Genomic DNA, 141,873 nt, shown 5'->3' with positions numbered 1-141,873 from the left:
CTGGCATAGAGCTGGAAGGAGATTTTTGGTTTCCCAAATGCCAGCCCCACGTGCTTGTGAAGTCCCCCCTCTCTGTGCTCAAGCCAGAATGTACATTTCCATCTGAGGTCAAGGGCATTACCTCGATTGTGGCAGTGTCGTCCACAGGTGGGTCTGGGGGCACCAGAAGGAATCCCATCATGTCAGAGTTGAACAGGAGGGAGCAAACTCGGTAGAGTCACTTTGTGAAGGACTCACACCTGATCAACAGGGAGCCACTGATGGTTCTGAGGTCCCCTTTGGCCATGGGCGTGACACTAATAATGGAGATGAAAAGATGCGTGTCCTTGATCTCTGCGGCTAGGCAAAGACAGACCTCATCATCAGGGTCTAAATTAGCAGACGAGCCCCTTGGAGAACTTGTGGGGCTCATTAGTATTAGGGATGGGTTTGGAGGACAAGCTTATCTGCACATGTTCTTAGAACATTCCCATTGGACACATCCTTGCTTCTGAGTGTTAATTAGAGTTTCTATACCACAGCTTGGAATTCAGTGGGAAAGAAGTTGACATAGGTTAATTCAGTGGACAAAAGAGACTGTCCCTCCCTGAAGTTTCATTTGCTTCCAGGCTTGGCAGCTGGACAAGGTCCGGGGGCAACACCTGGAGATCCCAGAGTGTATTTTCCAGGTTGGACAATATCTCTGCAGCCTCTTTCCAATTAGCAACGTTAAAGTCTCCCTCCAGGCTCCCAGAACTCTTAGGTTAATTGAAGGGCAGAATGGTGAAGCAAAATCCAAAAGATCAGTCCTGGAATTCCTGTTCTGGCTTTGAGTGGCTCTGAGAGCTCAGGGAAGTTACATAACCTCTCAGAGCCTCAAGGTCTCCATGCAGAGAATGGGAACAAGAGGAGCAAGTTGTCACATGGAGCTGGTATGAGGATCAAAGGACTGAGAATTACCTAAGGACCTAGCATGGAGTAGTTCTCGAGAATGCCTGGTCTCTCGGGGTGCCTAGCTCTCCAGTGGGGCTCCATCGCTCTCCTTGGGGCACGGCTGCTTTGAAAATGTGCCCCCTCCCGGTTCTGAGCTGTAGCTGAAGGCACACGTGTGTCTTCGGTACCCTGAGGAGCTCTGTTCCCCAGGAGAACAAGGTCTTCACTCTCTTTGGCAGGGGAGCCGGTCTGGGAAGGAAATTCTAGACACCAGCAGGATGCAAGGGCAGATTATACTTTGCCCTTTAACTTGGTCCAGCAAAGGCACAGGTGATGAATCAAAGCCTCTTCGAGCCTGTGTCGGGGTCTCTTACAGACCATCACATGTTAGGATTCTGCAATCTTCCCTGCACATAGTAGGATTCCCCGCCCACACCCCTGGGGAAACTTTGCCATTTCAAAGCATCTGGCCTCAGGCCTTTTGCTCCCGACAGCACCTTTGTCCCTCCATCCTTACATTGGGGGCAGCAGGAGCCCACTTAGCTGGTCTGTGCAGGGAGCAGCAAGCCTAGGAGCAGCCTGGAGTTGACGGATGCAGGAATATCGATACCCCAGCTCCCTTGGCCCCTGGAGAGGACAACTCTGAAGTTCTGACCTGCCCTGTCCCCAAAGCTCCCCAGCAAGGTTGAGCAAAAGTCACCCTCTGTGGGATTTTGCCTGACATCCCAGCCTTGCTTCATCTCTTGCCCTCCCCAAATCTACTCCTCTACAGCCATGCCGACGATTTGGTGCAAACCCTTGCAAATACACCCACATGAATTATGCCAGGGTCCACTTCTAGAGAACCCGACCTAAGATGGAATCAAACTCACACCAGAAGTATTTAGCACGTACTCTGTGCCAGGCAATGAGTTAGGTTTTGTTTTTTTTTTTAAATATATTATCTCATTTAATTCTTACAATGACCTTTCTGAAGGTATTAGAGGTAAGGAAGGTGGAACTCTGAGTTCCGAGCCACTGACCCCAAATCACGCAGCTGGCAGGCGGTGAGCTTCTAGCCTGAGAGCCCTGTGCCCTGTGTCTGTCTCCTGTGCGTGGCAGGGGGTGGGCTCAGGGAGGCAGGAAGGCTGAGAAGACCACCAGGTCTGCTGCAGCCATGAAGCAAACCTCCATCCGTTCTGTATATTGGAGTTTTCATAGACTATTTTATTTTTTTAAAAAGGTTCCATTAAAAAAAAAAAAAGAGCCAGTTAAAAAGCACTGCGTTGTATCTGCTTCATGGGGTAGTTATGAAGACGAGAAGAAATAAGGCGTGTAAAGTGCTCGGCACAGAGCCCGGCACACGGCACCCAGCTCTCAATGGCAGCAGACACGACCGCACATTCAGAACACGCACTCACGATTTACATGTGCTTGTTATAAAGACACCATCTATAATTTACGAAAACAAATAATTTATATATTTTCAGTAGATGCAAACACCCCATGTCTAGTTAGTAGAAATAAATGCTAGAAACATGCACAGATGGATTATCTCTGTGTCTATATTTCAAGTACATGGATACAGACAATTGGATTCCTTTTTTTTCCTTTTTTAAAAATTTAATATTATTTATTTGAGAGAGAGAGAGAGAGTGCCTGAAAGAGAGCATGAGTGGTGGAGGGGGAAGGAGAAGCAAACTCCCCTGCTGAGCAGGCAGCCCGACCCAGGGCTTGATCCCAAGACCCTGTGATTATGACCTGGCTGAGGCAGATGCTTAACCAACTGAACCACCCAGGTGCCCCGATATCTGGCCATTTGAATTATCTTTCCCCTTTATAAAAAATCAATTGCCATAAACGTTTAGGTTCTAGCTTTCTTTTGATTGATGTGCCAATGATACATTTTTTAATAATAATTTTTTATTATGTTATGTTAGTCACCATACAGTACATCCCTGGTTTCTGATGTAAAGTTCGATGATTCATTACTTGCGTATAACACCCAGTGCACCATGCAATACGTGCCCTCCTTACTACCCATCACCAGCCTATCCCATTCCCCCACCCCCCTCCCCTCTGACGCCCTCAGTTTGTTTCCCAGAGTCCACAGTCTCCATTGTGCACACGTGTGGCTTCCGGGATGCATCTCCCCAAGAAAGGTGTAAACCAGCTTAAGTGGGGACCCCGTTCCTAATGTCAACCCTACCCCTCCTTTTGCTCTCATTGTCTGCTGCCTGAGTGTCAGGAAGTGGAAGAAATACATGTCACCATCACCAGCCCGTTCCCGTTCGTTGCCACATTGCATCAAGAACACTTGGGCAGCTCTGACTGCCCACACGCAAGCCAGGTGCAGGCAACCTGTGCCCCAACCCTGAGCTCCTCTTCCCTTTCACCCATCGCTGGGCAAATATTTGGGAAGACGTGCTACGTGCAAGGTCCTGGGATGAGCCCTGGGACAGACACAGGGCAAAAACTCAAAACAGGTGAACCCACACGCCCCCAGTCCCCATGGTGAAGAGGAGTGACCTTGATCCACCAATTGCATAAGTAAGTGTGTGTCACCAACGGTAATAACTCAACAAACGCCGTATCAGCAGCCAGATGTCAGATGCCTATAAAACATAATCTTTCGTAACTGCATTCGGAGCGCCATTCTTATTAAGTGAAACCATTTCCTTTGACCGCCTGGTCTGCTGTGTGATCTTGGGCAACTCCATCTTGCAGGACACTCAAGAGCCTGAGCGTCCTTGCCGGCTGACAAGGGCTGGGGTGCTAAGAGGAATAGCCAGGCCCTAGCCACGGGAGCTCAAGTCCCATGGGAAGACTGACGATGTTTAAATACGCATTTGCAGTTGCATGACTCTCTGCTCCCACTCAGTTTGGAGCTTTCCTCCTCCACAGCCCTGGCCATCCTGGGCCGTGACCATCTATTTGCTTACTGCTCTTGGAGGGGGAGGGGACCAATTATTTTTGAGTCTATCTCTATCTTATTGCCAAGCTCTTTTCAATAAATATTGTAGGGGAGATTAGGGATCATTTGAAGGTGGGTCGAGATTCAGTGGGGTGGAGGTTGAGAGGCAGAAGGCTATCTGCCAAGGTGCTGGGAGAATGTAAGTCAATCGTATTCAGTGTTCCTGGAGAGATTAGAAAGGTGTTCCTAGAGAAGGGATATTTGAGTTGGCTCTTGCAGGATGAGTAGGAGTTTGTTGACCAGAAAAGAAGAGAAAGCATGCTCCAAGCCAAGAGACCAGTGGATAGAAGCTCAGATGCCTGCATAAGCATGGTGTGTTCTGGAAAGGGACGTGAGGAATGTGGCTAGAAATGAAGCAAGGTTGGAGGCAGGCTGCAGCCAGCTCCAGAAGGCATGGGTAAGTCAAGGTTAAGAGCTGGGGCTCCAGCCTGAAATAACAGCGGCCAAGAAGGATTTGCAGCCAGAGACTGATGGCTGCGAGGGAATCAATTAGGTTAGCAGGTCCGGGAGCTAATGTGGGTGAGTCAGGCCACAATCCTGGGGCTGAGGACACACCCAGGCCAGTGCTCACCACATGTACTGTTGAACAGGTTAGAGGTGCTCCCAGAGACAGGCTGGACCGGCCAGCTCCTCTTGTTATAAATTTAGCCAATCGGGATCAGTCTTGTCTCCTTATGGCTGACAAAAATTCTAGTTTTTATACAGGTCAGTTGTGATGGAGAGAAATCCCATAGGACTTAGAGGGATAAGTACCAGGAGGGGTCTTCAAGGTCACCCACCAGTGCAGCATTCCACTCACCAGACTCAAGGCATCTCATGGCTTTTCCAAGAATGCACAAAGTGGACAGCAGAGCCCCGATGGGGACCTGGTCTCCAGATCCCGGTGCAGGGGATCCTAGAGCCTTTGCACCATCCCCTGTGCATGTGGCCTGTGCTGGGAGTCTTAGAGACAGGGCTTTAGATTTTCTAGGCACGGGGCAAGTGGGGCTGGAGGCCCAGAGCCGCTCCCTGCCCAGGAGGGAAGGGACAGGCGATGGTGTCTGCCGCCTTTCTCCCCCAGAGGAATAATTCAGCACAGAGTAGAGGACGCCCTCACTCCGAGATCTGCCAGTGGCAAGACTTAATTTCAAGTTCTGCTGGATGCTGGGCTGGGAACTGAGAAGTCTGGTCCTGCAGACGGGGCCCCTGCACACAGATCCCTGGGAAAGCCGGCCCCGCGGCTTCGAAGCTGGGAGCCGCCCATCACTTTGTTGTGAGAAACAAGACCACCTCTCCCGTCGCTCTGCTTGCTCCCTGATCTGTGACTTAGGGGCTTGAAGCACCCCCTGAATCACGGATCCATACCATCCTCGCTCCCACCTTCCCCACCCAAACATCATTCTCCAGGGAGCGCTTTGACCGTGTGGACAGATACCAACACTTTACCCCCCACCCCAGCCTTCCTTTCATTCCATCCCGAAAAAGAGAATCAAATTCAGAACATGAAACACTTGTTAAAACCTAAACTCTTTGACTCTCAGTGTTTGAAATAAAAGGTATTTTTTAATCAAAAGGAATTTCTAATTCGCTGCAGGCTTCAGTGTATTGTACTTAATCTGTTTGAAATGCCACTTGCCGGAGTGACACAGGCAGGTGTCTGGGAGAGAAGAAAGCAGCCCCTCGGGTTACCCTGGGTCAGCCGTTCGAGAAGTCACACACACACACGGAAAGATGTTGGCATCCGAGAGGTCTCCAGAGGCCCAAGGCGCTCGGGTCCGATGTGTCTGAACACAGACGAACACGTAATGAAACATACCCGGGGAGAGGCCACAAGCTGTTGCATTCATTCAGTGGTTTATTCAACAAATACTTACCTGTTTGTTTTGGTATAGGCTGTCTGAGAATGACTCACATAGGGTCCTGCCCTCACGGAAGGCCCACACTGATAGGGGATCAGAGAGGCAGATAATCCATTACAACACCATAGGAGAGTCATCGTGGAGAAGAAAGCAATGTGTAGGACAAGGGAGGAGAAGAGCAAATCTGGTCTTCCAGGAGGAGCAGGAGAGCTTCCTGGATGAGGCAGCACTTTAACCGAGACTACTCAGGACACTTCGTGGTGCAGGGGGCCTCATCCCAACTCCCACGGGCTTAAATCAAAGAGGGATTTTATGGGCCCAAAGGTAGAGATCCAGGTACGGGTGGACTCGGGAGAGTTAGCAGAAAGAAAAGCCAGTTCAAAGGCCCTGAGGCAGGATTCTCACCACCTCTGGGCTTGGCTTTGCTTTCAGGAGCTCCTCCTTGGTCCCATGTCCCCAAGGAATGGTCATGGCCTCCTGCAGCTGGGAGCCCACCTATTATCAGCTCTGCAACTCTGGAGAAGAGGAGAGCTTCCTCCTCACAGCCCCTGGGCTGACGGACTCTCCCTGGGTCAATCCCTGCTTCCAGCAGGATAGAAGGTGCTGCCTGGGCAGGGGGAGGAAGCATGCCATCTGTAGAGTAAGGGGAACAGGGAATGGGGCACACCGGCCCTCTCTGAACTACATTCACTCCAGAACATCCCGTAAGGAATATTGTGAGCCAAGCAGCGGTCTGAGAGCTGAGGCAGCATCGGGACAGAAGGGGCAGAACTTCCTGCCCTCGGGAAGCCTGAGAATGGCTAAAACATGACAGCAGGGGCAGTCAGTAAAATCCTCGGGAGCTCAATGAACCAAGAATGGGCTGCGGTGGCTGGGAGAGGGGCGGCAGTTGCCACATTTAAAGCGTTGTTGGGGACGGTCCCGAGAAGGAGACGACACTGTGCAGAAGCGGGAGTGGCTGAGCACTGAGACAGTGAGTGCCTGGGTTTGGAGGGGAGAATGTCTCCAAGGCCCTGAGACCAGAAAGGGCTGGATAGTCTTGAGGGGCAGCAAGTGTCCCCTTGACCCTTGCGATAGTGGGAGAGGAGCACCTCAGCAGAGGTAGGATGGGAGAGCACGCAGCATCTTGGAGCCGTGAGCAAGGACTTGGACTTTCATGCAGAGGGCAGTGGCAGCCCAGGGGACCAGCGTGGAGGTGACGTGGTGCATCAGGGGAATATCAGGCCCTCTGATCAGAGACCTGAGGGTGGGTCCCAGGGAACAAGGACATTAGATGCCCTGCTCAGTGTCCGGGATGGCGTGTGAGTGGACATGTGGGAAAGACCGTCCCTGATGGAAGGAATGGCCTAGAACAAGATCAGACATTCAAGGGGCAGTCTGCCCCAGGCACCCGCAGCTGTGTAGAGAGAATATTTAGAGAAAGAGACTGTGTCTGGGTCAGAGCCACCCCGAGGAGGACATAGGACAGGGTCTGAGTGTGGCCCAGACTGTTCCAGGCCCCAAATGGGACACTGTTGATGGTCAAGGGTGTCTCTGTGGAGGCAGAAGTCTTGCAGAATCAACCACTCCTTCTCCTCTTTTCTCCTGGAAAACGTGCAAATCTCAACACGACGATGCTAGGGGGACATGGTTTGGCTTCAGGCTGGGCTGAAGGACGTCATGCTGATGCAAAACTGTGGAGAGAGGGGGAAGTTTCTGGAGATGGTTTAATTTCCATGTGTTCTTAAGAGCATGGCAAGCTGCCTATTAAAAATGCTAGATGAAGGATATTACAAACAGGGAACCACTTTTATTTATTTATTTATTTATTTATTTATTTATTTATTTATTTTAATTTTTTTTATTATATTATATTAGTCACCATACAGTACATCCCTGGTTTTTGATGTAAAGTTCGATGATTCATTAGTTGCACTTTTATTCTTTTTTTCTGCCCTCCCAGGAAAGGGTAGACGCACTGGGGAGTCCCTTGGCGGATGATAATGTTGGCGAACATTGGTGAAGCTCTAAAGCTGGCAAGGCACCGTCCACATGTACGTATCGTTAGCACAAGCAACAGCAGCTCAAACGTACTGGAATTTCTCTCCGTGTCAAGCGTGGAGGGCCCAGAATCTTAGGAAATCAGTCCCCCCTCCCCCGGCAGACACTTACACAACTCAGTGAACACCCAGGGACCCCATCTATGTGCCGCACTCTGAGCCAAGCTCTGGGGGGACTTGGCTTCCCTACGTGCCACGATGGTCTTGGAGATCAAAAGACACGGCGTACCAGAATAGAACAACCATGCCCGTGGCCACCACCACGAGCTCTGACCTCACCTTATATGTGTCGAGCTTTTTCACAGTTGAAGTGCACAAATCCTTGCTTTCACAGCAACCCCTGTGCAGCGGGCATCGAACCAGATCTCTATGACTCTGGGGTTTTGGTGAATACGACTCAGTTCCTATCTTAAAGGTCTGGACCACCCCGTACTGCACTTCCTTCTATCAGGTCTCTCGGCTTCTGCTCTCAGGCTGAGCTGAGATTAAATAGATTTAATTCTTGGAATAACCAGATGAGCAAGTGTGTGACTATCTCTATCTTTGGGTTAAAACAGTGAGACGGTGCCCGGGTGGCTCAGTCAGTTAAGCATCTGCCTTCAGCTCAGGTCATGATCCCAGGACTCTGGGATCGAGCCCCATGTCCAGCTCCCTGCTCAGTAAGGACCCTGCTTCTCCCTCTGTCTCTTCCCTCCATTTGTGCTCTCTCTCTCTTTCTCTCTCTCTCTCTAATAAATAAATAGAATCTTTAAAAAAAATAAAACACTGAGACTTAGATCAAATGAAGCACTTCAAGGTCACTGTCCAGACTTGACCCCAAGCAGCCGGGCTCAGGAAGCCATGCTTCGAACCACAGAGCTCTCTGCCTGGCATCTGAGGTTGAGAGTTGAGTGTGAATATGGTTTCCAGTAGAGGCACTATTTGGAATCCTCAGCACAATCTCTGAAAGCGTTTGTCAGATGTGGAAGCGGAGACTGGGAGACGGTGAGCCAACACTGGTGTCCTAGCTTCCTCACTTAGGAGGTGCCAGAAGTGGGATCCGAACCCAGCTCAGCGCCATTCAACCCACCGAACTTTGTGCCCCACAGGACTTGGCATCTGCTAATGCCTCATCATAATACATCCTGACTCCTCTTGCCTCTGTCCCCTTCTCTTGCCCTCCTAGGGAATCCAATAGGCACATCCCTGAAGGTTCGGATGCGGGCAGGGGGAGTTTGGGCCCCTGCCTCACGATGCTGTTCCTGACTGGTCCTGGGAGAAATGAGGTCATCAATATTTCTGTGTCTTCCCAGGCACAACCAGTCGGACCACAATTCAACTAAACGGGCACGGTGTCAATCGTGTCAGTGACTACGGAGGAACTGTGCCGGAAACATTTGCCAGCTTGGGGTAAAATCAACCCAGCTTGAACAACCAGTCAGTTCTGTTGTGAAGGGACATTTCCTGTGGGGGAAAGGACACCGGACATGGAGCCAAGCACCTGCCTTCCCGTCCTGGCCATGCCACATGTTCACTCAACTCTAAAACTATTCTACAGCTCCAAGTCCCTCAACCATAAAATGGCCACACCCCGCCTGCATGACGGTCATGAGGTCTCAGTGAGGACGAACATGGGAAAGCACAGCACTCCATCTGCTCATAGTAGGTGCTCAAGAAACACTAGCTACACTGGCGGAATCTGAACCAAACCACTGAAGTGTGTTAACTAATGAGGGAACATTGACTGAGGTGGTCATTCTCACTGTGTCGATAGGACAAGCCCTTAAACATAGCTTCTTCTTTCGTTGACTGGCCGTGTCTGTAGAAAGGTCTTGTGAAGCCAGACTGTGCCACGTCAACAGCCTCTTGGTCAAGCCAGTCATGTGTGTTGTTGGCTTGTATTCACTGCTCTGAAATTCCACAAAGAATCCCAACTGCACAAATTCTAGAAGCCACCTTAGGATTTTCCATGGCCCACTGGGCTGCTTTGGGGCCCTTTTGACCCTTGAGGTCTGGAAGAGGGAACCTGGTGCTGGGAAGGACAGCCAGGTTGGCCCCATGCTGAGGGGTGGGGCCCAGGACTGGGAGCAGGCTGGCCTAAGACTTAAGACCTCACTCTTCCACTGAATGGCTATTTGGCTTTACAAAAGCCACTTCCTTTTCCCTCTGGGTTTCCCTAGTGAGAAGGGATGGGCTAGAAATCTCATCACTGCAATAGTTATTTAGAAGAAGACGTATTTTCTGAGCTCAGAGGAGGCCACCATGGCCTTAAACATGTTGTGTTCCTCATCTTGTCTAATCTTCCTGACCAGCCTGCTGACTGGGGGGAGCCTCCCAATTTTACAAATGAAGAAGCAGGAGGGGGGACAGCAAGCCCACAGTCACAAGGAAGGAAGTGACAGAGATGACTCTGGGGGCTGGTCCAACGAGGCTCAACATCTGAACATGTGAATACCCCCTTCTTGGTTCTTTCATTAGGGTGGTCCCTGAGAGTCAAGTCTGACGTATTAGGAGTTGATGTTTCTAAACAGAGTCTGAATCACGCTCTGGGTGAAGCCAATTTAATTTCTGGAATTTAATTTCAGTGTTTCCATCCAAGTCAAGAGGGGTTTGGGAGACCACATAGGACACATCACCATGAGCCTACTCTTACCTTCTCTGTCCTTCAGAGAATGGCCCCACGTTCCTTGTAACGGCCAAGTCAGAGATCCCAGGGTCTGCCCTACACCTCCCTCATTCCATCCAAATGAAATGAATCCCCCACTCTTGCGCAGCTCCATGGCTCCATTCCCACCACTCCTGGGAGGACCCAGCTCTTCTCCTCCATCTCAGGCTTGCCCTCATGTCTCTCAGCAACTGCCCTGCCCCTGATTTGCCCCTGTAGGCACCTTCTCCGCTCTCTCCACGGTGTTAATTCCAAAATATATGTCGGGTGTTATCATGCCCTTACCAAAGCCCTCCGAAGGCTCCCAAGACCCAAAAAGTAAAGAGCCCGCAGATCTGCCAACACCTGCCGTGATCTGGCTGCCCCCTCCACCTCCAGCCCCATCCCCCCACAAGCCCCACACAAGGCAATGCTGAGCTGCTTCTCTCCACCCCTGCTCTTCTTCTCAGAACTCTCTGCCCACACTCATCACAGGCTCACACTTCACTTGCCAGCTCCTCCTTGACCTTCAAGACTCAGCTTGGTATCACACCACAAGGAGCCTCCCTGAGGCCGGTGATGACGGTAGGCAGGGCCCCTGGCCCGTAGTCATACGTCCTCCCTACTCACCTGTCTCACCCATTAGCAGTGACTTTGAATTACGCACAGCTTTTCTACACGTCCTCAGGCCTTGCCACCAAGGCCTCCGGGCTGGGGTGCCATCATCCACATCTTTAGCAGACAATCCCTCCTTTCTTTGGAAAACATGGTTCTCATCTAGCTCTGACTCCCCAAGTTCAGACCAGAGTTGGTTCAGAGTGGGTTCTTAGCAATGGGTCATGAACAGGATAAAACCAAACTGTTAACCCAGAGTGTCTTTAGAATTTCTAAAACCTTCCACTCCTGCTCTACCAGTTCTTGACCAGTAAAAAAAAAAAAAAAAAAAAAAGCTGCGTATTGTTCTCCAGGCTCACTTGTCCTTCCAGAACACAGTTCCAGCTGAAAGGGCCATGGGTTTGCTGAGAGCCTTTCTGCTCCATGTTCCTGGTCCATCTTTTTATTCTTGTTCCAGGTGGTTTCAAACCCTCCCCTCACAGAATCTGGAGGCGGGAGAGAAGGACAGCAGCCGCAGAGTCATTTTGGTCCATTTAAAAGGGTGACTCTTTCTTAAAGGTTGGTGGTTTGAGAAAGAAGAATGTTGCTCTGTGGCTGCAGAGAGGCCTATGACTAATTTTTGACAAGTCCCAAACTGCAGGGTCAAGTGAAAATATCTCTAATAAAAATTGTGGTGCAATGAGGGAGAAAGAAATAGCATTTGCCAAAGACCTACTTTATCAAAGACCGGCTCTGTGCCAGCCACGGGATCTGTGCTTGACGCACGTTATTTTATCGAATCCTCTAAATATGCTTCCATTTTACAGATGAGAACACAGAGCCTCAGGGAGGCAAATATGCTTCCCAAGATTGTTTGATTATTACCGAACAGGAACAAGGTTAAAGGTCTATTGCCCTGCTCCCTGTACCTGTCCCCTTTCTGCTGATTATATCTGAGCGGGGATGGCAGTCAGGGAGCAAGCGTCCAGGCAGGGCTGCCATCCTAAGTGAAGGGTGGAGATCCCTCAGTTGACCTCTCAGGGCTGTGGTTTCTGTCTTTGCCTGTGGTGAGGCTGGGCTTCCTGAGTGCTTTCAAGGAAGGAGTCTTGCTCAGCTAATAGACAAGTCACTTGCTCTCTTTGGGTCTTACTTTCTATGCTCCAGGGGACATTTTCCAACTGTGTTCCTTGGAAATCCTGAAGCCCCATGGAGGCTGCCATGGGGCTCCAGGTAGATGAAGTGGGTGGGGTTCTGGCCAGGTCCCCCCTTCTGCTTTCCACCAAAGTAATTCCACTTTGGTTGGTCTATGTACGAAGGCGCCATGAAGCTCTTATGAAGAAAGAGCTCCCCAGCTACATATGAATGAATGAATGAATGAGTGAATGAATTAATTAATCAATAAAAGAATGAACACAAAACCCAATTATGATGGAGTCTCGCAGGCCTCATCGCTCTCAAGTGCACCAGCCGGAAGTACTGTTGACCAAAGCTCTGCGTACAACTGTGGGGTCAAGAGTGGTACTGTGGTCACCCAATGCCAACAGCTCCTATGGACTTGTAGCGCCAGAATGTGCCAACATTCAAGTAACTGTTCCCCTGCTTGGTCTTCCCGGGGTCACTCACAGGGTGCTTCACAGTTTATAAAGCACATTCATACACATGGTTGCACCGTAATGTGCTGTCGGTTCTACTAAGATGGGGGTCTTCAGGATTCCCGGGGGTCTTCAGTTCCCTTGTAATGGCCTCACATTCTTGCTAACATCCTCACCACATCCCCGTTGAGCCTCTGGAAACTTCCATTTGCCCTTAAAGGCCAGTTCCAGTGCTATCTTTTCTGGGAAACCATGCACCCTCCCTTGCTTATCTGGCCCTTCATCTTCTGGAGCCCCACACAACTTTGACCTTGGTGCAGTATGTTCCAAATATGCTGCAATATAGCTGTTACTCCTCCGCCCTTCCTCCCATACTATGACCAGCACAAGAGCAAATGCCTCAGTTAACACCTGAGGAGACAAAGAATGAACAATGAATGAGTAAGTGCATGGGTACCTGGCTTCTAATATTAGATAACGTCTACCTCCATGATTTGTTGAGTAAAGTCAGTCCTACCCTCACGCTCAACATATGGCATGTCCACGAGGGCCTCCTGCATGCCTGCAACTATATCAGGTATGAAGGACACAGTGGGGACGGGAAAGGCCAGACCCTGTCCTCGTGGAGTCCCCACCTTGCGTGTACAATCAGAGCACTCCTCACACAGAGTGGTCAGCACGAGTATTGAGGGGTGTTTCTCCAAATCTCTGGGAAGACCAGGACTATGTCTTGCTCGTCTTCATACCCCAGCACCCTGCTTGATGCCTGGTGAAGATTCGGTGCTCAGTAAATGTTTGACGGACAGATGTGACCCAGGACAAGCAGGTGCCTCTGCTTGTCCTGCTTGCCCCTATTTCTGGGTGATATCCAGGACCTAGAACTAAACTGTAAACCCACTTCCTCATATTCCAGGAATCGTAGGCGGCACCTTGAGCAATGAAAACATTCATTCTTCAATAGTTAGACTATTCACCCTCAAGACAGGGGCATTGTTAAAGCCCTTCCCGTGAGCCTGCGCAAGGATTCGTGTGCGTATATGCGTGCACACGTGCACCGACACACCATTTGGAAACACAACGCAAACGTGATTTCACGCCAAGAAAACAAAACAGAAATGTGTCTTCTCCTTTTTTCAGCACTGTCTTGGAGACCACAGAGGCAGTGAGGTGGGGTGGCAGGCACCTTATCAGGCCAGGAGTCTGCTCAACCACCTGTTAGCTTCCAGAACCCAGGGAACTCACTTCATCTCTCCGAGCCTCAGTCTACTGGTCTTCAAATCAGAATAAGAATGGATAGAAAATCACATTCCAGTTACTCACTCACCTTCACTGATAGTGTTCTCCAGAAGAGGGAGGTCCAGAGCCAAGATCGTAAAGGCAGGCAGGGGAATGTAGGTGCCCCAGAAGTAGAAGGGAACATCCGAGTGTCCATCCCGGTGTGCCTAGGGGCCAGGAGTCTGACAAATCTCAGCCAAATCGAATTTCTGTCTTCTGCCGGCTATGTGTCCTTAGGCAAGTCCATTCAGCATTCTGGGCTTCATTTCCTTCGTCTGTAAAATGGAAATAATAATGTTCTATCTGACCTTAGGATCTATAACTGTTAGGTGCCTCCTGCTTGCCTCTGCTTACGTCCTCACCTCTCCAGTTTTGTCTGCAACGGTCTGTGAGCAGTTCAATAAGGATGTCAATGCTGAGCTCAAAGCATGGTGCAGAACCCTCCAGAATGGCTACGACATAAAAGATAAAGTTGCTACACGTGCAGAAGGTATGGAGCCTCCGGGCCTCTTGGTCTGTTCAGCAATATCTGCAAAAGCTGAGTACATGCCTCTCCTTGGACCAAGCAATCCCATCCGTGATATGTTTACCCAGACATGTGCCGGAATACCCATAAAAACACTGTTCCTCACTGGGACTCACCCAGACCCCATCCACTCTAGAATGAATAAGTAAATGAAGTGTGGCATCTTCCCCCCATGCAGTATTACACAGCACTGAGAACACAGCCTCTGTGACCACACATGACAGAACTGATAAATCTCACCCACATCACATTGAGAAGGAAGCCAGAGGCAAGAGCATGCATGAGCATGCACGTTTCCATCTACATAAAGTCCAGAAACAGGAAAACCTAATCTGCGGGGGAAGTATTAGAAGTGGGGGCTGGGCCCTGTTGGAGAGTAGTTAGCGGAAGTGACGTGACAGGACAACTTCTGAGAGAGCTGACTACGATCTTCTTCTTTACCTGTTTGCAGATTCTGTGGATTGAGGGTTCATTCGATTTGCGAGAGTTCACTCAGTCACAGGTACGTGTATGTATGCCAGATGCACTTTCTGTATGTTCATGCTACTTTTTTATTTAAAGAAAGAGGGAAGGGAAAAAAGAGAGGGAAAGAAAGGTGGGAAGGAGGAAGGAAGGAAGGAAAGAAGGAAGGACAGACGAGCATCCCTTTCACAGGAAGAGCAGTATGGCTGACAGCTGACTTCTCAACAAAAACGATGCAAGCCAGAAGACGATGTAATGACACCCTCAAATTGCAGAAGAAAATGCCAACTAGAATTCCACATAAGCAGTAGAAATCACTTTTTTTTAAAGAATTATTTATTTATTTTATTTTATCTTTTTATTTGAGAGAGAGAGAGGAGGAGGGGCAGGGGGAGTGAGAAACTCAAGCAGACTCCGTGCTGAGCACAGAGCCCAATGTGAGGTTCCATCTCAGGACCCTGAGACCGCGACCTGAGCCAAAACCAAGAGTTGGACGCTTAACCCACCCAGGCGCCTCAGAAATCACCTTTGAAAAATGAAAATGACATTTTTCAGCTAAGCCAGAACAGAAAGAAACACCAAACAGCAACCGTTCCCTGGACAAGAGGCAGACGGTTCCAGGGAGACACACGGAGGTGTGAAGACACTGGCGAGGGCAAACGGAAGTGCATGAGGACCGCACAAAGCGATCGTTGCCATGTTGCGTGGATTTTAAAATATATGTCAAATCAAAGAGCAACACGCACACCCATGCACACACAAAAGGAACGAAAATGATGCAAGGGGACAGAGCTGTCCATGCCCTCCCTTGCCTGCAGGAAAGCCACGTGTGTCCCTCAGAATGGCTATGACGAGCAACTTCTACGGACTTCTCCGCAAAGAGTCAGGAGCAGCAAGAAGCACCAGCTAATCGTCTGTCTCAGAACTTGACAGTCAGCTGGCATTTTACTCCTCTCAACCACTCAGAAGTCAGGCAGGCCCCCAGGCGAGGACGCTGGGGGGTCAGACAGAGGCCTTGAACCTGTGTCAGTCTCACTGCAAAGACTCTGCTTCTGACCACTTTATTTTCCCAGTACGTGCCGTCCTCATGCGCTTGGATTGGTAGATGCATTCTATACTTACCTACGAATTTGCAGGGTCTGTCCCTGCGGGTGTAAATGCCATGGCTACACTGGCAGCCACCACAGTCATTAGGCACTGCTCTGCTCTGTTAACTAGGTGAGGCCCAGAGAGGGTCGGTCACTTGCCCAAGATCACACAGCTAGGACGTGGTAGGATGAGACCTGAACCAGTTTGCCTCCCTTTCTCTTGCCCTTACCCAGTGCAAGAATAGCACAAAGGCTGCCTTCTCCTCCTGCTCATGGAGACACTGTGAAGTGTCTTCTCTACATGTCACTTCCGCATATGGAAACTGGGGTGGTGAGAATGAATTACCTCCAATTCTCCCCATTGGCTGAGCCATTTGGAACACACACGCATGCGTGCACACACCCTAGCGATGCTTGAGCCAGGCTATCGGTGCTGCAAGTGGAGTGTGTGTCCCAGGAATTATGAGAATTCCACAAGATAACACCTGAAAATGCTTCACACACGTTGCGTTGAGGCCCTGATGCTCAGAGAGGCCAGGGCACTGGCGCAGGGTCACACAGCAGCAAGGGGCAGAGGGGAAGCCCTCCCCCACCCCCTGCCTGCCTATCTCCACACACAGCTCCTCTTCAGGACTCAGCGGCCTCTGCTGTGCGGTTCCCATGCTCTGAGGGGCCTTTCATCAGCTTCTTTGTTCTGGCACCTGTCGGGGCCCAGCGCTGATATATGTTCACGTAAATCTTCCACATTTTTCTTCAGCAATGGAGATGTGCCAGACCTTCAGCTCTCCCCTTCCAACCTGCTTCTCTCATTTCCCTCTCTCTTACTTGGTCTTGCTCCAAGACTCTGGTCTTCCATATAAAAATGTCCCGTATTGGATAGAAATCTTTGGAAACAGAGCACCCTGTTTCCCCGTTCTCCGTCATAGCAGAGAGGGAAGGTGGCGGTCAGTGACGTTCAGTACCCTTAGGCTCTCGTGGGTTGTAATGGCTTGGTCTCAACTTTCTCCAGTGGAGCCAGCTGTGTGGTTGTGGTGGGAAGTAGGGGTTCAGTGCAGGGCCCCCAGACCTGGGCTACGCTAGGCGGTGTTCTTGGGCCTCTGCCCCTCATTTCCTCACCTGTAAAGTGAGGCCAATGGTCGCACTGGTGGGAGGGTTAACTCAGACGACCAAGATAAAGCATGTGGCAAGAGGCCTGGGGGCAAAACATACTAACCATGTTGTTGTTGTAGTTACTGCTTTCTAAGTAATTCCGCAAGCTCTTTACGTGCGTGCTCTGATTTCATCCTATGGAATGTGGATTATCTGCCCCAGCCTGTGAATAAGGAAACTGAAGCTCTGAAGACTTGTCTCCCATGACCCACTTGCCTAGACGCTCTCAGACTGGAGTAGGTGTCAGAATCTCCCCGAGGGCTGTCAAACCACAGATCGCTGAACCCCATGACCCGGGATTCTGATTCAGATGCTCTGGGCTGGGGCCCAACAGTGCGTACTTCTAGCCAATCCCCAGGTGCAATCCAGGAGCTCGGATTGGAAGCAAGCGAACCATGACCTCCTCAAGCAGAAGCCAAGCTTGCATCCGTCTGCATGTCCTCTACAGCCAGCACAAGGCCCGCCGGGTCCGAGCAGGAGCTCTGGGACTGCCTGGTGCCCGCCACGAGTGTGCCCAGCTCGCTCCCTGCCCCGTGGCAACCCCACCTCTCTAACCGCTTAGCCGTGTGTCTCCCAGTGTCCTCAACGTGCCCCCAACCCGCCTCCACAGGCAAGCTGGCCATGACAGCATCAGCACTGGAGACAGACAGACCTCTCAAAATGAAAAGAAGAAAACTTGTCCTTGCAAGGTTTCCACGAAAGTCAACCCATAGGAAGCCGGTGGTTCTCAAAGTTCGGCTGCATGGCAGACTCACGCGTGGAGAGTAAGCAAAATACCAGTGCTCAGATTCAGGCTGGATGGGTCCAGGGTGGGGCCTGGGTATCAGCCCCCAAATGATTTTAAGGGACAGAGACGTTTGCGAGCCACGGACTAAATAATAGGCAAATGTGAGTCTTCCCGGTCCCGTGTCCAGCGCAGTGTAGACAGAGTCAGAAAGTGACTGGAATAGAGTAGGGGAGGCATGCCAGCCGTCCCCGGGGTGGTGCCTATCTCCACAAGCGGGCACTCATTTCTTCTCTGTTGTCGCTTTTTGACAAAAACAATACATTTTTACCCAGTTTGTTTGGAAAGGCACGAGGCCAACTTCTTGTCCTTAGTGTCCCCTGTACAAGATCGAACACTCTCTTGCTGATTTCCGGGTTTCCTCCTCCTCTCAACTTCGGATCGTCCAGGTGCCACATCCCTCTCTGCGCAAATCACCCTGTCACCCAATATTCCCAGCTGCAGGGGTCGTGTCTCAGCCAAAATATCCATGAGCTGAGCAGGGATTAGCCCTGTCCCCTCGTCCCAGCTTCCTGGCTGGAGCAGAGGGCAGCCTGGGAAGAGCCAAGGAAGTGGGGCCTTGTTACAGTGGGGCAGCAAAAGGAGGGGACAAGGAAGCCCCCCTGTGCCCCCAGACAATCCACTCTATAGCTGTGTCCCCATATTCTGCCCCTTTCCCACCCCCGGCACAATCACTCAGCTGAAACTGCCCAACCACAAATTGCCACGGATTGAAAAGTAGGACTTGGGATTCGGGAAGATCTGGGTCTTCTTAGAAGTTAGGTTGAGAGAGTCACCCAACCCTCTGAGCCACCACTGTCTCAGCTGTCACATGAACGATAGTTCCTGCCACCCGGGATGATGGCGGAGCTCACGTGCCATGATGTGTGTCGTGTGACAGGTGCTCAGGAAACACCAGAGGCTTCCCTTGTCCACACTCAGTTATAACAGCAGCAAACACTAACGCTCGCTATCAGCCTCCTGGAGGCCGAGGGAGGTAGAGGCACTTTGGAGAAATTTGAGGCCACGCCAGATCGGCCCCGTGGATTAACATCACCACCCGTGCACAGGAATTTGATCTTGCTTCTGCAGGCAGAGCAGATGGGAAAAGGAGGAAAGAAGATAGTCAAGGATACTCAGCATGAGTATCCGACTCAGTCCAGCACGTCTTTTGAATGGGAGGTAGTCTAGGGACGGAGCCTTCTGGTCCAGAAGGAACAGAACCTCACATGCATCCTAGCTCTGTCAGCCAGCAGCTGTGTGCCCTCGGAGATGCCACCCTCCTCCTGCACCTGCCTTCTCACCTGCAAAATGGACATGGCCACCCTTACCTCATAAAAGGGCTGCAAGAATTTAATACAATACCACGAGGGTAAAGTGCTTGGCCTAGAAGCCAGTTACTAGGAGCTCTGCACAGTGACAGCTGGTGTGATCGCTGCGTGGTTCGGGACGGGCCAGGTGCTGAGAAGCCGAGATGGGTGAATACGGACATGGTCTCCTCCTTCCTGGGATTTATGATAAAGAGCTAACATGTCAAGTTGGGGAGAACTTAAGGAACAAATATCAAGGAGGGAGTGACAAAGTGGCTTCGTGCAAAGTGGCTAGCAGGACAGATTTTCTAAGAAAGGAAGAGGAGGAAAAGCACAGGATTGACTTCAGACTGAAATGAAATGTGCATGGACATCTTTTTATTTTCCTATTTAAAAAATCTCTTGTTAGCTAATACTAGATGCATTCTCATCTAACCGTCAGAGCAGTTCACTTGGGAGGCCATCGTTCTTCCCATTCTACAGAATAGAGAGAGAACATGGGCTCAGGGAAACCACGAGACTTACCCAGAGTCACACAGAGACTCTGAGGGGGGTTTTAGGGAAGATGGAACATTTGTTGGTATCTTTTCATTTCTCTGACAATTTTTTTCCATTGAGGTGAAATTCACATGATATAAAAAGTAAAGATTTTATTTAAAAAGTACAATTCAGGGCCTCTGGGTGGCTCAGCGGGTTAAAACTCTGCCTTCAGCTCAGGTCGAGATCCCACGGTCCTGAGATCGAGTCCTGCATCGGGCTCCCAGCTCAGCGGGGAGTCTGCTTCTCCCTCTCCCTCTGCCCCTCCCCCTGCTTGCGCACACACGCGCACTCTCTCTCTCTTGCTCTCTTTCCAATAAGTAAATTAAAAAATGTACAATTCAGTGACATTTACTACATTCACAGTGTTGTGAAACCACCACCTCTGTCTAGTTCCAAAACCTCTTTATCACCCAAACTGAAATCTCCTACCCAGCGAGCAGTTACTCCTTATTTCTTCCTCTGCTTGTTCCTGGCCGTCACCAATCGGGATTCTGTCAGTATGGATTTACCCGTTCTAGATACTTCTTATAAATGGAATCGAACTTCCGCTTAGCTTACTGCTGTCAGGATTCCTCCAGGTAGCAGCAGGTGTCAGAAGCTCATGCTTTTTGTGACCGACTGAGACGCCACTGTATGTGTCAGCCCCGATTTGTTGATCCATTCATCCACTGCCTGACATTCAAGTTGTTTTCGCTGTTTGGTTCTTGTGAATAAGGCCACCCTACATAGTCGCGGGCAAGATTTGGTTTAAATACTTGCTTTGGAGCGTCTACCGAGGAGCAGAATTGCTGGGTCCTACGCCAATTCCACGTTTGACTTGTCGAGGATCTCCCCAACTCTCTTCCACAACGGCCAAACCATCTCCCATTCCCAGCAGCAATGGCCAAGGGGTCCGGGTTCTCCACATCCCTGCCAACACCTGCCACTTTCCTTCTTCTAGGTTTTTATCATCATCCTGACAGGTGTAACGCGGTTTTCCATTGTGATTCTGACTTGCATTTTCCAAACGCCTGATGACACTGAGCACATCTTCATGTGCTCCTTTGCCATGTGTGTACCTTTTTAAGAGAAATATCTATTCAAATCCTTTGTTCGTTTTCTAATTGAGTTGCTTGTCTTTTTGTGTGTATTACATTGTAAAAATTCTTTCTATATTTTGGATACCGGACTTCTCAGATATATGGTTTTCAAATATTTCCCCCAATCTGCAGGCTGTCTTTTCACTTTGTTGATAATGTCCTTTCTTGCATAGTTTTGTATTTGGAAGAAGTCCAGTTTCTATGTTTTCTTCTCTGGCTGGTGCTTGTGGCGTCCTCAGGGCTGAGAGTAAAGCCCTGGTCCTCTAGCGGGCAGTCAGGCTCTGTCCTGCCACATGCGGGCAGCCTCTGGGGGGGCAGTGAGAGGCGCTTGTACTTGAGGTGAAATGAACCAGATCAGGGGGCAGTAGGAAGCCACCAGTGAGCGAGGCTCTGTAAAGGACAGTTCAAGGTCAAGGGTAGGGGCCTGGTGGCAATTTCCTCCCTGTCCACCCTGCTGGCCTGGAAGATGGGGCTTAGTTCTAATGGCCTGAAGGGCTGGGCAGCAGGAGGGGCTTGGAAAGACCCCACCCTGACAGGAGGGGGGACCTTCAAACCTTCAAACAGAGCAAGGAAGGAGGGGTGGCAAACAAGTGGGGAGTTGGTGACAGCAAGGGAGGGGAAGGACATGAGAAGAAGAAGGGAAAAGAGGGACATCCAGGCTGGGACAGGGTGAGAACGGATGTTGGAGAAGAAACTGCTTTTCCAAAAACCTCAAGCACAGAGCCGACACCCCACCACGGGCACTCTCGGGCTCCAGCCTGTGGCCCCCAGGGGTGTCCTGAGGGTATTTGGAGTGAGAGCTGGCCTTGAGAATAATTTCAGACTCAATACATGTACATGTGTGCTGGGTCTCTTTACACACGTTACCTCATTTAGTCCTTCCAGGCTTTCTGCGGGATCTTTATTTTCCTTACTTCATACATGAAGAAATGGAGATTCTCAGAGCCAAAATAGTTTGCCAAAGACCCCATTACAGACAAGGAACCGACCAAATTTGGACTCTTGTATCCTGCTCCCTAGCCTGGCGTCTCCTTCTCCCATGACTCAGCTACAAACAGATTTGCAAAGCGACCCTACGTGAATCTTGGAGGTCAAAGTCAGGGTCAGCTGTGCGTGGGATGCGGTGCAGGGAGGCTCGCTACTTGGAGCGTGGTCCATCCACCAGCAGCATCTGCACCCCAGGGAGCTGGTTAGAGATGCAGGGTCTCAGGCCCTGCCCCAGACCTGCGGGGTTAGAATCTGCACTTTTAACAAGCCCTTTGGGCGATCTGTATGTACATAAGAGTTCGGGAAACATCTGTCTAGGGGTACGACTTCAGATTTCAAGAGAAATTTTCACCATTAGCAAGAAGGAGAGCTGGAGTCATCATCATGACGGCCCAACCACAGACAGCTCCAAGCTTCTCAAAATATCATCTGACCAGAAAAGCTTATAACTGCTTTGCTTATCAGCCAACAGCTGACCTCAGAACCTCTGGCAAGACAAAACGTTCTGCTCCCCCAGTGAGATCAATATTACATTTCTGGTGATGTACTTATCTCGTTACCACTGCTAACGTATATTATGTAAAACTGTCCCTCTTGTTCCCGCTGTCTTTGGTTTCTTTGAATTTCTGACGTACCTTGATCCTAGAGCATCTGGAAGCTTATGCACCAACCCGGATGTCTCTCCCTCGAAATCCCCGGGGCCCCCGTGGTGCTCCTTGGCTCCTGCCCTCGTCTCAGAGATAAGACAGCTGGGTCCCACTGCCAATTCTCTAGGCGATGTCGGGATCCAGCACTGGCTGAGTCCTTACTGTCTTCTATTCTTTGAGGATTTTCTGGACTTGACTGAGGTCCTTTTCGGACTTTCTTTCCCAACACCGCTGGGCTCAGAGACTGCTAGGAAACAAGAGGTACCTGGCTCAGACTACATGCAAGCAGTGCTAAGCAGAATCTTCGTCCCTTCTCCATGATGGGGTTGGGACTGGGGAAGCCTGGCCGCTCAGGACCCAGGGTGGGACCCATGGAGTCTGCTAAGGAAGGTAGAGGTGGGGAGAGAACAGTGCTGAAAACCCTGGGCTTGAGGGGCAGACAGAACAGAGATAGGACCCGGCTCTACCTCTGATTTCCTGGGTGACTTTGGGTCAATTACTTAACCACTCTGAGTTTCCCTGGCCTTGTGGATAAAATGGGGCTGATCCCAACCTCTGGATGTTAAATTAAATATATGTAAAAAAATACTGCATGCCAGGCCTGTCACATACAGACACTCAATAAAAGGGCGCTTGTATTTTGACTATAGAGTAAGTCATTGAGGGATAGATCTTCCCACAAATGTCGTGAATCTTCCAATTTTCAAAACACAAACACACACACGCACAATACAGTTTTCCTGCCTAAAATTCAATGAAGGATAACTGAAAAATTAAAAGTAAATGACTCCTTCAGACACTTATCTTTTTATTTAAATTCAATTAGCAACATATAGTACATCATTAGTTTCAGATGTAGTGTTCAATAATTCATCAGTTGCCTATAACACCCAGTGCTCATCACATCACGTGCCCTCCTTAACGCAATACTTAGAGACCCACGGGCCAAATCTACCCATGGCTGCAGTTTTATAGCCCACAGACCAAGAATATATTTTACACTTTTAAAGATTTTATTTATTTATGTGACAGAGAGACAGCCAGCGAGAGAGGGAACACAGCAGGGGGAGTGGGAGAGGAAGAAGCAGGCTCCTAGCGGAGGAGCCTGATGTGGGACTCGATCCCGGTATGCCGGGATCACGCCCTGAGCCGAAGGCAGATGCTTTAACGACTGCGCTACCCAGGCGCCCCTATTTTACACTTTTAAAAAGACTCTGAGAAAAGTTTGCTGACCTGGATCAGAGAACTGTCCTGGGAACAGCCATCTTATCAAGTGCTTACTATGCCGCTGGTGGCCTTCCCACGTGACCCTATTTACTCTTCCCAATGAATACACCCAGTGAGACACTCATCATTGGCCCATTTTACAGATGAGCAAACAGAGGCTTGGAAAGCGTAAAGAATCGGACCAGCGTCACAAAGCTCACGAGTGGCTACGCCAGGTATGAGTATCCCTGCTCTAAACTAATCACTTTACTGCGAACCTTCTGAATTGGTTTGGCGAGAGTCAAAACCAAGAAAGGAAAATCCCCAAGGATCTACTCAACCGCCTGGAGTGGGGGAGATCCATGCTGGAGGCCCTGTCAGGGCGGCTGAAGTCAGCTAAGTCAGGAGTGACAAAGGCCTGGGTCCACACAGGAGAGACCCGTTAGGCTGCCACCACGTACAGTTCTACAGGTTGTGCACTGCACAAAGAAGATGAGCGGAGACTGAAATCCAACCCATCCTCTTCTGGCCAAATGTGTTCCCTGGTGCAAGATTGCATCTATCCAAAGCAAGTGGGAGTTTTCTCACCAAGAGATCACCTGTTCCCGGAGCTGTGGGGCCACAGCCAGCCAGCAGAGGCCCCTCTCTCTGATTGCATAGAGACTCCACGGAAGCTAGCAATGTCCCAACTGTGTCTGAGGATTTGTGTCTGAGTGGTCTTGGGGACAGAGGGGTCTTCACCTTTAAAGCACAGAGAAAGAAAAAAGCAAATGTCACCCACCCCTGAGGTTTTACAAATGCGGGGTGTCTGCCTCCCGGAGGCCGACTGACTTGCCCGGTGGAGGTGACTTGTTAGTGGGGTGATTTGGGGTAGAACCGAGCCTCAGGTTTGGCGGTCTCTGAGGGCGACTCTCAAAATGCAGCCGTTAGGGCAAGGGGAGCGGGGGATGAGGCTACAGGATAGGGCCATGTCCTTATAACTTCTTGGCAAAGCAAATTCTTTATAAATGGTCATCCTATTATTGACAACCATATTCAGTACATGCCTGGTAGAAAAAAAATCGTTGCAAAAGCAGCAATAAATTGGGGCGATTTCCTAGTTAACGTCTATTTTCCAATAGCGTGTTACATTTCAAAGGTCTTTTTTCATCCCTGTCAGTTAGGACCTAGGGGTAACGTATGCTGGGGGAAGGGGAAGGAGGAGATATTTGCTTCCAGAATGCCGAGACGGGGCTGTCTCGGTGCCGTGTGCTGGCACTTCCCTGCCCAGGTGCCTGGCGTGTACAAGGTCATCGAGCTTTACGTGGAAGGTCAGTGCCCTCTCCGGAAGTCATTCCCTATAAAAAGGGCAAATGTCCCTTCGCGTGTCTCTCCACCACGGGCCATCCACAGGCCTCATCTGATTTCAGCCTCACGCTACGCCTGTGAAGGCTGATTAATGGGTTTACAGAGCAGGGAGCTCCAGGCCACCACCTGTCAGTACAAACTCACACTGTCTCCTGGCCAGGCCCCTTCTTCACCTGAACGTGGTTCCTTCACGCTACATCAGATGACCTGGGATCGTCTGTCAAGCGTTGGTCACCACGGAGGCAGCGTGGTGCATCCTGTCTGGCCCCTGGCCCTGCTTACCCTGGGCGTCCTGCTAATTGCGGTGGATGCCTTTGTGCGCTGATGAATTGAACAACAGGCCCGCTGTGGGGACGTCAGCGTGGCCTCTCTCTGGAGAGCGTCCGGGCCCCCCTTGTCCTGTGCCGGCCCCCTCCTCGGCAGGGGGAGCTTGGGCACGTCCCTCCCGGGGGTGTGAAATGTTCCATTGCAAACCCAGGCTCAGTAGTCACCAAACTATTTTAAACCCCTGCTGGAAGGAGGGGCAGGTCCACTCTTTCCATGCTACTTGAGATGGCTTCCTCTTAAACCTGGAAAATATAGCATATGTGTACTTGTGTGTGTGTGAGAGCGAGTGAGAGAGAGAGAGAGAGCGCGCGCATAGAAGGTAAACACCTCAAATTTCTTTTCTCTTGGAGCCTGTCTGCTTCCTTTTTCTCCTGTGTTGTGAGCCTGGGCAAAGGACAAAGACAAAGGTGTATTCATTAAAAATGCTTCTCGAGTGGCTAATTTGTGCAGGGCTTCGGAAGAACTGGCATCCTCAGCCCAGAAATGAGGGCAGAGCCGTGCACTCCTCATGACCGTCAGGCCTTTGCCTGTCCCCACTTTGGGTTCGTTGTGGGTGTTCGCAAAAAGCTGGCGGAACTGAACTGAGCCCAGAAAAGCTAAAAGATCATCCGTGTCAGCTGAGCTCCCCTGGAGATCCAGCCAGGCACACGCAGGTCTAACCCAGTCATATCCCAAGTCGTCACGGCATTCTTGCACACGTGTGATGCACCCCAAAATATAGTATTGCGTTGTTCACTCGTTTATCTAGCAGGGCATTTAGCCACGAAGTTCCTGTGCTTGTCAGAGACCCTGAGCAGCGCCAGGGCAGCGATGCAGAGGTGAACCCAGAAGCTTCCCCCTCACATGACCCGGGAGGAGGAGAGACACATACCGTGATAAATATAACAGAGTGTGCTCACTCCCAGGGTTCATGCCAAGTGCAGGAGGGACCCGTCGGCTGGGAGGCACCTGGTTCATGTTGCAAACTAATCTCAGCTCCAGTTCAGAAGTGCAGAAGGCGGAAGGGAAGAAAGTGGGCATTAGTGAAACGTCTCTGTGTTCCCAGACATGTTGCCCACACCATGCTTAACGTGCCTCCAAGACCCTTGTGAAGGAAGAGTTTCTCCCCCTAGGTCTGCAGATTAGGACACAGAGGCCCCGAGGTGACGGGGACTTGTTCAAGGTCATAGAACTGGAATGTGGATCAGGGTTTGCAGGGCAATTTCCCTGGCAGCAGCAGAGGGCGGAGGGTGGGAAGGGGTCCGTAGGTCTGGGGCGGTTGACTGGGTAGCACATTTCACAAAGAGTTTGCACATCGTCATCTGGGCCAGATTGCAGTTGGCAACCCGGGGGGTGGGGGGCCACATCTGAGTCGTGCTGAGTCTTAACTAGTACTGAGTGGAAGTGCACAGCATGGATTCTAGTAGAGCCAGAGGCCTAAACAGGGATCTCAATCCCGTGTCACTAGCTGTGTGACATGGGGTGAGGTACTTAACTTCTCTGAGCCTCGTTTGTCTCACCGGTGAAATAGAGATTATTCACACCAGCACTGATCTCCCGGGGCTGCTGGAGGGACAGAATGAGTGGCACACGTTACCCTGCATCGAGCAGTGCCCAGAATGGCAGAAACACATAATATATGTTAACGGTTCTACGGGGTAGACGTCACGTAGCAGTTTCTGGTACCTACCGGTACTTAACAAATGATCGTTATTTTTATCTCGTGTTTTATCAAGATTATCCAGTACCTTCGATGCTTCATCGACCTGTGTGCGTCACGATAGGTGAAGAAGGGAGTATTTGTCAGCTACCGATGGCAACTTGAGGCAGGGGTATTGTTTCTAAAGTGGGAATAAAGCCCTTTTTTGGTGACTGAGAAGTCAGGGAACAAGGAGAACGCACTTTCTTGACTCTCCATGAGTTTCCGTTTCCAGCTGTGTGGCCCTGACGTGAGGGGGTGCACAGCCATTGACGGGCCACCCTGTGCAGGAGGCTCTCTCTCCGTGGTGGGCTCGGAGATGGTTAAGAGTTTCTTCCTCTAGAGTGTTGCTTGAAAAGTACCCCGATGTCACTGCAAAAGCTAGATATTTCTTCTGTCTCTACCATCCCCGCATCGTGTAATCTTGGATGTGTGCCTTGCCTGTTCTGATCGGATCTTCATAATATCCTATTTAATAAATGGAAAAGCGATAGAAAAAGACCTGCCCCGAATTTCAGAGACAATTAGCCTAAAGGTAAAACAGGAACAGGGAAAATACAGTAGACTGGGAGCTCCTGGCTGGATCTGGACGTCAAAAGGATTCGACTGCTTTGCTGGGCAGGCGGATCGGACATCCCTGCCCTGCAGCACCCACCCCAGCTCCTCACAGCCTCCCCTGCCAAAGGGTCCAACCTAGACCTTGGACCACTTTCCCAGCCCCTCCCACCATGACAAGCTTCCCCCGCGAGGGGGAGTCTCTGTTGCTCCTGAGATGTGATTCCTGGAGCCTGGGCATGACCCGCATCCGTGGCCAGGGGACCCGTGAGGCCAGACTTCCGTGCGAGCCCGTGAACCTGCTCCCTTCCCCCTCCCTCGCCACCCCCCACAGACCGCCCCCTGGTGCAAAAGTTTCTGTGCCTCTGAGGGACAGTCCCTGAGATAGAACAATACCAAGTGGAGCCCCTGGGTATCACACCCTCCAGGGTGTTCCCCTCCTTCCCCATATGCTTCCCCCTTCTCTCCCCAGCTTCTTTGAAATTCTTCTCTCTGGTAAAGTAATAACAAGGAAGCTTTTGCTTCCTCAGCCTTTGCTTGGTGGGATTCTAAGAGAAAGTAATTTCCCTCTCATTATTATTAATTAGGAGAGCTAAAAGGCAGGGGAAGGGAGGAAGGAGGAGGCAGAGTGTGACAGAGAGGGAGAGAGGAGGTGCCTTTGGCTGGAGGAGGGTATTAAAGAAGCATCATGAGCATTCCAGCAATTGGCAACAGTGCTGCAGTGGTTCAGTGCACGGACTTGACGGCAGACCATGGCTGACTGCCGGGGTTTGCATCCCTCTTGCACTAGTTACAAGCCTGTCACTGGGCAAGTCAATGAATCTTCTGTTTCCTCATCTGGAAAGCGCAGATGACAATGATTCCTATGTCATAGGGTTTCTGCAAATATTAAGTGTACTGATACTTGTCAACCACCTAGCACAGTGTCTGATACATTGTAAGTATTATTTATGTGCTTACTAAACATACAAACCAACTAAGGACTCTGGTGACCTTGTAGGCAGGACTCTGAGGAAGTGAGTGAGTTTCTCCGGGCCACAGTTTCTTTAGCAATAAAATAAAAGATCTGAATTAATAGAGGGCCTCTCCAGTTCTGAGCTTTCTGTTTTCTAAAGAGAACCTGGGCACTAATGTGAATCCAGCACCGCTGCGGGTCAGGGATGGTCTTGAGCTCTTATATAAATGGTTGTAAGACTTATATAATGATGCCTCCATTAATCTTCATAAGAGGTCTGTGAGGTTGTGGGGAGTTCCCTGTAGTTTATAGATGAGAAGGGGAAGGCTCAGGAAGGGCAAGTAACTTGTACGTGGTTACAGGTGAGCTATCGGATCCTGTTCCAGGGACAAAGTAGGACTGTAGAGACCCTAAGCTTTAGGGCTCAAGATGTGACCACGGGGCTGGATGCATTCCCGGCAATTTACAAATTATTGAATAGGCGTCGTTCCGTGTGCTTGATGCTTCCTGCAGCTGCCCGGTGGCCTGGGCAGCCGGGGGACGGGTGGATTGGTGTGCGGGCTGTGACCCCGCGTCCCCTGAGGAACAGAGCCCATTTGCGTGAGAGCCCCCGTGTCTGTTTCTCTCTCTGCTGGATCACATTGGATCTGGCACAGGGTGGGTGCCTAGCATAGGCTGGCGCGTGGCTACGTCACCTTTCCCAGAAATTTGGGGTACATGAAGGTTTGGTTGGGCTTTTTAAAATTTCTTTCAAGATGTTATCTGTCACATTACCTATGATCAAACACTTCATATTGTCTTAAACTGTTGCATAAAATTAACAAGGTAAGATTTCTTTCGTCACCTTCCTAGAAGAATGGCAATGGGAGAAACTCAGAGCCTTTGACTTCCTCTGTAGACTTCAAGGGGGTCAGGCTGAGACATGGGGTGTCAGGGGAGTGAGGAAGGGAGCCATGCACTCAGGCACCCTCCCCCTGCCTGGGGGTCTCATGTCTACGAAAGTCCAAACATTTCCCTTCAGTCCAAGCTCACAGCATTTGCTGTGAGTTTATTTTGACGTTGTCACACTGTCCCCAGAGAGTGGCACTGACATGTTTTCTTTTCATCTTGGTATCATAGGACCAGATTCATTGCTCATGGGTACCAGAATCATCTCATTTTGACACCAAATCCTGGCATCTACAGATTCCAAGTAACGCATTTCTGCTCTTGGGGAAGCTCAGACAGCCTCTTGTGCTGCGGCCATCAGAACATGACAACCCATCTGTTCGGGGGAGATCACTTCCTATATAAGGACATGGTAGTCTTGGACTGAGAGATCTGCAGGCAGATACGTGGATGGGTGTACTGTCTGCTTTAATGCATACATCCTCTTAAGCTTCTCCTATTAAGCACTGGAAACCCAGCAGGGAAAAAGGAAGACAGTCTCTGCCCTCATTGTGCATTGTTTAAAGGGAAATGCAGAAATTGAACTAATGCTCCCCCCCCCCCAACAACCAACTTCCAGCTGGGATTATTCCCTAATAGCCGGAAATAGGGAAGGGCTCATCAGAGAAGGATAGCGTGGTCTGGGGAAGAACATCAGAGAAGGATAACATGGTCTGGGGAAGACCATGTGTGGTAAATGTCCCAGATCACCAGCTCTGGGTCGGGGACTAGGCTGGATGAGCACAAACTGATGGAGGGACACACACCTTCCTGCAAGATGGTCACATCTGTTGAGAGCAAAAGGGAGATTATGTATAAAGTGCCATGGGCACTAGGGGAAGGGATTCAAGACCATGCCTGGTAAAGCCAGGGGCTGTTGCAGGGAAGACAGTATGCCATCTGAGGCTTGAAGTCAAGCAGTCAGTTCCAGCTGGACAAGATGGCAAGAAGGCAATACACAAAAATATGGAGGCGTGAGAGAGCACAGAACACAGAGAATGCAGTGGGAGTCTGGTACTTGGGAAGCAAAATACGATGAGGAGAGGAGAGAAGGAGCAGGATTTGGGATGGAGAGGCAGCCAAGGGCAATCCGGGGGGGTCCGCAGGCCCTGCTGACGTGGTGTCACTTATATCCTGCAGATGAGGGGGATCACAGAAGAACACAGTGAGTGGGTCAATGGGATGCCCGGGTAGTCCTGAGATGCTGATCCTGGTGGTGTTCTCCTCCTCCTTCTCCTGCTCCTTCTCCTCCTCCATCACCTCCTTCTCCTCCTTTCTCCTTTTTCAATTGACCCTTGCTGAATATATTGTAAAATTATGAGTTTATTCCTTTGTCTTAACAAGAAGACATTCTTGTGAACAACACAAATATATTTGCATATTTGTCCGGAGTTTGAGGTCATTACTCAGCACATGACCCTTAGGGCCAGGACTGCAGGTGTAACCAGAGAAAAAAATATCAGAGCACACAGACCAAGGAGCCCTTGACGTGACTGGATCCGGTGGGTCTCAAGCTGTGTCTGCGATCCATGGAGGGGATCTTAAAGGGCCCCCTTCCCTTGCACTGAGGATACATTTTTTTTTTTAAGATTTTATTTATTCATTCATTCAACAGAGATAGAGACAGCCAGTGAGAGAGGGAACACAAGCATGGGGAGTGGGAGAGGAAGAAGCAGGCTCCTAGCAGAAGAGCCTGATGTGGGGCTCGATCCCACAATGCCAGGATCACGCCCTGAACCGAAGGCAGATGCTTAACCGCTGTGCCACCCAGGCGCCCCTGAGGATACATTTTTTTTTATACCAGGGTTGTCTCTGCCGGAAAATGTTGCTTGCAAGGAAAAGAAATAGTCCATAGTTAAAAAGTAAGGAGGGCAAAAAGAATTCAATGGAAAAATGTGGCTTCATTCTACATAAATGAAAGGAAATCTCAACAATTAACAATAATAATAAACATATATTGAGCCCCTACTATCTGTCACTATTCAAGAGCTTTACGTTCATTAAGGTACTTAAACTTTAGAACCATACTAATACGAAAGTGGACACTATGATGATGCTGATTTTATAGCTCAGAAAACTGAGATTCAGAGAGGTTAAGTAATAAACCCAAGGTCACACAGCTAGGTAGCATCTGATCCGTGATAATGAACACAGAAAATCTGGTTTCTGAATCAATGCTTTTGACCACTATGCTGAAAAAAAGAAGCAGGACGGTAATGTCTCGTGCTCTCGGTGGGAAGGAGCAAAGAATGATCTCTTCAGTGAACTTCCGGGAAGTGGCATGCGTGATAGGCCTAGTGTGGGACGCCTGCCGCTTTGTAACTGAGGAAGAGGGGCCCGTGCCTGGAAGGCTCCCCAAACTACTTGGAATGGGGGAGAGCCATTTCTCGGAACAAAGGCCAACGGGGGTTTCCACAGAAGATTTAGTGTGAAGCAATAAACAAACAAATGAACAAAAAAGAATTCCACCACAGAAGGACAAAAAAAAAAAAAAAAAAACCACCAAGCAAACAAATTATCCCCAGAGCCTCTTATTTTGTATATGAATAAATAAAAATAGGAGAAAGTTGAAGTTGGCATCGTGAGTTGTTTATTATGATATTATTATTGTTATAAGACTTTCGTACACTGAAAAATGTTTTAATTTGAAAATCATTAAAAAACCCATTTGGGGGACGCCTGGCTGGTTCAGTCGGAAGAGTTTACGGCTCCTGATCTTGAGGTCATGAGTTCCAGCCCTATGTTGGGTATAGATTATTGAAATAAATAAACTTAAAAAAAACTTAAAATATTTTTCCCCATAGGTCTTTGAATTCAACTCACAAATCTCTTTTAACATAGACTATATTTTAACAATTACTTTCAAGGAGTCTCTTCTTCAGTGTTTAAAGAACCCCAAACAACTTCAAAGGACTGGCCCAGATAAGAGCTCAATTCATTAAATCCCCTCCATTGTTTAAACTGATGGGACAAAAGCCTGCCTAAACATTTAAAACATCTAGTGAAGTTAGAATTCAACTTACAACTAAGTTTGAAGACTCTCGATTCTTCTGAACAATCAAACATGGAAAACTTTCTAATTTTTTAAAAAACTTTTCCAATGGAAATTTACAAGTCTAAATTACACCCTGCTCAGTTACATTTTAAATCGGCATTATCAGGCTAATCGGACTGTAGTGTATCAAAACATTTTCCTTGTCTTTTTATTATGCCACAGACTTCAAACACCACACATATGCGGATTTCCCCACAGACAGCACTTCTGGGATTTACTTTCCCTTCACTCTGTACAACACATTCTCAACCTTTGCCAGGGTAGAAAGCGGTCAGCGTTAGGAGAATAAACAAGTTGTTTCGACATCACAAGCGAGGACCGACCTAAACTTACGAACTTATTGATCAGAGATTTCTGGCCAGAACACAGGGTCTGAGGGACAAGGACAATTTTTTTTCATCATGACAGTTGGCACGTTCAGGACTTTTCTAGTTACTATGGTAACAAGCAACTCCAAGTCCACACTGTGCACCTGGGATTTGTTTTCTGCACTCTTTCCCCTGCATCTAGGTTGAGTGCTTTAACCCCTCCTAAGCTTGCAGCAGGGACTGTTAATTGTCCCCAAATATCCATTTCCCACAGCATGCATTCCCAGGATAAGAACTACATTTACCAGTGTCCCTTGCAGCTAGGCAGATGGGAGTGGCCTTGGGAATGAGATCCTAAGTGGAAGTGGTGTGGGCAATCGGTAGGAAATGTCCTTAAAGGTAAGGGGCATGTTCTTATCTCCTTCTGAATGACTGGAATAAAGATTTGATGTCTGGAGCTGCAGCAGCCAACCTGGACTAGGAAGTCACTTGGGGGTGGATGGTGCACCCTACTGTGGAACCAGTTGGGTGGAGCCTGGGTTCCTGACGCGGTAGAATGCCATGCCAACCTTGTGTCCCAGGACCTAGAAAAAGGAAGGATTAACTTCTACCTGATTAAGCCACTGTGATTTGGGGTTTTCTGCTGTCAAACCTAATCCTAACTGCTATAGACACTTCCACCTGATTTGCACAGGTGAAATTCTGCATTCTTCCCTGGACAACAGGATTCTTCACCAGCCAGCTGTTTTACTGCCTGATGGAAAAACCCTGGGTGTCTGGTTATAGACTACAGTCCTAAGGCACGCCAATGACATAGGATTTTACCAAATTGACACCCCAAATCCGTAGCAGATGTCTCAGTTCTTAAAATGGAGGCTATAGGTCCCAGTACGACATCAAGGTAGGTTTAGCTACCTCGGAATCATTACATGCAGATTGTTAAATGCAAAAAGTTAACATTAATTAATATTTTACAAGTTTGCAGTTCGAAATATGTAACTGAACACCAAAATATCTAGTACATCGATACACACGAAAATAGAAATAGTTAGCTTACCATGTGCATGGCTAAGAACCACATTATTTAAATTTTCCAACATGCTAGAGGGTGAAGTCTGTCATTATTCTCCTTCTAGACATAAGGAAGCCACAGCCACATGTATTGCCCAAACTCAGATGTGCAACTGCACGCCACAAACCCCTAAGTGTTAGAGGTACTCCCGCCTGTGTGCCGTCTCCGTACGGTTTTAATGATCGGAGGAGAAGAGAACAAGACACTTGCAGGTTTTGTCTCAAGGAAAGTTAGCTTACTCGACTACAAAAAAATACAAAGAAATTATCTCAGGGCTTCTTTGCAATTTCTCAACAGCACATAAGGCTGTCATCTTTATTCTTTTTAAACATGGAAACCCTCTATCCCAAATTTGGATATAGGCTTGGTTTCTATTGAGCAAAAGTAACTTGCTCTCCTTGGGGGGGGGGGGGTAGGGAGGGAAGGTGCGGAGGCAAATTCAAAATTCTAAGGCCAGCTCCGTAGGCATGTAGTTTCGAAAAGGGGATTATAGGGCTGTCTTCCCCCGGAGAGATGCCGTTGGCCTGGCAGAGCCCTGGTATTTGGCAACTCCCACACTGAGTACTTTTCCATTCTCATCTATAAAACATTTGCAGGAATGTTGACAAGTATAATATGCATAAGAAAGATACTTAAATTAATAATGGCCATCATTTATTGAATGCTTCCTAAGTATCTGGCTCTGAGCTAATATATATATATATATATATTATATATAATCTTTCTCTTTAAAAGGACTCTGAGAGGCAGGGACCATCTGCCCCTTCTGCAGACAAAAACTGGAAGTCTCAGAAAGTGTAACTAATCCATCCGGCTGTCCCGGCAGGCACATGGGTCTGGAGCTCGCCCCCCCTCCCCCCCGCCCCCCTGCCCTACCTCCGCTTGGCTATTTTCTCCAGCAAGCAGGCAAGGCCCCTACCTTTTGGCTTCGCTGTCTGTTCCTTCCTTCAATTTCCCAGGTGAAGGCGCTTGTTCTTAAATGTCAGAAACCATCATATAGACCATTTTCAATCCCTAAAGAGCCAGTGATTTCTTTTCAAGAATGAAAGTGTTAACCTTGGGGTCCTTGATATATTTCAAATACAGTAATTGCATTCTGCTTGTTTCGACTTGACTCAGAAATAAAACCATTGGAAAAATATCATAGAACAAAAGGTTTCTGGTTGCGAGGACCCTTAAGATTATCGAAGCCAGTGATTTCAATCCTGGGAACAGTTTGTCCAAATGGCAACCCAAGTGGAAAGACACGCACAATTGAAGCCATCTTTGTTGGCTCCCTCCCTTACCCCTTCTTGTGCTTCTCCTTGGAAATAATTTCTGTAATGATAATTAATCATGGATACTATAATATCTCCAGTATCCAGCCATTCAATAAATATTTGCTAAATGGATTAATGGGGGGGGGTACCCAGTGTGCAATCCCCTTGCGTCTGACAGAGCACAATTTGAAAACATTGCTCCAACTCAACCTCTTAATGGTAAAGATAAGAAACTTGTCAGAAAAAGGGAAGTGTCCAAAGTCAAGTGGCTACAAAGTAGCAAAGCCAGGACTTGGGGCCAGAACGTCTTATCAAAAAGACTTTGCAGCCCTGTTAGGATTTATGGTTGAGTGGCTGAGTAGCGTGCTATACACCCAGCCCCTGTAGCCCTTTTACAAAAGGAACTTGTGTCAAAAGGCAGATTCCCAGACCCCGCTGCAGGTCTAGTGAATTTCAAATCTCTGGGGGTGGGACGCAGGGCTCTGTGCTTAGAATAAGCCTCCTGGAGTCATCATCGTGCACACTGAAGTTTGAGAAGTAGACTCTTAAGTCTCCTTGTCTGGCTCCAGGAAGTACTGGAGACTTCCGTAGCGGGGATCCTTCTCCCGCTTGGGGCCAGAATGAAGAGCCACTGACCCAGGGGGCTACCGATAAAGTTATGTTCTTGTATGAATTATTTATTCCATAACCATTTACTGACAATGACCATGTCCCCAGGGCTCCGACCTTGTCCCTCTTCATTTTCCCCTGCATCCCCAGGTGATCTCACATCCATACCTGGTCTCCACCACCACCTCCTGTTGCCTGTGAATCTAGTCCTGCAGCCCAATCCTAAACATTCAACTGCCTGTGGACCGCCAGCTCTGCCGCTCATCCCCTCCCTTGTGCTGGACAGGCTTGTGAGTGCTCGAAGAGCAGAACACACGGACGACACTACGGTTACTTCGGAAGCTAGGTCACGACGGGCATACGGCTTCTACCTGGTTCTCCTGCAACGCTCCATCTCCAGATCTAGCCTCTATGCCTCAAGAAGCCCAAGCCACGCGGGCGTGCTCTGGTGGACAGGACCTGCTGAGTTCAGTCAAGTCAACCCATCCCTGATCCCAGACCCATGCGTGAAGCTGCCTCATGGGACTCCAGCCCAGGCCACTCCAGTTAACCTTAGCTTCCCTGACACGTGGGGCAGAGATCAGCCCACCCTATGGAGTTCCATCCAAACTCCTGAATCCCAGAACCCAGGATCAAGTGCAATAGCTACTATTTCATGACTCTGGATTGGGGGATGTTTTGTTATGCAGGACTGGTAACCAGAACAAACTGCCACGGAATGTCCCACAAAACACTGCAATGTGACACGTGAGAACAGTACTCCCGTCTCCATCCTGCGGTGCCGTATGTTGGAGATGGCCACCGTCCACCCAGTGTTCATTGCTGTTGCACCTGGGTTTCAGGCAAAACAACTCTCCCTATGGTACTTTCAAGAAATAGGGCCGTGGATTGCTGCATGTTTACTCTCACAAACCAAGGAATCTGAGGGAAGATGCTGCCAGCACTGAAGCCATCGCTCAGCGTTGCCTTCAGGGATCAGAGATTTTTCTAGCTTTTAACCCTGTCGTGCTCATGCTGGTCTTGCCGTGAAAGATGGCTGTTGCCTCTCCTGACGTCTCGTGCCCATCCCTGTGCGTACGTGTGTTAACTATGTCAGCGTTGCAAGAACGAAGTAGCAGACGGACACTGGGAGAGTACCTAACGATGCCTCTGCCGGGTTTGTTGCCAGCACAGAGATGTGAGCGTTCCCCTCCTCTCATGGCCCCTGACCCATCGTAGACGTGTTCTGCTTACTTCCCCTCCTCTGAAACTCAGCTGCCTCTGCCCAGCCTTCTGTGCCTTCCTCAGGTCAGACCCCTGACCCCTGGATTGCTGGAATGATCATTGCCTCCAGTCTGGACAACCCCCCTCCGTGGCTCACAAGGCTGCCCAAGTGGTCTGGCCGGCATGCCAATGTCGCTGTGTCCCCACTGCCTCTGCTCAATTTTGTGAAGTCTCTGAGCTTCTAAGGGCTCTCTGAGTAAAGCCCAGACCGCCCCTCCTGGCTTGCAAGGCTGTGGGTGAAGTAGACGAGCTCACGCGTCCCGCACACACCCTAGTTCACCCAGAGATCCCAGGGCACCTGTCCCCAGGAGCTACCCCAGGGTGGAGGAGGTCATCCAGAGGACGTGACTGCCGGCTGAAAGGAGAGCTGGCCCAGGGCAGGTGGAGGACCTTCACCCCCTCCCTTGTCCTTGCAATGTACACGCCGCCTCAACCACACCCTGTTCCCACAGTGGGAGCTCTTTTCAGGGCTGCAGCCTTGAAAGAGCCAGATGTTGCTGAGACTACCTGGATGGTGTAGATGACTGAACCTCATTAAGGCGTCTTTATACACTTTAAGATTCTAGAAGGTAGGTTCAGAGGTCTACTCATCATGAGGCCCCCAAGATAACACTTGTAAGTTCTCTTGCTTATTACACCTGCCACCCACCAATCTCTTTCTTCCATCTCTCCTTCTCTTCTGTGCATGGGGCCAGTTTCGGATTTCAGCCCAAATGCTCCCGAGCTCGTGAACCGACACCCTCTAAGTGCCCACCTGTTTTCATGGGATGGCCCCAATGTGCGGAAATTCCCTGAAACTTCAGTCCCCTGACAGACTGTGAGCTCCTGGAGGGTGGGGATTGTACTGTGTCCACCTCCACGGCCCCAGCACTTAGCACGGTATCTGGTGGATTAGGGTGGGCCCTAGGGATCCAATGACTGCTGTCCTTAACAGAGGAGCAGACAGACAGGCACACACACATATACACACATGCAGCCACCTGAAGAGGGAGGCAGAATCAGAGGGATCATCTACAAGCCAAAGAAGGCCGAGGACTGCCAGGAGCCACCAGAAGCTGGGAGAGGGGCGTATGGTGGATTCTCTCTCTGGGATTTCTCTCTCTCTCTCTCTCTCTCTCTCTCAGAGCTCCCCAAAGGAGCCAAGCCTGGTGGCACCCTGATTTCAGACTTCTGGCCCTCCTGAACTGTGAGAAAATGCACTTCTGCTGTTTGGGGCCACCCAGTTCGTAGTAATTTGTTACAGCAGCACTAGGAAATGAACACACCCAGGAAGACTGGACCCAGGGACAAAAATGTTTAGGAGCTGTGGACCTCTATGGGTCCTGCAGCCCAGAACAGCAAAGGTTCTGCTGATACAGTGAGGACTGCTAGGAAGCAGAGTTCACACCCACCAGGACTTGCATGAGACCTCCAGATCTTTATATACTGCAGGGTTTGGGGAGCCCCATGATGGCTGTTAGTGAAATCCTCACTGGCCCAGCAAGATGGAGATCCATGTTGATTTCAAGGACATAACAACATATGTCATTTAACCAGAACTTCTGGGCTGAATCATGTCTGCTACACAGGGCTCATAAAGAGAAACACTGGGAGAAAATGAATGAGAAACCTACACGGGGACCAGATCAAGGAGGACCTTCGCTGCTAGGTCAGAAGTTTGGATTTGCATCCTTAGACAATGGGAACCATTGAAGTTTTAAGGGTTTTGAGCTTGGGAATGCCTTGCAGCTTCTGGAAAAATCCATCTGGCTATAGTCGTGTATCAGTGATCAAGCATCTGGCAACAAGTAACAGGACCACAACCTAAAGAGGATTAAACAAAAGAACTGTATTAATACAACAGAAAGTCTAGATGTAAGCTTCAGGTACAGTGTGATCAGGGCTCTGGATCTACTAAGCTTTAATTTGGCTCCCCTCGTGGGCACAAGATGTCTTCCAGAGGACCTGAGTTACTGAGTTAAAAATACTTTCACATTTGTATACAGTTGGAAATAAACAGAAGCTTCCCAGGACTCTTGAGGACCCCTTTCCTAGAAGACACAGTACATTTCTCTATCTTGTTGATCCAAACAGGGATTAAATCTACATCTTCCCGAGCCAAATTCTGGCAAAGAGGTGAGGGTGGTCGTGATGGACAAGATTAATCAGCTGCCTTAGCATGGATGCGGGGTGTAACAGATGTTCCTGTAGACTGTGATTCTGTGTTCTGCTGGCTCAAATGCCCCCAGGATTTCCAGGGTTGAAAGGTAGCTTAAGTGTCCTACATCCTATATTCCCTGTAATGCAAAATGTATGGCTCTCCTTCCCCATGCTCACTCTTGAGATGGGCGCACGCTGCCTGGGCAGCCCATTCACGGTTAGCTTACTGACCCATGACCCAGTGAGGCCTGCCAATCAGATTCCTCTTCTGGAAAAGCTAAAACCCAGAATAGATGAACAGTGGGAAGTGAAATTGGAAGGAGTGTTTCTACAGTTGTCACAACATAGAGGGGCTGGGGCTGCAACTACGGGGAAAATGGTAGGGCAGACCCCCGGGCTGGGGAGGACTATGGGCCAGGAGAGAACAGAGCAGAGACGGGGGTGAGAGGAGGGAAAGAAAGGCGAGGGAGGGAAGGAGAGCCACAGAGCTGGAGCCAGAGCCAGAAAGACTGGCTGCCTTTCTCCTTCTAGCTTCCGTCAGTACATCCCTCCGTTACTGCCTTTCCTCTAAGGAAAGTTGGGCCTCCAAAACCGTGGTTAGTAAAGCACTGGCCCAAACAAACCGTCACGTGCTCAGGAGCTCTGAACTCACCGCTGACAAGCCAGGCAGCCCTTTTCTGCCCAATCACACAGATGGCATCAGGGCCCATTAGGAGCCTTCCATTCTGATGTGTGAAGAAAGGGGGTGGGGGGAAGACGAAATCAATTTCCTCCACCATTATTACTGAGAGCTTTGCAGTTGCTCTGAGTATGTGGGGGAGGGTGTGTGTGTGAGCATTAAATCAATGTCAGGGCTCCCTGGGGGGACTCACTGTGCAGACACTCCCAGCAATGACTATGGCTGCTATTCTTAGGCAGGGCATGTTGGGAGACACACTCAGGGTGACAATGGGGAATGCCCTGACACATAGCCCCGGATGTGGGCTCCCGGAAAGTCCAGGGGCCTCAGAAGTGCTGTCTCCATGGCCTGTCACAACGCTAGAATAAATGGGAGAGGAGGGGAGCCCTCTCTCCTACCTGGTAAGAAATACATTATAACAGAAAGGATGTGGGCCAGAAAAACCTTGCCAGGTTACCCCATCGGAGCCTGGGATGCACATCTTTATAGAGAAGGTGATGACTTAGGCATGTTTCACCACAGAGTCACTTAATTAGGAATTCCCACCTCAATGTGGAGTCACCTAGGGGAACTGCCAAGAACCTGGGGCTGAAATCAAGAGCTGACTCTGGTTCTTTGCTGCAAAGTGGAACAAACAGCTGGATGATCAAGGGCCACTTACTTGCCCAATCTGGTCTTCTCCCCAGACTCCACTAGGATAAGACGGTACAGTCCTAATTACTAAGTAGTTAATTTTCTAGTGGTGAATTTTCTCACTCTCCCCACCCCCTCTTTTTTCAATCTGCTCCTTTTCTACTTCTCTCTGCTCTGAATCACTCCCCTTTCCTCCCCCAAGGCCAAGAAGTCTCCTGGACCAGCCTTCACTCATTCCCTGGGGCAGGCCACCTCGCTGCCAGGGGTGGGGGCCCAGGCCGGAGGCCCACCGTCAAGACAGCTAACTTTCACTGGGCACTTACTCTATGACCGGCATAGCTTTAAGGGTTCAACATGTAGGAATTCACTTGATTATTACAACAACCTTATAGGATAGACAATTATTCGGCCCATTTTCACAGAAGAGGAAACTGAGGCACAGGGCTACCTAAACTCGTTTTAAGATCACACATCCAATGAGGGCAAGGCAGGCGCAGAAGCAGGAAGTCCTCTCCAGCTGGCCCTGGTCTGAAGCACACACTACAGTGTCCCTCTGATAAATAATGTGTTAGGGAGCTACCCCCCTTCCACCGCAAAAGGCTGACCTCTCCAAGGAAAGCAATGGAAGCTGGAAGAAATAAATACCCCCTAGGCCACACTGCCTCTTTCCTCTTAGCATTGCTCAAAAAAGTTGCAAAAGAGGCACAATCCCTGTGAGGGGATAAAAGCTGTACAGTCACATTGTTTTAATGTCTCTTAAACCCCGTGTCCAGCATTTAGTCTCTAAAACTGGCATTCTGGCATTGAGCACTGATGTCTCCAATGCCCCCACTTCCCTCTAAAGAAGAAAAGGCAAACCCTCGCCCCCAAACCTGAGCCCCAAAGGGGGTCTGGTCCCAGGAGCCCCAGGCCCAGGCCTCCCTGGGACCGGCCCCTGCCTGGAGTCCCGCTGCCTGGCGCTCGCCCCACTCTGGACCGCGGTGCAGCCTCCGCATCTGGGAGGAAAAACCCGCGGCGGGCGGGCGGGCAGGCGGGCGAGCCAGGGCGGGGGCCGCGCCGCAGTGGCCGCTATGCGGCTCGGAACTGGGCCCGGGCTCCGGCCTTACCGGGGCCCCGGCTCCGGCCTTACCAGGGCTCCAGCCCCGCCGCGCTCCTTCCCTCCCCCTGCCTGAATCCCACCTCGAGTCCCGCGCCCTTAGAGGAAGTCGGCGGCTTTGCCCAGTCGCCAGCAGGGGATCAGCCCCTTCTTGCTACGTGCGCGCCCATCTCGGGCTCTTCGGGGCACCGCTACGTCCTCTCGCTGGGCGCCCGTCGCCTCCTCTCCGGGGCTGACCCCACGGGTCCCCCGGCGGTTCTTCCTTAGTCTCCTCAGCCTAAGGGCGGCGGCCTCGGCGCGGAGTGTCGTGGAGCTGTCCCTGCAGAGCCCTCTCGGGGCGGTGATCCCGTCCCCGCGCCGCCTCCGGCGTCTCCCCAGACTGGCCTCCGCTAGCCGGCTGCGGTCCACGTGGCTCCGGAGCTCGCAGGAAGCCCTGAGCGAGCGGAAAGCCGAGCCGAGAGCGGGCGGAGGGGGCGCGGGGGGGTGGGGGGGGGAGCAAGGGCCCGGGGGGCGGGCGCTGGGCGGAGGAAGGGGAGGGCCGCGCGCCGCCGAGGCGCCCGCCCAGCTCCGGCGCGCCCCGCTCCCGGCCCCGGCGGGCCAGGGAAGCGGCCCCTCCCCGGCCGCCCGCGCGCCCCTCCCGTTACACCCGGGGGAAGGTGTTCCCGAGACCGCTCCCATCCTTACCCCGCCTCCCCGCTTCCCCGGCTCCAGCCTCTGCCGGCGGAGCTCCACTATGCCAGACAGTTTCGACACTTTGCAAAGACAAAGACCAGAGGGAGGAGGAAGAGGTGGACGAAGAGGAAGAGGAGGAGGGAGAGGAGGAGGGAGCGATGTGAGCTGGGAAGGGGGCGAGTGTTCGGGACACCCCCCCTTTATTCTTCTCGGAGCCCCTCATCCCCAAAGCGGCGGAAACTCCAGCGTGTCTCCAGCTGCGGTGAGTGAGCGCGCCGAGCCCAACGCTGCCGGGGTGCGCTGGGGGCTGCGTCCGCCGGAGTTGGGGTTCCGGCAGTTTCGAGTGTGTTCTCCTAGTGGAGGGGTGATTGCCCGGAGCCGGGAACAGAAATGGTCGGGAGGGGTCTAGGAGGGTGTGACATTGGAAGTGGGACTGAAGACCCCAGGCGCCCGGAGGAAGACACACGTAGGGAGACCCCTTCCCCAGCTACGGCGTCACCAGGGTCTTTGGGAGAGGGACGAGGTCCTGGAGGAGGCTGGGGCTCCGGGATCTTCAGCCGTTATTAGAAGAGCCGCTGGGACCTCAGCAGGGAGCCTGCGCCAGGTCCGGGGCAGCGGTCCCCGGGGTGGCCCCAGTGACATTGCACCGGCGCCAGGCTGGAATCTCCCGGGTCGGGGCCGCCAGAGGGCGAAGCGGCCAGCGGGGCCGCGGGTGGGATGAGTCCCCTCTGGGCGGCTGGCTACGGCTCTTCCGAGTGGAGCGAGGGGCGCGGGGGCGCGCGGAGGCTCCCGGTGATCCGGTCCAGCGGCGGCGGGACGGTGTTGCGATCGAGCCTCCAAATCCGTTGCGAGCAGGAGCACATCCGGGAGGTGGCCATAGCCCCCGGGGACGCCGCCGGCCCACGTTGCTCCGGAGACGGTGGAGAAGTTGGCGCGGTAGCTAGACGTGGCGTGGTGGGCAGGGAGAGATTGGGTGGGCGCAGGGGAGCGTGGCGGGGGTGGTGCTGGTGGCAACTCGAAACTCTGGAGTCCGCCCCAGCCCCGTTAGGCGTCGCAGCTGCAGCGAAATAATCTGACAAAAGTTAGCAACTTGTCCGCGTTTCTCGGGTGTGTGACCTGCACGGGGCAGGGGCCGCTCTTTGGGAGCGGGGCGGGCAGCCGCGACACTGGGGCAAAGCGCGGGATAGGGCTACGGCTAGATTCGGAATCCGGACCGTGGCGCAACTTTGAGCTCCTCCTTTTGCCGAGCATGAGTGTGTTTGAGCGTGACCTTGCGGGAGTAATCGCGGCTGAACTTGAGATGGGGGTTGAGGCTGCGCCCGGTCTGCCTTCTCCTTGCCCCGAGGCCCGGTCTCTGGGGAAGGGCGTCTGCAGAGTCTGGGTTCTGCTCGGCGCCTGGAGCCCCGAGCCCCTCCAGCCTGCCGCCCGCAGGTCCTGGAGCCCCGAGCCCCTCCAGCCTGCTGCCCTCGCGGGGCTTCGTGGGGGGCACTTGGCGGGTGGACACGTGCGCGCCCAGAAGTGCGCGGGTGGTGGGGGCTGGGCGGGTCACTGCGTCTGGAGGGCTCTGCGTGTCCCGCAGCGAGAGACAGCCTCGTCCCTGAGGGCAGTGACCCCTTTGCCGCGGGGCCGGGTCAGGCATCTCCCTGGCTTTCACGTGCCCACCGCCAGAGACTCCTTGCCTCTTCGGGTTCACCCTCCTGCGGGCCCCTTCGCCCCGTGGATTTGCTCCCCAGGGAGACAGCGAGCGCCCACCCCTGCTCTGAGGCTGAGTGTGTGTGTTGGGGCGGGGGGAGTGCGGGGAGAACGAGCTTCGCAGGGAATGAGGTTGTCCAGGAGTCGTCGCCACCGCGCCTGACACACAGTAGGGAAAGGCTGTTTGCAAAGGCCTGTAGATGGAAATGCGCTGGCAGGGGCCGGACGTCCCCTTCTCTCCTTGTCCCCCCTATTTCCACTACGGAATTCACGTTCATCCACCCAATCAAGCCCTTTAGGCTTCTAGACGTGCCTTGAGCACCTACTACGTGCGGGGTTCAAAGCTGGGCTGTTCTTAGAAGCTGAGGGCGGAGCCACCTGGTGTTCTTGCCCGGAGCTGCGTAGGGACGCCCGGGACTTTCGCAAAAGGCAAGGTACACTGCCCCCTGCCGGCTGCTTTGGAAACTGCTGCTGGGCTCCGAGGTGGGGAAGGGGCGCCAGAGGCAGGGTGCCTGGGCTCCCTCAAGATCCCTTCCTGCACCTCTCCTTCCTGCCCCAAACACCATGGCCCGGCCATCTTCTGAAATCCCGTGGTTGGCTGAAAAGACCGACCGGAGTTCACCATTCCAGCCTCCCCCGCCCTCGCTCAGATCCCGGTCTTCCACCATCTCCCTCTCTGATGTTCAGGCCTAAGACTTGAACTCTCTGAATCTCAGTTTCTGTATGTGTAAAGTGGGGTCGTTACTATTACCTTCCGGTTGTGTGGCCTAGAGTCTTACATGTAACTGTGTGAATGTGTGTGCACGGACAGATAGACACGTTCACCCATTCACGCTATATGTGCATATTCATGCGACCTTTGACTTCACATCCGGGAAAAGGAATCTCATCTTACAAAGAATTTATTTTGCTGAATAACTAAATAAAAGAATGAGTAGGGGCTCCTTCTTCCACCTTTGGACAACCCCCCAAGCCTGGAAATGTGCTGGCCCTGTGTTCTCCTAGTCCCGCATTTGCTGTCCAGGCTTTTACTCGGACAAGGCAAGGGCCTGGGCAGAAGCACAGTCTTCCCCTCACCTCACTGGGCTGGCAGGCCACCGGGCAGGCGGCTCTTGAACACTGCCCTGAGAATGGAAACAGGAAGTTGTTGTCCCCCTTCGTGGGGGGCGGGGGTGGATTCTGCTCCTCCAGGCTCTGCTTCAGCAGCGGAAGCTGACTTCAGAGCAGCCTTCTTGCTGACCTCAGGGCTGTGTTCCCATTCGGAGGCACAGACTGGCCATTCCCCCACCCTGGTTTACCAGCACCCCACTGAAGTTGGAGACTTCTACAGAGTTGGCTGTCTGGAGCCTGTCTGGAGCCCGAGGCATGGTGGGGTGGATCCATTTGTGAGCCCAGAGGTGAAGGATCCCTGCAGGTCCTGGAGCCTCAGGGGTGTGTGTGTGGCTTTGTGCCAGGTGGGTCTCTGTTGCCCCCTGTGCACCAAGCAGCCCCCCAGGACATGATATCTCCTGGAGGCAAGCTCTCAGCAGCCCCCTCCCCCCGCCCCAGCAAGGGGCCTCTTTGAATCTCCCTTGCTTGAGTCCCTTGCTTTATGGCAGGCAGGCTGCTGACTCAGAGGACTTCTATTTGGACAGGGCTTCTTGCCTTATGGGATCTAAACCTTAACCCTCTCCCCAGGCTCCCTCCCACACCATGAAAGCAACCAAAGTAAAGTAAAAACAACAACAACAACAAAACAAACAAAAAACCCCACCAGTCATCTCCTCATCTCCTTCTCTGGCTTCCCCATAAATCCCGTATGCACCAAGGATGAACGCCACTGGCCAGTGGAAGCGCTGCTGGCCCGGTCATAGAGAATTCTAGAATAAGGTTCACAGACACTTTGTTCAGTTGTGGAGCATATGTGGAAACTTCATACCCCCCTTGCAGACCCAAGGATCTGAGAGCTCTCTTCTCTAATTTGGGCACACGAACCCAACCTTGGGCCCCAGAGGAAGCCTGTTGTAGTCCCAGGGCCAGTGCTCAATTGCTTTGTAACTTGGCACCCACACTGTTCCAGGCTCTGGTCTCAGTTTCACTCTCTGCAAAATGAGAGGCTTGGAGTTCTGCTGACATGGCCTTGGGGCCATGAAAGCCTTTCTTCATGAAGACAGCCTGCACCCTATTTGCTTTTGCTCCAGCTCCATCCTCAGAACCTTCCAGACATTCCTGGCATCACAGACCACAGGGCCATCCGTGCAGGGACGCCTCCCTTCCCTTACTCACAGACAGTGCTCCAGACTCGCAGAGCCCACGCCCACTTGGTGAAGTCATTCGCCAGCAATTCTCAGCACTGGACATTGAGACATAGCCCAGAAGTTTCAGACTCTGGGGTCTGAAAGTTGGCAGAGTTGAGGTGACATTTGTGGGGACTCCTGATGATGCGCGTGGCCAATAGGAATGTTGGTGCCCTCACTAGGACCAGTTTTGTTCCCTCTCCAAGCGCTGAAAATGTTCATAGAAATCATTTCGTTCAGTCTTTCATATTAATGAAAACAATACTGAGGCCCAGAGGGGAAATGATGGGACGCTGGGTGACAGAGCTGACCTGGAAAGCTCACTGGTCTCCTAAACTCCCCAGTAGGTGAGTCCTCTCTGTTTCCCCTTCCCCACATCCATATTCTTTTCTGTGTATTTAAGTCTCTGTTTCTTTTTTTTTTTTTTTAAGATTTTATTTATTTATTTGACAGAGAGAGACAGCCAGCGAGAGAGGGAACACAAGCAGGGGGAGTGGGAGAGGAAGAAGCAGGCTCCCAGCGGAGAAGCCCGACGTGGGGCCCGATCCCAGAACACCGGGATCACGCCCTGAGCCGAAGGCAGACGCTTAACGACTGCGCCACCCAGGCGCCCCCAAGTCTCTGTTTCTTCATTAGAAACTAGCATTCCTTGGGAAGCCTGGGGTTTTATTGTTTCATGGGTCTTGGTGGCATTGTTTTGATTTCAGTTGAACCAACATTTATTAAGAACTTATCATGTTCTGGTCACCATGCCAGATGCTGAAAATACAGGATTGGAAGAGCATGTGATCGATCCTTCTCCCTTCGCCCCAACCTCTTGCTGCCCCCAGAGGTCACCGTGTGGTGGGGAGGCTCCAGGGGCAGGAAGAGTATGTTGCAGTGGTTTGTACGGGGTGGACACGTGCGTGTGCTGAGAGAGGGCTGGGAAAGGGAAGGGAATGGATTCCTCTGCCTTGTGGGACCCTTGGAAGGATTCACTGAGGAGACAAAGCCTGCATACGTAGAGGAATCAGATGGCCAGAAAGCGAAGGTATTTTCTTGAATGCATTGAACTGGTATCTAATTAAAGTGGTATGCGCCCTGCATGTCCGAGAAAAATAAAGTAAAATAAAATAACAGACTGGACATAGGTCTGTCCGTTCTGCATGGTTCTGCAGGGGTGAGGGAACGGGGCTTTTAGGGGCTCAGTGATATGGCCCCGTTCCTGTAGTATGTGCCGGTCTCTGGTTTGCTTTGGTGGGATTTATCATTGCGCTCAGCGGAGCGCAGGTCCCTGAACTGTGATCTTCCAAGGGTTATGGGCGTTATAGGGATAGTGTGTAAGATAGAGACTAGCTGCTTTGCTTTCACTTTAAGAAAAATAAAATTTGGTGCGTTATCTTTAATCCTTGTCCTTATACTTGATCTCAGATTTAAATGGCTGCCTTGGGAGATGGGGTTAAAGGCATGGCAGGCACTGTGGGGGGACAGGGCCCAGGGTTTCAGGCATAGGACTGCGTCTGACTGTGTGAGCTCAGGCAAGCCCTGTACCTCCGAACCAGGGTTGAAGTGCAGGTGGGTGATTATCTCTGGATGCATGGTGAGGATTCAAGTTCATGAACTGCAGAGTGCCCCAGGAGGGGCCTCCTGATATCCCAGCTAAGAGTCTGTGCAGGACGGTTAGCACCCAATGTGCTGAATGCTGGAGGCACGTATCCAAACAGAGCATGTGGGAAATAGAAGAGTTGACGGAAGGTGGAACATTCTGGAAAGCTCATGGAAACACCCTTGATGTACAAGGCTGGGGTTCATGTTAAATGCTTTGTTAATAACCCCCACTGGAAAGAGCAAGGCTGAATGACCGGGTTAGAGTAACAGCTTGCTTTTCTCATTCCCGTGGCTTGCGTAAAACTGAAAGTTTCTTTATCCCTAGGGCATGACACAGGGAATTACCAGGAACAGGGATATCTGGGGGCGGAGGGGAGTGCACAGGTGAGGGTGCTTCACGCCCTGAGCCCCTCCTGTGTGGCCTGGCTGTCTCAGCAACAGGTGTGAACTGTGTCAGAATTGAAGGCACCCAGAGGGGACTCGGTCTATCCCGGTTCACACTGGGATGGTTGTTTAAGACAGGACACTGGTGTCAGGATATTTTCTGCTGAGTCAGGTGGATCCAGGCGGGGCAACCACGGGCCTAGGACTCAGAACTCCTAGCTCCTGGTCCCGATCCTCATTCCGCCTGCTCCTGGCTGAGGACCTGGGGTGCATCACTGAACCTCTTAAGAGTCTCCCATTTCCTCAGTTGGTAGATGGCACCGTGTAATTCCTACCCTGCCTGGGAGAATTGGGAGGAACCCCCAGGATGAGGCCATGAACCTGCCTTATTGGTAATAAATATAGTATCTTCTAATTTTTATTAAGCATTTAGGGTGTGCCCAGAACAGTGGCTAGTATTTTAAACATTGACTCCTTCCGGGTTCCAGTCGGAAACATACACTCACAGATGGAGCAGAGCGTTTAGTAAAGGGAACGTCTCCAGAGCTGGGAGTAGTTTTTAGGGAAGTCAGCAAGGGATCTAGCAGGACCTGAGTCCAGGTACCACCGCCCACCGTCTCCTCCCCAACCCCCCCAAGAGGCAGATGGAGGGATGGGTGAGGGGAACCAGGAGTGTGACGATTGGAGTGGATCGAAGCCTCTGAAGAAAGCCTCTCTCCTCAGCCTGGTGGGGAACAGCCAGGAGGATAAGGCTGCCACCTCGCTCTGTCCTGCCTGCTGTTCACAGTCCTCGTGCCCCTGAGAGCTGAGCTCACCTGGCAGCCGGAGATTACGGGATTCCGTTTCGGAGCCTCTCAGGGACTGGACGGGTCTGGAGGTGGACCTTGCAGTCGCCTGTCAGTTCCTCTGAGTCTACAGCAGCCAGGGACGTGGGTGGCCCGAGGCTCCCCGAAGCACAGAGCTGGAGGCAGGAGGGGAGCTCCCTTGCTCACGGCCATACCCGTACTGCTGGTGGGAGCCCAGGTTTCCACCACGGCGCTCCGTTCCCCTTGTAAGATACAAGACTCCAGAGTAAGACGTTATTATTAAGACCTTAATGTTTTCAGGGCATCCGCGCGGCTCAGTCAGTGAAGCATCTGCCTTCGGCTCAGGTCACGATCCCAGGATCCTGGGACCATTGGGCTCCCTACGCCGCAGGGCGTCTGTTTCTCCCCCTCCCTCTGCACCTCCCCCTGCTAGTGCTCCTCTCCTCAAGTAAATAAAAAAAATCTTAAAAAAATAAAGATCTTTACGTTTTCAGTAGCGTGTTTGAGAAGCAGGATAGCTTCAGTATCAAGGTTTCTGGGGCTGAGGTTTATCACTATTTGTGATCTCATCACTTACTTTTCCCGGGTCTCGGTTTCCTCTTTTGTCATGGGGATGATACTCCGTACAGTTGATCTGAAAAATGGACGAGTCACTCAACAGATGTTAGCTTTTGTTCCCGAGAGGACCACCGTTCGGACATGTGGTGTGGGGGGCAGTTGTGTTCGCTCTTGTCCTTCTGGCCTATTCCATATTCAGATAATACCGTTTGAATATTTTTGTCTTAAAAATCTTTTCCTTCCAAAAACATCTGGGGATGTTGGACCATTTTTTCTGACTGTGTGTTTGTGTACATATGTGTGCGCGTGTGTGCATTTTTTTTTCCTCTAAAATATGTAAAAGTTACCTAACCAGGTCTGATTCTGGCGTCCTTAAGAATATAAAATACAAGTTAAAAATCTCAGTAATTCAGAGAGGTTGAGAGCAAAGAACATTAATTCCAAATCATTGGTGGAATGAAAAAGGGGGTTTCAAATGACTTTTGGTAGGTCCCCATGTGGGTATGCAAAGAAAATCCTTTCTTTGAATTTCACCAGCTACCTTCAAAAAATTCAACCCAAATAGATATCATTGTGATAGATTTTGCTACATTAAAAAAAAAATCCATTTGAGTCCACATTGAACTAACAGACCAGAGTGGCTAAAAATTCCCTTCATGAATATTTACTTAGCAGAGGGCTCTTGAGAAGAACCCAACCCCCCCCCCCAAAAAAAAGAGAGAGAGAGAGAGAGAAAGAAAAACCACAACCAAAGCAAACCCAGCTTCTTCTCTAACTGAGAGGGTGGAATGACTCCAAAATATTGTTTCATGCTCAAAGCGCCTAGAACAACTCCACATGGAAGATGAAAATCCATCTAATTGGGCAGTTACCTTTTCAGAAATACAAGGCTCAGCGGAAAGAAAAGAAGAGGAAAGAAGAAAAGAAAACCTCTTTCCTTGGAAGGCTAGACTGGAGCCCAAAATAAACCGCCTGAATCGGTTGGCCCAATAACGAAGGGCTGGGTTCCCCCTCCCTGTCTTTAGTATAATATCCTCAGAGAGCTGCCCGAGGTCTGAGAGCGAAAACCCCTCCTGAAACCCCCGACCTCTGCCGTCACAGCCGTTGGCATCTGCAGCCCTGACCCTGTTTGGACTCCGCTGAAGCTGGTCTAGGTGCTGCCCTGGGGTGAGGCTCCTCCCCATGTTGCAGAGGAAGTGACTGACCCAAGGTCCCACGGTCTCTGCACACAGATCTTCCTTCCATGTGCCCGAAATTACCCCTGTGCGGAGTGGGAAGGCATAATAAGCCCATGCTTCCAATGGCCTGGACAGCCCTGCACACATCTTCCTCAGCTCAGCCCTCACAGCCCAGCCCCCACCTTCCCACCTTGAACTGTCCAGACGAGTCGGGTGACCTGGTCGACACAGGGCCTGTGCTTGGGAAAAGGCAGACCCAGGCCTCTGACCCTGGTATGGCCCCCTCCCTTAAGCTTCGCCCTTCGGGGCCTTGCTGCCTCCACCTCATCCTGTGTTCCCCCCATCTGCGTGGCTGAATCTGAGAATAGTGGCAAAGGAACATAATCTAAGTCTTGGTATGCTGATTAGATCTTAGAGTCAACTTAAGGAGCCCAACCTTTATCATTATCATAATACGACACAGCACAAGACAGCGCAATACCACGCTTACTGTTTCTGTAAAGTAGGTCCGGATGAACTGGAACCAGAAGCCGGCTTGGCTGGAGAACCAGCTTTGGCATTAGGAAGTCAGAGCACTCCATCACGGGGCGGGTAGGGGGGGGGAGGCCTGGGGGTGGGGCCCAGGTAAGGTTCTGCTGGTGAGGTCCAGGGAGGCAGCCCTAGAAAGAAGCTCTCAACAAATAACTCGGACATTTAGTTAGGTGATTTCCCAACCACGTAGTTGTTTTGCATGTAAATAATCTTGTCAAGGGGAGGAAGTCAGCGAGTACACGGAGTCAAAGGCAAGGAACAAAGGCATAAACAGGATTTATAAGAGAAAGGGAGAGAAGCAACCCAAAGGGCAGAGCCTAGGAACTGGGAGTCTTGCTTATATGTCTTTTGCATGGTGAACCGATGAACTGTCAGGGAGCAAAGAGGTTGTGTGCATTCTGTCCTTGAGAAGGAGTTCAAAGAATATCCTCTCAGTTGATGGATTTTCTAGAAAACCCCAAGAGCTGAACTGCGGAGCCTAGTCATGGCTGTCTTGGGTTGCCTGTTGGGGGGGTCTACCGTCAGCATCTCCACGTGGGGCTGGGCCAGGACGCGCGCTTTCCAACAGCACACTTGACACTTCCTTAAATATTACTTTCTTAGTCTCCGCAACAGCCCTATGAAGTCACTGCTCATACTTTTTCCCTAATCCTATTTTACAGATGTGCAAACTGAGGCTCAGAGAAGTGAAGCCCCTTGCCCCAAGTCACATAGCTAGAAAGTGGCAGAGCCAGAATGCTTCACTGCCTCCTTTCTGCCCAAAGCCTCAGATCTCAGGCACCATGATGTGTAATTCCGGGATCATCCCCTATCTCTACATGGGGGCGCTGGGGAGGGTGGGGCAGCCTCTCTAAGAGGTGCAGGTAGAGAACCCATACCGGCTCTCTGTCCCCAAGCCCAGCCCCGGGGTGGGGCTCCAAGCCTCTTCCCCGATTCCCCCTTTGGTGCTGGTTGGATGGGTTTATTTAGCTAACCGTGGCAGTCTGGTATGAGTTTAAATCTCTGTGTTGCTGATTACAGGCACTCATCCTTTGGGCTGTTGTCATACATTGAATTCGGGGAGCCCCACGGTGCCTGGAGATTGAGGAAGGGCTGGGAGCCAGCCTCCGAGAGGGACTGGGAGCAGAAAGGCTTAGTCAGTTTGTCACCAGGCATGTAAACCCACCCAACTCCCAGGGCCCGCTCCGAGTACAATGATTAGTAAAAGTTGCTTTTGCAACATTGGAAAATTCCCTTTCAATAACATCTTCACAATGGAGAGAAAGGTCTGCTTGTTGTTCTTCCTTGAAAACACTGTTAAGCCTACCACCTGGTGGAGAGTCTGATGAAGAAAGACGGTTGCTGGGGAAACATAGGAGCGACCACAAACAAGAATGTCCTGGGGGGAGGGGGGTGTTCCTGGTTGTTCCTAAAGCAAAATCTGGAAATTTCAAACCTCAGTCTTTTGGCAAAAAAGGAAATTAAACCAAAGGGTTGTTGAGAAGGCTGTGAGATCGTGCCCCACCACCTCATAGAAATTTCCAATGAAACACACGCCTTGTGGAGTGGTTTGAAGAATTGGTTCCAACAGAAGGTCTGCTGTTATTTTTTCGGTCTCTACCTGTGACCGGGAACAAATGGAACGGAGCAAAACCGACCTGCGAACTCTAGGATTCGAAAAATTGAGCCGATGCCTGTGCCATGCCAAACGACAGTTTTGGATATCAGAGTATGTCTGCCTCATTGGGAATCGACCCCTGGGATGAAGTCAAGGAGGTTTCCCTGTTTCTCTGAGCGGGAGCCGTGGTGTCATAAGCTGTGACCGTTACCGGAGGGGGCGAGAGGAAGGGGTATGTGGGTAGATTGGGTGATAACAAGGGACAGAGGTGGTGCATTTGCAGAGCCTGAAACAAGAAAGAATTGTAGAATCCAAGAGTTTGCAAAGCGGCTTGGCAGTGCCCTTGGGCAACCTTCCCCTAGTCCAAGATTTCAATTATTCATCGACTGAGTCATTCATTGATTCGCCCCATAAAAAACACTGGCTCTGCCACTTCTTAGCTGTGTGACCTTGAGTGAATTGCTTTACCTCTCTGTGCCCCCATTTCCTTATCTAGAAAATGTGGGTAAGACTACCTACCTCCCACTGAGTACTAAAATGAGCACTAAAAGAGTTGGTATTTGGAAAGGGTTTAGAATAGTGCCCTGCAGAGGGCCCACCCTCGGGGCTTGCTAAGTGTGGGCTGCGATCATCACCGTCGTCATTCAAGTTTAGAAACCCCTTGCTCAGTCTCCCACGAATTGGTTGCTCACTTCTACTCTCCCATGTGATGGTTATTCTGTGTCTGCTTGATCATGAGATCTGTGCCCCACACAGTGGCCCTCTGTCCTCTGGACACCTCTGTGCATTAGGAAGCTCTTCCTCACACAGAGCTTCCAACCCTGGAGGGCTTCCTGGAGGAGGTGGCAGGGTGCAACTCTCCAGCGCTATCTGAATTTAAGGCTAAGAGAGTGGTCTGGGCTGTGGTGTGGTCACTGGACCCCAGAGACAGGTGAGCACACCTAAGGAGACATTTTGGGTATTCTCTGCCCCCTGTCTCACAGCTAAGCAGGCAGCTTAGACAGAGGGCCGATCCGTGCAGTTCCTCAGGCTGTCAGCGGGCAGAGCCAGGACTGGAAGCCAGCCCGCAATTTCGAGCTGCCAAGTCCTGCCTTCACCGCTGGGTTTCCTCCCAACTTGGTAAGCTCAGGGTGTCCTAGAGAGCGAGCCTCCCGCGGCCTACCCAGGCCAGCAGCCAGGGACCCCAGGGGCCGGGTCTCCCGCGTGACCCCCTGCACCAGGCTGTTGGCACGGCGCTTACACCCCCCGTCTCCCAGACCACCCCGCACCCCCGGGCTCCTGTAGACCTCCCTCTGAGCAAGTCTGTGTTGGGTTTTGTGAATTCTGGCGGCTGTCTGCCCTTTTATCCTTCCTGAGTTTCTGCCTAGGAAATACCATGTTCTGGACGTTTTGGACTCCTTTAACCTTCTAAACAGGGCTCTGTGGTCATTCTTGTTATCGGTGTTTTGACAGTTGGGAAAACCGAAGTTCATTGACGTTGGCTGTTTGACCTAAGGTCCCCTAGGTTGGGTCGAGTTGGGGGCTGTTATGCGCCACGGACCAGAAGTTCCTGGGCCCAGTGTGTCTGCTCTCACTGCCCACACCAACAGCCCTTCGCCAACCTCCCTCCCACCTCCCCTTCCTTTGTTCCTGAGAATCAGATAAGAGGCCAAAAGAACAAAGCCCCCCCTTCCCCAGTCATATTTCAAAGGGCTATAAATAGAATGGTTCAGGGTGGCACTCCGGTCACATTCAGCACAGATTTTGTGTGATGCCAGCCCTGTCCTCTGGCTCAAGGTTCCCCGATCAGCACAAGCTCCCTTCTTCCCTCTCATCCACAAAATCTTGTTCAAAAGTCCATAGTCAGGGCTCCTGAATTAGGCCCTGCTTGCCTGGCAAACAAACCCACACATTGTGGTTCCCAGTTCCTCCCAGATCTGAGCATGGCTCTGGGCAGCCCCTAGGAGCATGTGGGGCCCAGACGGGGGGGGGGGGGGGGCAGCCTCCAGGGCCTCCCTGCTCTGAAGGCAAGTTCAGTGTCTGCAGCAGGGAAGGCCAAGGGGCGCCTCCTGTCCAGGAGGCCTGGGGGCGGAGGGGGCAGCCAGGGCCAGGAGAACACGGGCTCTGGGGCAGCTGTGGGCCTGGGGCAGGTGACTTCCATGTTTGAGCCTCAGTCTCCCCGCTTGTGCTCTGGGGTAGCACCACCCAGCCTTCTGGCTGGGAGACGAGAGAAATAAAACAGGAGGGGACGGGGGTGGGGGGGAGCCCCGGAGAACAGACGGCCTTGCGGCTGGAAGATGGTGGGACCCGGTGACAGCAGCAGTGAGGGTGGAGAGGGCTGGGACCCCATGGAGGAACCCTGAGACGGATCCGGGGCCCCTCCCCGTCATGCGCTCCAAGGAAGGGGGTGTAAGAGAGGAACACAGCAAGACTGCAGTTTGGGACTCCAGCACGGCCAGCATTCTTTCAGTAATGAGGTACGGCCAGGCCAGCGTATCCCTTCCTGCAGGTAGGAGGGGTTCAGCCAGACCCACATGGAGCAACCCCAGCAGGGGGAGGCTGGTGGCGGCCGGGAGGGAGCGGCCCCGAGCACCGGGGCTGGGCTGGTGCACGTGGGAGTACTCTCCAGCGGTGTTGGGGTGCCTGCCCCCATGCGAGAAGCACCTGTGTCTTCCTCTCTCTGGGCGTTGAGGGCGGACTGTGCTCGGTGCTGGGAACCCGAAGTTGAAGCTGCTTGGAGAGAGCTGGGAGCCCAGAGCCCAGGAGCAGACCAGTAAACTGCACCGCCCCCTGCTCCCCGATCTGTGTGTGTGTGTGTACATGCGCGTGCGAGGGGGTGGTGGGGGGGAGAAGAACTGATGACCTTCTAGAGCCCAGCCAGGCTAGAAGGGGAGGAGAGCGCCTGTGTATTGTAGGCGGCTTGGAACTGCACTTCAGCCGCTTTCCCGCCCTGTTGCCTTGGGCAAAAGACCTGACTCTTCTAGAGCAGCGGTTTGTGCGTCTGTGAAATGGGGGTCAGCCTGCACCCCCCCTCCCCCCAGGACTGCTGCAAAGTCGGCACGGTGCTGGCCTCCTTGTCTACACTCATCCATTCGCCCTTGGTAGTGATAACCTCTCCCCTGGAGAAGCACCTGGCCTCCGAATTCAGAAATCCGGGCACTCGGAGGACTGCCCACAGGTGAAGCCCTTTCGGAGGGGGTGGGTCCGCGTGGGAGGACGGCTTTCCCTCCAGCAAGCCCACGCGCTTCCTGCCCGGTTTGGTGTGTTTCCTATCAGTCCTCCAGGCGGGTCGGGAGGTGCAGCAGCCCCATCAGGAAGGGACCGCTCAGCCCCCCGTACCCCTGGCTCCCCCACTCTGTGCCCCGCTCCCATCACCGAGCCTGGCCAGCAGCCCTGCTCTGGGCATCCCAGGTCCTACTCCAGGTGTTTCTGGGTCCTCTCACCACAGACTTCTGATCTTCCCCTGCACCTGCCTACATCTGGGTCACCTGTCCGCTCTGCAGACAGATCCGCCAGACAGTGTCCGGGCTGATCTCCCTCTCCGCGGTCACTGTGTTCTGGACAGGAATTCAGATTAAGAACCACCCACCTGTGTGCTGACCGTCTCCCCCACCTGCCAGGGCAGGGTGGCACAGCTGCTGGTTTGTGTGCCCGCACCTCTCCCCACACGGTGGGCTCCTCACCGGCTGACCCCGAGAGTATGCTCTTGTCCCCGCCAGGGCACAGCACGGAGGCTGCAAGGTACACCAGACGCTCAGTGAGGGCCGGGGCGAAGTGCACTGCGCTGGTCCAGGTAGGAATTGGTGTATCCTTCAGGCTCCGATCTTGGCCATGACCTTGAGCAAGTTGCTATCTTCTTCAAGCCTCCACTTACTCATCCATCCGCAAAATGATACACGTAACAGCTGACGTCACATCACTGCGAAGACTAGCCCAGCTTTTGAGAACAAGGGGCTTAGTTTGGGAAAGTGCCCGCCAGCACTTTAAAGTGATATCTGCCGCAATTCCTACTGCTACTTTTACTTTACTGATTTTATTATTAAAGTGATTTCATGTTGGTTTTTATCCACGTGTTTTTCAGTCCAGTCCTGCAAACTAGTTGAAGCAGGAACAGTGTCCGTTTTACCAAAGAGCAAACTAAGACTCAGAGAAAGACCGTCTGTCTGCAGTCATGCAGCCTGGCTTGACCAGCGTCTCCTGGTCTGCACGGCCAGCCGCTGGGCACGCTGTTTTGGGATAGGACGTGACCACAGGCCTCTGAGAGTAGCTGTCTGTACGTGGAAAGGGCAGCACTATTATTCAGCGGGGCCCGGCGTTCACCATTATCCAGAGGGTCACTTCTCTCAGGGGGAGGGAAAGGCTGGGATTTCTCAAGCGATCTGGCTGCGCTCCTCCAGGAGTGATGTGGAGTTTCGCGTCTAGTCCTCTGCTCCGCTCCCCAAAGAGACAAAATCGGAGGACAGAATATCTCGGGAGATTTATCACGTTCTAGTGCATGATGACGCGGGGGGCCTGCCGATGGTGATGTTCTGTGAGGGGCGAAGGAGGAATGATTTATGGGCGCTCATCTCCCATGCGGCAGATAGAGTTGGTGGACATGTTTCTTGCTTCCGAGTCTCCTGGTTTCAGCCCAGCGGTTGGCTGCTGAGGGCCTGGGCTGGTCCCTGGTGGCTGCCGGTTGTACGGATAGAAATGAAGTGGCGAATGGCCAGGGGGAGAGGAAGGGTAGTGAAGCAGGTGGGATCTAGGGAGATGCAGGATGGCAGGGCATGGGAAGAGAGCTACGATGTGGCATTCCAGAAGTTTTGGGGGTGTGTGTTAAAAAGCAAAAGGCACGGGCGCCTGGGTGGCTTAGTCATTTAAGCATCTGGCTTTGGCTCAAGTCATGATCTCAGGGTCCTGGGCTCGGGTGCCCTGCTCAGTGGGGAGTCTGCTTCTCCCACTCCTTCCTGTTTGTGCTCTCTCTTGCACGCTCTCTCTCTTTCTCTTTCAAATAAATAAATAAAATCTTTTTTTTTTAAGATTTTTTATTTATTTATTGGACAGAGATAGAGACAGCCAGCGAGAGAGGGAACACAAGCAGGGGGAGTGGGAGAGGAAGAAGCAAGCTCCCAGCAGAGGAGCCCGATGTGGGGCTTGATCCCAGGACCCTGGGATCAGGCCCTGAGCCGAAGGCAGATGCTTAACGACTGAGCCACCCAGGCACCCCAATAAATAAAATCTTTAACAAAAAAAAGCAAGAGGCAAGAAGAGTCTCAGATCATTAGGCTGCTCCCTGGACGACAGGATTTAGAGTGGGATAATGACGTTTTCTGTGTATTTAGCACCCCAGGACTGTGTTAGGAGCCGAGACACCTAGGGTCTGGGAGGTAGGTGATACCTGGGAAACGGTTCTAGCTCATTAAAGTCCCGTAGTTGCCAGTGTGCCAGTCAGGGTTGGGAATCCAGTGCAAAGGAATGAAGATAAACACAGGAAGCCATGGGCAGCCGAAAGTAAGGTGGCTAATTTGGCTTGGCGTCTGGAAGAGAGTAGGTGAAAGAAAACATCTTGGATGTGTGATAATGTGAATGAACTGTTTTGTTCATTCTCTCATTCAAGAAATAGGAACTGACTTTTCTCCCAGGTGGCAAGCGGTGTGCTGGGTGGTGGTGGCAGAGGGGGGTGTGGGACAGGCACACTTGTGCTCCTGTGGGCTTATCAGGCTAGTGACACATGCTCTCTGGGAGTGCAAGGGACTTTGGGCAGTGACAGTGCCTGGCCTTGTCTGGGCGGTCAGCAAAGATGTCCCTGGGAAGGGCCATTGACAGTGCAGTCTAACAGGTGAGTAGATGGTCCACAGGGAAAGGGGGTGGTGTGAGCTGGGGATGGAAGGCAGGAAGGTCTGGGTTACAGTTTACAAGGGTCCTTCTGGGGGCTGCTGCAAGCAGGAATTGACCTCAGAGGAGGTGGCAGGGGCAGGTCCAAGGCTGGGGCAGTGGGCACCCGGTCTTAATTCTTCTTTCAAACAACAGGGGCTGAAAAGAAAGTTTCATTCCGGGAGTGTGCCTTTCCGGTGACACTGAGCCCTGAGTGCTCTGGCCCAGGCCACATTGTGTGTCTTCCATGCAAACATCCTGCCCCCTCAGCGAGCTCCAAATAGAATCTATTCATTGTCAATACAGGCTCCTTAGACAAATCTTGGGTCAGTCTGTAACTAAATCCTGTTGACTTTATGTCTAAAATAGCTCTTGAATCTTCTCTCTCTCTTCCACCCCACGGCCGCCCTGCCTTCGTCCTGGCCCTCCACGTCTCTTGACAATCACCAGCTTGGGGCTGATCTTTCTAAGTTGCGGTTTATTGTGTTTTATCACCATTGCTGGCGTGTAAAGATGACTTGGTGATTGTATCAGTGAGCTTTCTCTGCGTAACAAAGAGCTCCAAGCCTTAGTGCCTTTAACAACAAACATTTGTTAGTTCTCCTGATTCTGTGGGTTGGTTGGACATTTCTTGTGTCTGGGCAGCATGGCTGGGGCTGAGCAGCGTGGCTGGGGCTCAGCAGCGTGGTACTTGCACCCGAGGGCTCAGCCAGGGCTGGGATGCCCGGGGCCTCTCCCGTGCCTCTGGGAGACCAGCTCAGCTGGGTTAATGGGGCTGCAGAACGATGCCTGGCAACGAGAAAGGGGGATATTCTGTGCATAAGCACTGTTGAAGCTTTTATTTGTGTCCTTTGTTATTGGCCCACTGGCCAAAGCGAATTACATGGCCATGTCAGATTCAGAGGGTGGGGAAATGGACCTCAGTTCATGTGGGGAGGGGGAGGAAAGCCACACTGCTAAGGACGATGTGTACAAGGTGGCCCGAGCCAATGGGGGCCGTTATTCTACACACCTGTCCCAGGGGCTAAGATGAGGACTGTGAAACTGGACAGAATGGGGGCATCCCATTGGGCGCTGTCCTCTACCACTTACTGCCTTTGTCATCCTGGTCAGGCTTGCTCACAGGAGCTCTCCAAGCCCCAGCTGCTCATCCATAAGATGGGAATAATCATTGAGACCACCTCAGGGATTTCGTGAGAAAACGTGTGGTCTGTACATCTCTCAGTGCTTGGGACACAGTAGGAGCTCAACCCGGGGTCTCTGTTCTTACTCTCGGGTGGGGCCTTCCAAACCCTTCTCCCACCCGGCCTCAGCCTGCTGGTGCATCCCCAACCCTGATCTCACACGTTCACTACTTACGTTTTTCCCTGTCCTCTTCCTCAGAGACACTTTCCCCAAACCTTTTCTTTTTGCCACACAGCATTTCACTTAAGCAAGAAGCAACTGAAAACCCATCTGCTCTTCTCATACTGAATTGGTCATTTCTCCCTTAGCTCGCCCCAATATCGCTGTCATCCTCGTATCACGTTGCCCTGAATTATTTGTTTATCTGTCTGTTTTCTCCACCAGGCTGAGCTTCCTGAGGGTATGAACTCTGGTCTCCTCACCTTTCTGTCTCTGGTACTTGGCTGTGTGTGTGGAATAGGATAGGTGTCTGTTTTTTAAAAAAAATACTTGTATAAATCATTGGGTGAGTGAGTGGAGTGATGGGCGAATGCCTTTGAATTGTCTTGAGTCATCTTCAAAAGACAGTGGATGAACTAAATGTTAAAACTGACTTGAACTTTTCTCCTCATCCCTCCCAGCTGGGACCATTTGCAGAATCAACCTTTCTGACATGGACATGCCAATAGAAGGAATAATCATCGCCAGGAGCTGTGGTGAGCAGACACTTTAAGCTTTGTGGCCAGGACAGTTTCATCTGAGGACCAGAGATGGACAGTCCCTCAGCCTCCTGAGGTAAATGACTACCCTCTCCTCCAGCACGAGGGGAAGTGTTGTCTTTTCTGGTTTCTTCCATAGATGAACTTGAGTAGGGGAGGACAGATGTTCCCCTGTGTCTTGGTCTCTTTGTAATTTGGCCTGCTCTCCCAGGGATATGCCATTAAGAGGGAACACTTTCTACCTCAGGGAAAAATGCAGTATATCAAGCAACCTCGTTTTCTTAAAAGGAAAGCCTTCTGTGTTCTCATTAAAGAAGTAAGGAAGGACTGGATTAGGAACAGCCTCATTTGACCAGTGTCTGCCATCCCAAAGAAGGTCTGGAATGAGATCGTACTGGGGTGAGTGTCAGCAGACAACGCTGACACACAAGACAAAACTGGCCCGGTCATTTTTTATAAATAAAGTTTTATTGGTACCCAGCCACACTCCTTTGTTCAGATATGTCTGTGGTGCTGTCACAGCACAACAGCGGTGGTGATAGAGGCTGTGGGGCCTGAAAGCCGAAAACATTTACAATCTGGTCCTTCATAGAAAGAGCGTGCCGACCCCTGGTCTAGAGCTAAGCTGTCCACATGTAGCCACTCCATGTGTGGCCATGTAAATTTTAATTCATTGACTTTAATCACAATTAAAAATTCAGCCCTCAGTCGCACTCACCACATTACAGATGCCCCACAGCCGTATGTGACTGGTGGCTACCATTTTGGACAGTGCACATTGGGAATGTTTCCATCAGTCAGGAAAGCTGGCTTGGGAAAACTGTGGTCACCCTGGCATGTCTCTCTTGGCTCTACCAGTGTCTAACGCAGCTTGGATTATGATGGCAACCATCGTAGAAGAAGGAAAGTTGGTGCATATGCGTGTGTGTGTGGCTGTTCTCTATGGTTATTGGTGAGGACATCTATCTATTTATCTACCTACCTATCCATAAAGATGGAATTACTTCTAAAATGTCTCTGGACAGTCAACCTATGGCTGATGTCTATGAGTCCCGGTAAAAACTAAGCCACTTGGACCTTGGAATTTATCAGTTTTATATATACAAATAGGTTGATACAAATATGAGCCTTTGCATGGTCATAGGAAGGTCAGACACCATCTAGGGCCTCCTGTAAAGGGTACGAAGCAATGCCCGTAGTGTTCCCCATGGGCTGAAGATGGGGCAAGAGAGATAAGAAATAGGAGGAGGAAGAAGGTGAGCTAAAGTTTTGGTGCCCGTGAGTCTTGCAAGAATGAAAATGATAGAGACAAAAGATGACAGGGAAGGGACCACGGGTTTACTTTCAAAGAACACGTTAAGCAGAGTAATGATGATTGGGACCTTATCCCATCTCAGAATCAGGCTGAGCACAGCCAGTTCTATATAACAGACCCATGGTGAGGAGCTTGGACTTGGCAATAGTTCCACCATCTTGGATGGGTCAGGACTGGGGGCAGAATAGGAGGTTCCACTTGTTGAATAAGGCAGTGTGCAGTGCAGAATTAGAAGGCCGGTCATGGAGCTGCACAGTACTTATGGATGGGTCCCAAGAAGGAACAGAGGAGAAACTCTAGGTGGCCTAGGGGCCTATAGGCAAAGGCCCCAGGTTGTGTCTTTAGGAGCTGGGCTTTCTCAACCTTGGGTTGCCCAAGAACCAGCAAGAACAAAGCAGAGATTCAGATGGTGGAAAAAGATTGAATTGATATGTATCTTTACATCTAGATCTGAAATGGGCCCTGCCTCTCTTCTCTTGGTTGGTCTTGAAGCTCTTCATAGTTGCAGGTGAGTGCTGGAAGCACTTGAAACAGAGGTTTCCATAGCGGACCTTCAAACAATGGAGCTTAATGCAGATATGAAGTAATTAGAAGTAACGATGAGAAACGGTATTGATTTTTAGTACATAGTATCGAGCACATCAGGGACAACAGTGATGGTGATGGTGGTGATATTAACTGCGATGATATTGTCCATCCATTTCAAGCTTATTATATGCCACATGCGCCATTCTGGTAATAGTAATTATTATTGTAATAGCTTCAAATTATTGTGCTAAGCACTATATTCACTTTTTCTCCGTACGTGAACCCAGAGTATGCTTTTCAATTACATTTTTTTCTCACTTGCCCAATTTTGATATAATGGCAAATTTACAGATAAGTTGCAAGAAGAGCCAAAAAATTCCTGGATTCCTTAAGTGTTAACATTTACTATATTCGCTCTATCCTCTCGTCTCTCCACTTTTTCCTGAATCCGAAGATTCTTATGACTACAGTACAACTAAGTTAGAAACTTAGCATCGGTTTGCTACCGTTAACTCATCCTTGGACCTTATTCTGATTTCACCAAGGGCCCCGCGTGAAATCCTTCCCGGCAGAAGAAAATCCATTTGGCACGTGGCCTTCTTGGAGAACTTCCTGAGTCTCATACTTCGTGACATTCGTGTTTTTGACACGTTTAAGCCAATTATTTTCAGAGGGTCCCTCCGTTGGCGTTTGTCTGATGCTCTGTCATGATTAGATTTAGATGTCATGCCTTTGCCGGGCGTCCCGCAGAATTCACGGGGTGTCCTCAGTGCGTCATAGTTGGAAGGCTGGTGCGGGTCTGTCCCGTTACTGTGATGTTGGCTTTATCTCTTGGTTAATGATGGAAACAGCACTTTGTCAAGGAGCTCCGGCTCCTTTCAGTGGCGAGTGGTATCTAGAAATACCATCTGGTCGTGAGGTATGCCCGTGGCTCCTGGGATAGCGTTGCCTCTAGGCCCTCTGAGCAGGCAGAACTGGGAAGTCGGGAGTGTGGGTGTGCGTGCATGCACACGTGCGTGCGTATATACTCATGCATATACACGCCCATGGACACACATCTGTACTTATAGACGTGTGTATACGTGCCCGCGTATACATGCATACCCATCGTATGGACGTGTGAATATACATATCTAGGCACATCACCGAGATCATTTCCAGATCAACCTCCGTATATATGAAAACCACCGTGCGTGCACACTGGTGACGCCAGCCACAACATTCTTGCAATCCACGTCTGTCTTAATGACGCTGACCCGGTCCCCCTGCCAATACCGCAGACCACCCCCGTTACCAAACTATGGGTCAGGCCCTGTTCCAGACCCTTCCCTTACTGTTACTGCTCAGAACAACTCAGTAGCCCAAGTACAGATCAGGAAACAAGACTTCGAAAAGATAATTAACTTCTGCAAAGTTGTACAACCGGCAGACGTGGCACGCGCACGCTGAGAGTCTGTCCGCCTGCCGGCGCTGATCCGATGGCCTGCGGAGACACCGGTGCCCCAGAAGAAAACCCGAGCGGAAGGTGAGGGAAGCGTTTGTCCCCACGGACCCAAGACCCCTGAGGCTCCTAGCAGCAGGAAGGCGACGGCACGTTGCTGGACGCCCACGTCCTTCACTCCCCGCAGGTGTTTACGGTCTGCGTCTCTGATGGAGTCACGAAGCACGTCACACAGGGTGTGCAGAGACGCAGGCGCTCCGGAACGTGCATCTGTGTGGCACTGCGTGTGCGTGTGAGCATTTTCCTGGGGGAGGGGTGCGGTGCCTGGCTGCCACCCTGCGCTTGCGAAGCCCTCGATGGTTGAGGGCGTGAATGCAGAAGTGGGCCTCTCTGGGGGGAGGGCGTTTCCTCTCTTGCAGTGGGGTATCCCCGGCTGAGCCGCTTGCAGCCCAGAGGCTTTAACTGAAAACACTTTTGTCTCCCTGGCTCGCAGCAGAGCCTTGGTAGGAAGTGAACTTGATCAGTGCTAGTTCCGTTCATGCATCGACAACTAGTTCTGAGCTCTTTCTCTGTGCCAGGCACTGTCCTGGGCAGACAGAGACCCAGGGAGCTCACGTGCTGGCCCAGGGTGGGGGAAGGATAAGAGATGGCCAGTAAACAGGAACGTTAAGTGTACATTGGCAGGGTGGGGGGGTGGGCGGGGACTGGGTGCGGTGGGGTGGAGAGCACAGTGGGGCGTGCTGGTCCAGGAGGGGCACTTCGAGGAGCCGTGGGTGGGATCCAGTCACACTGCCCAGGGGAGGGAGCACAACAGGGAAGACGAGGAGCCCAGGCTGCTGATCAGAGGACAGATGGGGGGACTCACTACTCTCCCCGAGGGGCTGCGGCCTTTGCCCTAGAAAGCCAGGCCTGTCTGCTCCAGTGCATTTTTTCAGGCCTGAGGAGTCACACACGTGGGCACTCTTCCTCAGAACTCAAGCGTTTCCTCCAAAAAAATTAAACGTTATCAGCTGTCCCAGAGGCGAACCAGAGGCCAAGGCACTCCGGGTAGATAAGAGGTGGTCTCAGTGGTCATAGATACGGAAATGGGCAGCAGCGAGATGCGGGTGGGATTTCTGTTGCTGATAACCTTAAGAGAAGAGCCAACAGTTGCGGGCACAGGGGCCTGTGGCCCTGGAAGAGAGGAGACCTGGGGGCCAGCTTCGAGGAGCTGAAGGGCTGGCAGGTGCAAAAGGGCGGCACTTGTACCAGGTGGTTTGAAGGAGGGAATCCACGCGGAGTGAGTGGAGTGAGCAGAGAGGTCTCAGTTCAGGCCGTGGTTTTCCTTCCTTCCTTCTCATCCATTCATTCGTCTGGTCGTTCAGGCGACAGACACTCCCGGGTCCCGGGCACTGTGCCGAGGACCGGGGATAAACAAGCGTGCGACGAGATCTCTGTCCTCGAGGCAGTAGTAATTCTGCGGGAGAAACAGATGAACAGATCGGTGGGAGGCACAGATGCAGTTCTGAGTTTGGGGAGGCCTGAAGCTAATACAATTTGGGAGTTCTCTTTAAGAAATAATGATGCCAAGTTATGGATTTAAAATGAGACAGGCCCTAGGGGTACCTGGGTGGCTCACTCGATTGAGCATCTGCCTTTGGCTTGGGTCATGATACCAGGGTCCCTCTCCCCCTGCCTGCCACTCTGTCTGCTTGTGTGCTCTCTCTCTGTCAAATAAATAAAATCTTAAAAAAAAAAAGAAAAAGAAACACAAGCCCTAGTGAAGTGGGGTGTGGCCAAGGGGCTGGAGCTTAAGCTTCCCTGGCGCCGGCCAGGCCTCCTGCGGGGTGGGGGGAGAATGCTTTCTCTCCGGGGGTACCTGGAGCCACAGAGGTGACTGGGCACTAGGGTTTCTTTACAGAAGGAGGCTGAGGATGGGGACTCAGTGGGAAGGCTGACAGTGGGACTTCTGGGGGCTCTAGTAGGGTGGACTTACCTTCTGGGTCCTCTGAGCCCTTGTTCTTGGGCTAACCAATTAGAGCTAAAGACTTTGGTTCTTCTTAGTGCTGTTGGGATTTTCAAAGGCACTTTCCTGGCCATTCTACGAGGGATCTACCCTATGATCCCACTTCCGGGACTGTGTTCTGAGAAATCACCCGAACTCTGGGAGCGGAGGCACTGGCAGAGTGTTTGCCAACACTTACAGAGTTCTGCCTGTGGGTCACGTGCCCTTCTTAGGGACCCCAGCACTGACACATTTAACCCCCCCCCCCCCCAGCCACCCTGGGAGCCGGCTGCTGTTCTCCTTGTTTCACCAGTGATGGAACTGAGGCACAGAGTGGTTACGTAACTAGCCGCCGATGCACCATTGTCAGTAAGTGGAGGAGCTGGGCTTTCAAGCCATGTGGTCTGCCTCTGGAGCCCAGGCCCCTCGCTGTACCACCTGTCCATGATATTTGCTGCCTGATTCTTTCAGAGCAATGCTTCGGAGACCGCCCCAGTGGCCAGGGTTAGAAGGGCCAAAGTACTTCCGCAGAACGGGAGAACGCGTGATTGTTCTGCACAAGAAGCTCTCCTGGCACACCGCGTGCTTGCTAGCAGGTGCGGGGGTGGGCACATGGAAAACCAGAGGAAATGGTAACTGCGTGTTCACAGTGCTTGAACCCCCGCTCAGCCCTGCCCCCCTTCCCGGACAGTTCCCCAGGCTCATGTGTCCACACATCGTCCGCAGGCGGTTTCTGAGAGTCCGACACTGGAGAGCCAGCAGTGGGGAACGGAGACCTGGTTTCTGCGCTAATGCCGCTAACAGCACAGGCTTCTGTCTGCTCCCTCTGCTCACACTTTCTCTCACCCCGTTTCAGGGCTGTATCTTCCAGCAGCTGCCCTCCTGGGTCCCTCACTAGTCCCAGTGCCCTCGGAGCCAGTGCCTCCCTGCACCTGTTGTCTCATTTGCAGAACGGAGCGGGGGACCCACAGACCCTCTGGACTTCAGAGCACAGACCCTCGCCGTGGTCCCAGGAGACGTTGCGGGCATGTGCCACATCATTAGCATCTTCTAGAAAGGTCAGGCACCCGTGCCTGAGATCAGGGCAGTTAGCAACGGTGCATGCCCTCCCTGGGGGCTCAAAGATCCAGCCCTGGTTGACAACCGGGCTGGAAGCGGGGGAAACAACAAGCAACAAGCTCACTCTGACTCCTCTTACCAGCCGCGGGTCCCTAACCCACTGAGCCTCGCTTCCCTGGGAACATGGGGCCAGTCCCACCCATCAGGGGAGGGGGACCCCACAGGGATGTGGGGGTTCATCAGAATAGGTCTCAGTGTGAGACGGGCCTGGAGGCCCCCCATCTGTGCCACCCAGATTCCTATCTGTAAGGGAGACGGTCCCAGCCCCCACCCTCGAGGGCCTGTCAGGGTGAGAGGCTGCGTACAAAGCCAGGCCCCGTGGTCAGTGTGACACGTCACCTGTGTTGTGATTTCTAGCTGAGCCACATGGCGGGCCGTGGGCAAGCTGTCGTGCAGCTCCCCTCCCCGCCGGCTTGGGGCAGGTGTCTGGCTGCAACCAAGACATTTCTTCCATGGGAGGACGGACGTTCTGGAATAACCACTGCGGCCAGGCCCGGAGGCCTTGATGACACGCATGCCACAAGAAGGGGGTGGGCACCAGACCACCAGAGGCATGGAAATTTCCTTTGCTCTGGAGGCCAAGCCCACAGATTGAGTCAGCCTCAAACGACTAATTTTTATTCCAATCATGCCTGGATGATAAGCATTTGGACATTTACCAATAACCTTTGTTCCCGAAGGGCGTCCAGTCATGTCCTTCCTCTTTTCAGTGTCCATGTCCCTCCTGGCCCGAGAACAGAGTCCAAATTCCACAGCAGGTCGGACAAGGCTCACCGTGACCTGGGCCCCGCCCAGGACCCCGACCTGATCGCCGCTCTCGTGCGAACCACGGAGTAATTTTAAGAGTAGTAGGAAGAGTGTAAACTGTTCAGACAGAAAGCCTGAATTCAGATCACACTTCTGTGGCCTACTGTACCGTGTTGGGCAAGCCACAGCACCTGCCTTGATCTGTGTTTTATCATCGGCAAAACGGACCCAAGAGATGACAGTCGTTCTGTCCTCATAGGGGTCTTGTGAGGATCAAATGAGTTGATGTGTGTAAAGACGCTTAGGACCCTTCCAGACACAACAGCAGTCCTGACTGCTGGTGCCGTGTGTCCAGTACTGTTCTGGGTCGGACTTAGCCCTCGGACTGTACTCCCTTGGGCCCTGCTCGTGGTGAGCCCCTGGGACCCCAGATCCGAGCCAGGGAGGGGACTGGGGTCCTGCCTTTACTGGGGTTGAGGGGTGGGGTGCCAGGTTTTTGCAGGCTTACTCTTTATTGGTGAATTTAGAACATGTAAGCAGCAATGAGGGCATGGGGAGGGAAAAGTGGGGTCACTTCGCACTGTCACCCCGGGCTTTCTAAAAGGGGAATCCCATGGGTGGGGCGGTATGCTGTTCATCTCCTTGTGTCGCTGGCAATGGATGTCTTTGAGATGAGATGGGTGTCTTTATTTTTATTTATTTATTTATTTGTTATTTAAATTTTACTTAGTTAACATACAGGGCGATATTGGTTTCTGGAGTAGAATTCAGTGACTTGTCACTTACCTACAACACCCGGTGCTCATCACGTGTGCCCTCTTTAATCCCCATCACCCATGTAGCCAGAGAGAGAGAGATGTCTTCAAAGTGGATGTTTTGGCAATGGAAAGTTTAATGTCAGGCAGTTACTTACGTCATAATCAAAAAAGCGAATTGTCAGGCACTTAACTACAGATACTTCGTACGGCTGGGGCTGGGGCTGGGGCTATAGACGTAGCCATATAGATCTGTGTTTATCGTACATCACATTCCTTCTAGATGAAGTGACTTCCACGTCTCCAGGATTTGGAACGTGAGGTTTGCCTGTGCTCGTCCCTCCACCTACAACACCCTTCCCTTTGTACCTTCTTGTTGAAATCATCCCTCTTCAAAACTCAGCTCAAGTTTTCTTGTGGGAATCCCTTTCCCCCTCAACTTGTCCCCCGGCCTCCCCCGCCCCCCGGTCCCCCAGAGCATCCCCGTGTGTGTCTTGACCACAGTGCCCGTCACGAGGTACCTGTGTGTGTTTTCCCTGTTAGACTGGCAGCTCCTTGGGGAGCAGGAGTGGGATTCACTCCTCACGGGGACTTACTGAAAACCCACCTGTGCCTGTAGTCAGTGTGACACGTCACCCGTGTTGTTATTCCTAGCCGAGCCACACTGGCGGGCCGTGGGCGAGCGCTGCATGGGCAGAGCCAAGAATGGATGTAGGAAGGCAGGGACAGTTGACCACCTGTCTCGGCCACACAGCACCAGCCGCAGCTGCTGGGCTGATAAACACGATATCCAGCTAGCTGACCGCTCGCTGGGCTAGACGCAGGCTTGGGCCCCCTTGGGGATTTTTCCTCTCTTCTTCAGTTCCCTGGGGCATCAACCACCCTTCCACACTTCTTGGGACTTCTGCCTCCAGCTTCTAGAGAACTGGAAATGCAGGGCGATCCCATGTCTGGGAGCTCGTGGTCCTTTCACTTTGGGACTAGCCACTTCCTGCGCTGCTCTCCACTCCGCCTCTGTGCTCGCTGCAAGAGCTGTTGTTTATGACGTGCGTGCCTCGGGTGAAGTTACGCACGCACACCTACCAGAAGAGCCAGCTGCCCTTTCTGATCGGGAGAATGGGGAGGAGGAAGACGGGCGTGGATGGGAACCAAAGCCAGCCTGTCTGAAATGCATTTGGTAAGCACTGTCTTGCTTACGACGTCCCAGGGCCATGTCACCATGTTGCTCAATGGCCTTCATGTAAACACTTCCTCACAGATGCTAAAAATACCCTCTACATGGGGGGATTGGCCAGCACAAAACAAGTAGGAAGGGAAAGCTTTGGGGCAGGAGCCGTGGATTTGTTTTCTCTTGGTTGAGTAGAATGGGATTGACTCTCCGCACTTCAGGGACACGCAGATGGACAGTTAACTGGAGCCTCCCTGAGGGCAGGGGCCGTGTCCTTCCCCATTTGCATCCCCAGTACCTGGACGGAGCTGGGGTCTCTCAGGGAGTGCTTCTGGAGTCGATGTGGATGATTGTCACGTTATGTGGCTGTGTGATGTTTCATCAGGTGGAAGTACCGAATGACTTAACCATTTCTGCGACTGCATATTTCTCTATAATATAGGCATATTATATATATGTCATCATCATCATAAACAGCACTCCGTTGAACATCTTTATGCTTTTAGCATCTTCCTTCATTTGGTCTCTGTTCTTGAGATAAGTTCCCAGGAGAGAGATCCTGACAATGTTCTTCCTGCCCGTGACCGGTTGTGACTTGGCGATAGAGCGAAGACAGGAAGGCAAACTGGAAGGCCATCCTTGCTGGGACTCGGGGAGAGATGGGACCAAGGCCTGGGGGCACCAGTGGGGGTCTGACATTGGCAAGGGGGTCTGCTTTCAGCTGGGCCCTACGTCCAGGTCCGGGAGCAACGGGGGAGGGATAGAGACGCCGATGAAGGGACAGGAAGTTGGGACGGAGACACCTGTTTCTGTTAGGAGAGGGAGCCTGTCCTCAGGGCCTTCCTTTCTTGGGAGCAGCGTGCGCCATGATGGGAGAAGGAAGGTGCTCTTGGCCGAGTGCAGGTGGGCCTGGAGCCCGAGGTGCCCCCGGTGTTCCTCTGTAACACTGGGATGTTGGTAATTCACAGGGAAAAATGTGCTCCTGCAGCACGAATGGGGATGCTGACGTTCTGGATGTTGGCAACATCTGCCAACCCTTTGCTCTGGTTCCTGGACACTATAGACTTGAGGAATTCTGCAGAACCCCGGGGTTTGAAAGTTCCATGGGTCTCCTCGGAACTCAGAGTGCCAGTGGACCGTGAGGGCCACAGGATGCCCACATTCCGTGGAACCTCGGGGGCTCCCAGCATTCCAGCATCCAGTGGGAAGCCGGAGAGCTGTGGTTCGGAAGTCATTCCTCCACAATAAAAATAGTTAAGAACGGCAAATTAATTGACAGCATTTGTGCCGGCTCCTACCCAGCTCTTAATTAGTACCTTGGTGGTTTGAATGAATGGATACGAGGATGAGTGAGGGAGCAAAGAGAAGACATCCTTTCTAAGTTGTGCTTCTCAGCCACACACACACACACACACACACGGTGGGGAGAGGCATATTGACTGTCACCGCACCGGGGGAATCTTCGGGAATTTTGCAGGTAGCGGCCTGGGATGCTCTACCCCCTCTACCCGTGTCGCCTGGTGTCCTGCAATGGTTCTCAAGCTGCTTGTGTTCAGGACTGAAACATTCCGGACGGCCCCAAACAGCTTTTCTTTACGTGGCTTCTCTCTCGTAACATGTGTTGTGTTCGTTATGAGCATTGAGAAGTACTTTTCAGATGTTCGCCTTCCTTGAAAAATAACAATAAGAAATGACTCACGTGGTAATATGCAGATGGTGAAAAATGACTACTTGCCAAAACAGAACCTTAGCAAGAAGCCTGGTATTGTTTTACAGATCTTTCCAGTGTCTGGCTTAAATGAAAACCGCTGGGTTCTCCTGTCTGCTGGGGCATTCGATCTGTGCCGGAATCCCTTGTCACTTGCCTCTGGGAAACTCCCCTGTGCATTTGTAAGACGAGGGAAAGGAAATGATGTCTTAGTAGTAGTATGAAAATAGTTTGCATCGTGAACTCCCCAGAAGGGCTTCAGTGACCCTGGGGGTCCCGGGAACATAATTTCAGAAGTGTAGGTGCGATGGGTTGAGAATATGGCTTTTCAAACAGGCCGCCTAGGGTAGAAGGGGGCTCACATCCCAGGCCCACCTGCCATCAGTTGAGTGGCCTTAGACAAGACACTTAACTTTTCTGTGCCTCACTTCCATCTTCTATAAAATGGGATAATAGGACCCACTGCATAGGGTTACTATGGGCATTAAATGAGTGGGGGTGTAGCACTTAGAACAGTGCCAGGCACATGTGAGATGCCGCGTGTGCTATCTATGCACACGTATACAGATGCATGCTGTGTGTGTCTATGTGTATCTCTATGCAAATCGGCATACGTTTGTGTGTCTGTGAACTATCTGTACATACACTATACATGTACTGATGCCAATAAAATACTTTTTACGTTACTACAGCAAAAGTCACCCACTTCACATCATTTCTAAGAAACTGAATTTTCAATACAGCCATTCTTTAGGGCAGCATTTCTGTCCCCTTGCCAGGCGGGGGACCCTTTGGACACAGCCAAGGTTGTGTGCAGGGAGTGCCTCATGGAGCAGAACCGACCCGGATGAGAGGTCAGCCGTGCAGACCCCAGGGGCCGCCAGACTGCTCCCCTCCTCTTCGCTTCCCTAGAAACCAGATCAAGGGCTTGGTGACAACTTTTGACTGTGCTCCGTATTTTCTCTTCCCCTGTTTGCTGGTGTGACTTTCTTCATTTAGCCGCCCGATTGAGAACATCTGGCCACTGGGCAGGGCCGAAATCAAAGACAGAGCCCACAGCGCCTGGGCCCAGGGATTTCCTGAAACCCCAACTGCACCTGATGGGCAGCTCTGTGCTCGGTCAGGGGCGCAGCTCACACTGGGAGCCTTGTCCTGAGATACTTTTGTCTGGAAGCTCGCAGTGTGAGCTTTACAAAGGCACATGCATCCTCTTAGCCTTTAAAATACACAGAAGTTCAAAAACTAAAAAGATAAAAGGTTGGCTTGGATTATTCACCGTAGCATGGGACCCGCCTGAAGGAATCTGGGAGATCTCACGCTGAAATGCCAGCTCCTCTTCTGCCTGCTCCGGTCACACTGTGGCTCCCCACTCTGGCTTATTCCTTGATTCAATTAACAAGTATGGACTGAATGTCTCTTCGCGCCAGGCAGGCTTCAGACAGCGGGGAAGGCCTCGGTAACTCACAAGCAATCCCTTGTGAAATGTACATTCGGGTGGGGGGACTTCCAGTCAACTCCAAAGTTAGCAAATGGTGCCCAGCATTCGTAGGAGGGTGAGAAGTGCTGAGAGTCAGAGCTGCCAGTGGAGGGTGGCTGGCCACTCTCAGGAGGCTTGGAGGAGGTGAGAGCCTTGTCCACGTGGTTCCTGGGGGACAGCCATTGCTAAACCCTATGTGGGCAGGAGCGTACCTGGGGCATCTGAGCAGCAGACAGCCAGGGGCCCCTACAAAGCAAGTGAGGGGCTAGCCGATGGTCAGGGAGGAAGGGGGAAGGGCTGTCGTGGTGGCCTTCTTGGCCTCTAGGTGACTGGCATCTCTCAAGTGTGACGCTGTGCCTCTCAATGGACTGCAGTGACATCCTTCGGTGAATTCCCTAAGCTCCTCGAATCATAACATCACCTCCTCTGGGAAACCACGTCTGCACCCATCACTGGGCCTGGACCCCTCCTCTGGGTGCCCATGCCATCCTGCGTAGGCTTCTTGTGTCCTGTCCCCAACTTCAGATGCAAGTTAATCTGCCTGCCCGCCTACTCCCCGTTAGCTGGGTCTTTCAGTTTTCTACCTACCAAGTGGGACAGCCCGCCGGTCCTGAGTTTCATGACCTCTTACCTTTGTTCGGGAGCACCACCCCCAACACCTGAGCTCCTAGGGCTCTCCGCAAATGCTGGCTTTCCCCTGGGACCCTTTTCGTCCTGTTCCCATATGGACCCATCTCCTCCTTTCTCAAAACCGTGCTCGCATTCTCTCTGTGCCCCTCCCAGGCCCTCAGCTCATCCTGCCTGGCATTTACCTGTCAGATTCCCCTGCTGGATGCTAAATTCTAGGGGCCAAGGACGGGGTGCACCTCTGAAACAGTGGGCTGAACTCCGTGTATGTCACCTGCACTAGGCTAGAGAGCTAGGAAGTCCTTCCCTGGCTGCTCTGTGCTGTTGGGGTGGGGACCGGCGGCTACAGGTTTGCCCCAGGGGCCTTGGTGCCTGGTTCCTGAGCATCAGCTCCCCTGCACCGCCTGTGTGCCCCCTCCGCCAGCACCGTGGGCACGACCAGCGCAGTGTTTGCACGGGCCATGTGTCCTCCTGCGAGCCGTCCCTCTGCCGGGAGTGCCCACCCGTTTCTTCACCCAGCAAGTGTGTCCGCCCAGCCCTTAGCACCTCAGCAGTAGGGCCATCTCCTTGGGCGACTGTCACTGATGCCCCATCTGCTTTCATGTGGGCCCCTGCCCCTGTCCCTATCCTGGTGGAGTGTTCTCATCTCACCACAGCAGAGTGTGCCAGAGGGATTCAGGTGGCCCCACGTTTGCAGGGCCAGCAAACTTGATCTCTAAAGGGCCAGATTGTGGATATTTTCAGTTTTGTGGGCCTGATGGGTCTCCGGTTTGACTGTGCGATTCTGCCGTTGTAGAGCAAAAGTGAATGGGTATAGGTGTGTTCCGGTAAAACTGCATTTACAAAAACAGGAGGTGGGCCAGGTTTGACCGTGGGCTGTGATTCACTGACCCTTGGTCTTGACTCCTTCTAGGCTGTAGAGGGAAAGAGGTGGGTTAGCACTTGTATGCACTGTCTGCTAATTCCTGTGGCCCCTCACGGGACAGGGGCTCTTGGGGGAGTAGGGTAGGTTGTGCTGCGCTCAGCTCTGCGCCCTCGGGGACTAGCCTGGTGCCTGGCGCGGGGCAGGCAGCTGGGATATGGGAATGGGTCAGTGAGCGCGGGGATGACCTTTCCACAGCTACTGAGCCTTGTCTTCTGGGCTACACCCGCCCCTTCCCTCTAGGCACCTAAGCTGGGCCCCCCACCCCCACCCCCGGGGAATAGACTCAATCCCCTCCTCCAGCTGCACCATTTCTGGAATGAATTTAATGAACTCGGTGGAGATGGTCGCAGTCCCCTCGAGGTTCCCCTGGGAGAATTCGGCTCAGCCCTCTAGACTCGGACATCCTAGGAATGCCTCCCTTCTGGAAGCCAGGGGACAAACCCACAGATTTCAAAGCACCCAGCCTTGACCAGGGCCCACCTGGAAGGACCTGTCCACGGAGCTGGGGTGTGGGTCGGGGCAAGTGGATATTTCTGTCCCTGTTAGTCCCCCGGAAAGGAGGCACTGAGGTGTGAGACCCCCCCCTCCAGCAGGCAAGCTGTTTACTTCCCGCGATTGTCCTGGGCTTTGGGTGGCCCTGGTTTGAGAGGCAGAACCCCATGTGCTCCACACACATTATCTCACTTAATTGCTAACCCAAGGCTTTATCTACATGCCCAAACCCCTTCTTTGACTTTTGACCTATAAACAAACAGCCAAGGTCCCTCCCTCCACCTAGAGTAAAACAACCTCTCACCTCATCCCTTGGTAAAAAGCACCCCTTCTCGTGGGGGTGACAAACATGCACCTTAGTGGCCATGGATAGGGTGCCTTGGGATCAGCCCGATCTGGGTTCAAGAATCAGTACTCAGGTGGGCTTGGGTGGGTCTGCTTGCCTCTCTGACCGTCTGTTTTCTCATCTGGCTCCTGGGGCTGCCAGGCCCACCTTGCCTGAGTGTCCAGCCATCCCCACGCTGTGGGTTCTCAGCGAATGCAGCCTCTTGTCCCCACTTCCTGAATCCCTCCCGAAGCTGTCCCCCCCCCTCAGTGCACCGAGGAACTGCCCCACATCCCACCCACCGCACTTGGCTGTAGACCTTCCTTAGGCGACTCCTTGTGGGCCACCTCTCTGACCTCATCCTGGGCAGCCTTGCAAGTCCAGGAAACCACGTTGGGCTCTCTCCACCCCAGAGGCCGTAGCAGCTTCGTTTTTTCGTTTGGCCCTGTAATTGGCAGGGTTTTACGGCGGTTTCTCTGTTGCCTGAAAGTCCCAGTCTTCTCTCGTTTCTCTCTGACATGTAATCCTATCTCAGGAACGCACAGCAGTGAGGCTCCTGGCCCCTCCGTGGAGGCCTTTTTCTAGGGAGACAGATGTCTGGGTAAAAAGGAAGACATTAGCTGGTTGCAGCAAATGCTATGCTTAGACAGACCCTTTAATGAGAACTCCAGATGGATTGGCTGGCTCTGGATGTGGGGAGCCTTAAAGTTCTTCATTGACTCTGACTTCCTCCTGATCTAGAACAATCTACAGGATCCCAGACCCTGGGTGCTGGCTGGGGAGTGGATGATGGAAGAGTGAACAGCAGGGGTGAGGGTTTCCGGCGTCCAGCAGCCTCCAGGGCTGGGGCGAGTTGTCATGCATGCAGCCAGGAAGGGATCCTCGGCTCAGGGGCTCGCCGAGCTGCAGCTGGCCTGGAGCCCAGGCCAACCTTTCGACTGCCCTTGGGAGAAGCCGCAGGATCCACTCACCTGCAGAATGGTGCTGTCTGCTGGAGGTGGTCGGGTTGCCTGGTGTTTAAGAGCTCTGTCCTGGGGGGACCGCCTGGGTCTGTGTCCTGGCCGTGCCGCGTAGGGCCGGGTGACCTTGGACGAGTTCTTCACTTCTTTGTGTTTCTGGTTTTCATCTGAAAAATTACAACTTGTTCAACCCTTGTTAAAGACAGATATTTTGTGAGTGGGCCACAATCTGTGCGGTGGGGAGAGTGCCGGCCCCGCTGCCAGCCTTAGGGAGGTCCTGGGAGTCCCGGGAGAGCAGACTGTGCATTCGACACAGAGCAGGAGAGGTGACCAGCCGGGCCGACCTCCACCCTCCATGGCATGCCTCTTCGAAGTGCTCGGCCTGAATTCTCTGAATGCGGCTTTGTTTCAGCATGGCCACACCTGCTTTCCAGAGGAGGACAGGGACACAGAGATGGGAAGACACTTGTCCAGTGCTTCCAGCAAAGATTTGGTGGAGCCAGAATCAGACTCAGGCAGCTTGGCCCTCGTCCACGTGCTTAACCACGAGGCTGTCCTGCCTCTTGGCGTACTGGGGGGAAACAGCCTTGCACCCAACCTGCCGCGTGCTGGGACAGAGGTGTGCCCCGGGGGATGGGGTCTGTTCATCCTTCGGCTGAGGCAGGTCTAGACGCCCCATCTCTGCCCCTGTGGTGTTAGGAGGAGCCAGGAAGCCCTCAGAAAGGGCAGCCCCTCCCCCTGCCCTGCGCAGCCCCCCTCTAGTCTGGTCAGAGGCAGAAGGCCCCCGGAGCAAGGAGGGGGGGATGGGTGGGAGGCCACGGAGGAGGAGGAGTGGGGGCAGGGCACAGACCCATCTGTTTGGAATTAGACAGGCATTGAGCACAGTTGGCCAGAAACCGGCTCTATTAGGCCAGAAAGCAGTGTGGAAACATTCTGCCAAATGTCTAAGCAGAGCCAACTCTCCTCCTGAGATTCCATCCTGGTCTCTCTGCTCTAACACCCGTTTGCCCGGCACCTTGTCTGTGTGTGGGGGATGGGGGGGGATCCCCAGCTCGCAGATGAAACCTGGTCTCCTAGGGGCTAACTGGCAAGACCGGCGGCCGCCGAGTAACTAACTCTCTGGTGTGGATTTGAACCCAGTCTTTTGGATGCGAGCGCGTGGCTCCTGGGCAGTTGTGCTGTGGGTTAGAACACTGCAGGGTCAGATCAGGAGGCCTGTGTCCCATTTCCTGCTCTGTCCCTGAGCAGCTGTGTGGCCTCGGGCTAGTGGGATGACGTCTCTGAGCCAGACCTTCAGCTCTGACATATAATGCAGGACATTGTGTTATGTTCCCGAGTGACAAGGCCACCATCCCACAGACTTTTCCGCTGGGGAGTGTGGGGCTGGGTGGGGCCCTCGGGAGCATAGGGATCCGGACAATCTTTCCAAGCCCTCATTCCTGGGAGCCATTTGTATTTTGTTGTTGTTGTTGTTGTTGTTTTAATTTAAAAAATGTTGCTGGGTCTACGTGGTCACACGTACCTTACCTTCTGTCCAGTTGGTCTTTATTGCTCCCTGTTTTTCCTTCTTTGCTTTGGGCCTAAGCCTCTGGAAATGAAATCCCAAATCCTGGGAGGCGTTCTTGTTAAATACAGCTCTTGGGAGATCGCTAGGTCAAGGTTCTGGGGAGAAGCCAGCCCAGCGCTGGGCTGCGAAAGAAGGTTTTAAAGGTACCATTATTTATTGAGGGTTTGTTTTGTTTTGTTTTGTTTTTGGTAGCCTTCTTTCACAACCATGAAAGTAGCCATGACACTGAAGAAAATCCTCAAAATAGAGAAAAGTATAATGGCCCGGAGGAAAAAAACGAAACAAAACCAAACCGTCCCAGAAAGTACTGATTTTAGCCTTTTAGAGGATTTCCTTTCTCTGCATTTTTGGTTTCTGTATTGTTAAGAGTATAATTCTGATTCTGGTATTGTTTCTTTGGTTTAGTTGTTCCAATGTCACAGCACAGCAGACGTTTCCCTGTGTTATTTTAAATTCTTCATGAGCGTTACTGACGATGGAGACTTTGCCATCATAGGACGGGCACTTGAACGTACCACACTGCTCTTAATACTCTCCTTAAGGGGGGCACGTTGGAGCTCTCTGGCATTGTGCTATTAAAAATAACATGGTAATCAACCTCTTTGGGCACAAAACTGCACATCAAGCCATTTCCTGGAGCAGGGATTCCTGGAGGGGAATAACAGAGTGGAGGCAAGAGCACTTCTTGAGGCCTTCGATGCCCCACATGAATGTCCACAGAAGGCTGTGGTCCCGCACAGCCGGCACAAGCAAGGCCTCCCCTGCGGGGGCTCGTGTTGCCCCTGAAGTGAGGTCAGAATCCAAGAGCTCCCAACTCCTAGGGAAGGCTGTAGGTGGGCCAGGCTCAACTTCTTTTCTCAAAGCAGCTCAGGGAGTCATGGTCTAGGTTAAGTCCCGCCTGAAGCTGGGACAACGGAGAGCAGTTGGAAGGCAGAAGTGTCAGGACACAGAAGGTTCCGTGATGCTGGCATAGGTTTGCCTCCAGCAGGACAGAAGATGCATGAGAAGTCACGCACCCCCATGCCGCGGGCTCCTCCTGGGCCCCACTCTTCACTCTTCGTCACTGACCTCTGCACCTCTGACCGATAATGCATTTCCTTATTTGTCGATTCTCTGGAGCACCTCGGATCTAAGGTGCTTCACCCACTCGGCTCCCTGCTGCAGGCCTACCACTGGTGCATGACCTGGCGAATAGCAGGTGTATTCAGTACGTACCTACCGAATGGATGAATGGTGAGTGGGGGCGAATGTAAAGACCCTCTTGCAGGTCCCGAAGCAGGATTTTTGGAAGTAACAATCCTTGCCTGCATTTCTTTCTCGAGTTCTGAATGTGCGCCTGGCATCCAATCCCGGACACCTTCTGGGCCATTCTACAAGGGGACTCTGTTATCAGCCTGTTTGCTGATTCCTGCCACCTTGACATTACAACAGAAACATTTCCCTCATTTTTTAAAAAATTTCTATGAACCAGGATTTTTCTTCCTCTCACACATCTAAGAACATTCTGGAATGCACTTCATACTCTCCTTGATACTTTGGACGGCTCTCGTGTTCACCTTGGAGTAGGATTGCTGGGGCATAGAGCCTACCTATATGTCCCTTGCCCCAGTACCGCCGGTGGTTCCTCGTATGGCTGACAGGTCTGCCTTCCCATTAGCATGGAATGAGGGTCTGTGTCTACACAGACCCCGCACACTTAGCATCACAGCGCCTTCTAATTTGTGCCAGGCTCATCGGTGTCAAGTGATGCCCCCTCCTGTTTGCATGCGCATTTCTTGGATTGCTAGGGAGGCCCCGGACTTCTGTGCCTGCCCTGCCCTCAGCCCCGCCGCGCCCCCACCCCAGGCTCGCTCTCTCCTGCTTGTCCTGCAAGAGAAGTGTAGACATTTGCCCCTTCAGCAGGCTCTGGTCCCAGGCCTCTCCTTTCTCTCCCCACGCTGCACTTCCCAGAAGAGCAGGATAAAGTCGTGTTTCCAAATCCAGTTCTGGAGTCTCACATCACTGGGATCAAAGTCTGCCCCAGCACCCTACAGGCTGTGCAACCTCCACCAAGGGACTTAACCTCTCTGAGCCTCAGAGTCCTCACTTGCAAACCAAGTATGAAAAACAGCACCTCCTGGGAGAGTTTTCTTGAGCATTAGGGGAGATTATTGACTCGCACTGCTTGGCCCCTCATATGGCTGCGTGCCTGCTGCTAGCTGTGGGGTCCCGGAGCCCTTGTAATCCTGCATTGTCATTACCTGTTTTCTTTCCTGGCCTCCGCAAGTTGGGAGGACTCCAGGGTGGGGCCGCTTTTTGCTGCATCTTCTATTTTTCAGCTCCTAGCAGTGCTGGCCCAACAGCAAGACAGTAATGATGGGTTGGTCTAGATGCCATTTTAAAGTCCCTTCCAACCCTGAAATTCTATGATCAGGAAATTGCCTGGGGAAAAAGTCCTCCTTCCTGAGGTTTCTCAATGGGGCTTGATTACATGCTGCAGGTCATTATAGAGGCCGCCGCGGCGGCGGGAGCTCTGGGGGGCCCGATGGCTGCTCGGTACACTGCAGGAACTATCATCTTTCTGCTGACCAGGGAATCGGAATCCTGACAAAGGCAGGGCCTCTCCCTTCACAGAGCCAGGAGAGGCAGCCCTCCACTCCCTACCCCAGGGGCGGCAGGGCGGCCTCTAGTGGCGTGTGAATATCAGGAAAGTCATGAAAAGTGAGAGCAGAGGGGGCCTTTAGTATGTCCAGTCCAGGGGTCACAGTCTCCTGAGTCCGCAGGGGCTGTGTGAGGAATGCAGGTGGATAAAGAGGCCTGGGTCAGCAATAGGGAGGAGTGGGGTCTGTGACAGACTGGCAGACTGACCAGGTTCTGACCAAAGGAGATGGCTCTTGCTTAGCCCCAGGGGAATGTAAGCCCCAGGCTCCTGGATCTTCTCTTCCTTTAGCAAAGGAAGCCAGAGGTCCAGGTTTTTGTGTGAAGTTTTCTGATTTTTAAAAGTGTTGGCTAATTCAGAGTTTCGTCATTTGCTGTATGGCACAGACAAAACAGGCCCGTGACGCAGCAGTTTCAACACCCTCTGATTTAACACCAGATTTGACAGATTGGGAAACTGAGGCTCAGAATTTGGGAACTTGCCAAAGTGGTGACCTGCAGGACATAAAACACAGTCCTTTGTGGCTCATTGTAGGCCTGTTGTCCACCACCCTGAGGAGCTCCTCAGTGCTACCTTTTCCCAAGGCAGGATCTGAAGCCCAGAGACGGATAGGGCCTTTCTCTAAGTCACACAGCGTTGTAATGGCAGAGTCTGGAGGAAGCTGGCAGCTTCTGAACCCTCCTGCATGGGGCTGTCCCTCCACTGTGCTGCCAGAAACAACCCTGGAATGGTTTCAGCAAAAGCCTGGCCAGGAGCTTGGCACAGGGCACATTCTGAGAGGCGGCCGGTCAACAGGAAGCGGCTGGCCCACCCGTGGGCAATGATGGCAAGGCCCTGCTGCTGCCTGGAGAGCAGTTTGTGGGCAGTCTGTAGGCTCGCTGAGCTAATAATCCCAGCCCGACAGTGCAGAGAACACGTTTGGCCTCTTTCTGAAGGGTCCCACCACCTGAGTGCCTCAAGTCTGACTGAAGGATGTGTCCTTACCGTTGGACTGGCCTTCTTAAAGAGACTGCCTGTGACAACTCAGACTGAGTGGGGGATGTTTATTCTCCTTTGTGGTCAGCCTCATGGCCTAGGAAAATGAACCTGGGCTTGTCATGATGAGAGTTCTGAGCAGTTCCAGTTCACGATGTCCTAGCCGTGACACTGGCTGGCCATTATAGTAATTGTTGCCCTGCTGACCTCACAGAGCTATTTATTGTGAGAGTGTAGTCCGGCAGAGGGATCCAGATTGCCAAAGAAAATGCTAGAGAAATGGAAATTATTTTTGGCCTTAAATTCCTCTTGAACTGGAGCGGGTATGGTAGGGAGGAGTCAGAGCATTCAGCGGGTGCAAAGGCCCTGAGGCAGGAATGAACTTGGAGAATTCAAGAACAGATATGGAGTTAGTAGGACTGGAACAGAGAGAACAAGGGAGAACCTGGGAGGCGAAGCAGAAAGAGGTGGCCCGTGGACAGCCAGCAGCAGGGTGCAGTCTCTGGAGGGAGGGCCAGCTGGCTGGGGGCATCTCGTGGGAAGGTGCTGCCCCCCAAGATGGTGGGGAGGAGCTCGCCCTCTGAGCCACATCTTTCTCCGAGGCCTACTGGGCAGGAGAAGAGAGATCCAGAAAATGGAGAAGACAGTAGGGTGGTGGAGGGAGATCACCCCAAAAGACATGGAGGAAGGGGGGCTGGATCATTTGGGCTAGGTTTGGCTGGGTGAGTAGGGTTTGGCGGGACAGTGAGAGGTAGGTAGATTCCCAGGTAGGTCTTGGGATTAACCATGGAGCTGGTATGGAAATGAGCAGGCTTGCTTCCCTCTCTGGGAAAGCTGTCATGAGCCTCAGGATTGAAGACAAGGCCTGGAGAGCCCTGGACTGGAAACACCAGGAACTCAGAGGACCTCGAGTGTCCTAGCAGGCACACCCATGTCATGTCCGGACTCCACATGCCCAATGTGCCCTGAGAATGCAGGACCCCCCTTCCTTCCAGGCTCACTCATTTATTCGGAGGTCACAGCCCCAGGAGAGTATCTCGCAGCCTGAGAATGCAGAAGTCCAAGGAGCCTCCTGGGACCCCTCCACTCCTGCCGTTGGGACCATCCCACAGAGCAGGCATGCAGGGGAGAGATTGGGGGGTGCTCACCAAAAGTAGCCTGGGCACCTGCTAGAAAGAAGAAGGGCAGCCACAGGCAGACCCTATTTTCCTGACCCCAGGCCATTTGCTTCCCTTCCAGAGCACGGAAGCCTCATCCGCTCTGTGAGCCATGCTGGTGACATGATAGAGAGCTGGCATATGTGACGCTGGGGCACTCTGAGCTGCTTGGTGACCCCGAAACCACAGCAAAGCACACCCATTCCCCATTGCCTGGGAGCATGCCATACCCGGCGGGAGAGGGGCAGAAGAAAAATGAACTGGGGTTGGTCAGTCCCGTGGTTCATTCTTGAATCCTTGAGATTCCCGTACGTAGGAAATGACGTCTCCTTGTTGCGTGTATCACTTCGATTATTAGTGAACTGGAGCCACTCTTTACATTGGTCAGTTGCGTTTCTTCTCAGTTGATTTGCGTTTTTTGTTCTTTCCGCATTTTTTAGAAATTAAGTGTGTGTGTGTCCGTATCTTTTAAGCATTCTTTATGTATTATGAATATTAACCAGGTACCTGGAATGCTGCAAATACTCTTCTTGGTTCGTCTTTATTTTTCACTGTCGCTCAGGTATTTGATCCCAGACACCTTTCCCTTAGAGGGTCCGGTAGGAGATATTTTAGCCTTGGAGAGCCACAGCCTTTCTTTCATGGCTCTTCGCCTGTCATCGTAGCACAAAAGCCACCACAGGCATTATGGAAGTAAATGTGCACGACTGTGTTCCAATAAAACTATTTACAAAAATAAGGGGCCAGACTGCAGTTTACCAGCTCCTGCCTTAGGAAGGTTTGCATTTCTAATGTGTTCTGTCTTGTCCTTTATGTAAATATGGAATTTTATGCTCAAAAGAGGACTTTCCCACTCCAAGATTAAGTGGGGGTGGGGAGGGAAGCTGGAATAAGAAAAAAAGTACTCAAAAATAGTGTAAGCAAAATGTCCCACGAGTGATTCATTCCGCCAGCTGGCTCCAGACAGGGCATCCTGGACGTGCCGACACGGCCCCGCACCTTGGCTGGTCCCAAGTCCCCTGCAGGAGAAGTGAGGGAGGGCACTGCTGTAGGGAGAGGCACAGGACTGGGTCAAGGCCAGAGGCATCAGGACTCTGAGCACGGTGGCCCAGAGTGGAGGATGGCACTCCAGATGGGTTTTCTCTGCCCCATGCCCTCCTCGCTGACCTTTGCTCTCACCACTGACCTTGAAAAGTGTGTTCTCAGGGGACACTTGAGAGACCTGTCCAGTCAACCAGCTAGTCCTGGGCAGCCCCAATGGGACCCCAAGTGAGGACCTCCCACTTCCATGGAAGCCACCAGTCCCCTTTGCCCCCTCTGCTCCCCCCTGATCTGGATCTGTCTATGGATCCGACTGTCAGCTTGATGGTAAAGAATTGCGTGCGAATTTTATACCAGGCCAGAGGAGACTGACGCCTCTAGCCTCTTCCTCTGATCAGGTGTTCTTACACCCAGGGCTGCATATAGGATACAGCTTGCCTGTCAAAACTTTTAATTAAAAACTCATAAACTCCACCTGGTGTTGCAAAGGGCAAACGGGGAGACGTATTTACTTCTCTGGATCTGTGGGGTCCAGTGGCTTTTCTCCTCCTTCCCTCCCTGCTTACCTCCCAACCCCTTGGCTCGCTTAGCCTCAGGGCCCCCTGCAGACCCGAGGACACTCACAGACAGACCCTTCACCTCTCTGCACCTCAGTGGGCGCTCCTTAAGAGTTTAAGTGATCATGTGGAAATCTCAAGGTCTGTAGCCAAGGGGAGGGGAGATTAACTAATGTCCTGTGTCACTCTCGGCGTCAGTCTGTCCCAGAGCCTGGCAGTCTGGATTCGGGCACTGACTCTGCCACCTGCTGGCCGCGTGACCTTGGACCGGTGACTCCCCGCCCCCCGCCCCGTGCTTGCCTACATGTGGAGTGCTACTTGGCTCCTAACGCTAGGTTGTCTGAAAGGCGACATGGCTTTAATCCACAGCAAGTGTTTGTACCAGTGCACATGGGAGCAGTTAGTAAACGGCAGCCGCTGTATGTGACGTGCTGGGCACATAGTAGCTGTTCACTAAAGACAGTCGCCCTTCTGTGTTATCCGATGTCCTGGAACGTCTCCATCCTATTCATCTTCGCTACCTCCCCAAGGATTTCAGATCCCCTGCCTGTCTACATCCGCATACACCCGGATAACCTTGCTTCTCTGTCCTTGGCAGGCTTTGGCTTGATGAGAATTTCCAAACTGTGTTTGCTGATCTTTTAAAACCCTTGAGATGAGTATTTACTGCCAAAATGGGCAAGTATACCAGAAGGATTTAATTCGGGCATGGGATAATAATGCTGGAGACCGAAGGAGGGAGAGTGGCAAGGGTTTCCTTCCTTTGCCCTCTGTCTGCTGTGGCCACAAGCACCTCTGTTGATCACTTAAAATCCTATTTGAAAAGGTCACCGGATATTATGGAGAATTGCACAGCGTAAGGACTTAGGGAGAAAGAACCGGAGGCTGGCCTCCTCAGACTCCTCCTCTATTCCCAGTCTTCCCTCATGAGGGATTTCACCCTGCGTCCCCAAGCTGCTCCCAGCCATGGTGGCCGCTCCTGCGTGGAGGAGGACCCCCCCACCCCGGGCCCAGGCACTCGACACTGTCAGTGGTGATGAGACCAGACACCTGTGCCGAGTCCGCGAGCCGCCTTCACTCCACTCTGTCACAGCTACTGGTGTGCCCATTTTCCAGAGGAGGAGACTGAGGCTTCTGACGCTCTCGGCACTGGTTTCAGGTTGCCTGGCAAGCAAGTGGCAGAAGTACAGCTAGCTGCCTTCTGAGAGCCTCGGTCCCCTCCAAAAGTCCACCCTCCACTTCAGCTCGTCTCTGATGACCTCCAGCTGGTCTTCCCCACGCCTCTTGCAGCCGGGTCTCATTTGATGTGGGAGGAAACGAAAGATGATGAAATATTTATCAGCCTCATGTCTGATGGGCACCTTCCCAGGAAAGCCCAGAGAAGCAGTTTGGAGAAGGGAGCTGGTGCTCCAAAGGCCACTCACTGGTTTATTCACGAGGCTTCATCTCTGGTATTGAAAACCCGACGTGAGAGGTGGTCTTGGCCTGGGAGCTCCGGTGGGAACAGGTGTGTGGCCTGGTTTCCCAAGGCCGGAGCCAACCCAGAGGAAGTGACTGGCAAAGGGAATCCAAAGGAGTCACCTTTGCCCATTTGTTGGCTGACAGGTCCCTGCGCTCCTGGGCTGACATGATCGGTCCTGCTTCCCTGTCTGACCTCGTCCTGTAAAATCACCCCTCCCACGGGGCACACTCGCACCGCACTGGCCGCCGCGCTGAGGACGACCCCTTGTTTCTGCCCTGTGATCTCGCTCTGCCTCTCCCCTCTGCCTGAACTCTGCTTCCCTCATCCCTGTCTTTGCGTGGCCGACTCCTTCGGAGGCTCGGCTGAACGTTCACTCAGTGCCACCTCCCTGTCGCCCACGGTCTCGCTGTCCGCTTTTGTTTTCGGCAGGAGTGTTCGTCGTGCTCTGCTGTTTGATTTGATGCACAAGCTTCAAGAGGAGAGCGGCTTTGCCGTGTTCGCCATTGTATCACCTGCACCCAAAACAGGCCTGGCACATTCTGAGCCCCAGGGAGGCCTTGCTAAATGACCGATGGCTTCTGGTTGCTCATTATATAAAGCCAAGGGTTTGGACCAGGTGGTTGTGGAAGAGATTCCTTGCTCTGAACTTGAGAGCATTTCACTCCCGAGGCTTCCTCTTGCTGGCAGTTGCTGCTCGGACCAGCCTCATGCAGGGATCTCAGTTCCCTGCTAGCAGAGCCTGAGGCAGGCATTCGGACGTGCGTGGATTACTAAGGAGGTGCTCCAGGAGAAGGAGGGGGTGAGGGAGACAGGGGAGGGCAGGGTGAGGAGAGAAGCCGAGCAGGGACATGCCTCCAGCTGTAGTCAGCCCTCAGCTGACGCCACGGGAACCCTGAGCACAAAGCATGCCCACGACAGGGTTGGCTCCACATGGAGGCAAAGAATGCCAGCATCGTGTAATCCCAGGCACCTCAGTCATTGTGGGGGCTGCCCGGCGTGAAGGGGGCCAGGCTGTGGGCACCTCCCAGGCAAGGCAGCTCCTGCCTAGCTGGGGCAGTCCTCTGGAGCCAACAGCCCGGCTAAGGGGGAATGCATTGAGGCTGGGCGCCAGCTGCGTCTCTGCTCTGCAGGCACCTGGAGCCTTGCAACTAGCCTGACCCCAGCTGAGAAAATGAAAACCTGAAACCTGCCTTTCCAGGTGAAGGGAGTCCGGAGGTCACTGGGAGTAATCTGCTACCTAAGGAAAGCCCGGCAGCTCTTGGTTACCAACGCCTGCCCCTCTGTGCCACTCAGGTTTCCTTCTCGTCCTCCAGGCCAGCCTTCCTTTCTAGAAGGAACAAAGGAATGGAGTTTCTTTCCTTGGTGTCCCTACTGTGTGCCAGAAACTGTTCTGGGAGCTTTGCACGTGTCACCTCTCTTAACCCTCTCAGTAACCCTGCGAGGTGGGTCTGACGATGCCGGGGTCTGCAAGGCCTAAGCCCTGGCTCTCAAGGTCCGACGCCTTGCCCAGGACCTCACGGCTCAACAGTGGCAATGGGAGAATCTCACCCCTGTCCTCTGGGCCAAAGCCTGTGATCTTCCTTCTCTCTGCTCTGCCTCTGTGAGCTTGGGTAGGACAAGAAGAGGCATCCCTCTGCCTACAGTCTTCAAAGGCTCCCACTTGCCTTTGGGGTAAGGCCAAACCTCTGGGCCTGGCTTTCTACCCCCCTCTGTGTTTTGTCACCTTCCTTCCCATTCTGTCCCATCCCTCATGTTGCCTGCTGCCACCCCCCTGTGGTGTGAAGGGGCAACTGACATTTACTCAATGCCTAAAAATGTTGGCTCTTGTTTGGGGAGCCCTCCCCACAGGCCCAGGCTAGGTATACTTTGTATGGATTATTTTGTGAGATCCAAGAGCCCACAAGGTCGGCCATGTTTTTCTGGTCTTAGAGATGAAGAAGAGGAACTCAGAGGTGACGTAGCTTTGCTCACATTCTCATAGCCAGTAAGGAGTAGGAGGAAGGTTTGCGCCCCACACCCTGCGTTCTTATCTACTAGACCAGGTTTCACCAAGAGAACTTTTCCAGTGATGGGAATGGTCCATATCTGTACTGTCCAGCCCACCAACCACCTAAGGCCGTTAAGTGCTAGAAATTTGGTTAATACAACTGAGGAACTGTATTTTGCATTGCATTTAATTTTAATTAAAAGTCGCCCCATGGGGCCAGAGGCTGTGCAGAACTGTGACGATCTGAAGGTGTTACTCTACTTGCTAGCTGAGACATTAGGCTGATGGCAGATGCCGGCGGAAGACACGAGCTTCCTGGATCAGAGGCAAAGGACGTGGTCACTCCCAGCACAGCCAGGCAGCCTGAGCTTCATGTTTGCCTCGTGGCTACTTGTTCCCCAAGTCCTGTGGCTTTGCCTCACATTTGAGGGGCTGTCCTCTTTTATAGTGGGCCACAAGCAGGCCTCCCCAGCTTTTCCCCTGGAGGGAGACGCTATGATACTGGGTGGTAAGCAGATCTGAGTTCTGCTCCAGAGGGACCCACTTTCTTCTGCCTTCCATTCTCTCTACGTCTTGGAGTTGGCCTCCGTCCCCCCATTTTTGAGATGAATAAACTGAAGCTCGCGTCAGTTGCACTCCCTGAAAGTTGAAATTACAAACTGTTCTACCTGTTACTTGTGGTCAGCTCTGTCCTGCACCCTGCAAAATAAAAACAAAAATAAAAACTTTGTTCTCTTTGCTCCCTTTCAAAACTATACCCTGCAAGACTCTGGAATTCCTTTTCTCTTCTGCCTTGTTGTGTTCTTCCCATCTTTCTAGAGCCAGGGCCAGGATTGCCTCCTCCCTGAAGCCCTTCCGGTCCGGCACGGTCTGTTTCTTCTCTAAAATAAAGCATTGAGTCTCATACTCTTGACCGGCAGCTCTGGAGAGCAGAGCCTTACCTTCCTGTGCAGACTTGCCCTGCACAGTGCCTGTTGAAAGGATTGGGGGAAAGCAGACCAACAAACAGGGACCCCCCCCAAAAAAAAACAAATCTAGCAACGACCAGCTCCTACTTTATGCTCTGAACTGTATTTACAGCAGATGACCCCACTGCCCACTCCAGGAGCCAGGGTGTGTGAATAGGACTGCATTTCCCAGAAAGAGAAGGGGGTGTTTTGAAATGACTCAAAGGAAAGCTTATTGAATTGTGGCGTTTTCGTAAATCCACCCACGAGAATAGAGAAACTTGACATTTGCCTTCCGAGCCAGCGTGAAGAATGAGTCTCATTTCTTCCTAAATGAGCAGGAGGCAGTGGAATGATGCCTGCGCTGGTCTCAGGAGACCAAGGTTCTAGTCCCAGTTCTGATGCTAACCGGCTGTGTGACCTTGGGGGAAGACACTCCCCTTTCTGGGCCTCAGTTTCTCATCTCCGAAGTGGGGCAGGAATGGGAGAAGAGAAACCTGCCCCTCAAGATACCGTCTTCCCATCCTTCTTTCCAATCCGTGCTTCCACAACTCTGGGCCTTAGAGAGTCCATCTTCCCCTTCACAAGAATCAAGTGCTTCCCTCCTCCCCCCTCATCCTACTTCCTGCAGCCTCCCTGAGCAGGACCAGCCTCTGGCCCTCCTCCTGTGGAATGTGGCCCTCCACACTGGCTGGCCAAGGAAGCACTCGCTATAAGATGGGCTGAAAAAGGAGCAGTTGATTTGAACCCGCTCATGTTTCTTCAACTTTAACACATCATGCCATCATCCTACGTGGCAGCCACAGTCATAGCGGGCCTTGACTGTGTTGGGCCCTATGCTGAGAACTTCATATCATCTCTCGCAGAATCCTTGCAAGAACCCCAGGATGCAGGTGCTATTATTACCCCTATTTTGCAGAGGAGGAAACTGAGGCCCAGAGCAGTGAAAGCCATGGAGCTGGTGAAGGGCAGAGCCTGTTCTGGAAGTCACATCTCCCGAGCGCCTACTCTGTTCTTACAATGGAATGTTGGGTGGTTGGAGATAGGATAATACAAAATGAGCCCTACATGTGTCCGCTCTGCTGTGCAAGAAACAATCCCCAAATCTCGGTGACTTACAACAAATGTGTATTTCTTGTGTGTATTGCAAGTAGACTGTGGGTCAGCTGTAGGCCAACATGTTCCTTGAGTTATCTCAAAGGTGCGGGCTAAATGTAGTCATTATCTAGGGCACACCATGCTCTTGCCAGAGCTGAAAAATCCACAAAACCCCCCCACATAATCAAATTTAAATCTTCTGCTTAGAGATGGTACGCACTGTACCTGTTCCCATCCCACTGGCTAAACCCAACATCAGTGGAGTGGGGTGGTATAGCCCTCTCGCGGTGACAGGGAGGGGGCAAGGAGGGGGAACATTAATATTTGCATAATACAATTGGCCATAAACTGCTGGGCTCTGTAGCCAGAGGCATAGGTCTGACCACCTGGCTCCACCACTTGGTAGTTGCGTAGCCTTCAGGAAGGTACGTCTCCTCCTAATGCCTCAGCTTTTTCATCTGTAAAATGGGGATGGTAATTACAGCCCTGCATGAGTCTCCGGGAGGTGTCATCCTGAAGTTCTACAACTGGGTGACTTAAACAATGGAAGCTTATTTTCTCCCAGTTTTGGAGGCTGGCAGTCCAAGATCAAGGTGCTGTCCAAGTTCGTGCCTCCTGCGACTTCTCTTCCTGGCTTGCAGATAGCTACCTTCCCACTGTGTCCTCACTGGCCTTTCTTGTGTGGGTGCACGGTGAGTGCTCGTCGGTGTCTCCAGTCTGTGGGCTTAGGGCCCCACCCTTATGACCTCATCTAACCTCAGTTACCTCCGCAGGGGCCCTGTCTCCAAATACAGTCCCATTGGGGCGTAGAGATTCACAAGGACACACTGAACAGCAGTTAGGTCGCTATTAGTGCTTGGTTGTCGCTTGTCCCTCATTATACTGATTGAGTGTTTCCCTGCAGCGGTGAAGCCTCATTCCATTTATCTTTAGGTCCTTGGCACCGATCCCTTGGTACAGACTAGGTGCTCAGAAAATACATTTTTGGGATCCCGTAGTGAAGCGGGAGGCAGTTACTGGGGGCCACCCAGGTTTGGAGAACCCTGGGCTTTGCTAACCTGTTGTGATGTTGGGCACGCCCCTGTCTTGTGCTAACCAGGGTCCACCACATCAAGACTAGTGTTTTGCAACTGGCGAGATTTCACTCTTCTTCCAAATCTTCGTTCAAGATTTTATGGCCGAAGAGTATTCCATTGTGCATGAAGACCACATCTTCTTTCTCCATTCTTCTATTGATGGACACTTGGGCTGCTTCCATAATTTGGCTATTGTAAATTATGCTGCATGGAGTAATGTATAGAATTGTTGAGTCTCTATATTGTACACCTGAAACTAATGTAACACTGTATGTTAACTAGATCGGATTTTTTTTTTTTTTTTTAAAGAAAAAGGCCAAAGGTTGTGCCAGCAAAATCTCGGCAGGTTTCATTTTCTCAGGGCCTTTTATGTCTACACCAAGGTAATTGGGCAGTGTTCAGAACCAAAATTGACTCTGAGATATTCTCTTTACAGAGATGCTGTTGTAAACTCCAGAGTGGCAGTAATTCTCCAACCCCCCTCCCACAGGTCCTGTCTCCCACCAATAAAGCGCCATAATGGCCCTGCATGACAGGGCTGGGTGTGGAGGGGCATCAAGAGAACTCGCTTGTACTGCCTTGTGTCCAGGAACATTTCTGGGTCTTGCTCACGAGTCTGGGTAGACATCTCGAGTAGCTACTCAAGAGAGAACAACCAGGCTTGGAGGCACCGATTAGGATTCAGTGGTGACACTTCAAACTCTATGTTTGTTTCTTCTTCCTAATTCCCATCTGCCTTTGCTTAGGAAGGGCTGTGTCTGAGGGTGTTTGTTTGGCACAGGGATCCACCAGCTAGGGACAGAAAGATCAAGGACGCAGGGACAGCCCGCCTTTCGAAGTCCTCCACCTGATGTGGGTCAACTCAGCTCAGCTCCGCAGTGTCAGGGTGGATGGCACCGTGTGCAAGTTCTGGGCCTCCTCCCAGCTCACTGCTAATTAATTGTCGGCATGATAAATAATTCAGTGCATTTTGACTCTCACAGGCTCAATTTCCTCATCCGGGAAATGGGAGCAAAATGACACTTGCCATAAGATGTGTTGCATCTGGCCCAGAGTAGATGATGATGATGATGGGGATGGTGATGATGATGGGGATGGTGATGGTGATGATGATGATGATGTTGATGATATGATGATAGCGATGGTGGTGAGATGCTTATGGTGATGATATGATGATGATGATGATGATGATAGAGACAGTGATGATGATGGTCATGGGGAGGATGGTGATGATGATGACGATAGTGATGATGGTGATAGAGATGATGGAGATGATGATGACGAATGATGATGATGTTGATGGAGATGATGATAGTGATGGTGGTGTGATGCTTATGGTGATGATATGATGATGATAATAGAGACAGTGATGATGATGGTCATGGGGAGGATGGTGATGATGATGACGATAGTGATGATGGTGATAGAGATGATGGAGATGATGATGATGAATGATGATGATGTTGATGGAGATGATGATGATGATAGTGAGGATGGTGATGATGATGAGAGTGATGATGTTGATGGAGATGATGATGATGATGGTGAGGATGGTGATGATGATGAGAGTGATGATGGTGATGGAGATGATGGTGATGATACTGACGGTGGTGGTGGTAGTGATGTTGATGATGGCAGCTTAGCCCTTAGAGAGCACTTACTACCTGCCAGGCATGCCTTAAACATTTCATATGTGTTGACCTTCTTAATCTTCTCAGCAACCCGGGAAGCTAGGCACTATCATTCTCCCGACTTTACAGATGAGGAAACTGAGGCATGGTGGAGTAAGTGGCTTGCTGAAGGATGCAGTCAGGAGTGACAGGCTGGTGGTCCCCCAGCCACTGCCTCGATGGCCTTGAGGCTCACCCAGTGTTACTTATGCAGGACTGTGCCCCACTCCAAGCTCCCCTGCATGCAGTGGGAGAGAGGGTGCCCGCAACCCATGTTGCTTATTCTGGAAAGTAATTGCTTTTAATTAAACTGTTTCATACTTCCTAAAAATTTCTCCTTTCATGTTGTTTGCATGGTGAGTCAGAGGCAGGCCAGCCCATCCTGGGCACCGACTCCCTCCTGCTGGCCGGGACGGCCGCTATGTAATATTAACGTCCATGGGCCTCTGGGTCATCCATTATTGACGTGCAGAGGTCAGCAAGCTCAGGTCCACGGGCGCAGGTGCGCTCAGGTGAGAGGGAGAGAAAGAAGCCCAGGTGGTCTTGACTATTCAGAAAGTTCTTTTCTTGCTTGCCTTGGCAGTGCACGTACTAAAATTGGAACACTACCGAAAGTTCTCTTCATCCCCACTCCCAGAGGGAAAGCATTTTGCATGCCTCACAGGTGACAAGAGTCAAGACAGCATGCGGCTGAAGCTGCTGCGGGCTGGGCTTAGTATTATCCCACGGGCAGAGTGGGGGTATTTTCATCCGTCCTTATTACTGTTTAGGAAGGGCTCTCCCCCCACTCAGCATCCAGGGAAAAAAGCTAAAACAATAATCACACTTCCCTAATTCTCAGATTCAAGTAACCTCTCCCTTCACAAAACGCCCAGCTGTCTGATTCCTGCCAATTAGAATATTCTAGAATCAGACTCTTCCCCTACCTCCGTGTAATCTGGGACTCGCCACTAGCCTGGTTGCAGGTGCATCTGAAAAGTCCTCTGTCGTCGGGGCAGAATGGCTTCCAGCCCCCTCTGCTGCTCACCGCACCTGTGGCCCCACCAGGCCCCTCTGCATGAGCCTCAGTTTCCTCCCCGGTCCGACCGGAGGCTGGAACTGCCTCAGGGACTGCCGTGAACGGCGGGGGTGGAGCGGCTAACCCTGCCGGGCGCATGACAGATCACCGAATGAGCGCACACCAACCCCCGGTCCTCGATCTAGGGCAGGAAGTGGTCTCAGAGATTGTGCAGTACAGGGCTCTCACTTCACAGTTTGGAGCACAGAGCCTTGCCGGTCGCTCGCCTGGCACTGACCCCACGCTCTGAAGGTGACTGTCGTTCTCTCCCCTCGCCAGGGGCCGGCTCTGCCATCCACAGAGCACTTGGTGTGTACTGTGTGTGTGTGTGAGCTGAGCTCGTTGCCGGCATGAGATCGTCATGCCTTCTCCCTGTGGTAAGTCTGAGTATTTTTTTTCCTATTTTTCAGATGAAGACATGGAGTCTCAGAGAGGTTAAGGAATTCCTCTGAGGTCACACAGCTGGTAAGTGGCAGAGCTGGGATTTAAACCCCGCTCCCTATGACTTTAGAACCTATGTTCTTAATTGCTTGCTCACTCTGCCTTAAACTGTGTTGAAATGGTTGTCCCCCTGCCACACAAGTGGGGGAGACCTGTGACCCGGTTTTTGTATCTCTCGCCGTGCCTGCTGTGGTACCCAGAACACAGTCGGCTCTCCAGACATACAGGATGTTTCAAAGGCAGTCTTTTCTAATCCCAGGCAGTTGGGCAGTGTTCAGGGCATGGGATGGTCCTCTCATCATTGGAAAGTTCTGGTGAACCGAGTGTGTTCCCTTTTTGCTACATGCAAATGCATCAGCAGGTCACCAACACATAGGGCATGAGAAATGCATTCTGCGTTTGATTGTAAAGCAAGTCTAACGTTCCACGTGCAGACCGTACTGAAAGATTATTTCCACAGTGGATGTGGCTTGGTGATTCAGAAAGTAGGACACTTGAGTCCGTGGTGGGAAGGAGGGCAGGGCGGGTGGCGGAGGTGGGGTCCAGCATGAGGCTGACACCAGCTCGGGCCCCAGCGCCCTCCTCCACATCCCGTTAGGTGCCTGCCAGGGGCTAACGCTCTCCCTCAGCCTTTCCTGCACCCTTACCGACCATCTCTGTCTTCTCCTGGTCCTGCTGCTTCTCACGTTCCCTCCCTCCCGTCCCTGAGGGTGCCCACCTCCACTTCCTCATCCTTGAAACGCTCTCTTTTGTTTTCAGAAGTTTTCCTAGAACCTGTTTCTGAAAAATCTTTGAGAATGAACAAGCCCCATTTAGTAACATGACCGCAGATTAACTGCCTGATTTGGTCTCCTGAGCCCTCAGAAAACTCTGCGGAGTGGGGGTGAAGGGGGTGTGACTTTGATTTGCAAACCAACTTCCGGGGTGCTGAGACCCGGCAGCTGGGCAGGGGGTTCCCACCCCCACCTCAGCCGGAAAAGCTGTTTAAGTAGCTAGTTTCTACTTGGGGAAAATTCCAGTTTAAAGAAAATTTGAAAACCACTAGCTAACAAATGTCCTTGTCCTGAAGTCTGGAAAGCTGGTTCTAGGCCTGGCTCTGCCACAGCACACTGTGTGAATTTTTTTTTAATTTTTATTTATTTTATTTTATTTTATTTTATTTTATTTTATTTTATTTTATTTTATTTTATTTTATTTTATGTTTGCTAAGTGCTTTCCCTTTGCTGGGCCTCAGTTTTTCCATCTGTACAGTGGGATCCTCGGCCGTGGTTTTCCAGCCAGAGTGACAATGAGATTTTGAAAGTCCTCGTGCAGATGCTCCTTGTTCTGAGTTGACAAAGAAAAGTCATCTGGGCAGAGAACTGAGAAGAGGGTGGTATTTGATAATGACAACCCCATCCTCCATGGGTACCCTGGTTGGGAGAGACCCAGAGCCACACATACACCTGGGGGGGATTGAGCCCCCCACCCCCATGGCTGACATTCCACCCTTCCCTAGAAGTCACCACGAGGCTCCAGGCTCTCCTGGAACCAGGCCCGCGGGCCCCCCCAGCAGAGCCAGGTGTCCCCGTCACATGCTCTGTGCCCCACATCCTGCCTCAGCCACAGGGGACCGACCCCAGGAGGCAGGACCCACCCTTGCGTGCCGCAGCTCTTGGCAGTCCACAGATGCACGGTGTGGTTTTGTAGTATTTTTGGTTTTGTTGTTTTTGCAAAAGCCAAAGGAAGTCTGTAGGCCGAGCCCTGCCTTCCCTTCCTGAGGGTGGCTGATCTGCTCGGTCAGGGACAAAGAGGTCCCCAAGACAAGGTCCCAGGTTGAGAGGGCACCTGCCTTCAGCTGGACACTGCCCTGGGCTGTCCGTGGGCAGGGCTGATTTGAGGTTGTCACTGTCACCATCCCATTTCCCGTAAGAGGACACTGAGACCAGAAATGACCAAGGACCGTCCCCTCCACCTCTCACTACGCACAAACCCAAAGAAACCTCTGCTTTCTGAGCTCTGAGCACTCTTCACCCTGCCTCCGGCCTGCACACTGGAGAGCCCACTATTGTCCTCAGCATGGGGGACACGGCAGACAGGGACACAGGTGACGTTCCTGCCCTCCTGGTACAGGGAGACAGACACACAAAGAAGGAATTCTGTATACAATGAAGTGTCATTTTGTGATTAAGTCTGGGATGGGAAATGTAGCTGAGCAAGGGGACAGTGACAGTGACGCTATTTTAGGGTGATCAGGGAAGGCCCCTCCAAAGAGGGCATATGGGGAGAACCGTGAATATAGCCAGGGAGCAAACGATGTGGATTCTAGGGTAAGAACATCCTAGGTGGGGGGGGGGACAGCATGTGCAAAAGCCCTGGGGCCAACACAGCTACCATTCTCTATTGTCTCCTCCATCTGTCACCCTCCACATGTCTGCAGGGGTGGGGCAAGGGGTCATGGCTGTGTAGCGAGAAAAATTGCACAGAACTGAATGGGGCAGAAAGAAGGTGTATATCTAATAGGAAACTACTTGTCTTATTTCTTAATTCTCTGTACCGTCCACTCTTGGGTGATGTTTGAAATAGTTCCATAGTTCCAATAGTTCCTTGCTTCGTATTTTTTCTCAAACTGTATGTTTGAGCCAGACTCTGATCCACTGCTTCAGGCTTGGCTTTCCAAGCCGGGCGGGAGCCTGGATCCAGAACTACAGAAATAGAACAAGAAATTGTGCTGGGGCTGTACCACTGACCTCGAACTGACCTCAGAGAGAGAGGTCCGGCAAGCAGAGCCTGGCGTGGGGGTGGAGCTGGGGGAGGGGCAGAGGCAGACACATCTCTGTCTCCTTGGGGCCATTAGCAGGCTGTGATCTCAGGCAGACTCGTCCCTCCTGGGGGGTCACCACTTCTGCCATTCTGTGTGAATACCGACACCTGTCTGGCACCTGCTGGAGCAGCTCATGGCCCAGGCGTGCTGGAAGGGACATATTTGGAGAGTTAGGGACCTGGTTCTAGTCTTGGGGCCAACACAGACTCGTGTACATCCTTGGGCAAGTCACGTCCCCTCCCCGAGCCTTTGTTTCCCCACCTAGAAAAGGAAGCAGAGAGGCATGGTCCTCTCTACGTTCCTCTGTGATCCTGAAATGCCACAAGCCTTTGCCTCTGAGGCAGGTAGCAACCAGGCACTGAGACAGAGCCTTCCAGAAGCTCCTCTTTGATTACGTAGGCCTGGACTCTCAGCGGACCGATGCCCAATGCTGGGGGCATGACCTTGGCCATCCTGCCTCAGGCATTCAGTTAAAAGCTTCAAGCTGTCCTCACCTCTCCCTGATCTGGGCTCTGTGGCTGTAGAACCAGACATTTCCAGGAGCAGAGGAATGTCTCTCTTTCCTTGGGGCCCAGAAGGACTTATTAAGTGTTCCATTAACTGAATCTCATTCAGCTGGAAAAAGAATAATCAGAATGCAGTTCTGCCTGGTTACTGGCCTGTGAACCCCTTGAAAGTTTCCCAAAAGCAATGCTCAAAAAACCTCCTATACAGAAGACAGCCCAGCCCTTCCTGCTTGCTCCCCAAGAAGCAGGCAGCGTGGGGGTCGACCAGCAAGCCCATCGTCAGTCAGCATATCATTGGCTCATCCCTCCGTCCATCTACCCAGTAAGCAGGCCCCCGTGTGGGTACAGTACCAGAGACCTTGAACTAAATGAGACACGGTCTGTACTCTCAGTGGCAGGTCAGGCTCAGCCTGACCACTTTCTTCGTTTGGTCCAACTCCAGAGAGTTTATGGCTGAGCTGACTCTGAAGGTCACACAAATGTCAACATTCAGAAACTTTCTCCTCTCTGTGTTAGTCTGTCTTCCACGGTGTCTGCCCCAAATTCATTGGCTTAGTCTTTTTCGATCAAATCAAATTTTCTTTTGCTCCCTTCCTTCCAACACATCCTCGTCTCACATGAATCTGGGGGGAAGGGAAGGGGAGGGAACCAGGGAAGTGTTCCTGGACAGGTGACACTTGAGACACGGAGTTCACCAGCTGGGGGACGGGCGAGCCAGAAAAGTCGCTCCATCAGCAGGAGAATTTTCTTGATTATAAAATTCAGTGTTTTGCAGCAAGCAGTAAGCGAGCCATCTTTTGGTCCCAGAGAAAGACATTACCTCATGTTTTGCAGTCCATTGCCGCAGATGCAATGCTGAAGAATGATCCAGATAAAAGACCGGTGGGGCCTTGCATTCTTAGCCTGCCCAGTAAGACAGGTGGGAATGCCATGGATTAGCGTCTCTTGACAATAGGGTGGCACTGAAAATGCCTGGATTTGAATCCTGGGTCTATCACCTACCAGTCGTGAGATTAGGTAGATTTGCAATTGCTTAATGTCTTTTAGCCTCAATTTTATTATCTGTAAAATGGGATAATACCTGCCTTCCACGTGATTATTCACGATTACATAAGATTGCTGTTCTAGGAACAGGGTGGGAACAAAAACAGAGTCTGAGGGGCGCCTGGGTGGCACAGCGGTTGAGCGTCTGCCTTCGGCTCAGGGCGTGATCCCGGCGTTCTGGGATCGAGCCCCACATCAGGCTCCTCCGCTATGGGCCTGCTTCTTCCTCTCCCACTCCCCCTGCTGTGTTCCCTCTCTCGCTGGCTGTCTCTATCTCTGTCGAATAAATAAATAAAATCTTTAAAAAAAACAAAAAAAAAACAAACAGAGTCCGAGTTTAAAGAACCTAGATGTATGGAGAATCTTTTCAGCTGTTCGTAAGTACGTAATGTTGGAAAGCAGGTGGCTGAAAAGCAGAGTGTGATAGACATCATGATTCAGGGATGCAGAAGGTGCAGGGATAGTCTCTCTGAGTTGACATGGGACCCAGCGTCCTGCGTTAAGTGATGGCTAGGCTCCTATCTGTGGGAAGAGCATCTGGGCAGCACACAGAGCCTGTCCCCAGGTCCTGCCCTTGTCATCTTGTGGAGGGCATGGAGCTGGTAAATAGAGTGAGCAAAGAAAAGTCATGGAGAGTGGAGTCAGAAAGTAGGCAAAGACCAGCTCTAGTAGGACCTTGCAGGCTGTGGCAAGAGCCTTGGATTTTATTCTTGGCGCGGAGGGAACTGTTGGAGACTTTTAGGTAGTGGGAGGGATGCGCAGAGAGGGGCGTGGAGGGGCTGGAAAGCTACGGTCCCGGCTTTGAGTTTATCCTATCCCCCTCTTGCTGATTGAGAAGCTAGCCTGTTCATGTGTCACGGATCCTGGCAGGTGCCATGAGGCTCCTGGGTGTGGACAAGGGCTGTTGTGAAGGTGGTGTGGGCGAGGGGGGGAGATCTCATGCCTTTCACGCCCAGAGCCAGGGCTCAGAGTGACCTCTTCTAAATTTGGGGGAAGATGACAGCTCAGTCAACACTTGCAGATTCTGAGCTCCGGAAACAGGACGGAGTGAAGGTTCTCGGGGCTGGGTCCAGATCATGGCTTATCAGAAGGCCCTCATCTGTCTACATCTACCAGTCAAATAGGGAGAAAATTAGCAGCCAGGCATACCAGGTGGGCCTCGTAAATACAGGTTGAATCTGAAGGCCGTATGCTCATTATCTGCATTAGCCAGAATATTTTACTCGAGGCAAATTATGCTCAGGGACTGAGATGGTCTTTGGCAATAATTTAACACAGGTTCGCTGCGGGAATGATGATTTATAATAGTAATATTTCACAAGCCAGGAGTCTGTAGGATAATGTCTCTTAATAAGCCATTAAAGAAATAACATGCTCCAAACCAATGATCGATGACACTGTTGTTCCAGGCAGAGTAAAGTCCAGATTTAGTTGAGGTGTACCTTTCTGTGAGCTGGGTGTCTGTGGAGTCAGTCTTTCCAAGTAGAAGCTGCCAGCTGGGGTCCCTCGATGCTAGGGCACGCGGCTAGCAGGCGACAGCACCAGCGTTGACAGGCGAGGCCTGTTACATGGCCGGCACCCCTGCCCCCGGGGGGGGGCTCATCAAGGCAGGAACTGATGCCCTTTGTCCCCAGAGACCGCCGAGTGGTTTAACGCCACCGCCAACCGGCAGTGGCCTGGGCAAGGCAGGAACCGAGTGTCCCAAGGTCTCCGGGGAGTGATTCGGGTCAGCAAGGAGGAGCCTTGCCCGGACCGAACACACAGCGAGTCCTCACAGTTCTTGGTATCTAAAGTTCAAAGGTCCATCATGTCACAGCCGCTGCTCCACACGTCCTTATCGCCACGTCACCAGCAACGTGGTCACCAGCCCCCGGGCTCCCGTGTGCTTACGGAAACAGATGGCCATGGCGATATCCTGACACAGCCTCAGGGGGAGCAGCTCACCCCAAGATCAAAACAACGGCACTGAAGTCCTGAAGTAGAGCTGCAATCCTAGCAGAGCAAAACACAGTAAAGAGGAAGCGAGCTCGGCCTGATGGTTCGGTTCATTGTTCTAGGTTTTCGATTGTTCCTTTTCTTTGCAGAGCATAGCAGCGTTTGATAGGTAGCTCTGGTACACAACACACACCCACAGACACACACAGAGACACACACAATCACACCCACAGACACACAATCACACCCACACACAGCCACACACAGAGAGACACACAGACACACACACAGACACACACACAGACATACACAATCACACACAGAGACACAGACACACACAGTCACACACACAGTCACACACACAGACACACAGTCACACACAGACACACACAATCACACACACAGACACACAGAGAGAGACACACACACGCACAGACACACAATCACACACAGACACACAGACACACACACACACAATCACACCCACAGACACACACACAATCACCCCCAGAGACACAGACACACACAGTCACACACACAGTCACACACACAGACACACAATCACACACAGACACACACACAATCACACACACAGACACACAGAGAGACACACACACGCACAGACACACAATCACACACAGACACACACAATCACACCCACAGACACACAAACACACACACAATCACACACAGAGAGACACAGACACACACACAGACACACAATCACACACACAGACACACACAGACACACAACAGAGACAGAGAGACACACGCACAGACACACAATCACAGAGAGACACACAGACACACAATCACACACACAGACACACACAATCACACACACAGACACACACACAGAGACACACAGAGACACACACAGTCATACCCACAGACACACAATCACACACAGAGAGACACACACATGCACACACAATCACACACAGAGAGACACACAGACACGCACACACACCCCCCACCCGACAGTGTTTCCCTGGCAAAGGATGCTGTTGGTTGCTCACTGGGGCAGGGAAGGACAAGGTGTAAAGGGTCAGGACCCCAGAAGGCCAAAGAAAAGAACAAAAGGAAGCACGTGGGACACCGTCTCTCCAGACCCGGTCCCTCGTCCCACCGTGTGCTGTACATCTCGGGGGAGCAGGGCTTATCTCGGCGTCCCTCACACAAGCTCGTGTGCTCCCTGCGTCAGCCCAGGACGCTCAAAGACAACCAAGGCTTCGTGAGGCCCCCCAGCAGGCAAAATAGAAGCGCTGATCCTCGGATCGTGATTCCTGCGGCGCGCTGTGTATGCTCCGCTATATCTGGAATTGTGCCAAGGCCACCCTGTCTAGCCTCGGTCTCTCTGCGACCCCAGGATAGCAGGCAGCCTTTCCCGAGCTCACCTCTCCCCACTGCACTGTAGGAGATCAAAGGACACCTGATTTAAAGCAAATTGGGCAGAGCAAGAAAGTGCCATAAAGGTGCTGTGTTCCCCGAGCGGGGGCCCTTTGATGGGGAGCCGGGGACAAGCTGTGCAGCCTCCCATCCCCAGCACTCAGCAGAGACGCAGGTGGGGGTGGGCGGAAGACTCCCAGTGTTGAATGCCCGCTCGGCGGCCATCTCCGTTGGGGCAGGGGCACCCCAGCCTCAAGGGCATTCACTGTCCTGGGGGTCAGCGAGGCTTGCTCATTCCCTCTCTCCCGCTCTACCTGCGTCCTCCATTGAAAATGGATGAGTAACAGTTGGGCGCACCTTGCAGGGGTCAGGGAGGCAGGGCTGAGTGGGGACAGTCCCCCTGCCAGTGTGGGCATACCCTCAGTGAAGCGATAGGCTCCATCACCTGAAAGGCAGTAATACTTAGCTTGAAAAGCTCCCGTTTTGTGGCTTCCCTTGGCTTGGATCACATTTGAGCCTCACTCTTACACAATGTATGATCCTGGCTTAACCTCCTGGGCCTCCATTTTCTCATCCGTAAAATGGACAGATTAAGGGATTCAGGAGTTAACAGGAATAGAGCTCTTAGACCAGCTTTTAGATCTGCCCTGGGCAAAAGTCAGTGAGCTGGAAATGCCTGCTCTCGAGAGGATCAATACAGAGGAGGGATCGGATGGGCCGACGCCCCCTGCGGAGGCAAGAGCTCTTCACTGGCTCATGTTCTTTCCCAGAACTCCTAGGGCATGTGCTGTTACTGGTTTGGTTTTGCACACAGGGCAGGGCATGGCTCAGTGTGGTCAAGTGGCTTGTCCAAGGTCACAGAACTAATCAGCCTTTGGAGCTGCAACCCCCATCGGCTCTCCACTTTCCCACGTGGCATCTAGACCTGATGGCTCTGTCTCCGTCCACTGTTTCCCAGGTGGGTGACCCTCAGCGGGTCCTCTAACCTGTCTGAGCCCGTGTGGCCAATAGGTGCTAGACGATGACGCACCTTCATGATGGCTAACGACACGAAGCGGGAAGTGATGGTGAGGGGAGAGAGCTGGCTGGACGTTCCCCAGGCCCCAGCATCTCCCTATGTGCTTTAAAATACAAACACAGCAAGGGATCGGCGTCACCACTGGTGCTGTGTGCGCGCGCATAGCGCAGGCTTTGACTCCAGGTTGAATCTGGAGCCCATCCCTTGCTGTGTGCCCTAGAGCGCATCCCTTAGGACTTTGCTATGAAAGACAAAGCATCATCCCTTTGCAAAGCTGTTGTGATGATTGAATGAGCTCTCGGAAAAGCATCCAGCCAGGTGCTGGCACCCCGCTGTGGACATTAGGGACAGGTGCACGTGCCTCCTTCCCTGACATGCTTGTGTGTGGATTTCTCCAGGACTCATCAGCTCTGGGACACCAAGACGAGTATCTCCTTCTCTGCCCTGGCTCTCAGCCCCCCTGAGCCCTTGGCTGCTCCCACCTCTGGCGTCACCTCCCATAGTCTCGCCCCTCGTGCCAGGTCACCACAGGCCTCACTCCCTCCTCGCTGGGCCCTCGCTGACCCGGCTTGCCCTGTGCTGTTGTATTTAATGCCCGAGCCTTACAGGGCCGCCTGGTTTCAATTGCTCTGAAAGCTCCCTGATGCCAGCCTTGCCCATCTACTTCAGGCACCCACGTTCCCAGTCCCCCCAGTGGACTGCTTCAAAGCCCCTTGTCAACGAGGCAAGATGTCCATCCTTTCCCCAGCACGGGCTCAGGGGGCCCCGCACAGATGGTTTGGGCGCAGAGTGCTGGGAGTTGAACAGGCTGCTGTTTCTGATGATCGCTGCCCTCCTACTCCCGAGTGGGACTCTGGGGGGCTAGCCCAGGACAGCTGTATCGTGACTCCACTGGACATCAGGACAGCCCTTCAAACCTTCGTTTCTGGGATGGTTCGTGCTAGACTCGTGCTTGTTGTCTGGGGCTCCTGCCCATCTCCAAACCCCGGGGGCTGCTGAGTTTATCCTGCAGTCTGAATCCCCATTCTCGACGTCACCAGAGATCGTCCCCTCAACCCCTTCAGGAGGCTACTGGATGCCACTGTAAATGGTTAAAAAAATCTCTCCTTGGAAGTTAGGGGCCTGGAAGGGACCTTACCTCAACTATCTAAACCTTCCCTCCATACCAGCCAGGACTCCAGCCTGTCACTTACCCGGGAGCCCTTTAGAGCCAGCGACAGACCCCCGAGGCAGAGCTGGGGTGGGGGTCTGGGTCTCAGAGTTCTGAATAGTCTTTCCTTTGCCATGACTTCGGCACCACCCAAATCAGGGAAATCCCTTTTTTTTCTCCCCCCTCCGGGGGGCAGAGGTGGGGTCAGGTGTCAGCCTGGATGTTCAGATGCGGTCCTGACCACATTGCACGCCTTGCATGTTGTATGGATGTCTTCAGACTCTGAATTTAGCACCGCTCAATCTACACACATAAGAAGATTTGCGGATTTAAATTCCTTTTGTGCAGCTCAAAATATGAAAATCTATCCACTGCTTCTCATATGACCCTAATCCTGCTTAATCACGTTTCTCAGACGCGCTTCTCCAAACCGCCCGCTCTGAACCGCTCACTATTTGTGCTGCGGGGAATCTGTGTTCCCCTCCAGCAAGCAAGAGCTACCAGGGTAAGGAGAGGAGGCTTGTCGAGCCCAAGAAGGGGGCTCTCTCAACCTGTCAGCACCGCCTGGATGTGGGGGACCTGGGCAGACAGATGGTCAAGTCAGCACAGGAAGAAGTGGGGAAACAGGTCCCGAAGGAGATGGGCTTCCCAAGGCACCCAGATGGAGACAGGGCTGGTCTCAGACTCCAGGGGGTGCCGTGTGCACCCCATCTAGTCTAGCTTCCTGATGCGGTTGCATCACTCCTGTGTGTGGCTCACAAACCATCAGTGGCTCCCTATGCCTTTAGTCCAAAGTCCGCATTCCTAAAGACTTCAGCAGTCGGCCCCCACCCACTCAGGGCACCCTGATTTCCGTAACTGTGCCAGGCGCCCCCTGTCACCGCCGCCGCCGCCACCATGCACTTTTGGGAAGTTGCCTGCTCTACTGCACCCTCTGACCCCCCCCTTGCCCTCCATGACCGCCTCCTCCAGGGAGCCTTCCCTCTTCCTCCAGTCGTCATCAGCCTGCCACTTCCAAGTCGCAGGGGTCCTTGGCGTTCATGCCTTGGTACAGGTGTCCTCACACGTGAGACATAAGAGGCCAGATGAGAGGCGCCCTGGTGAGGGGTCAGCCAGAGCAGCATTGAAGAGCAGCCTCGGGAATCAGCCCAGCCCTTTCTAGCCGTGTGACCTTGAGAACATATCCTAAGGCCATGGGCCTCAGCTTTCCCATCTATAAAATGGGACTCATAGTGTTCTCTTCCACCATAGGACCTGGAACCGCCTCTCTCATACCCTGGCTAGTCCCGAAGGACCTGTGTAGCCTTGGGAAAGCTTAGCCTCTCAGAGCCCAGCTACCTCCTCCCCTGCAAAGCAGAGTACCTGTCCTGGTACTCTGGTACCTGGGTACCTGTCCCAAAGATCCTCTGGGCACCTTGCCAGGAATCCAGCACAAAACTGTGACATTGCTGGATGGGCAGACTGCATCGGGTGGATGGGGAGGCGGTGGAGGCCGCCAAACCATTATCGAGATAAGGAGGGGACCCCGCCAGGGGCCACCAAGCTGGTTAGATATGTTCTGTGGGCCTTTGTCCGCCGGCAAAACCGTGAGGATTCTCTCTGACAGCTTGATATTGAAATCTAGCAGGGAGAATGGGAGAGGCAGGTGACTCGGTGGCAGAGCAGGGCTGCGCGGTGGCTGGGGGTCAGGCTGCGGTCAGTACCTGCAGCGGCCATGGGCTGTAGGGGCCTGGCCCTGTGTCTTGTCTGCACCAGCTGCAGGTTCCTGTGGGAGGCGGTGCCCTGGAGGCGCGGTGATTGTCACCAGGGAGCCTGGGGCCCCCTCTTAGAGTGCCCCCTAGTGGGACCTGGAATGTGGTGAGCCTGGAACCTGAGAGGAGCCCAGGCGGAGCCTCTGGCTCTGTGGCTGCCATTGGCCATCTTAGTGGAAAACCTCCTGATGGGTGAGTTCCTGGGCAGCAGGGTTGGGAAGATTCCAGAAAGATCAGCTACCCAAAGCAGGAGGAGAGCCAGGGCTCTGGGCGTCCAGCTGGCCCAAACCAGCTCTTCGTGCGAATCCCCTGGGGCTGTCAGGGCTGTTCCTAGAGGTTCAGGGCTGCCTGTGGGGCTCACCTTCAGGGCTGCCGCCTGCAACAGGGAGGACCCGGGGGCCACCCGCGCCGCTCAGCAGGACGCAGATGGTGCCCTCCGCGTGGGCCACTGGGGGCAGCTTGTGACAGGGGTGTTTACGAGGACTTGGTCTGGGGCAGAGAAACCACGGGGACGGGGCCATCCCTGGGGATGGAAACCATGGGATGCATGCAGCCCTAGAGCTAAGGAGGCGAGAAGATGAGATCAGAGACGTTGCTGAGACCCTGAGACAGAGCCAGTGTATGCAGGGAGGGGCCAGAGCCCCCAGTCTCTGTCACCTGCATTCCCATGGGCCAGACCCACAGGAAGCCAGCCAGAGTGGGAGCCTGTTGATGGAGGCCCTAAGGCCTGCCCCTGGGCACAGAGCAAGGTGAGAAAGGTGGAGGGAATGCCCGATGCCCAGCTCCCAGCCTGAACCCCCAGAAGGCTTGGGTGCACACATTCAGCACTTCCCAGCAGGCAAGGCCAAGAGGGGATGGCGCTGGGGAAGATGCGATTTTCTCAGCCCTGACTTTGCGTTCTAGCAGCGTGCCTTAGGCAAGCCTTGACCTCCGTGAGCCTGATCTGGAAACTTCACTGGGTCAAACCCTGCTGGGGCTTCCCGTGGCTCCCAGGATGTAACCCCAGCCTGCCTGCCAGCTCCATCTTGCATCTTTCTCTCTGGAGTTCTGCTTGGCTTGGCCTTCTCTCTTTCAGTTCCTTCGAACTCACTCACAGACCTTTTGCACCTGCAACTTCCCCAGCCCAAAGCTTCCACAGCCCAGAGGCTCTTGTCTTCTCTGCCTAGTTACCCATCCACCGTGCAGGCCTCAGGCCATTACCACGTCCTTGAGACACCTGCCAGCTCCACCCCGTGCCCACTTGTAGTACTGAAGATGGTTGTATCAGTCAGGATTCTCTAGGGAAACAGACCCCGTAGAATATAGATGTATACATGTTAAGAGACTTATTTTCAGGAATTGGCTTATGTATTGTAGAATGGGCAGCTTCAACATCCGTAGGGCAGGCCAGCAGGCTGTAGACTGAGGCAGGATTTGCTTTCTCTGTTATAGTTTTGAGACTAAATTCCTTCCCTGCAAAGCCTCGGTTTTTGCCCTTGAGGCCTTCAACTGATTAGACAAGGCCCACCCACATTTGGCCGATCATCTCCTTTACTTAAAGTCAGCTGATTATAGATGGCAACCACATCTATTAAATGCCTTCACAGCCACGCCTAGACTAGTGTTTGACCAAAGGGCTGGGCGCCATGGCCCAGCTAAGTCAACGCATAGAATTAATCCATCACAGCCTATCTCCGTTCTTCGTGTGATCCCTTAATCTCGCCTCTGCCCTACTCTGTAAGGTTAGGTTTCAGGAGGGCAAGGGTGAAGGTCATCTACTTTCTCTAGCGATGGTTTTGCCCAGCGCTGGACAGAACAGCTGCGGCATAGCAGGTGTCCAGCCATGGTTGTGTGAGACAGTCAAAGGGAGAGAAAATCTGCGAGGGAGTGGCAGGGTGCGGATCAGAGTCAGGTGTCTGTCTGGTGCAGAGTGACCACGCGTGGTAAGCATTCCACTTCGCACAGGCCGTGTCTTCATCCTGACCTGCACCTCCTCCCCCCCAGTGCACACCGTGCTTTTTAGTTGCTCAGATGGATGCTGACACCAGAGCAAGGTGAAGTTCCCCAATATGCGTGCTGATGACGACTGTCGTTTACTGAGGGTCAGGATCATTCTAGACACTTTTCTATATCCGTGAACCCTTAGCATTGATTCTGATGTGTAGTATATACTCTGTATTCTAGGTAACATTTTTAAAGTGTGGGGGCTACACGTTAGTCTGTTTGGAAAGCGACCGCCAGTGCGAACGACGTCGTATGCGTTAATTTTTTTTCTCTTAACGGAGTCTGGGGTGAGCAGGGGCTGGCATCGTTGTCCCATCGTACAGAGAGGCATGGAGGCCCAGAGGTGTGGACTGGCCTGAAGTCCTGAGATGGCTCTGTGTCACTGCTGGACCACAGGGTTGTTGCCCCAGGGTGGGGGCTGTCTCCTTCGTCCCCTGTCCCCTGGGAGGCACAGGGAAGAGAGAGGCCCCAGGGTCAGTGCAGTTGCTGGCTGGGTTAATTAGAGACCTGGTTTTTACTCTGGCAGGAGAGAAGCAGCCATTCCCACTCTGCAGTGTCGGGGAGCCTGTCACCCCTATTCACCTCCATGCCTGGGGCCACCTGTCAGACCTCACCTCACTGTGGCCAGGATCCTCTCGGGTGATATTTTGTGCCAGGAACAGGGTCCAGTGGCAATGCGGCCAGTCCTTCCTGACCTAGGGAAGGAGTGAGGCATTGAGGGCGCCCAGGTCTGGGCTGGGCTGTGGGGCTCCAGCTGCCAGCTTTGGGGCTAGACTCAGAGTGGGTGGAGCTGAGCTGGAGCGAGCCCACCAGGAAGAGAAGCAAACAAGCAGGGAGGACTCACGCTTGCCCCGAGCCAGGTACTGAGCTGGGCCCCATGCAGTCCCCATCGGGACAGCCCAGTGGAGCCCCTCACCTCTCCTGCGGCTCAGATGCCTGGCTCAGGGCAGGGCAGACCCCTGGACACCCCCCACTAGGCTCTGCCTCGCCTGCAACCCCTTTTCACCGCTTACCAGTGGGGGGTCTCGGGCAGGGAGCTTGACTGCCGTGGGCCTCCTTTCCCACCTGCGAAAGATGGAGGTAATCCCCGGTTCCAGCACCACGACTGTTGTGGGCTCCCGCAACTTGATATCCTGTCCTGCTTAGAATAGGATCTGCCAGAGGGACCCCTCCTTACTGTTCCCAGCTTAACTGTTGCCCTGCAGCCACCCCAGACCCCCCATTTATAGCCTGAAGCTCAGGCAGCCCAGATCCCGTCCCTGGGGTCACACTGCCAGGGGCTCAGGGCCTCCGGATTCCCCTGCAGGGCCTCGCCCCTGGCTGCCGCAGCGGGACCAGCTCCCAGACTGCTAGCTCTTACTCTGTTTAGGCTCAGCTCGAGACGCCTTCCGAGCTCCTTCCCAGGGAAGTGTAGAAAGAGCCCCGCCAGGGGCAGCCGTGTGAACATAGCTGTTCCATCTCTGAGGCCAGGTGTGTCTTGGAATCCGGGGCCTGTTCCCCTCTCAGCTCTGGCGCCTTATCTCTGGGTCATTGGACAAGTCATTTCCCCTCTCTGAGCTCAGCCTCCACATCCGTCAGAAGAAATGGGGCTGAAATGTAGGGGTGGGGTGTTGGAGCTCCCTGCTGGGAAACAGAACCCAGGGTAGTAATAACAGCCTGCACTCAGGGAGCACTCCGGATGGGATGGGCCAGGCCCCGCTCTATGCAGTGGACCTACACTGACTCCCGTTTTTCTCCATCCAGCCCTGGGAGGTAGGTACCATTTTTATCCCCACGGTGCAGACAAAGAAACTGAGGCAGAAACTTTAAGCAGAAGCATTGGATTCAGGGGATCTGGTGCTTGCAAAGTTGTTGGAAAGGTGACAGGAGAGGAGTCCTTGTCCTACTTCTCCAGGCCGAGGTCCAGAGGCCAGAATACTACAGGAAGCCAGCCCGAAGGTGAGGGAGGCAGGCGGTTCTGGGTCCAGCGCTCAGACCACGAAGCAGCCTCCACCGCCGTGGGAGGGAGGACGGTGCTGCCTCCCTGTTGCCTGTCCCGACTGTTGACCGAATTGCAACTGTGCCCAGGGCCCTACGGGCAGGGGAAGCTGGGAAACGTGATTTCCAGATTTTCAGGCCCTGCAGTAGGGGAGAGGGCACAGAGGAGGGAGGGAAGGGTCCTCACTCCAGTTGACCGTATCCAGCCTAAGGGGCCTTGAAAGCTGCAAGAAACAGGATGTCCTAACGCCCCCAGGTGCAGACAAGGCCGGCACTCCACTCTGAGCATTAACCTTCACAAGAGAGCGTGGGCCACATGAACTGAAGGTACTGTCCTAACCTCTAGTCCCTTTGTTGCTTTGGGAGCCCTTCCCTGCAGGTTCTCAGGGGTCATGGCCAGTAGAACAGGAAGCAGTCCCTCAAGGGATGGAAGCAACTCAGGGAGCAAGGTGGGATCATCGTTGTCGTAATGCCCTTTGGTGCTGTCGTGCCTGGTTTCATTTGTTCTTTTAAATAACCCTGCTGGGAAGACGAGCTGGAGGTTCTGTTGGTGTTTTTTTTTTTTTTTTTTTTTTTTTTACAAATGACGGCCTGGACTTGGGGGAGAGCAGAGAATTGACGTTTATAACCAACTCTGTGCACTTCTGTGCACGTCCTTTTAATCTCCCACGACCCTCTGGGTGGGTGCTATTAGTCCCACTTCTTGGATTCAGAAACTGAGATCGGAGCGGTGGAGTGCCTTTCCCTTGAGCCCACAGCTAGGAGTGCGAGGAATCGAGATTTGAACCCTGGTCTGTCTGCACCATTTTCTCTTGCGACAGCTGTTGACCGTGACCCACTAGCAGGTGCCTCACAGAACCAGACGAGGTGGGTTGCACGTGTCCCGTGAACAGGCCGGGGCTGGATAACTGTTCAGGAAAGAATGGATCTTCTGTGATAGAAGGCTTGAGGCCCTTCCCCGGTCGGTTCTTATTCCACACCACCCTGGGCCACCGTGCAAAGCAGCCAGGACCCCGAAAGCCAGGACACAGTGGGATCCCGTTTCCAATGACCGGAAGGTTCCTGGAGGCTAAATCCCCATAACTACGCCTCGTGTTCTCAGGATGGGTTGAGCTGGGAAGTCATCCTCGCTGTGTGTCCTGAAGCTGGCGTGTGTGGAGGCAAAGTGAAAGCAGATGGGGCGGGCGGCGGGGAGGCAGTGGCGGATGAGAGGCTGCAGCTGCCGCCCTCTGCCTGTTGATTTGCTACCTTCCCTCCCACCATCTGCTTGCTTGGCTGGTGTGAGGCCGTTTGATTCGCGAGGCACCTCTGGGGCTTCTCCGGGCCCCACCCCCTTCTCCGGATTTTCCAAGCTCCCCACGCAGGGAGCTCCATGCCGGGCACCGGGCATCCCGAGAGGCAGAGGAAAGACACTGGCCTCCTCGTCCCGCGGTGGCAGAGGCTTGTAGACCGTTTCTCCCAGCAAGGCCTGTAAAAGCTGAATGAGCTAGAAATCCAGCTGTTTGGAGGCATTAAGGGAACGCCCAAGGCGGCCAGGACTTGAGAGGTGGGGATCCGTGAGAGAAGGGAGATGAATGGGGTGAGCCCGTTCCTCCAGCTCCCCTCCTGCACGAGGGGGGTGCTGGCTCGTGGGAGGCTCCAGAAGCAGGTGGAGGGCAGCAGCTCAGTGTAGGGCCGTCTCACAAGGCTGGGAGTAAAACAAATGAAATTAAACTAAAGCTAGAACTCAGGACCTCCAGGTCAGCCCAAACCTGTGCGACCAAGCACCTCGAGCAAAGGGAACCACACAGGAAAGACGGAGCACTGCGCACCTCGTCTTCCTTCCCAAGGCATCTGCCAGTGTTTCTTGGGACCAGAGCCTGAGAATCCAAGCTGCAGACAGCAGCCGAGAGACTAAAAGGCGAGACCCAGCTTTTGATAACCTCGCAGTGCAGGGGAGACCAGAGGTGAGAGCGTGTAAGGAGGAAGCCCCTCGGTAGGCATCCCAGCTATCCTTTGAGAAGGGCTGTAGCCTGTAAGTGGGGGCAAACCAGAAATAACCGGTCACTGTGAAAACTGAAGCTTGGCCCCAGTCACCCCGGTCACCACCTGGAGCAAAGTGACTTGTCCCAGCTCCACCTGGCGACCAGGAGAAAGCACCTTTCCTCTCTGAATAAGGACAGCCTGCTCCAGAGCCTCTAGGCTTTCGGCACACACAGAATGCACCGTGACCAGGCATGCCAGGGACAGAACCAAATGACCAAAGAGAGATAAAGAGAGAAAAGAGACAATAGAAATAGACCCACATGTTATCCGAATGTCACAAGATACAGACACGGTCTTGAAAAGAACTGTGAGGATTAATTGCAGAAGATGGGCTGGGTGGGGAATTTCCCCTGAAAAGAGCTAGAGCTTATAAAAATTTTGCTCACATGGAAATTCTAGACCTGAGAAAGACAATAGCCGAAATGAACATAATACCCTAGTTCACACAGCAGAAGAGGGTGCAAACAAGAAATTGGAGAGACGACAGATTGTAAGCCCTAAGGAATGACAAGAAAGGAGATAATGAAGACGAGAGCAGGTATTAAGGAATTACAGGGTTAAATATGGCTACATAGAAAGATCCAAGAGGAGGCAGGAGCCTGGGTCAGAGTGCTGGCTCTTCCACCGTCTCACCGTGTGACCTTAGACAAGTCACTTGCCTTCTCGGGGTTTCAGTTTCCTATGTCAGGGAAATAAGCATGTTTATCTGTTTTGTGCAGTCGATGGGAGGATCACACGGAAGACAGTTGCAGCTTCTCTTTATTAGACATGCGGATGTTACCGGCAGCCCTCGTGCTGGGGACTGTGCGGAGGGCTAGGGGGGCATCCCAGCCTGGGGAGAATTGTACACTTCCGCAGGTGTGAACTAAGCATTCAGAAACCCATGCCTTTCATCCGTCTGGTTTTCCAAGCATTTGAAACAGCTCATCTGTCAGTAGCTGGTCATTGCCGGCATCTCCCTGTTGCTAGGTGGGCTTATCTCTGCTAGGGACTCTCTTTGGAGAAATCTTGACTTCCTGGATCCTTGACAGGGTTCTACTGTGTGTTCAGCATTGTGCCGGTGACCCCATTAGACTGTCCCATCCGCAATCTCCGTGCCTCATCCAGGACAGGTGGACCTTGGAGATAATGCGGGTTCCGTTCCAGACCACCACGATACAGTGGATATTGTAACGAAGTGAGCCAAAGGCATGTTCTGGTGTCCCAGTGCATACAAAAGTTGCATTTATACTATCGGAGTCTATTACATGTGCAATTGCATTATATCTTTAAAAATCAAGATAGATACCTGCATTTGAAAATACTGTGTTGCTGGAAAGCGCTAACCATGATCTGAGCTTTCAGCCTGTCGTAATCACCGATCACAGATCATCTTACCAAATACAGTAATGAAAAAGTTGGAAATGGTGCGAGAATTACCAAAATGTCACACAGAGACACGAAGTGGGCAGATGCTGTTGGAAAAATGCCGCCGGTCGATTTGCATGACACAGGCGGGCTTGCCACAAACCTTCCAGTCTGTAAAAAGCGCAGTATCTGCAGAGCAGGACAGACAGGATGTGCTTGTCCTCCAGCATGTGGCTGCGAGGTGTCAGCCATGCTGCGGGCGGGACAGGGAGCCGTGTCCTCCCCCGTCTTTGTTTTGGGCAGGTGTGGCCGGCCTCCCTTGCCGCGCGCGGGGCATCTTGGTCTCGGTTCAGGGAGCCAGGGCTGGCATTGCCCCAGGTGTTGCTGGCTGCCTCACTTTCTGGAGTGCAGGGAAGTCACACATTCCTTCTTTCTTCCCTGGGGCCGGGGAAGGGGGTGGAAGGGTGTTCTTGCTTCTTTCTACTGCAGCTTTTTGCAAGGCTTTGGAAATCACTAAGGGATATGAGCTCAGAAGCCTCTGCTGGTCAGTGGGATCCGAGTGTGCACTCTGGCCTTGGAGATGCAGCTACCAGCACGTGCTGAGTGGATGGGAAGGCGGTGTCGCGGTTCCCCTGCTTCTGCAGCCCAGCCTCACCCTCTGTCCCCACTCTCACCCCACCCCAGCATCCGCTTAGACCAGGAATACCTCCTTCGCGGAACCAGGACGTTGTCGGGAACCTGACCTCTCATTCAGAATTTTCTTTGGTCCATGTGGTTCAACAGTCCTCTATTTGAGTGACCTTGTCTCTGCCCTTGGCATCAGGATACAGAGTCAGCCAGAGCTTCTTGGGCCCTGCTCATTAGCAAGACAAAAGCAGTGAGACCCTGTCATTCCTCTGCTCAGACCCTTTAGTGGGTCCCCATGTCACTCAGAGCAAACTTAGTCTTGCTTAATGGCTTCCACAGCCCCATGCTCTCCACCCCACCCCACACAAGCCTGCTCCTCTCCTTCCCATTGATCCGGGGGTACCGGCCTTCTTTCTCCCGAAAACACCAGGACCTTGCAGATGTCTAGGAAGCTCCCAAGCTAGAATCTTTCATGCTGTGTCTCAACCACCTATCCCAGAGCCTGGCCCATCACAGGGCCCTAGAAAATAGGTAGTGAGTGAATCGGATGACTGGGCAGACTTTGCTGGGTGACAGCTCAGAAAAGTAGACAGAATCTGTGTTATCCTCATTTTCCAGTGGAAGAAATGGTTCCGAGAGGGCAGGTAATTTATTCATAGTCACACAGCAAATGGGTGGTACAGCCTGAGAATCGGAGTCTTCTAACTCTTGGTCTGTGCTTTTCTGCACACATCTCTGCCCTGACTTCCTGGCCATTGCCTTTCCCTTCATTTGCTTCTGCATTCCTTCATGCCATCTGGGTGCCAGGTGACAGGGGCCCAACAATGAGTGAGACCGTGTTCTTATCCTCATGGGGCTCCCAGCCCAGGGAGGAGGCAGATAAGTAAACAGTTCAGGTGGAGTGGAGCCATGACACTGTGGAAGCCAGGAGAGGACTCTGCTCCTGCCAGGAGAGGGCAAGCCTTCCTCCAGCAGTCAGCACCAGCTGATCCCTGAAGAATGAGTAAGAGCCTAGCAGGGTGGGATGGACTTTCTGCATAGTGGGGTCAGCCTGGGCAGGAGCAGCTGTGACCTGTGCGTTGGTCACAGGCTTCAAGTTTTAGATAAGTAATCTGCTTTATGCAATAAAGGGGATTTATTATCTCATGTCATCAAAAAGTGGAGGTGTAGGGTGGGCTGCAGGTATGGCTTGATCAGGGAGTCAGCACCACTTATCTCAGCCCTGTTCAGTGGTCACCTCTTCCACATGAGCTATGAAAATGGCCAGCACATACTATATGTTGGCTAATTGAATTTAAATAAAAAAAAATTACATATAAAAAATAAAATAATAAAAAAAAAATATGGCCCTGACTGACCCTGACTTTTATATGCAAAAATCAAATAGCCAGAGCAAAATAAAGTTTCTGCAAGTCAGGAGTTTCAGTGTGATTGGATGAATTAGCACACATACCCATCCCAGGACCAAGAGGTCTGGGGATCTCTGCCAGCCAAGTGAAATAAGAGCCCACCCTTGAAGATAAGCAGGTAATCTCACTCCAATAACAGAGCTGCTTCGTGCTGGAGGAGCATGGGGTGGCTGGAGGGGATGACTCTGGACACCATTAGCTTATAAATATGAGTCAGGTTGTCTTGAACGGTGACAAATGGAGAAGTAGGCAGATCAAAATGCCCTTGCCAACTGAGCTGAAGAGTGGAGGGGGTTGTAGCACATTTGAACCTCGGATGTGCCCAGGAAGACACCATGGATTTAACCTGATTTTTGAGCACCACCCCCCTTTTCTACCAAAAGGTAATCAATAACCCTTCAACTGTCACGTTCCTAGAAAAAAGAAATGCATCATGCTCGTTGACATCTACATATTGAGGATGGGGACGAACTGACCAGACAGAGATTGGGTCGGGGACAGGGGACACATTCCAAGCAAAGGCCAAAGTCATCACGCTCAAGCGAAGGGATGCAACCAGCACAGAGGCAATGCAGTCTGGGGGCTCGTGTTCTGGACATCTGAGGAGGCCCCGTTTGCTCTCTTTCATGGACATATACTCCCCTTTCTCCGTACCGTTTCTACTGAAGACCAGTGGAGAGACAGGGTGTCGCTCCCAGAGCAGACCCTCCGCCCCCTGTGCCTGGTGCCCCCACCCACCCGCGTGCATGGGGTCAGAGGCCTGGGGATTTGGATTCAGGTCCTACTTCCTCCTTTCCCTGTGACCTTGGGCAAGTCATCTAATCTCTTTGAGTCTCTGTTTATTCTGAGGACAACATGGCCCCCCCCCCCCCCATCTGGCTGGCAGCATACTTTGAGGACTGCTGGGGGAAGTACATATACACACATGGCCCATCTTGTCGGGCTTGGAGTGGCTCATCCAAGAATACTCATTCATTCATGCCTTGCAAAAGGAGAAGTTTTGCAATTGCCTAATAGGTCCGGGCAGCTCCGCCTGTAGCATTTTATCTTATCTTTGTAACCATTGGTAAGCAGAAGTGTTGTGTTCCCATTTTACAGAAGAGGAGGCTGAGGGCCAGGCCGACCGATTAACTTCCCAAGACCACGGAGCTCATAAAGCGGAGCTTGAACCTGGCCAGTAAAAGCCTGCTCTGTAGAACTGAGGCTAGTCGGCAGAGCTTGAATGGCAGAAGCCTATGATTCTTGTTGAAATTCAGAAGCCAAGGGAGAGGGAAGGAGAAAGTAGCGAGTACTTGGCAGGTACTTGCCATCTGTGTGCGTTCCCGCTGGACGTGCATCGTTGACTCATTTCACAGACTTTGGTGGAATGCTTAAAGGGACCCAGCTCTGGTTGCAGGAAAGATGGCGGGCGACTGCTGTGTCCCCTTAGCAAACCTTGCAGACATCCCATCATACACGTGCACACACCACGGCTCAAGAGCGTAAATCAATGGTCCAGAGCCACCCATCACATTGGCTTGACACCAAAGCAGAAGATCACAGAGTTCATCCTGGAGGAGGTGGGGAGAGAGAAAGATTGTTTGATAACAAGGTAATAGAATTTCATCCTGTTTTCTTCCTCCTTTTCTGTGCAGATGACTGACAAGCCTCAGTGCCTCCATCAGGCACGCTGCTTACCGACCACATGTCTATGACAGCGTGGGAAAGACCCGCTTCTAATTAAGCATCATCACCCATCACCCTTTCCGGAGGACAGTGGCCAAGATGGCGTCCCTCTGTCCCACACTGTGACCCTTCCTCCGAGGTCCTCACCCCGGAGAGTCCCTGCACTGTCACCAAGATTAATTACCCCTCAACCCCTTTGGATGGGAAAGGAAGTCATTTTACTAAGTTTGATTAAAGCTTCGAGAGACATCATCGGCTGTTTCAGCACTGCTGACAAAGCAGCCTACTTATTTCCTGAAAAGACCAATTATATGCAAGAAGTGCCAACCCCCCAGAGGGGGGCTCTCAGCCTCCAACCATCACGGGGTGATGTCCCGCACGCCGGTGTGGCCGTCGCCTGTTGGGAGTGAAGTTGGTGCTAGCAGGCCTGGGGGCCCCCCTGGGAATCCCTGCCTTGCCTTGTGACCGAGCCTCCGTCTCCAGGATTTTTTTCTTCCAAATTCCCCCTCGACCAGGCGCGATTTCCTGCCGCGCAGCCAGCCCCGGGACGCGCCCATCCGGACAGCAGAAATGGTGACCATGAGAAAGAGGACTCTGAAAGTGCTCACCGTCCTCGTGCTCTTCATCTTCCTCACCTCCTTCTTCCTGAACTACTCCCACACCATGGTGACCACCACCTGGTTTCCCAAGCAGATGGTCGTCGAGATCTCGGAGAACTTCAAGAAGTTCATGAAATACACGCACAGGTCTTGCACCTGCGCGCGCTGCGTCGGCCAGCAGAAGGTGTCGGCCTGGTTCGACGAGCGGTTCAACCGGTCCATGCAGCCGCTGCTGACCGCCCGGAATGCGCTCTTGGAGGAGGACACCTACAGCTGGTGGCTGGTGAGAGCTGGGGCCGGGGCCGGGGCTGGGGCCGGGGCTGGGGCTGGGGCTGGGGCTGAACGGGGCGCGGCTGCAGGTGCCTCTGGGCCCCGCTGGGTGCTTAGCAGGATTCGGGATGGTGGCATTCATTCGTTCGTGCAGCAACTATTTATGAAGGGTCTGCTACGTGTACATCAGAGCAGAACGTTCTGTATTCGTTTCCCGTGCCTGCCGTAGCAGACGGCCACAAACTAGGTGCCTGGAAACAACAGACACGCCACACCAGTCTCTGCCTCCATCTCTGCCTGACCCTCTCCTCTGGGTCTCTCTGCATCTCCCGTCTCTGCCTTTCTCTGCAAGGTCACCCGTTACTCAGTTCAGGGCCCCCTAAATCCGGGATGGTCCCGTCTCGAGATCTTTAACTTAATAACCACTGTAAAGACCCTTTCCCACCAGGTGCCATTCGCACGTTCTGGGAGTTGGGACTGGGACACACCTGTGTGCAGGCCACTGGTTCCACGAGCTACAGATAGTGAGATGCAAGAGAGACAAGGTCCTTACTCTCCTGGAGCTGTGTCCCGGCTGAGAGAGACAGATAAGAAAACGAGAAGACAGGCTCAGGTGGAAATGCCCTGAGAGAGGTCAAATGAGGTTTGTGGTTGAGAGAGGCTGGGGGTCCGGGGCCTCTAAACGGGGTCATCGGGGAAGGTCACTGCGGAGGCAGGACTTGAGCTAAGACCCGGAGGTAGAGAAGGCACTGGGCGTGGAAGGATCCGGAGAATGTGCTAGGTCACAGCAGCAGCGAGCATAGGAGCCCTGGGGAGGCATCCGCTGGGTCTGCTGGGAGAGTGGGGGCCCCAGCAGTGGGCAACCCCCATGGTGGGGCTTCTGGTTTGTTCTCTGTGCAGCAGGAAGCTGCTGGGAATCTGAGGGGAGTCCCGTGCTCTGGTCTAGTGGTTTGAAAGGTTATTCTGGTTGTTGAACCCCAAAATGGAGTGAAGGGGAGTAAGAAAGAATTTACTCCTTGCAGATTTATTGAACACTTACTATATGCTAAGCACCGATATATTGAGATGGAAAAGACAGTCTTCCCTTTCTTGGGTTGCAGGGGAGGTGAGAGAGGAGGAGACAGCCAGCCCCACGCTGGGGGGATAGGTGTTGTTCTGGAAGTGGCACAGAAGATGCAGAGGCCCAGAGGAGGGGCACCACACCCTACGTTGGGGCTGGGGCGGGGGCTGTCAGAGAAGGCTTCCCAGAGGAGACAGTGGCCCAGCTCCTCATGAAGGACTCAGAGCCGTTGTCCAGGTGGAAGGGCTCTCCAGGCAGAGGGGCCAATTCGTGTATCAGCCTGGAGGTGTGAGAAGGGCCTGTGCGGTTGCTGTCAGAGCATCGTGGCTAAAATCCGAATGAGTGAGGGGTGGGGTGTGAGCGATGAGGCCGTTGACGTAGCTCATGGAGTTCTTCATATATCATGTTAAGAAGTTAGAGTTGCGTGTAGGCTGAGAAAATCAGGGGGGGCTTCCTGCAAGAGGCGGGCTTTCCCAGTCAGCAACTCTTGAAGCAACTCTTGCCCTCTGGGAGCTTACAGTCTCTTTGAACAGCTTAGAAGAGTCTGCAGTGACTCAGAAGAAGTGAGTCGGAGTGCCTGGGCTCAGTCTTGGTTCACTAAGCTGTGTTGAGCACCTCAGTGTGCAGGTCCTGGGGTGGGTCCTGGGGAGGTGACAGACAGAGAACAGAACCGGCAGGGTCTTCACTCGCTCAAAGATTCCAGTGTCTGCTAAAGGAGGTAGCGGACCACTCTTGGCAAGGATTAGGGCAGGGCTTCAACCTCGCACTTGTGACTGTTGGGGCTGGATGCATCTTTGTTTCTGGGCCTGTCCTGCACATCGTAATATGTTAAGCATTCCTGGCCTCTACCCACGGGATGCCGGCGTCACCCACCCCCCAGCTGTGAGAACCAGAGTGTTTCCAGATATTGCCAGCTGACCCTGGCAGGGGACAGGGGAGTGCAGAATTGCCCCCATAACCACGGGGGGAGGGAAGGGAAAACTCTGAAAAGTGACTTGCTCCAAACAGCATGTCCCATCCAGCCCTCAGTATCTGGAAGTACTGATGAGAAATTTCTAGAGTGGGTAGCCAGGCTGACTTCATCTACTTCTTTCCCGAAGCTCCTTGGGGAGGGCACTTTCTAAAACTCTCAGGCTGGCTTAGTCCAGGATGGATAAAAAGGTATAAGAAAAAAACAAAAACAAAAACTCGGTTTCTTGCTGTAACCTGTGTATCTTCTCAGAGCCCGCTCCGTGCCATCTAGACTTAGGAATTAGGACCTGGCATCGGTCCCTGGGTTCTGCTTCCGACTTTCTAGGTCTTACCAAGAGTGGGACTTTGAGGAACTTTCTCGTCTGGCTGAGTCCTCAGATTGAGGCTCTAACAGCCACCTCACCAGCTTCTCTATACTGCAAACATTAGGTTTTAACACTTGTATTTCTTTTGCTGGCAGAATGGGTGAGTAATAACAAATTTGCTCTTTTCCCCCCAAGCGCTTATCAAGGCTGAACATTTTTACAAGTGGCTGATGGTATTTTATCAAGTTGTCTCCCACGTCTCGAGCCCAGCCCTGATCTGCAGCCCTTCTTCTCTGGAGCTCGGCCCCTGGTGGCCACTTGGAAGCCATGGGTGGTGGGGGTAGAGAGCCCTCCGGAATAGAAATCAATAGAAAGGCGCAGGGCCATAGAGTTTCTGGGTTAACAGAGAGGCCACATGGCTTGAGTAACGAATCAGGACACCACATCGGACAAGATCTCCTGTTCACCAGATGGAGGCAAAGAATATTTGAAATCAGAGCCACCCTGGGAATTCTAAGACTCATCATAGCTCTGCAGGCAGGCTCCCCAGGCTGCCAGGACAATCTCGTGGACAGATCCCGACCCAGGACCCCAACCACAGAGCCTCTGCCTTTTAAACGTTCAGAGCCTGGTGGGGACCCAATGGGATCCCCACTGCAGGGTGCTCAACTGGCAGAGAGCCAGCGGCAGGTGGCTGGTGCCAGGGGACCCAGGAGGCAGGTCCAAACTCTCCCTAGACTCACTCTGTCCCAGACCCCTCGGAGCCTGGGGTAGAGCAGGCGACTAGAGTCCCTGTTCTCCCATTTAGCCTGTGTGAGGGAGCCTAGCGAAGACTGAGATGACTCGGCCATCGGTGAGGAGCCTGGCCTGGGACTCAGCTGCCTGTCCTAGCACCCCTGCCTTCCCTTCCCCTTGCCCATGGCTGCTTCTCTGCTCCATGGAAGGGAGGCCAGGAGTGGGCGGATCAGAGAAGGAGCTGGGGGAAGCTGGGGGCTAAGGGACTGAGGTGCTGTGGGAATGGCAAAGCACCTGGTGACCGCAGGATTAGGGTGCTGCTGCTGTTGTCCCCTTGGGCACAGGCCCCACCCATACCCTTCTGATCCTGGCCAGAAGCCTCTGGCAGAGCCAGGCCCACAGACCCTTCATCCTGGGGAAGGAGGGATGTTTTGGGGGGAAATGGGTGGATGCAATAGCAGGGTGACAGGCTGGCCGACTGAGCCAGGAGGCGTCTGAGGGCAGAACGGTGGGGTCCCGAGCTCCCACCCCACCTCTAAGCTTCAAGGTCACCATCAATGGGCATCGCAGTCCCAGCAGGTGAAGGACACGGGGCAGGTGTAAGCTCTGGCAGCAGCAGGAAGACAGGAGCAATCACATGGGGCCACCCCCTCTCCCCCCGCCCTCAGTCAGCCTGCCAGCCCTGTGGCCCTCTCCTCCCGGCTTTGTCCCAGTCACCAAGACAAGGGTCCCCTCTGCCCTGGCTACATTTCTGCACACTGTTGGACCCGCCTGCTCCATTTGCCCCTGGCTTCTGCCCCAACCACAGGAGACATCTTCCTGCCCCAAGCATCGTGCTCAGGGCACAAAAGACAATAATACCCCCCCGTCTGACGCCAAGTGCCACTCTGGCCGGGCCCCAGGCAAAGCTTTCCAGGCACTGCCGTCCCGCCCCCGGCCTTCACCACACCCTGTGAGGACACCTTACCTCCATTTTTCACTTGTCAGGCTCCCCTCCCTGGTGGGGGGCATAGTTGGATCACATTCTAGTTTGAGGACAAGCTCTGGAGTCAGGCCGGGGTATTCAGGCTGTCTTGGGGTCTCTGGGCAATCCACTTCCCCTCGCCGAACCTCAGTTTGCTCAGCTGTAAAATGGGTACCACATGCCACCTTGCTCAAAGGACAGTTATGGGGAATCAGTGAGGAAATGCCTGTGAAATTCTTCGTGCGGGCCCTGGCATAGAAGAACCACGGAGCGCAGGCTCCCGCCGATGACGAGCACGGCTGGCACGCGCGCCTGCCCTAACTTGCCTGCCCCACGCGGCATCCCGCACACGATGGGGGTTCCGCAGCCGTGGGTCCGGTGGGTGTGTGAATGCGTGTCAGCCCTGGCAGAGGTCATTTGCTCACTCAGCACATGGAGCAAGTGTTGTCTGTCAGTCCGTGCTTGCTGCTCGGATGCTCAGGGGGCTGGACAGGCAAGCCCACGGCAGCTGCGGATTACGCTACGCCCGTGGCCAGGGACCTGCGTGCCAAGCACATGCATAAGGCAAAGACCAGTATTTTGGGGGGATTGTGGGAGGTGCCGCATGGTGAGCTGAACCTGGAGGAGGAGCAAGGTTCACTGGGCAGGGCAGAAAGGAAGGGTGGGAGGGGTGGGTACCTCTTTCCAACATGGGGTTGAGATGGGGGGTACAGAAGACCAGACGTCATGCCTCCAGGCTGGACAGTCTGTGGCTCAGTTCGCACCCCCAAGCTCCCCATGCCATCAGGCAGAAGTGCAGGAGGAGTGAGTGAGGCTCTCCCCATCTGTGCCCTGAGTGTGAGTGTGCTTCCCTGGCCCCTGCCTGCTGAAGTGGACGCCACCTTGGAGACCGTGTCCCCCGCCCTCCCTTGCTGCAAACAGTGCCCACCCCACGCCCCTGCATCCCTGACTCCAGCCTCTGCTTCCTGGCCCTGCCCGAGGTCACAGGGCCGCCTCAAGGAGCCCTGACCCCCAGTGGGCAGGCACCTGTGGAGCGCTGACCAAGAAGGATACTTGGAAGCTGCCCCGGAAGAGTGAGAGGCGGGGGATGTCTTTGAACTTCTCAGCGTTCCCTCCCACGTGCAAGTTAGCAGCCTGTTGGTCCTTTTGCTGTCACTTACAAGAGTCAGGGAAATCAGAGTATCCCTTCCCCAGGAAGACAGGCACAGGGACACAGATCAGCCCTGAGGGCCCTGCCCCGTCTGACCCAGCAGGCAGGTGCAGGAGTTAGGATTCTAAGCTGCAGAAACACAGCTCTGCTTTCCCACGCAAGCTCTTGCTGGCTCTGCAGCGGATGTGGGGATGCGCGCGCCCGATGGCTTCGCCCTTCTGCTCTCTGGGCCTCGGTCTCCACTCCTGCCAGCGAATCACTACAACAGGTTGGAAATCGCCGAGGTAGAACCGCATGCCGCCTGGGTGTGGCCGGCCGCGAGATTCTAGGTGATGCCGGGGCTGGGCCGTCAGGAACCTCCCCTCCCAGTGCGAGGACCGGAGTCGACGGTAATTCTCCTGCTCTGTTTGCAGTTGCAGGAACATTAATCTGCCCCGATCTTCGGTTATGCACTTCTCTAATACTCGCCCGTCTTCCTTCCAGCAAAGCGTGGGCAGCGTGCCCGGGCGGCAACAGTATGAGTGGGAATCAAATAACGTTGTTTTGTTTTCATTGTTTGGTGCAATTCCTTTTTTAACTTCTGCCAAGGAATCCTTGCTTTCCACTTGAGGTGGGGATGTGAGATTTCCTTTTAAAATGAACTTACTTTTTTTTTTTCTTCCTGAAACGAGCCATTAAAGGTGAGTCAGTCAGTCGTAGCTGGGTTAAGACACTGCTGTGCTGTGCTCCCAAGTCGCGTCTCCTGGGGCCTCAAGACTTCAGACCACGGGGATATCCTGGAGGTTCCTGCAGGAGCGTGTGGCCGAGGCCCTCTACCCGCACCAGCAGCAGCAGGGCCTGGGAGCCTGTAGGAAGGGCGGGATCTGGGGTTCAGCCTGGCCGTAGTGCAGTAGTCAGGCTCTTTGAGTTAGCAAGTTCCTGGGTGCCCGCCCATCCGGGAGCTTGGAGCTGCCCCAGCACATCTCATCTCACGCAGGTGTTTAATCTGGGGATTGTTCTGTTTTATCGTGTTGAAATGTACATAACATATAATTTACCATCGTAACCATTTATATGTGTACAATTCAGTGGCATGAAGGAGAGTCACTCTGTCGTATAACCAACACCACGCTCTAGAGCCAGTGTTTTTTCCTTGTGCCCCCAAACCCTGCCCCTGTTCAGCGTGAACTCCCTTTACCCCCGCCTCGGGCCCTGGCAGCTAGCTGCCTTTCTAGCTTCTGTCTCGATGAATTTGACTCCCCTAGGGGACCTCGTATAGTGGAATCCTGCAATATTTGTCCTCCTGGTCGAGCTTAGGTCACTCAGCGTGCTTCCAAGGCCCATCCCTTCTTCTTTTTGTTTTTTTTTTAAAGATATTATTTATTTATCTGAGAGAGACAGAAATCATGAGTGGAGGGGGCAGAGGCAGAGGGAGAAGCAGACTCCCCTCAGCAGGGAGCCCCATGCAGGACTCGATCCCGGGACCCTGACCTCACGACCTGAGCTGAAGGCAGGCGCTTAATGAACTGAGCCACCCAGGCGCCCCTAGGGTTATCTTGCTAGCACCCTTTGGTGCCGCCCAGGTGCCCCCGAATTCCTTCCTTTTTCACGACTGCACGATACTCCACCCTGTTTCATCCACTCACCTGCCAGTGGGCCCTTGGGTCGCTTGCACCTTTCGGCTACGTGCTGCCGTGAACATGGGTGTGCAAAACTCTGCGTGACCCTGTTCCAGTCCTTCTGAGTGTATACCTGGGAATGGAAGCGCGCGCTTCCGTGGTCGTTCGGTGTGTGTTCGCCACGGTGTCCACACCATCTTCCGTGCCCACCAGCAATGCACTAGGGTGCCACTTTCTCCATAACCTCTCCGACACTTGTTATCTCTCTCTCTCCCCTTTTTATTTAGTATAACCCTCCCAGGGGGTGTGGTGAGTGGTCCGGATCTTGTTGCCCACGGCTCTCCCATGGTGTCGGAGGAGATGCTGAAGGTCTTAACTAAAGGAGCCATGCTGCTGGTGGGCCTCTCCTTTGGAGATCTGATTCCTTCTGTCTCAGGGCGGGGTGCGGGGGGTGCTGCCTGGCCCTGGATCTCCCCATACACCCCATCACCAGTCTCCTGGACCATGGCCACAGCAAGCTCCAACCTCTTCTTTCTTTCCCAGCCACTGCCCTGGGCCTGGGGCTGGGAGAAGCTGGTGAGACTCAACCCACAGCCACCTCTCCCCCCACAATCCAGCCGCTGCAGCCCCAGGGACTGGGCTTTCTGAAGGTCAAGGTTCCAAGGGTCTGAGACACAGGGACAGAATTGTGGGAGAGACTTTAAGCTGGGTTTCTGAAAGCCTGGTTTGGATGGGGGACACGTGGTTCAATCAGTCTGGGACCCATGGCGTCCTTCTCGTCTACGGTTCAAAGGTGGTGTGGTGTGCACTACAGCTGGTGACAGGTCTCAGAGGTGACACTGCTTAGGAATTGTCTCCAGGTTTTACCGTGAGTGAGGACGTCGGAAGTCTGGAGCTCGGTCTTAGAGGATGAAAACAGTTTGCCAGGCAGACATTGGAAGCTTTGATGCGTCCGGCAAAGGGCTGGTTTTTTTGATCTTGCTGGAGCCCAGGGGTCCCCAGGGAGCGGGCAGGAGGATGAAGGGAGCAGGGGCCAGGGACGAGGCCTTGGAGGGTCACCTTACTCTTTTCCTGTCACCCGGTGTCACTTCCTAAGTGCACGTAGTAGGTGCTCAAAAAGCATTTGCAGAACGAGGGAGTGATCTCTTTCCCATCCCCTTGAGCAGCCCCTGGGCTTCCCGGAGGAGGTGGCTGTCTGAGCCTCCTCAGTCTCCAGGTGCCCAGCAGAAAGGAAGGTACCAGGGAGGGGCCCCATGAGCACACGTGGGGAGCTCGGGGCCCAGCACGGGGACGGCTAAGTGGCCCCGGCCACTGGCAGCGCAGCCGGGCTGACCTTTCTCCTTCTGTCCTCGGCCCACAGAGGCTCCAGCGGGAGAAGCAACCCAATAACTTGAACGATACCATCAGGGAGCTGTTCCAGGTGGTGCCCGGGAACGTGGACCCCCTGCTGGAGAAGAGGTCGGTGGGCTGCCGGCGCTGTGCCGTGGTGGGGAACTCCGGTAACCTGAGGGAGTCCTGGTACGGGCCACAGATCGACAGCCACGACTTCGTGCTGAGGTGAGCGCCCGGCCCCTTGGATTCCGAGAGGCGCCTCAGCTCGGGGCCAGGAGGACAAGACCGTAGTGCTAGCATGACCAGACTTCCCCCATGGGCCCCCGGTCCCCTGCTCCCTGCCGTGGGCCTCAGTGTCCCCAACTGTGCGTTGTAGGAAGGAGGTGGACCAGCGGTGCCTCTCTGGACCCAGATGGGAAATCCTATGTGGGAGGAAGCCAGCAGGCCAGGAGCTTGGCACAGAGAGACCTGGAGAGAGGGCAAGATTTCTTTGAAGACTGGTTTCATCTTTAAAAGTCGGCCCCATTTTGCAATCTAGGCCATAATAAAACTATATGCTTTTAACGTAAATACATTTCCCTGTCACCAGATAAAACAGATCCTCTGGGAAGATGTGTGTCCTGGGTTTCTTATAATCTCCACCCCACTATTCACTTGGCAGTGGGGGTGCTGTTCCCCAGGCGCCTTCTAGAATAGTCTCCTGTTTCTGTGATGTCTGTGTTTATGTCCTCAGACCATTTGCCCGGCTTCTCGGAGCCTCAGTGTCCCTGGCGTGCTGCAGGAATGTCGGTGGTGAGGGGGAAGGCATCAGGTTCTGGTTCAGACAGACTTGAGTTCAAGGCTGCCACCTGCTAGCTCTGCGTCCTGGGACAAGTTCTTTGCCTTCAGATTTCTTCCATCATGAAATAGGACCACAGAATCCCTCCTGGGCACAGTTGTCATTAAGGGGCATTGCGGTGCATTACTCGGCCAGGACGGTGCCTTGTACACAGTAGGTCAGCAATAGTGGCAGTGGTCAGGCTCATTCGAGATCGAAAAACAGACAGAAAGTAGCAAAAGCTTTTGAGCTCTGCCTTAATCGTCTCCATTTCACAGCTGAGGGAGCTGGGGCCCAGAAGCAGCAGCCATGTGATGCGATGCGTGTCCCTCTGTCCCCTCTCCCCCAGGATGAACAAGGCCCCCACGGCGGGCTTTGAGATGGATGTTGGGAGCAAGACCACGCACCATCTGGTGTACCCCGAGAGCTTCAGGGAGCTGGCGGAGAATGTCAGCATGGTCCTGGTTCCCTTCAAGACCACCGACCTGGAGTGGGTGGTCAGTGCCACCACCACGGGCACCATCTCTCAGTGAGTCCCCGGCAGGAGTGAGGGGATGGGGAGGGAGTTTGGGATGGAGAGGCCATTGCCCCACCCCCTCACTGATCCTCCGTGCCCCCTAGCATGCTATTCCTGCACCAGAATGCTTCCTCCGCCAGACTTCCTTCTGGAATGCACCAGCTCCACAGGCCCCAGGTCCCCACCTAGCCTGTAGCTCCTGGTCCCTTCCCTCCCTGTGCTGCTAACACCCCGTGAGCTTCGACCTTCCCCCTTCTCATGACCCCGGGACAGGCCTCCAAGGCTTACTGGAAATGCCTTGGGAGGAGGGGCCCCACTGGAAAGGACTCCACACGTGACAATTCTGTTCTGACCCCTTCCTTATCTCTGCTGTGCACCCCGAGGATGACAGGCCCCCAACTCTTCTGAGGCTATAAAAATAGCCTTGGGTAGCACTGGGGGCAGGCAGGGAGGCAGCATGCCGGCACGTCAGCTGTGGCCTGAGTCCCCGTGAGCTGCCTCTAGAGCGGGGGGCTCACAGGCACCACCCTGGGCACTGGGCGCTGCTTGTCTCGTCGAATTCCCACGCTGCTCCTTCCCCTCGCCTCCCTCCTCCCGGGCAGGACGAAGAGGCCTGCCCCAGTACGCTGCCCTAGCCTAGGAGCCAGGCTGGCCTCTGGGTCTGAGTCCTAGTCCCGTACTCTTCCTGAAAAGAGTGGCTTCGCCGTCCAGATGGCCGGAAGCCTCCTGGTGTGAGGCCCGGCCAGCAAGCCTGATGGATTGGGGTACAGGAAGCCGGGGACCACCCTCTCAGGAGGGCAGTGAGGGAGGAGCGGGCAGGGGAGGAGCGGGCCAGGACTGCCCTCAGAGGCCCTCTTCTCCCACCCCATCCCCTAGAATCAGGAGTGTGAATTGCCCCCATTAGATCCAATGTAAGGCCAGGTGGCCGGGCATTTGCACCTTCATCTCGGGGACACACATAACCTTGCAGGTGGAAAGCGGGCCTTTGCGGGGCTCATCATGCAGTGCCGAGCAGTGAGCTGTGCTCCTTCAGGCTTGCTTTGGAGCAAGTCCCCGGGTGTTAACCTTTGCCAGGGAAAGCAGCAATTAAGAAATATTCCTGAATTAGCCAACAGCGCCCTCTGGTGTCCGTAGTGGGCTGCAGGAGGATGGGGCTGTGGCAGGGAGGTGGGGTCCCTACCTCTCTCTCCAGGGTCCATTCCAAGAGCAGCATGCAGGCAGCCCAGCCCCCTCGCCACATTAACCGCCTGCTTTTTCTCCTCCTGCAGCACCTACGTTCCTGTCCCCGCAAAGATCAAAGTGAAAAAGAATAAGGTAAGTCGAGGCTTAGACCCCCTGTCCTCCGAGCTCAGGCTCAGCTTGATGAGAGAGCCCCATCTCCCCTCTGCCAGCATGTGGCTGCAGAGAGCCCTCGGGCCCCTGGGCTGGCGGAGGCCAGAGCCTCTACCTGGCTTCCCGGCTTGACAGACAGACCCTGGAAAAGTTTCTCCAAATGGGAACCCCAGCCCAGCAGCATCACTGGGATATGGTCCTAGATGCAGATACTCAAGCCTACCCCAGACCGACGGCATCAGAAACTCTGGAGGGAGGGGACGGCCCAGCAAGCTGGGCTTTTACCGACCCCTCAGGGATGCCGATGCTGGCTGCAGTTTGAGACCCGGTGCTGTACGGTGTGAGCTTCTCAAAGCCAGACCTCACCTCCTGCCTCCCTGTCTCCGTCTTCCCCAGTGGTACCCCGGAATGGGGTTGGCCAAGCCCTGGGCAAAGGGCAGAAGGGATAAAAGAAGTGAAGTGTCTACCACATTGGTCCTTTGCACACACTGTGGTTTTTCGATGTTGAGATCAGGGTCAGAGAGGCCAAGTCACTTGCCTGGGGACACACAGCTCATTCACAGTGTGGCTGGAGTGGGAGCACTGCCTGGGCCGCCAGCACCTGCCCTTTGCACTGGGGTGTACCGCCCGGTGGAGAAGCCACGTGGGAATCCCTGGAGGGCTGAGTGGGTGGAGCAGAGAGCCTCCCAGACACCGGTAGCTTGAAGCCAGGCTGAGAGATGAACAGTTCAGCAGAGACCTGCATGGTCCTGTGCTTCGGTTTATCCCTGGGGGCTGGCGTTGGGCTTCCTGGACATACACGCATACCCTCTAACACCTGAGAAGTCCCCTTCGCTGTCCTCATGGCAGCGGTGAGCGTGGAGTCAAGGGCAGGTCTGATACCAGATACCTCCCGGCTTGGCCAGCCTGGCTGTGTGACACTCAGCACCTCTGAGCTCAGTGTCCTCATCTGTAACATGAGGAGGGGGGAGGCTAGCTCATAGGGTCATGTGATGGCCCGTCGCTGGCAGAACGGGTGTCCCTGTGCATGCATTTCCTGCAGTGTGACAGGGGTGGCCCTGTTCCTACCTCATGCTGTTCCCTGGAACCTCCCTGGCCCAATTGGAATGTTACCCGGATGTCTCTGTCTCAGCGAGCCTTCTCCCCTCTGGTGCTTTACTGTTTCTCTGCTCAATTTCTCTCCATGTTTCCGTAATTGTTGTGGTTTAGTATCCTCTGGCCCGCGGTTAGGCTCCTACCCGTCCTTCCCACTAAATGTCAGGCCCATGAGCGCAGGGGCGCCGGTCCTGTGCACTGCTCCGTCCCCCAAGGCCACGACAGCGGGGGGCACCTCGCAGGTGCTCGGGGTCCTTTGCAGCGGCTCACGGAGGGCTGCGTCCTCCTCCCGCAGATCCTGATCTACCACCCGGCCTTCATCAAGTACGTCTTCGACAGCTGGCTGCAGGGCCACGGGCGGTACCCGTCCACGGGCATCCTCTCCGTCATCTTCTCGCTGCACATCTGTGATGAGGTATGCCACCCTCGTCCCCATGCCCGCCGGGCCTCCCGGGCCACGAGGCCTCCTCCTGCCACGTTTCCGAGAGCGTCAGTGAGAGCGTCTGCCATCGGGCTGACCTCCATCCTTGCCCCAGGGCCCCGGCAGAGCTCTTGTTCTGGAAGCTCTGATTCCTGACCTCTACCCTGGAGCTCTCCATGACTCTCCAGCACAGCTCGCAGAGTGGGCAGCAGGGAGTAGCGGTGTTCCCTGAGCACGTTCTCAGGAGCAAGAGTCCCGGCTCCCTCCATGCGGGCCCCCGAGGCAGAGTCAGAACCAGCGGGTAGAACTCAGACATGGGCACAAAATCAAGGAGCAGATCGTAATGGGGGCAGCTGTGCTTTCAATTTTGGTCTCTCATTAGGATCGTCCACGGAGCTAAATCCCAGCACCCAGCCCACACCCAGGCCCACGTTCACCAGAAAGTGGGAACCAGGCACCCAGGGGTCCCACTGTTCCCCGAGGTGGAGAACCAGTGATCTTGCTAAGCGTGCTTCGTGTTTTCCTTCCATGGACCTGCCTGACCGTCCGCAAGGCTGTGCCCGCATCTCCATCGATGACACGGGGATCTTGCTGCAGCCCTGGGCGGAGGAGCGGTGGGGGGTGGGGTTGCGGCCACAGAACTCACCCCCTACTTCCTCTCAGGCCCCCATCAGGCAGGACCTCAGATATGCCTTCCGGTCAGGTCAGGGTCACACGTAGCCCTCCCTGCCCCTACCCCACCTGGCTCCAGGGTAAAATCCCAGGGAGGGGGAGAGGTTGTTCTGTCCCCATCCCGCACCCCCATCCTGCAGGGCCACTGAACCAGGGTGTCTCTCCCAGAAGCCGCATCTCCCTCTTCTCTCCAGCTAGCTCCCTCAGAAATGCTATTCCCTTCTCTTCCCTCCCACTGGGGGGGGCTGCGGCCTTGTTGGTGTTCAGGAGAAAGCTGTGCTCGCCACAGAGCTGTCTTCTGCCTGCCACCCCCCCTCCCCGTGGAACCCCACCCCCAAATCTGCCCTCCACGCTGCAGCCCACACAGCAGCTCCTCTCCTTGGGGGGCCCTCGAATATTCCTTCCCAGATATCTTCAGCTCATCTCCCGAGACCCGATTCAAATGGCACCTGCTCTCCCAGATGCCTTGAGTCCTCGGCCCCGCCTTCCTCTGTGCTGTGGGAGCCCTGAGGTTCGCCCCGGTCCCTCACTAGTCCTCACAGCCAGTCACAAGCTCCGTGGTCTGACACCTGCCTCCCGCATCCCTAACTTCCCCAGCACCCACCCAGGCGGCCCGATGAAGGTCTGCCTGAACTCTGATGTATTTACAGCTCAGCGCTCCGCACAGAGGAAGTGCTCAGTGAATGCTTGTCACGTGTAGGAAAGCCCCCCCCACCTGCACTGGCCAGTGAGGGCTCCTGGGCCACATGGAAATTAGCCTCAGGGAAGAAAAAGATCAGCATCCACCACCTGCCTCCTTGTGGTCATTCCCCTTGGCCCCATTTTCCAGATGAGAAGTGAGGCTCAGAGCAGGGGTTTGGCAGTCCCAGGCTCTACCAGCAGGTGGCAGACTGGGAGTCCCTGCTCTCAACCCCACTCTCCTTCCCCAGGCCCTGGAGCCTTGGAGAGGTCGTCCTGCCTGCCCCAGCTCCCTCAGGGCCTCCCATTCTCCCGCTGTGCCTTCCGGTGTTAGACTTGACTTTCACAGAACTTGCTTTTGGTTCGTGAAGCCCCTGAGAGGTCCAGTAAGGAACTGGAAGGGGTCATAGGGAGCAGGGTTTATATGAATCTTCGGTCATGGTGTTTGCGGATTTGGGGGTTACCTGAAGACGCCCCTTTCTTAGAGGTTCTAGTTGTCACCCCGCCCTCTGGATCTGACCTGTGCTTTGCCCCTGCAGGTGGACTTGTATGGCTTCGGGGCAGACAGTAAGGGGAACTGGCATCACTACTGGGAGAACAACCCATCGGCGGGGGCTTTTCGCAAGACCGGGGTGCACGACGGAGACTTTGAGTCCAACGTGACGGCCACCTTGGCATCCATCAATAAAATCCGGATATTTAAGGGGAGATGACGCTGCCAAGGAGCCCCGGAGCCCGCCTCTCCGTGGCCAGCTCCCGCCTCGCACTGGAGCCATTCTGACCCGGGAGCTCTGAGGGCCGGCCTCGGGGCTGTGTTGAGGTGCCCCTCGCAGCCTCTTGCACCCCAGCATTTGGCAGCATCTACTCCACAGGGCCCCCGAGCCCTGCCGGCTCTGCAGAGCGAGTCCCAGAACTGGTCTTGAATGGGGAGACCCCCTCAGTGCTGTCCTGGAGCCGGGGGCAAGTGGGGACACGCGGGAGAGGTCCGGCCTCCAAGCGCTCAAGTCATTTTGGCTTCTGGGGAGGGGCAGCTACAGAAGATTCTGTGTTCCCAAGTGAAGGACAGTTTCCCAGGGAGGGCAGGCAGAAACTTTCTTCTGTCCGGGGGTCCGGGACTGACTCCCACACTCTGATTCTTTCTGGGATCTTTCTGAGTGAGGCTGACCTCAGGACAGAGCCCCATCGGACCACGTGGACACTGGGGGCGAGATGGTGCCTTTCTTTGCACACTACTTGGCCCGTCCCTCACTTGGCATGACAACCCCCACTCTGCTGTCTTCCCAAAGCTCCTTTCTGGTGGCCAGGAGAGGCTCCCCAGCCCAAAGGTCTTCACAGACACTTGGCAAAGTGTTTTGGACTCCAGCGGATGTCTTCTTCCCAAGCTGATGTTTCCTTGAGAAAGCCATCTCGGTGGCGGTCATCACGGCTGAGAGCAGATCTGACTACTTCCATGTGCCTTTGTGTTTGGGGGAGAAATGTGTGCATTGGCTGAAATAAGGCAAAAGCCTTGACTGGGGAACAGTGGGCCCCCCGGCATCATAGCCCTCGCTCTAGAGCCGGGGACATCTTTTCTAGTTTCCCGAGGTGGCGCCTGAGCGGGACAAAGCTAGGATGATACTCAGCGCTGTCCTGAGGCATCGGCCGGGGCCGTCACTCCGATGTTCACGGACTGTTGGATTTGGCGCCCGTGACCTTCCAAGGCCACACACGACCTCCACCAGCCAGCACTTTCTCCAGGAGCCCACGCTCTGGGCCAAGTCCCTACTGGCCACGTGCATGTCCTGGGGGTTGTAGGGCCGTCCCAGGAGCATGACCTTCAGGGCGGGAGAAGACATACCTCATCCTCTCACTCCCAGGCTGTCCCGATTCGTCCTCATCAGCCAACTGATTATTTATTGATTGATTTTTTTTTTTTTTTTTTTGGTAATTCAGCTGACATTGCGTGCACTTTGTGGCTCCGTGGCTGGTCCTGATGTTTTCATGAAGCTTGCTCTTGCTTCACCTGGCAGCCAGGGCATGGGGAGCTTAAATCAAGGTTTGTGGGACTCCTCAGACTTGGGGTGGGGGACTCTAGGGCTTGGGGGTTCGCTGCTGGACAGATCTGGGGTTTCGGGTTGGTAGGTTGGTGAAGTGCTCCGTACCTCCTTCCCTTCAGCTCCGCCTTCTTTCTCGGTCCTCATGGACTGGGTTCCGTCTCAGGCTAAGAATCTCCAAAAGGCAGCGGGCCTGGTGGGGAGTGGAGGCCCACGCGGGACGGTGATGGGTGGTTCCAGTTCCTGACATTGATGCGGAGAAATCACTTTTCCTGTCGAGAGCATTTCTTCACAGGCCACTGCGACTCTGTGGACACGTGACAGTGTCCTGGCAGAGTGGGAAGCAGGCCAGTCTCGGGAGCCAGGGGGCCTCTCTCCTGAGCTCCTGGCCGCACGCTGGCGAGCTCTGTTCTCCCGGCTTCAGTCTCTCCCTCTGCAAACAGGGAGGGAGGCGTTTGGGGAGCTCAGGGGCCACAGGTGGTCTCAGGCAGTTCACAGGTGTCCCCAGAAATAGCGTGCCACGTTAGTGTTTTTCCCCCAAGCCTGTGCATAGGAGCATTTTCCTGGGGAGAAGTTCTGTAGCTTTTCCTAGATTCTCAATGATTCAGAATCCAGACAGTGGCTTACAAAAAACAAGATCACCACAAGCCAACAAACAAAAGCCTGTTCCAGCTTTAAAATCCTCCAAAATGTAAGACTCTTTTGACCGATAAAGGCTCCTACGTCACTATGAGGTCATCGTTCTGATCATAAGTCCCCAAAGACTGTGGGTTGGCGAATTCATCCCTTGAGAAGAGTGCCCCCTGAGACAGGGAGCAGAGTGGACTTCTGAGCGCGTCCTCGAGTGCTGGGAGCTGAGTCCGTTCAGAGCTAAGAGGTCAGAGCACGCAGTCTGCGTCGGGGCTGTGTGGAGTCAGAGCAGGTCCCCAGAGCGAGCAGAGCGAGGAGGGCTCTGCGCCGTGTGCGGGCTGCCTGGCTCGGCTGCGGGGTCCTGGCCGTCCCTCCCTCCCTCCCACTAGGCCATCCAAGCTGTGGAGAGGCCTTCCCGCCTGCCTTCCCATTTCACAGACGAGAAAAGCAAGGCCCAGAGAAGGAATGTGACTTGCAGAAGTGAACCAATTGTGACAGAGAGCACAAGTCACACATTCTGAGCAAAAATAGAACATCCTTGGCTCCGTGTTTAAGACATCCTGGGGTGGCCTTTCCCAGCTGGGTTCCATCCCACATCTCCGAGACCTGGTGGAAGCTTCTGGCAGCTCCGCCTCTCACCACTGGGCTCCTCAGGCTGCCTGTGGTGGCCCCGGCAAGCTCTGGTGTCTGCCTTTTCCCGCCACCCCTCCTGTGGGGGAGACAACCTTGCTCTTCCCACCGCCCCAGCAAACATCTCTTTGTGCTCATTGGCTTAGCCAAGGAGTCCTCACCAAAGAGCGCCGATCATGGTGGCTGGGACTGAGTGCACTGATGGGCTTACCTGGGGTAAGGGTGCCTGAGACTCAGACAAGAGCATTGTCCACAGAGCATTTGGCCTGTTGTGGACAGGATAATGAGAATCCCCCCCCACACACACCCCCAGAGGAGGCTCTCGAGTGTCCGCCCCATCGCTGGGCTCCCAGCCCAGGCTTCTGCCTGCCCCTCAGGCACAGAGCTCCTTGGACCAGTCCTGGCCCCGGGCGGGGGGATCAGAGGTGTCCCCGCCTTCCATCAGTGCTGAGCCTGAAGCCAGAAAGACTGGAGTCAGGGAGGGAGAGAGATCTCAGCACCCTCCCGAACCCCATGGAGCCAGGAGACTGATTTTTCTGGAGCTGGAGTTACCTCGGCAAAATCAACACCTGGTTCCACATGCCCCCCACCCCCCGCCCCGCCCCGCCCCTGCGTCACCCACCTGGTACGGCAGAGAGCAGGACGGGTTTGTAGTGTCTGCCTTCCAGAACCATCGGGCAGAAAAGAAAGCGATGCTTTTAAGGGCCTGGGCTTAGTGGGAGAATTCAGATTCAAGAAAACAGGACTGAAAATGGGGAAGCCAGACAAGAAGGTGGGGAGGGCGATTCTTGCAAGTGCTGGGGGCCAGAGGACTGGGCCTCTGGGTCCTGGGTGGAGTGGAGTTACAGGGAATATTTAGAACTGTGATGTTTGCTCTAACAAGTCTCTTCAAGGCAGCCTGAACACAAAGAAGAATGGAAAGCAGAAAAGAACTCACCATCCCTGGCCTGGGTATGACCAAAAACGCTTTCTGCAGGGGAGCGCAAGCCCAAAGATGGCAGGCCGCGGGCCACATGCCATCGGGGACGAGCCACTGCCCTTGCCCCTCCAGAGAGCTCAGGGTCATCATCGTGTCCATCAGAGACATCTGGTTGGAAGGAAACGTGCCCACAGGCCACTGGCTGGTCATCCTCCCCTGTGGTCTGGGCTGACGGGTTTTGAGAGAGAGTCCGCTTTCCTCTTGGCCCTGGTGTTGAACTTGACCCCACTGCTCGGCTTCTCGCAAAGGACAGGACTGCCATGGGTGCCCACCTGCCGACGGCCCTGAGCCGGACCCCGGCTTTACCCTGCAACCGTGTCAGGAGGGCCCAGGAGGGCCCACCCCGGGGGAGGGACGCGCCCTCACCTCACCCGATTCCCGTCAAAGCCAAAGTTTCCCGAGCACTTTTTGTTCTTTGCAATCATGTTTGGTTCGTTGTTGGTGTTTTAAATTTTGCTTTCTTGTCCCTCTTGCCTTGCTCCCGTGTTTGTGCAGTGGCTGAGCGCTCCTCTGGATGCATTTTGAATGAAGTTAGCAAGAGTCTGCCTTCCTCAGCCTCTGCTCGGTTTTATTTATTGTGGAAGATTTCCAATGATCCAATCAAAGCGAATTAAAACAAAGCTATTTTACCGTTTGGGGATGGGTGTCGTCTCTCTGCGAGGACCGTGCCTTCCTGCTGCCCCTCACGGCTTCTAGTTAGGGGTTAGTCCCAGGCCTAAGACAAGCCTCAGGGGCTCACGTGCTGGGGGGCTCCCGGGTTAGTGTCCCCCTCCCCCGACCAAGTGCCCAGAGGGTCAGAGCGTGAGCCTCACAAATGCCACAGTGCCTCTCGCTGCTGTGTGACTGCAAGGAGTCCCCTAACCTCTCTGAATCTTGGCTGTCCCCTCTGCCAAATGGGACGTGCGGGTACCGGCTGTCAGAGGGGGTGTGAGATCAAGGATAAAAGCAAGGTGGGCGCCTGGGGGGCTTAGTCGGTGAAACGTCTGCCTTTGGCTTAGGTCATGATCCTGGGGTCCTGGGATCGAGCCCTGTGTCGGGCTCCCTGCTCAGCGGAACGTCTGCTTCTCCCTCTCCCTTTACCCCCCCCCCCCCAGGCTCATACTCACTCTATCTCAAATAAAATAATCTCTAAAAAAAAAAAAAAAAAAAAAAAAAAGAATAAAAGCAACTCAAGAGACCCGCCGGAGAAGATCTGTGCCAGCGGCTCCAAGCATTTGCTGAATGAAGCAGCCTTGGCCAGGACCCCACGTGGGCTGAGTTAGGGTTCATCTTTTCCCCGATAAATGGGTACACCTGTGGATGATCCACGTTTGCTGCAAAGTTGGCACAAATCCCTTGGGAATAGATCCAGAAATCCAGGATTGGGGTTCTGTGATGTAAAATGTGTATCTCCTGATCTGTGTGGTGGGTCACACTTTGCACGACGCCTCCCTAGACATGATCTTGAGTTCTCAAAGCAGCCCTGCGGGGCCGGCCAGGCTTCCGTGTGTGCAAACGGGCGCAGAATTAAAGCCAGCTCAGGGCAGAGGGGGAGTTCAAAGCATGCCTTCCCTCTGCGGATCTGGGGCTCCCTGTCACTCTGCTGCCTCCCAAGAGGACATCTGCCAGGTTCATCGGGGAAGTTGGTCTGCGGTGACACTCTGAAGGCAGCCCGCAGAGCAGAGGGGTGCAGAGAGGAACACAGGTACCAGGAGTCAGGCCACCTGCATTCCTCCTCATTAGCTGTGTGAGTTTAAGCAAGTTCCTTAACCTCTCTGTGCCTGAGCTCTTTGCGGATAGTCAGGGTGATGGGGTACCTCCCTTAGAGACATGCTTGAGGATTAAATGAGTTAACGCACACCACAGGCTAAGACAAGCTCCTGGTGCCCAGGAAGGCTCCAGTGGATGTTAGCTCTTATTAAATCCAACTCGTGCGTGGAGAAGGACATGCCAGCAAAACTGTGAGGCCCGCCGGGGCACCCAGGCTGATTTCTTTTGCCCCCTCCCCTTCTTTCTTGCATCTCTTCCCCAGTGCCTGCCCCCACTGCTGGGGGCCCTCGAGTCACTTCGGATTGCTTTCCAAGTGGTTTCCTCTACTCTTAGCATTCCCTTTCCTTTTTCCCCCCATCGCTTCGTTATCCTCACCCTATCAGTACCCTGCTCTCAGATATTGTTCACACAGCCCCCCCATCCCCCCTCCATTAGTGACCCCGCTTTCCTAAGTTCCCTCTAGGGGGAGCGGGCATTACAGCTGCAATGTGTGAAAGTGGCCACTAGGTGGCGACACATGCAAGCAGACCCCATTGGGAATGCTCAGGCGGGTGGGCGGGGATCCACCCTGTCTCAGGCAGGAAGGAGCCTGCGAAGGAAAAGGAATTAGCCAGGGCCCTCCGCAGAGAGACCCGAGGGCCTAAAGATATTTCTTTAGGACCCTCTGGCACCTGCCCAGATGCAGGGGCCAAAAGCTGGAGCCCCCCTTGCTGAGCACCACCCTCCACGCCTCCCACAAATGCAGGTCCTCCAGGATTTGGTTGTGGGAACCCTAGGAAGGTCGTCCCAGGTGCACCCTTCAGGCTGCTCCGAACACACACCTGAGTGTTCAGCAAAGAGCTAATGGAATCAAAAAGAAGTTCCTGGGAAGAAGTGTTCTAATTGCTTCTTGTTTTAAAACATGAGGGTTTTTTAATATGTGCACGGATTGAGAGTGATGAACCCCACGGGCTCTTCTCCAGATTCGACGATCGTGAATGTTTTCCACATGTGCTACTTCTTTTTTTTTTCCTTTTCCTTCCTTTATGATCATTATTGTTCATCACCCGCAGTATTTAGAGGTCTGCCTCAAAAGTCACTTTGCCCCTGTGTCCGTGACTGCATGCCTGTCCTGTGAGACCACAGTGTCACCCAGCAAGGGGGAGGGTGTCCCAGGACCTCCCCACTGTCCCCATGCATGCCTTAGGCAGGTGATTTATTCACACCAGGATTCCCTACAGGTCATGTCGCAAAATGAAACGTTCTCTATATTCAGAGTCCCGTCTCCTCCTAAGCGGAGAGGTTGTGCGAGGTCCAGGACACCTGTGCTCTAGGGGCCTGGCAAGGGAATGCCCCCGACTGATTCAAGGGTCCCTCTGCACCTGCTGGGGAAGGACCCGCCTCTGTTTCTGCTTCTTCTTCGTTCATGGACTCAACACCTACCAAGTAGAGGCACCTGCGGGGCTCAGGGTCTGACACCCCCTACTTCACAATATCCATCTGTAGGATATGCTGATGTCTTTATGTGCCCCTGTCGCTCTGCTCCCTGGACCTGCCCATGCCCTGGAGCCCCGTAGAACAAGGTCAAGCCCTCTTGGTCATCTTCAGCTGAAATACTGGGTCCTCACAGGATGGGTGAATCCCAGGTAACCTGCTTCTCAGAAATGCTGGCCACACCTAACATTCTTTGAGCCCATGGAATGAGTCAGAGACCAGCTGTGTTTGACTCCAGCTCACTGCTATGGACTGAATCATGTCCCCTAGCTTCATATGTTGAAGCCCTAACCCTAATTCATGTGTTGATGCTACTTGGAGGGGAGCCTTTGAGGGGTGGTCAGGTCTAGAGAAGGTCGTGAAGGTAGGGCCCCAGGATGAGCTTAGTGCCCTTGTAAGAAGAGACAACAGAAACTGCCCCCATCCACCACCACCCCCTCCTCCAGCGCCCTGTAAACACGGCAACAAGGCAGGTCAGGAAGCTGCCGCCCTATTGGCTCCGGGAAGCGCAGTGCTCCCCAGCGTCTCCCGTCTCTGGGTCTCCAAGGGGCCCACTCCAGGCTGACCTGCCTGTTGCAGACGGGAGGCCACATCCAGGGAGAGACAAGTCAGTTCAACTGAATGAGATAAGCAAGGGCAAATTGGGTCTTTTGCTGCAATTCTAAGCCGCGTCCTCCAATTCAGCCTGACCCGAAGTACAGGTAGCAAGAGGCTCCTGATTCAGTCTCTTTGTTAATTCAGAGCTCATCGCAGAAAGGCGGGATTGTGGCCCTGAGACCCCCACCAGCTGGACACAGAGACTGGGACCTTGCCAGGTGATAGACCGTGGAGGCTGTGGGTCTGGATGGGAAACTGCTGGAGGGGAATAGGGACAGTCTCAGGGGGAGGAACAGGACAAGGAGGCTCAGAGGAGAGAGCAGAGAGGCCACAGGGCCACGGGGCTATGTGGTGCCCCACGGCCAAGGCCTAGATGACTTTGGGGAGAAATGAGGCATGAGGTGTCTGAGTGGCCTTCAGGATGGAACAGTTGCAGGTGATGGCGAGCCAGAAGGTGAAGGGAGGAAGTGGGGGGAGAGTAGATGTCCGGGCCCAGAAGGGCAGGTTCTATGCATGAGCTCCACAGGGACATGAAAGTCACTGGGATAAATGCACAAACTGGATAGAAACACCCTTGACAAATTTGCCAAGTCCGCCAGGAATGAGGGAACGTAGGCAGCAAGATGGTGGCTCCCAGGGCACAGACAAAGGGACATCGGTGTAACCAGATGGCAGGTGCAACAAGAGAAAGGTTTGGGGAGAACGGTGGAGGAGTAAAGTCCACAAACATCAGTGTGGGCCCCTAGGGACGTGGTCCTCACCCCGGCTGCTGCTGCTGGGAGCAGGACAAAAGCAGCCAGAGGCTGGGATGGCAGGTGGGGCCTCAGGACCCCCAGGCATGCCTCACAGGTCCGGGCAGCGAGCCTGCCTCTTGGCAGGGCCGGGGAGCTCCCTGCGTGTGCCTGGTACACTTCCTGGAGCACAGAAGACCGGAGCCAAGGGCTGTGATTGCTATCAACTGAGAGCATCTTTACTCAAGCCTTCCAGGAGTGCTTACCGATTGTATGAACTGTTGCTGCGAAAGCTGGGTGCCCTGAGGGTGTCTGCGGAGCCGGAGGCGTCGGGCTTCACCTTCTTGGGGCCGCTCCTGACTTCTGAGAATTCCTCCCCCTCCACGTTGTATAACCTTTAGGCTGGCTTTCCCGAACCTTTCTCCAAAACAGGGAGCTCTGGTGGGTGTAATCTGTAGATTGCTGGAAGCTTTCTTCCCCGTCGAGGCCCCCATGAAGAGGGCTTGGTTGCATCACGGCCCCCACGCACCCCGAGAGTCCAAGAGCTGGATCCCGACATGGGGCTTGTCTGTGAAGCGGGTGGGATTGATCCCTAGTCTGTCTGCCTGATGGGATAGTGGGGACAACGAATATACCTATGTTTAGATACATTTCATTTGATAAATACTCACCAAGGACCCCGGGCGGCTGGGGCTGGGCAAGACAAGGTCTCTGCCCTTAGAAGACCACACACAGTCCAAGGGGGACAGGCACGTCACCGGACAGTGGCAGCACCAGGAACAGTGGGAGATTGTTAAAAATGACCATGGTTTCCTTTCGCACGTGGGCCAAGTGCTTTGCCTGCATTAATCTCATTTAATCCTGCAACGATCCTGCCAAGACGCACAGTCCCCCACTAGAGGAGAATTTAATGAGGAAGCTGAACCTCTAGGAGGTGGAGTGACGTGCCATCGAGGGAGGGTGTACCTAGGACTTTAAAAAGCAAGGTACTGAGTTCCTGAGTCCTGGCTGAGAGTGAGAAACCTCCGTTTCCCACAAGAGCATGGGGCCAGGGGACAGTCAGCTTTGCTGCAGACTGAAGAGCTTTGGAGATGAGCCCCCGTGAGCTGGTTCCAGGTGGTAGAACAGGTCCTGCCCTCGGAAGCCCAAGCTGTCAAAAAGGTTCATATTCTGACCTCCACCAAGAGCGCGGACCAGGCTGCCTAGCGATGGTGGCCACCAGAGGGCGCAACGGACCCACCTGCCGCCCCGAGCTCTTTCCCCGCAGGGTTTGGTTGAGCCCCAGAAAGCAGATGAAAACCACAGGAGAAAACACACACACCCATGTCTAAGGTCAGAACTTAAAAAAACACTTGGCATTAAGTATCCATTCCACCACCCTCCAGATAAGGAGACGGATATCTCTTCACTCAGCCAAGAGAACTGGGTCAGGAGGAAGAGCCTCGGCCCGGCTGGAAAAGGTCGAAACCCCCAAGCGAGCGTGGAGTGGCTGAACGTTTTCTGTATGCTCGCTGCACACGACGTTGCTGGCCTGCAGCGCCGTCGGACCTCCAGGATCTTGGAATTTTGCTGGCTTCCCGCTGTGGCCCTTCTCCGTGACTCATTAGCTTTGTGAGCTGGGGGAAAACCTGATTTCTGGGAACCAATGCTTCTTAACCTGTAAAATGGGCATGTGTGTGTATGAGTCCCACGTACAATGGGACCTGGAAATCCAGGACCGAGGGATGGCCATTGAGGTTAGCACACACTGAATCCACATAACAGAGTGGGCAGAGGAGATGGGCTACGTGCTTCCTTTGTGGCCTGGCCTGGCCAGGGGAGGGGCAGGCAGCGTCCGGGGGATTCCTGACCCTGGCCCCATGTGACAGACTGAGCAGGCCAGGGCATGCCAGCGGGAGCACCGAGGATGGGCGGGAGGGCTCTAGGGTCATCAGATGAGAAGAGGGCCAGACTCTGCACATACCAACTGGCCCCATGTGCATTACAGCTCGGTCTGACCCCTGCCTGGGGGTACAGATGTCCCAGGACAGCCTGGGGGTAGGGACGATACTTACTCATCCATCCACATCTGTTGAGTATAGAGCACTGTGACAGCGGTGGAAGGACGTTCCTTTGCTTCCCTGATGTAAGCGTCTTGTTTTTCTGGTGGAGATGGTCAAACCAGCCATCAGAAGACAG

General features: G+C 53.2%; 1 protein-coding gene across 3 annotated transcripts; it reads left to right on the top strand.

The window, feature by feature from the left end:
* The first annotated feature begins 42,059 nt into the window (after window positions 1-42,059).
* On the top strand, window positions 42,060-135,779 carry ST3GAL1 (ST3 beta-galactoside alpha-2,3-sialyltransferase 1). 3 transcript variants are annotated; one of them, XM_057307755.1, is made up of 9 exons: window positions 42,060-42,419; window positions 60,407-60,560; window positions 93,697-93,751; window positions 116,326-117,238; window positions 125,370-125,566; window positions 126,508-126,687; window positions 127,944-127,989; window positions 129,398-129,517; window positions 131,413-135,779. In XM_057307755.1, exons 4-9 carry the CDS (start codon window positions 116,927-116,929, stop codon window positions 131,584-131,586), a joined length of 1,029 nt encoding a protein of 342 aa, XP_057163738.1. In that variant the 5' UTR covers window positions 42,060-42,419; window positions 60,407-60,560; window positions 93,697-93,751; window positions 116,326-116,926; the 3' UTR covers window positions 131,587-135,779. The 3 variants fall into 3 exon arrangements, with proteins under 3 accessions (XP_057163738.1, XP_057163739.1, XP_026351162.1); XM_057307756.1 differs by having other exon boundaries at window positions 42,069-42,419; window positions 129,906-135,779; XM_026495377.4 differs by lacking the exon at window positions 60,407-60,560 and having other exon boundaries at window positions 42,069-42,419.
* Window positions 135,780-141,873: the final 6,094 nt, after the last annotated feature.

The sequence above is a fragment of the Ursus arctos genome, unplaced genomic scaffold, assembly GCF_023065955.2.
Source record: "Ursus arctos isolate Adak ecotype North America unplaced genomic scaffold, UrsArc2.0 scaffold_6, whole genome shotgun sequence".
In the NCBI taxonomy this organism is placed as follows: Eukaryota; Metazoa; Chordata; class Mammalia; order Carnivora; family Ursidae; genus Ursus; species Ursus arctos.
This window is presented reverse-complemented; position numbering and strand designations above follow the sequence as displayed.

Bases quoted from the DNA above. Each gene is read 5' to 3' on its own strand.
- ST3GAL1 (XM_057307755.1), top strand. From the start codon at position 116,927: ATGGTGACCATGAGAAAGAGGACTCTGAAAGTGCTCACCGTCCTCGTG. The intron at 126,688-127,943 runs GTGAGTCCCCGG...CTCCTCCTGCAG, and splicing joins ACCACGGGCACCATCTCTCA to CACCTACGTTCCTGTCCCCG. The intron at 129,518-131,412 runs GTATGCCACCCT...TTGCCCCTGCAG, and splicing joins CGCTGCACATCTGTGATGAG to GTGGACTTGTATGGCTTCGG.